The sequence below is a fragment of the Metopolophium dirhodum genome, chromosome 1 (assembly GCF_019925205.1).
Source record: "Metopolophium dirhodum isolate CAU chromosome 1, ASM1992520v1, whole genome shotgun sequence".
In the NCBI taxonomy this organism is placed as follows: domain Eukaryota; kingdom Metazoa; phylum Arthropoda; class Insecta; order Hemiptera; family Aphididae; genus Metopolophium; species Metopolophium dirhodum.
The window spans coordinates 44585319-44719370 of NC_083560.1; the positions used below are offsets into that span (position 1 = coordinate 44585319).

Sequence of the window (134052 nt, forward strand, 5' to 3'; positions counted from 1 at the left end):
CGTTACCAACTTATGATTATTAGTAATCTATAATATTGTACAATTTTGATTGAAAGTTTGTTGTAACTTGGTACTTATTAACGTTTTTAAAGTTAACTCAATATTTTTTTAAAACAAAATAAAATAAAATATATTAATATTTTATAAATAATCAGATAATCTATATATTTTAAATTTGCCCTAACAATTTTTGTTATTCGTCCTTTAAATTGTGTAGCATTCCGTGCCCTATTTTATCAGTCCGCGCCTGCTGAAATCTGTATAGTATCACGAACAAAACTATGGTCGATGTCATCATAACACATAAGCAACTACATTTATTTATGATATTATAAACTACCTACCATAATTATAATAACAATATAATATATAATGAATAATGAATACATATTATACTTCTTAATATATGCTAGGCTGCGTCTCTCGTTCATTATCATTATTATTCATAATTTTTATAATTGAATTCAACTTAAATACATAGATTCCAGTGACCAATTGAGCCAAAAGAAATATGTCTAATCTGCTCAGTTATGCAACTGTATATTAGGTAATAAGGTGTTGAGTAGGTAATTATAATGGATGTTTTAAACTTGAATTCAATAATATTATATCAATGTATACGAAAAACAAAATAAAAGCGAAGACAGTCAGTCAGCACTCGGTCTTTATTACAAAATACTATATTATAATAATATGATAAATTTATATTGATGTACCTTATTTATTTCACTTATAATAATACAGTTGGTTGAATTAATTTTTGTAAAAAACATTTCATTAAAAATATATATAGTGTTTAAAAAAATAAGTTCATATAATAATATATAAAAATAATAATAATTTTAAATTACAAAAACTAACTAACATTGTTATTTTATTTTAAAATATCTGATTTTGTCCAAACTTGAACTTAAAATGTCCATAAAAAATACTGTGTTTTTATATTTTTTAGAACTATGCTTAACTAATATACTACTTTAGCAATTTTGGTTCTAGTATGAACTAGGTAATTATTAGGAACATTTTATTAAATTTTCAAATTGTAGCTATAAAAATTGAAGATTTTACAATGTTTTTACTTGGCTGTTAGCACACCTATACAACTGTTTAGAACTTTAAACAACGAGTCAATATATATAATTGCAATAATAATAAATCAACTCTGATTTTTAGAAAATATACATGGGCTATTCTAAATATTAATTATTTTATACTATTTATTATGTCCAATATTAATATATTATAATATACCCTTATATTCATATTTAGAACATATCACACATATAATAATCTAATAGCATTCATTGTTGCTCAAACGTTTAGTTTTCAGCTTCAACATTTCAATTTTTGACTTTTCACGGTACCTAATTGTTATAAATTACTGCAATAAGGCGATTTTATTGGAATTTTAGTACCTACCTTTTAGTATAAGTTGTTAACATTATTACTTTGTTATTATACTAATTTTACAATCTTAAATGTCTGTTGGTACCTAGTCAAAAATTATCTCTCTCTTCATTAATGTTTATGATATATAATGTACACTGTTACAAGTGTCAATTAGTAATATTTTTAAGATGATATAACAATGTTAGTATTAACTATGAATCCAAAACAATACTTTATATTTGTACTTCTTAACAAATAAAAATTGCGTTTCGATAATGTTGATGTAATAAATAATAATAATAATTTAAATTTACCTACACGTTTCAATATATTAGAAAACTACACTTAAGTATTAGTGATTCTGAATATTTTATATTGTTTTCAAAAAAATTATGTTTACCTAAATGCCACATATTATATTTGAAATAGGAATATTTTGTTTCAACAAATTATTTAATCTCAAGTAGGTAGGTATCATACTAACATGTATGGTATGTTATATAAAAGTACAATTTTATTAACGTATGTGTTGATGATGTAAAAAAATTAATATAATTTTAATTTACATGGCTGGCGATTGGGGCTAAGCCCCTCCGAGTTAGTGACCGCTGGATAAATTCATACCCCCCCCCCCTCCTTAAACCTAAATACGACACTGGCTCTGTCCATTGTAAAAGAATAGGCGATATTATTGTGGGGCTCAGGCTCTGGCAGTCTGACTCGTCCTTATATCATATACAAAGGATGAAGCCGTGCCCTTATATTTAAAGCACATAATATTATTATAAGCGATGAGTCGCGCTGGTTGAGGTGTGCTATCTGCGCAAGCGTATGCATACTCGTCGCATGTTTATGCTAATAAATGATTTTCTCTCTGGGACACGTCAACTGATAATGAGTGATAATGATAAATATGTAACGAGTATACTTGCGAATGTTAAGATAAGGCATCTCAACATTCTCAACCAGCGAATAATAATATTATGCTCGTTGCTAATATCAAATATGTGCTTCAAATTCCTTGCAAAGGCGAGATTGGCTATGGCATGACACAATAGATCTATTTTGTCATGGTGGGCTTTGGCTCTATTCATTGTGTATTATGACCTAAGGGCTCGCCAGAAAGTCGTAACGGGCGTTGTGTCAACTAATAATTAATTCAATTTCTATTAAAAAAAATTATTGTAACCGTCATCGATCATGCCATATAAATGTTATAGACTTGTTGACTGTTGTGTGTTGAAATTCCAAACTACAGAAAACCTAAACATTAACAGTATAATATTATTTTTCAATAAAATTACTATCGATTGGATGTGACAATCGTTATCGATTGTGTGTCACCTATCGATGTTTGTTATAAAAGAGAATCACTGGCTATAAAAAAAAAACCGGCCAAGTGCGAATGTATTAATTGTTGTTATAGCGGCAACAGAAATAATTTTAATCTGTGAAAATTTTAACTTTCAAAATTTCATGTGATACAGCCTGGTGACGGACGGACGGACAGCGGTGCCTCAGTGATAGGGTTCCGCTATATCGTACGGAACCCTAAAAAGTAGCATTTTAGCTTAACTTATTTCATGGTACAGAAATACGATAGATCCGGCGTCACAGGGTTACTATTAGCATTGAGCATAGCGATTATTAATTATTCATTATTATGATAAAAATTATTTATCGGCGTTCCATGTTATTATTTTTCAATAAGCCCGTAAACCCGCTTCTCGTCGGTCACCACTGCGACGGTTGGCACCATGGCGAATTAAATTAATTAAATAATTTTCATGGTTGGCACTACCGACCGCGACATCGCACCATAGGGCATAGATTATAGCTATATATTATGATCGAACGGCGTCCTTTTCGACGCGGATTGCCGGCATCAGCTGTCGGGCGGCGGCGGCGGCCGGCTAGCCGGGACACCGGGCACAGAACAAAGGAACAAACGCCGTCCAATACATTTCCATTTTCGAGGCGTTGGCTGTCGGGCGTCGGCCATCTTTGCTCTTGTGACGTTTTACACATCGTTGGCGTTTGCTTTCCGCTTTTTTCAACCATGTCATTCGGTTCGGACCAGGGTAGTTGTATTACGACTACCCTGGTCTGGAATATGGATTGCCGAACATTTTAGATCGTGCGTGGGGTCGAACGCCGTTGAGAAAGTCAAAATCACGTGAGTTCCGTTTTTTTTTTATATATCCGTGACGCACTCGACGACACTGATAGATTTTAGTGTTTTGTCACGATTTGTAATTTATTATGTCTTCTTGTTGTTCACCTAAACTATTTAATGACTGCCACTAATAACGTGTTTATTATTTGCTTACAGTGGTCCTGTGCATCAATATGGGCGGAAGAAAAAAAATGGCAGCCATACTAGCAGTAACACACTCAAATCTCAAAACTCAATATCAAAAATAATTCGTTGTTTTCACCTTCTACTGTGGTCATGGTAATATTATAATCCTAAACAAATCCATTTTCGTGTGCGTACTTCAGAAATATAATTACCCCCGATCCTGTAGCATCCGTACTCCGAGATCAACCTTTTTTATATACGTATTCCATGCAGCCCAGATGTTCAATTGCCATAGCCTTGGCACGAGTGTTTCTATCCGATGGAAAAACTAGCTGTGGGATAGAAGTTTGTGTGCCAAGGCTAGGGCATTTGGACTGCTTGGGATACGTGTGTAAAAACGTCTGGTCTTGTCGTTAATATTACATCAAAGGTGCCACTAGTTCGGAACGATTAGATTATCTGAAATATGTACACGGAGACAGGAGCCGTTATTGAGATAAAATTATTACCTGACTTTACCAATCAATAAATAATCATGTTGTTTTCTCTTGCTTTATAAAAATAAATTGCCATAGTTTAAAGATATTACAGATTATATAAATATAACAACATTTTTTTTATGAAAAATATAACTTGCAGTTATTCTTTGGATATTTGTAACATTTTAACAAACTTTGTAATTAAATAAATTTTGTGTTCATAATAATTTTGTCTTGTGTTTTTATTTATTACTTTATACTTCTACTAGAATGTAACCTTGTTAGTCGTCAACTGAATAACAGTTACTTTAATTTTATTGATAAATGTTTAATATATTTAAGATAAGAACATCTATGTTTGTATGAGGTTATTTTTATACAACATAATATAGGCACAGTTTAATTAGGTAAGGTACTTGCATTTTTAACTAGAAAAAATGTATATTTTATAAAATTGGTTGTAAATATTTGACTATACGTCAATTTTGTGGGCTGTAAGAAATTATAGAAAATAAGTAAAAGCACACTGATCGACTACCTCCCATAATTATTTACAGTGTAACAGATTTTAAAGAAGAGTAAGTACTATTAGTCTACTGTTTGTATATTACTCTATAGTCAATAATCTATAAAAAAAATTCCATATATATGGATAAAATTAAAAATATATATAACATTTAAAAATGTAATAGATTTATATTTATTAAAATAATTAAATAGAAATAAATAATATTAAGTGGATTGATATATTTATTTTAGTTTTTAACACTTTTCTTAAGTTTGGTTTCACGTCTGTCTGTGATCAAATCTTGCGCGCTCGATTTGAGGCACTTTTTGAAGATGAAAAATTCTGAAAATTGGTATAGACCTTGGTCTTGGATGACAATACAATAATCCGTTGTCATTTTGGGACATGGACCAAAAAAAAAAAAAAGGATTGTCCCCACGACGTCGCCGTAATATCTCTCGCAGATATTGAACTTTCTTTCTTCCCCAAAAAAAACCGCAACCTCTTACGAAGCAAGTATAGGCGTGTCCTATCCATTATTATAATATCTATGGTAACAACGGTAATTATTACCAAATAACATTATACCGGTATTCTGATATAGGTACCGAAAACACCGGATAACATATTTCTTAAACGTTTAATAAAAATATTTACTTTCAACTAAAAAGTAGAAAATAAAAAATAAAAAAAAAAATTTTAAAAACACACTTTTCCATAAAAACATTTAAAAAAAAATTTTAAAAATTGCACTAAAAAGACAAAAATAATTCTCTGTACTTAAAAATAATGAAAAATTTATTGATGAAAAATTTAAAAGTGTGTGGTGCATCATACAAAACATTAAAAGCCGAGCTAAGTCTCACATACACTTCTTTGTTCAATCCTGTTTATAAGATAGTGACTGGCAGTATATGTCAAGTATAAGAGCAAAATAATGAAAAATTTACTGATGAAAAATTTAAAAGCCAAGGAAAGTCTCACATACACTTCTTTGTTCAATCATGTTTATAAGATAGTGACTGGGAATATATGTCAAGTGTATGAGCACCACACACTTTTAAATTTTTCATCAATAAATTTTTCATTATTTTTAAGTACAGAGAATTATTTTTGTCTTTTTAGTGCAATTTTTAAAATTTTTTTTTAAATGTTTTTATGGAAAAGTGTGTTTTTAAAATTTTTTTTTTTATTTTTTATTATTAAATAAAGTAACATAACCATAATGTTGTAAGTATTAAAAGCAATTAATAGTTATTTTAAATGATAATACATTTGCTGTATAATGAACTACGTTTGTAAATTTTAATAATAGTATTGAAGACTAATAGTATAATATAATAAAAACCTTTCCAGGATAATTATACAAAAGAACAAATATATTTAAATGAATACACATAAATATTATACATTTAATAAAAATAATACATTTAAGTGACATAATATTGAATATTATTAAATTGAAACATTTAGAGAAAAAAACTACATTTAGAGAAAAAAACAAAAAAAAAAATCTCCAAAAGCGTTAAAATGTTATTTTTTTTTAGTTACACCTATGAAACAGTATCGATTTTAGATTGCTCCGCTCAGAATCTAATATACAATTTTTAAAAAACTGAATGCTAGCTAAGATCAGTCACCCGGTAGCATATTAACAAAGTGTACATGGTTCCGGCTCTACACATAAAATAAACCATTTTCATTGGCCTAACAGTAGATAAAGTAAATATATATGATAGATAGCATATTATACTAGTGCTAAGTATGTATACATAAATATTAATTATTTTATCATTAAAATATTAGTTATGTTATAGGAACTAACTGAATTATTTCAGGTATCTAAGTTATCGAACCAAATAATATAATTTAAATTTGGATGACTTGATGTTTCCAATTACCTGAAGACGTACCAATTATGTCTGAAGAATAATATTGCTCCATGAAACATTATAATTCAAAAGTTGAAAAAAACGTACGAATCATGACACGATAAATTCTTTGTTAGAAAATAAATAAATAACTAGTTATATAAATGATTAAAGTGATTCAGTACTCAGTACTTACAAGTCAATTTGGATTTTTTTTTTTTGGTAGCTATTAGTATAAAATTTACTGGAACTATTTTAATGTTTATTATATATTGTTCAAATGAATGCATTCTTTTTTATTTGTTATTTAATTTGAAATTGAATTGAATCTAAAATAATTATATATTATAAAAAAGTCCATATTGGGTGCAAAGTTTGAGTTACTAAATAATCATATTTGTGATAAATCATTACATGCATATAAAAAAATAAAAACTATTCTGAAGGTCAGCCTATATTACCTAGTATGTTTTATGATATTATTGTACCTATTGCTATTAAAGTAGTTTATTTTACTATTAGCATTGGCTTGTACAAGTGTGTGCCGAAAAAAAATACATTTGAAAATGCCATTGTGTGTATAAAATATAATCATTTAATCAAAATTTGTTGTTATATGAAAATATAACACCACATAATATTTTAATTTTCTATTCTATGATCAATGCTTTTAGTCGTACATTAGGTTGAATTAATTTTTTTGCGTTTATTATATTAATAATGTTTAATCATACAAATAGATTTACTATAACAAGTTCATATTATGTTATAATTGAAATCAAAAAGTAAGATAAAGGTTAATACTTATATAATTTATTTTTAAATAGTAAAACTAAAAAAAGTAAAGGGTTCATCCTTGAGTATTATAAATTATAGTATAATAATGAAAATATTAACTTCTATAGTTTCAGATTTTTTCCATTGTCAAGTAACTTCTAAAACGAATAATTAAACACAAAATAAAATATGAAAATCATGAACACATAGAAATCTATAAAATAAAAAATATATTAAGGTATATCTCAGTCTGTGAATATTATTCTATGTATAATCAATGCTACTACCTAAATTAAAAATGATTTATAAAAAAAAAACTACTTATTAAATGCTATCATTTTATAATTGGATTTATTAAGCCACATGAAATTGTTACAATTTCGTCAGTAGTAGGTATATTATAATAATTGACAGTTAATAAGCGCAACGGGTTTCAACGTTTCAAATTCTAGATGCTAGTATGCTAGTGTGCTACCCATGGTTTATAGATAATAGACAATAGTTAATAGATAATAGTTTATAGATTATTATCTATAAACCTTGGTTGGTACCCATGTAATTGTTGTCTCCGTCTTACACGCATACGACAATCAATATATTTATTATTTTATTATATTTATAATTTGTCATCAGGGCGACTACTTTATAGTAATTATCAAAAAATCGCCGACGCTTAGGCACATATAGGTAATGTTCTTACATAATAAAGTCTGATAGTTGGTCAATTCACTCTTGTGAGTTATGACTTATATCAAAACTAACAGTACACTATTGAAAAAAGTGATCGAACATTTGATACCTATGTGCTTATGTCGTACCTACGTGTGTAAGTCGGAGACAACAAATGCATGGGTAGGTATTGGTTAGCATCACAGTCGTGCTATTCCACGTTCTTAATGAATAAGAAGGCCAGCAATATTACGTTTTGTTTCTAGAAAATCGTCTTTTAAATTTTAACATATTTTATGTTTCTTTTAAGATTTTACTCTGTACCCCGCAAAACTTAATACGAATATATTCGCCGACGTTGCTATAGAACACAACGACGACGACGACGAAATAGTCGTTCGTTCGCTACATCTGGATTTTGGATCGTTATTAACGTATTACAAATTCTATAGATTTGTTTATTATCAAACAAATGATCGGACTTACAAACCAACGCCTCGGTAGTGAATTGTAAATACTAAATACATACATCGGCGGGGATGAGCATGTACAACCACTTGTTCGATCGATCACCACGGTTTACGATCTGGCCTGTCGCGAAAGGCTTAAAAAACTAAAACTAAAATACTTAAAATGACTTAAACGTCTGCACGGCGGCAGTATACATCTGTTCTGCGATTGACTAATGGCCTTTGTCTGCGGACGTGGCTATTGTCTGCATAGAAAAGAGATAAATTGATTGTCTGGGAAACCTATTCCGCCGTGCGCGGTGTATAACTTGTAGGTGATCGTTTTCGATTTAGACGAGACATTTTGACAACGACCGTCTATGGGTCGAGTGGTAGTCGCGACGACAATAATTCATCTCGCTGAGATAACAAAATATTATTATTGGAATACGCTCGAAAAATTACAACTACGTAGTGTTACGGACGCACGGTGGGTCCTTCACGTCGATCAATTGACCGCTAAAATACGATTTAAATTCGATTTCGTTACACCCACACGATCAGATCGATTGTAAAAATTTACCATATTTATATAATCGATTACCACTGAAAGCCAAAATCGTATCAGCCGTACTTGTCGACGATTCGCCGTACAACTGTACAACGGAGTACGACATTACGATAGTAACAAAAAGAAAACCAAAAACAGCAATGGGTATTGTAAAAGCTCTGGACACGTCTTCAAGACGGTAAGACCTAATCAAATTTTGATGTATTGAAGGATCTGTGTTGTATACTCATGTGTTATTTATTTATCCATAAGCTGGTCAACTAAGATCAGTTAATCCATTTTGATGTTATATAATATATAATTTGTATTATCGTTGTATTAATTATGATCATAATATTTTGTGTTAGTTAAATGCAGATTATATGATATTATAAAATACAATGCACATAATACGCTTATAATAAAAGTAAAAAAAAAATTACAATAATGATGATAAGGTCTTATTACTTATTTTTATAATAATGGCATGATGAGTTTTATATTATTATTATTATTATTATATTTCCCGATGTATATTTTTTTGTTCGTGTTCACACTGATCGGACGGTGAGATGCAAGACTATTGTTGTTTCCCTCCGGCATTTTTTTCTCCACCATCGTAGTCCGGACCATGTTGTTTGACGACCGCATCAATCATTAATTTCAATTGATAATGATAAAAACCTGCCATCGCACATTGGCATGTATCTGGCCCGCAAACGCAATTACTATTCGACCACGGACACAAAGTGTAATGATTGTTTTTTTTTTCAGATCCACATCGGTTAGCCAATTCTTTCAATTTCTCTAATCGTGCAGAAAATTCCAACGGTTGACACGTAGTGAATTTCGACGATAAGCCGCAGTTCATGTGATCGGGATACAGCGTTTGAATTTCAGCGATTCTTTCTTGAATTTCTTTAAATAAATCCATGTTTTGGTTGTGACTATAATATTATAATTATATAAAACAAGCGAATGTAAATTTCACGAACACTGCTAATCGCGGATAACTTACCTTAATCACTATTTACGAATCACGATTGATAAACACATTGATAACCAGAGATTTGGGACTTCGGCAGGTGAGGTCCTAACCAAGTTAAACGTTGTTAATCGCGGTTAGTGTCAGGAGTATTGATAATATTATATTATTATCAACAAGCGTATTTACATCTGTTTTTTTTTTACTGTTTTGTCAGTTTCATTGGAATACAATTTGAATAAACTATTAACCACACAAAATGCAGAGTTCGTGACTGTGTTCTTCAACCATATTATGAAGACAACAATGACGAAAACGATAGCCTCATTTACGCTGTCAGTCGCCCTAGATGGATACGGGGAAGGACAATCTGGACGACCGCGATTTTATTACGACGTACAGACTCACAAAATCAACAGTGTTGTGGATTCTGGATAAAATAGACGAAAGACTTATGTATGAAACAGACAGGTCAGTAAAATTCTTGTCAGCATGTACCTACACACAAAAAATATGTAGGTACATGTTATTATAAGGATTTAATATTTTATGAATCACAAGAGGATTAGCTATAATGAGATTTCAACACTAGTACAAGGCAATATATTATTGAAGTGTTTAATTGTAACTTGTAAGATGCCTTCAAAGTAGGACAATTTGTTTCTTTTAAACAGGAATCACTGTATATCCCTGATCAATCAGCTACTCTGCGCTCTTCAATTTAACGCTACCAGATGCTTCCAAACACCTGTGGAGATCTATGTGGTTTCAGTTAATTCATCGTTTGGAAACGACGTCTTCCTGTGATGGTTGTGTGGTTTGCGAGTGAAACTAATGCGAGTTTTCCATCTAATTACTGCAAGATTAGTTTTACATAACATTGCTCGAGGAGCAAGAAGATCTGAAGAAGAAGTCCCCAGTGAATTTGAAATGACACCACCTGCTCCATGGGAAGGATTAGTAGCTCAGGACGATATCCCAATGAATTTCATACCAAATCATACAAACTGAAGGGTAGTGCAGCAGCAAAAGAGTGGAAGACAGAGTTTGATAGATGGTCATTTTGAGAGGTAAATTATGATTATCTAATATGATGATAAATTGATTGAACCATTAAAATAATATTGATGTAAAATAAAAATACTTAATAAAGTGCTGTAAATTCATAGGGAAAGGTTTTTTTAGCATAAAGTAAATCATAGCTTTCTCCCTTAGAATAGTTTAAATATTCAATGTTTAATTTTTGATATTTTAATAATTTTTTAGCATTTATTGGTTAATTTCCATTAATTAAAAATGTATATACACATTTCCTAATTTTCTTTTATGTTAAATGAACATGTCTTTATTCCTACATAATGTACACTAATAAAAATGTAATAATTAAAAATTCAGTTTTTTCATTTCAATACAACTTGATAGATATTTATACATTTCATCTTGTTACTTTTGAATTTTAAATTAACAACAATTTACATATTTAACTATATGTAAAATGTATATTCAGTGTTCATTTTTGTATACTTTATTTGTTGAACATATTGAAGTTAATTTAAAATTATTTTGATTAGAACATTAATAGACGTTTATTTTATACAAAAAAATATTTACTAACACATTGTCTAACCATTTTCTTTTTTTGTTCCAGATTAGTCACACATCAGCAATGATTAACAAATAAATAAATAAATAACGTATTAATATAGAGCTTTATTTAACATCTATATTCTATAACATTTATTACATGTTTATTAATGTGTACAATGTGTTTATTTGTGACATACTTGAAATCAGCAGTCCTTTTTAAAAAAAATCATAATGTCCCATTACCTCTATGTCATATTATTGGTAACAGGTTTGCTAAAAATAATTATGCAATACACTGGCCTCATGAGACAGCCCCAGGCTCACGAAAAAAATGTGAAGTTTTGGTACAAAGATTCTAAATTTAATACCAAAACACCTATACACATAGAAACTTTACGAAATGGCTTCTTTCTGAGCCTAACACTGATTTATTATTATAACATACCTATGTGTTATGACCATTTTTTATTTCTACTAATGATTTATATTTAATTTTGATGTTTCTAATTTATAAATTATAATAATGATTGACATATAGTTTTATTACTCACTAGATATACATTTATCATAACAAAAACCATTCGTAAACTACGTGTAAAAATGGTTAAGTAAAAAAAAATATAAGATCTTTAAGCACTATAAAGATGTGATAAATGCTAAGTATATTGAATTTAAGTAAACTTATTTTGTTTCAATAATTTATTTACTTGGCAAGGAATTATTTTTTAAAAGAAACAAATTGTGATGAACAAAATAATTAAATGGCGAAGGACTATTAAAATATAACTTATTAATAATACTATTTATATACTATTCAGTATTCTAAATAACTCCTATTATCACTTATTTTTATCGTTATTAAATACTGAGTATTTACACAATAATCTATAAGAACTGTAATATTGTTGGTAACATTGGCAACGCTGATGCAACAACAACTACGACGACTTTGACGGCTACCGTGATTCTGATAAATTCTATAAATTTCCATTAAAAAGTTCACACTTTTTCATTTATAACTTAATTTTTAAATGTATGGTTTTGTTGATTTTTACAAAAGCACGTTCTACACAATATTTCTGATGTTTTGGAGTTTACTAGGGGCTAACTGATGCATTAGAAAATTAGTTAGGTTGTATAACAAATTGACCCGTATTTTACACAGTTTAAATAGGCAACTCCTGCTTCGATATACTATACACACACCGTCATGCAGTTATTTTTTTTTTTTACTTAGCTTGTGCCACGACTAACACTGGATATTATACAGTTAATCATTTTTAACCACTATACATAATATATTTCATTAATAATCATATTCATGTTTATATAATAATCCCTGGGCCTCCACACAAGAATACTTAGTGAGGCCCAGTATTGTCTTTTATTTTTTTTGGAGAAAAAAATGTATAATATTATTACATTTATATATTAATATGAATATTATAAAAAACAATATTTATAGTATTATTATCTACCATCAAATTAACTTAGAAAATTCCCATCAAGTCTAGTCACTCGATGTAACCGAAGTGTCGATGGTGTGGTCATTATCATTTCCTGCTTCAATTTTTCCTCTATTATTTCCATATTAATTTCATCAATTGATCCTCTTCTGGGTTTTTGTGTCGTCTTTGAAGCCGATGTCATCTGGATCGGACTTATGCACGTCCTACCTTTTTTATCTTCATTCTTTTTTGTCACAGCTTTTGGTTTTTTTGGAATAGCTGAAGCTGTTGACTGCATGTCTACTGTGTTGGTATCAGGCAAATAATTGTAAGCAGAAGTTGATGCGTGGGTGATTGGTAATAGTTGTTGGTGAAAAGCAGCAGACGTTTGACTCTTCAACATTGTAGATTTATCCTGAGACGTATTGATTAGTTCATGTTCTACTAAATCATCAATACCCTGTAATTACAGAAGAAGTTATGAGTATAACCAAGTAAATAGTTTTATGTACAACACATCAATACATTTAAACCCACGGTCGGCCATTACAGATGAATTTTTATGAACAAGATTTAAAAATATAATTTTTTCTACTAACAATACATCAGTACATTTACCATTAAAGCCCATTGTTATAAAATTAATAAATCCATCTGGGGTTTAAGATATAAGAGATATTAATGTGTTACATTTTTTATAATCTGACCATGTTAGTGCTTGTTTAATAGGATCATAGTTTTGGTATTTCTGTTTCCAAACAGTCTATAATAGATTGGACAGATGAATAACGATAACAAAAAGGAATACTTAAAAGTAGTTTTATTAATTTTTTTTTGGGCCAGTATATGTTATATATAAATTACTTAAAAAAATCAGAAAGTTTAGGTAAAGTGTTATAAAATAATCAATAGACTTAACTTTCAGATATCCCAAACATATCTCCTAACATTCTAAATCAGCGGGCCACATGAGGCCCTTTAACAAATTTTGTTCGGCCAGCACAAAACTTAATTTTACATAAGTGCCTACTAACATCCAACATTCTACACTCGATTAAATAAAACAAAATACTCATACCTATTAAAATAATATGTTTTTAACTTTTATAACTTACAATTATTATAATTAAAAATGTATCTAGAAACTAGGAATCTCTACACCCGGGTCCCAGAGTAAAAAAATATGCCTTCGGTTAATATAATGCACAAATTTAAAATTTACTGCATGCAAGTAATTTTCAAAAATATGATTTGGCCCTTTCCAAAATCTTAGTGAGGACTATTATTCTAAATGAATCCTATTCAATTTTATTTTCATTAAAGATATGAATATATTTCTCTCATCAAGATCATCTATATTATGAGAACTTATTAATTTAATTTAATTACCCTTATACCATTCTTCATTAAGAGCTTTATTATAATATGCGTTTTGATTACTACTACTATTAAGTAAAGTTACTTCATAAGCCATTTTTTTAAATCGTTCAATAGAATATTCAAATTCTAAGTTAAATGAATTTTAATTTTTGATAAAACTAGAAAGAATTAAGTATCTGATGTTTTTGAATTGTTATCACTTTAGTCAAGAGGATGAACTATGGCTGTTGATGTTAAAAATGTACTACACCATTCCTCATAAGTTGTTGTTAGTGGAAACAAAAAAAGAGTTGAACGTAAATCCACAATATCTTTTATGAGCGTCAGAAGTCCAAATGTTGACAAAATTCATCAAAAATATGAAAATTGGCAAATTATTTTGAGATAGAAATTCATAAAATGTTTTCTTTATTTACCTAAGATTTGAGATTTTTATACAAGATTCATACAAGCATTTCAAGTTTGAATTTTAACGAAAAATCACAAAAATGTGCACATTATTTTGAATTAGAAATTCATAAAAAATTTTCAAATTTTTTCAAAATCTATAAAATTTTAAATTCAAAATTGATTTTGTAACAAAACTTTATAAAATTTTCAATTTGTATAGTTAAGGATTAAATGTTTAAAACAAGGTTTCACGTAAGTAGGTTATTCTGTAAACAAAAAATATAAAAACAGTTTTTTTTAACGTTATTTTATGTTCAAATTTCAACAACATTAGATATTTAAGCGAAAAAGAAAGATTTTAGTTTTGTGTTATATTTTAAAAATATTATTTGTGGTTACTTGAAACTTCTAAAGTAGGTATATTATTATAAACAAACATAATAATAAACAAATAATAAATTCAACTTAACCGACTACTGTATTCATAATACCAATATTAATATAATAGAAAATATTATAGGCTGACAAACCGTCTCCGCTCAGACTTATTTTTCGTATACATTGATATAATATCATTGAATTCAAATTTACCACCATCCATTACAGTCATAGACTTGCAACCTACTGTACAGTAGAGCGACAACCACATACCTGTTTTCTTTTTTTGATCTGTAGACCAACATTACGAGATATTGGATTGTTTTGAATTTGCTGTGAACTAACTGCATTTTCTTGACCATCAGTATTCAGCTGATAAGACATATTAACCTCCTATATTTAACAATACATTATTGTAAAAGTTTTTATTTTTATCTAAAATGTATAAAATAATAAATTGAAAATTAAGTATAAAACTTTATTTTTATTTAAATTATATTGTATATCTGAATTTTCCACTTCTAATTTTATTTTATTTTTTAAAAATAATAGACGATTCAGGATAGTAGAAGACCTTTTTTGGTCTGACTGACAATTAAATTTATGTCGAATGATACATTTTCTCAGAATAAGTATTTTTAGTCCCATTAAATTTAACTAAAGATAATTTCAAAAACCATTTTCAATCAGAAAAAATAATTACCTTAATTTTCAATGAAATTATTACAAAATTTAAAAATAACGTAGATAGTATGCAGGTCATAAGTTAATACAGTAATAGTAGTTATAAATAATTTATACACTAATAGTAGTTATAAATAATTTATACACTAATAGTAGTTATAAATAATAGGTACATTAAAAATGATATTTAATATAAGTAATAGGTACATTTTATATTTATTTTTAATGAAAAATTTCAAGAACATAAAATATATTTAACTGAAGTTAATAGACTAGCATATATCACTGATTTAGTTTGACACTATTTGATAAAAATCTAATATTGTATAAGTTCTATGAAATATTAAAATAAAATATAATGGAATTTTAGAACCTACCTATTAGGGCCAAGACTAAAATTAATATTACAAAATAAATATAACCTAGATAGGAGATAATAAAAATTTACTAAACACAATCTTTTAATCTTTATAGAAACATTAACTTAGAAGTACTTTATCTCACTAACATCAAAATGATTTATCAGAAATATATTTTTTCCCACGTATCGCCGCTTAAAACCAGTTTCTTCTTAATTTTTTGGACCCCGGCACGTTTAAACAATATAATATACGTGTACTTACTTGTCTTGTTTTTATACGCGAAACAGAAAGATCAAAGTATGGAAAAAAGCAGTATTCATATACTCAAAATGATTAAATGAGAGAATTTAAATTATTAAAATATAACACGTTCTAAAGAGTTTTTATATGAACAGAAATGATGAACAGAAATTTAGAATAATTAATATAACCTATAAAACTGGACGGTCCAGTTCATCATCTTGGCACTTGGCTGACGCAACAGGTCATGGGTTACCAACATAATATGTTGTATTAATATATTCCCCAAAAGTTAGTCCGAGCTCGCTGGACTGATCCGGGCCATGAGAATTTCTATACCAACTGTGTACAAATAATTATTAGATCGTATTTAGTTTTTAATTCGACACTGGTTGTGGGTAGTAGGCGAGTAACTAGTATTGTACAATTTTTGTTTGTACTTTGTATATAGGTAGGTACTACATTGAATATCAAATTTTATAATTTTGACGAGGCATACCTAGGCACTTTTTGTAAAATAGGTGCAATTGTAAAAAATTGAGAGTATCAATAATTTATTATTCAATGGAAAATATTTATTCAGGTCCATTTTATCTACTTATAAGTTATATTAAACTTCAATACGGCTGGCAGGCCTGCGGTCACCCAACTGTGACTAAGCGGCTAGAACACGCACTGCAACGGTCCACGAGTCCAAACAATATTATGCAGGTGCAGCACAGGCGAACGTTCTGCTACAGCAATGGTCGTCTAATTGATAAAAAATTATAACACACAATGGCGCACGCTCGACTATCAGGCAGGTGTTGATAACAACTAATAATATAAAATTCTTAATTCCTAATATTAATATCGAAATTAATTATTTAGAAGTAGGTATAGTACTATAGTAAATAATATTTATGAAGACTATAAAGAAAAAATATTCATCGTTATTTGCATAACTCGGGCTGCTGAAAGGATTGCGGTTAAACATAATTTGTGGATATGATTGGATGTATTGTAATACATGAAATTAAAATCACAGCCATAAAATTATTATTTTGTAGTTTTGAAAGTCTTCTATGGGCTCCCAGCAATTGTAAGTAAAAGAAAAATATTATAATAATTATAATAATATTGTCGTCTGATCTACGATACAGAGTCGATTTTAATGTACATTTTTTATCCTAGCGTAGGTGCGTATTTCACGTTGTAAATTGGATTGATGTACTGAATACTGATATCATATTATTATGTTTACCTGTCTGTGATTGAATGCAACCCAATAACATAAATACACAAGACTTGTTTGGAGAATACATTGCATATGGTTCCAGAATATGCCCAAAAACAACTTCTGCAGTATGCACTTATCACTAATCCAGCTTTAAATGCATTTATACATTAACAAGTGAATATTTTTTTATATGGTACCTTTAAAACTACTAGTTTAGCGGGCAACTTTTTTTTCAATAAACCGAGTCTATACACTAGTTAATTAAATTAAGTCAGTGGTGTCGAAAAATTTTTTTTTTGCTCTAAACAATGTTAGGTGTTTTGAGTAATTTACTCAGGTTTTAAACATATTTTTGTATTTTAATTAAAGTGTAACAAATAAGCATTACACAATAGTCATTAGGTATATTTTACTGATTTACTCAAGGAATTAGCACATAAGTAATAAAATATATGTTGCATATTGTTATATCTAATAAGGGAACTGGGAATACAATATTTTATTGTATGTGTAAGGTATTTATTATTAGAAGTTATTTGTAATAAAACAAATCTACCTCAATTAATGTTGATTGATATTGTAAAATTTTATCAACATTAATTTTGTGGTAAGAAAAAAATTATACATATTATACAGGATTTAATTTTATGTATAGAAGGGATGGTAGCTTCAATATTTCAATACAATGTTTGTGACGTCACTGAGTTAGGTAAAAACAACAAACTTTAAGGGGTAACAACATTAAATCATAAAGTTTTCACAAAACTGATAACACCATCATTTTCAGCAATCAAAAATAAATGTTGGTAGAAAAACAATTTTTTTTAAAGAGTTACTCCGTTTGGTAGTTTTGTCCTGATTATATTTTATTTACCTAAATCTATTATCATATATTATTATGACATTATCATGTGTGGTAATTTTTTTTTTTAGATCAAACTGTACGTTAAATGAGTTTGATTTACTGATGAATACTTATGTGATAGTATAAATGTAGGAAAAATATTTGGCGAAAAAATCAGGGTAAAGGTTACCTAACAATTAATTATTATTTGTTAATTATTAATAGTGAATTATTTTACAGCAACAAGTATAGGCGAACATATACAATTATAAATCATAATCTCTCTTCACTTATTGGTTGAAAATGCGATATTATTGTATTGAATTAGATGGTTTATGATGTTGATTGCAAATATATATTATGTTGAATATTTATTAAAGATTCGCTCAATACCAATAAAAAATGAATATCCTGAGGTAGGTATTTTTTATTTTATATAATTGTAAATGTTATTTACTGAATGTATTTATATAATATAAATGTATGTAACTTATTACAGTTATAGATGTGGGCATCAAAGAGACTATTAGATTTGATGCTATTGTATATTTTTTAAAGTACTTAATTTCTCATACATTTTTCTTTATACAATTAATAATAATCAAGATTTTTTCAGGTCTTTATATACAATCTATATTTTCTCATGTTTTAGATGATTTAAATTATTGTTTAAATATTGTTAGCAAGTATTTTTCTTGTAAAAATGTTTTACAAAACATGCAATCAAAAAGACAACATTTTTCAAGAACTGTGGGTCAGAAAAGCTAGGAAGGAGACTGACTCTTAATGATGTTTTTACAGTAAGAACTGGCTTATAATATTAACCATAAAAATGCATTTTATATTTTTAAAACTTTGCTCTCAATCATACTTAGGTCTTTAACACATAAGACTTAAAAAAATATTTATTTTAAAAGTATACCTTAACATATTTCTATTATTATTACAGTTATGATAAATTTTTGTTTAAAGATATGACTTATAATATATACAAATTTAAACTTAAGAGGACCTTTCATAGCTATTTGCTGTCTCTGTCTGACAAGTACCTAACACAGCAAATTTACGCTCAGCAGATCATGTTTAATTCCGTTAGCTTAAAAATTAAAATGAATTGAACCATTATGAAACTTGATGGTAAGAATATTATCTGTGTGTGTATGTGGTTTTTTTACGATTGTTCAATAATTTTTTTGCAAGTAATGCGTATAATATAATATAGTGTAAATTAAAAATGCTTATAAGGCACTTAAAAACTAAACTATCGTAAAAAACCCACATACAAACAGTACTATCACCTTACAAACATTTTATGTTTACCTATGCTAACAAGTTGTAGGTTAGGTATATTAAATATCAATTAAAATTTTAATTATTGTCCAACATACAATGCTTAATTTTTCAAACATTTAAAATTATATGAATATTTAATACTCAAAATTGCATTACTTAATGGAATAATTTTGATTTAAAATGCAATTTTTTTAGATTTTCCGATTAAAACTTTTGTGATAAAAAAAAAAACTTTATTACTTATTTTAAACTTTATAGGTTGAAATGGCTTTCAAAATTATCACAATAGTGCATTGAAAATTGGAATACAGTTTGAGATAAAAGCATTTGAAATGCATGCTTTGAATCAATTTTACAACTGTTATAAATGGTAGACATTAAATACAAATGAAAGTTTTACTTCAAACATTGACATATAAAGACATGGACTGCTGCTACGTGTTCTATCTACCTTGCCTTATGGTTGCTGGTAACAAACATTAAGTAAGACAAAATCTATAGTTTGTAAATTTTTGCTCTTGTTAGAAAATAATATGACATTGATCTCTTAGTTGTTGATTTAAAATTTGTATGTATAAGTAACTTAATTAGTCACTGTATATAATATCATATTTCTTTTGTTGATTATTGCATATTTTTAACAAACAAAAATTGATATTTTAATATCATAATAAATACAATATAAGTCAATAGATCCATACATTAATCCGTTTTAAAGAATATATTTTTGTTTTACGTATCAGTTAAGACAGTTAAGTATTAACAGCCAGGCAAACAACTCAAATGTTTAAATCAATGACAATATTGGCAATTTCAATTGAAGTAGCTGGTCTCTGATGGCTAGGACAAAAATCTAAATATAATTGTACAGTTCATGGCATTCAATACTCATACATACTTCATACAATAGTTATTTAGACATAAAGGTCATACTTCATAGCCACCATTGGCCAGAATTGCTGATCGCAATTATTTTTTGATAAACAATTGTAAAATGTATTGCTGTACTCCACAGTGCAAAAATAAACAAATATAAGTGTTTATATTGACCATAACAATTATTTTAGATTTGTAAATATTATATTATAATATATGAAGTAAAATATAATTTTTTTCAATAATTTATCAGGTTCACAATAACATTAGGAAAACTCTAAGGGAAACAATTCTAAATTTAAACCATTGATTATATAATAGGCAACATGCCGTATGATTTTTCGGTGACAAATTACATTCATCCACAATGGTACACTGCTAATGTGCTTTAAATACACTATTTAAAACATAGGTAGTAAACAAATTACAGAACATGGTGTTACAGTTCTAAAGGCTAATAAAAAATGTTTATGTTAGGAACTTTAGTGAGACAAGAACCATATTGGTGATTGGATTCAATTATTTTCATTAACTTATAATGATTGTATCGAAAAACCATCAACTCTATCAAAGATTTGTTCTATAAAGTGTAAGTGTAAGTGTTAAAATATTATATTATTATATAGGTACCTGTTAACAGCTAATTTAACCGTTTTAAAAAAAAAATAAATGAAAATTTTGAAAATTTTCAACCTGGTTTTACTGTGCACGAATAAGGGCCATTTTTAATGTATGTTTCTCTCTAGTGTAAACATTAATTGCATATCAAAAAACCTTAAAACTTATTAAAAAATATACACTAATAGAATTGTTATCCTTTCATTTTCTGATTATTATAATAAATTGTTATTAAAAATTATTATCATTATTATTATTCATATTTCATTCTGGACATTTAATTGTGTTTAATTGTGTTTAATGATTGTTATATTATTTAATGTAGGTATAGACTGTCCAATAAAACTGAGAAAGGATCTGGTAAGACAATTATGACAAATTTGTGGAAATAATTGTTTAAAAACCATTTCATGATGACCTATTTTGCCATCTTTTGTACCAAGGGATAAGAAAAAACAAACATTTTCAACAATGTCAGTGCTGTAATCTTAGGTATCTAAATGTTATATAATATTATAATACATTGAGTATATTAGACTTTTTTTTGGTTTTGAAGGTTTTACAAAAAAAAAAATTAGTTCATAATATGCTGAAACACATTTTAATGGTATAAAAGATTGTACATTATAATGTATTTGTCCCATTCAAACTCTTAAAAGAACAACATAAACTGATTAGCTCTAGACGACTAGATCCATATAATATATTTAATATGTTTAATTTTGTATTATTTAATTAGAAATGTTGAGTATCAAATAAGTGTTATAATATTTATACTAAAAAGTTTAAGCTAATCTTAATGGTTAAAAATAAAATTATTTGTCATTATAATTGTTGATTTTAACTGTATATGTATAATATTCATTATTAGGACGCCACACCTGCATGTGTTGTTTCACAAACATTCAACCATGCACATTTTGCATATGGAATAATCCATTTTACTCTGTTATTTTACATTTATAGTGAATTGGCCTATTATAAAATTTATTTAAACTCAAGGTTAACCCCCCCCCCCCCTGTCTTCAGTCATCTCTCAGAAGACATATTTAGTAAAAATAGAAAAAATAACAATAAGGCAGTGGTAGACAGCAGTAGTTGGTCAAATCGTGGATTAATAATAATAAATAATTAAACAATTCGTATACATTTCTTCTTTGTGTCCCCCAGATTTTATAATATAAATGTGTAATTTGGTCCGCAACTACAAAAGTATGGACAACCCTTAGCTAGGAAATCTTGGAGGTGTTCATTTATATTTTAATTTTGAAGCTAATGATGATCATTTAACAATTTCACAAACAATTAACTATTTTAAAATGCTTGTAATTAAAATATCAATAAAAGCCTCTGATATGCCCTAGATGAATCACTGAATTTGCCTAACCAGCCTCTTAATGGTTATGTGCAAAAAATAACACAAATTGTTAGGTGCCAAAATATGAATTAATTTTTTTCAACATCATAAGAATATTATGCATAGAAGTATAGAAATTAAAAAAAAACATAAGGAAGTGTATTATATTGTTGATGTATGTCTTTAATTTATGGCTTACGAGTTTACGACTCCGAGAAAGACAAGGCTGATTGCCTAATGTATAAGAAATTGCCTATACAATGCTCCTTAGAATTCACCCATTACAAAAAAGATAGAGAATAATATTTTTGAGGGAATGACATATCGTTCAGTCTAAATATTGTCCCAAAACATTTAAACATACTTTTAAATTTACAATATTTTTTTTGTTTATTTTGAAAGTCGAATAAAAAGTAAAATAACAATAAAATATAACTACTGTTGAAGAAAATCCAAGCATTTTTACTGTCCTAAAATGTGCTGACAGACACAAAAAAAACACACATCATTATAAAATCAATACATTCATCGCTTCGCTCAGAATCTAAAATTCAAACACAGTCTAAAAGGAAAGTTGTATATTATTTATTGTAATAAAAAAAGCTTCTTATTTTAAAAATATGCTGTTTAATTTTAGGTACCAGTTGTAAAATTATAAAATATATTTATGCATCATTACTTTTAAATATTATGACAAAAAATATTTTTTAATTAAATCAATAATAATATAATATTATATAATTATGTAATCGTGTCAAGTATATAATAATATGTATCAGTATGTATAAGTATAATATAGGTGTCTCCATACTAATAATTATAATATATATAACTTCATGAAAAAAAATAAAATTTAAGACGAATATTATAACGGAAAAGACAAACGCGAATCTCCAATAATAAATATCTATAAAAAATTAAAAAATACAAATCTTCTCATCACGGATTTCAACTCTTTTTAAAAAACAATCATTGTTGGTAGGTAGGTAGTGTGTACCTGATATAAGTAGAGCAGAGGATTTTAGATACTGAGCGAAGCGATGAATGTATTGATTTTACAATAATGTGTTTTTTATTTTTTTTTGTGTCTGTCATCACCTTTTAGGACATTCATTACCATCTGTGTGACGGGGAGTATAAGGCTTTTCCCTCGGGGGTTGTTACACCTTTTAGGACAGTAAAAGTGCTTGGATTTTCTTCAACAGTAACTTTCCTGATAGGAAAGTGAATCTAGTTGGTACTTGGGGGGGGGGGGGGGGGGGGATTTGTGTCAAAAGTAAAAATTTCTCAGTAGTTTTGAAACACGACGTGAAAAACAAAAGAAAAATTAAGGGAAAACAGGAATTTTCACGCAAAATCTGTTTTCGAGAAATCAATTTTGGTTTTTGGTGCAACTCTAAAACAAATGACCGTAGGTACATGAAATTTCGACTGAATGTTTATATTAGCATTTTCTATACACCATCAAATTTACAAAATATTTTAACTCTTTTTGAGCTGTTTACGGACATTGTCAGTTTTCAATATTTTTAGTTTTTTTTTCTATAAATATCAATAAAATTTTATCTGTTGAGTAAAAAAGCTTGAAAATTTAATAGAAGGCTCCTGATATATCATTCTAATAGAAGTTAAAAAAAATTAAAAATCCTTAGTCACAGTTTTTATTTATAAGCATTTAAAGTTCAAATTTTGACAAAATACAGAAAAATCACGAAAATTAGCAAACTATTTTGAGTTGAGAATTCATAAAAAATTTTTTTTTTAAATCTAAGATTTGAAAATGTAATATAAGATTACTCATAAGTTTGTCTACCTTTATCAAAAAAAAAATGTCTACAAGAAACTTAAATTAAATTTTTATGAGCGTCTGAAATTTATATTTTTACAACATTTGATATTCACTTGATTTCTCATGTAACAATTTTCTTATTTAATTGTAATTAAAAAACGAATGACAGTAGATACTTGAAAATTTCACTGAATGTTTATATTAGCATTTTCTATACACGATAAAATTTTGAAAATATTTTGACTCTTTTTGAGCTGTTTACGGACGTTGTCAGTTTTCAATTTTTTTAGTTTTTTTTTCTATAAATATCAATAACATTTTATTTGCTGGGTAAAAAAGCGTGAAAATTTAATATAAGGCTCCTGATATAAATCATTCTAATAGTAGTTAAAAAATATTAAAAATACATAGGCAAAATTTTTTTTTATAAGCATTTAAAGTTCAAATTTTAACAACATTTATCAAATTTATAATTTATTTATTATTTTGTGGTTAAAAATGTATAAAATGTTTAACTTTTATAGCTAAGGATTGAAAATTAAAAACAAGACTCCGCGTAAATAGGTTATATATAGAAATTACTTTATTCACAATAATATCATCAAATATACTTGGTAATATCATAGGCTGACTGGCCGTTTTCGCTCAGAATCGTTTTTCTTATACAATGATATTATATCATTGAATTCAAATTTAACACCATCCATTACAGTGACCCACTTGTAACCTACTGTACAGCAGAGCGACATCCACTTATAAACCTTTTTTAAATTGTTGATATCTAGTATCTTGAACATTTAGGAAAGTTTACTTACACGATCCCGTAATTCAAATAAATTTAATTTACTTAATTAATAAACTATGAATGAACGTAAATAGTCCAGGACTTAAAACCGATTTTGTCAGTTTCCATTTTTTTTATTTTATTTTTCTATAAATATCAAAAAAATTTTATCTGTTGAGTAAAAAAGCTTGAAAATTTAATATAAGGCTCCTAGGTTATTGTTTCAAAGGCAGATGAAAACATTTAAAAATCCTTAGTCACAGTTTTTATTTATAAGCATTTAAAGTACAAATCTTGACAAAATACGGAAAAATCACGAAAATTAGCATATTATTTTGAGTTGAGAATTCATAAAAATTTTTTTTTTAAATCTAAGATTTGATGAAAAAAATGTCCACAAGAAAGTCAAATTAAATTTTCATGAGCGTTTGAAATTCATATTTTTACAACATTTGATATTCACTCGATATCTCATGTAACGATTTTCTTATTTTGTTGTAATTAAAAAACGTATGACTGTAGATACTTGAAAATTTCACTGAATGTTTGTACTAGCATTTTCTATAATATACAATAAAATTTTGAAAATAATTCGACTCTTTTTGAGCTGTTTACGGACATTGTCAGTTTCCATTTTTTTTAGTTTTTTTTTCTTTAAATATCAATAAAATTTTATCTGTTTGGTAAAAAAGCGCGAAAATTTAATATAAGGCTCCTGATGTATCGTTCTAATAGCAGTTGAAAAATATTAAAAATACAAAGTCACAATTTTTTTTTATATGCATTTAAAGTTCAAATTTTGACAAAATTTATCAAATTTATAATTTAATAATTATTTTGTAGTAAAAATGTATAAAATGTTCAACTTTTATAGCTAAGGGTTGAAAATTAAAAACAAGGCTCCACGTAAATAGGTTATATATAAATTACTTTATTCACAATAATATCATCAAATATACTTGGTAATATCATAGGCTGACTGGCCGTTTTCGCTCAGAATCGTTTTTCTTATACAATGATAGTATATCATTGAATTCAATTGTAACACCATCCATTACAGTGACCCACTTGTAACCTACTGTATAGCAGAGTGACATCCACTTACCCACCTTTTTAATTTGCGTATTAATAATGATTTGCGCAATTGTTAAAAGAGGATGACTAGTTACAATTAATATGTTTCATAATAATATTCGGATAAATCCTGCGAATCTGTAATTACATGGTGCAGATTTCCGTACATATTATTTAGATGTCAATGCTTTTTAAGACATACGTATTTAGATTTATATTGATTTTTTTTAGGCATATCTCTTTATTTTTGGGCTATTTTTTAAATATTAGCTTTTTACAACGTTTTTTTTTTTGTAAAAATGAGAAATTATTATTATATAATTTGAATTTTAAATACACATGCATAATCCCGTGTAGGACACAGCGTACCTTCGTACCAAGAAGAATAGATGACGAATTAATTAACAAATCAATAATTAAGTTCATGAATCAATCAATGCAACTGACTATTTCCAAATTAATGACAATATAAGTACGTTTTTTTATTTATTTGGGAATAGTATGAAATTTGTTTAAATTAGGTATTTTCTTATTTAAAACACTGTTTATTTTATTAGTATTTATTAATTGGACATTTGAAAAAAAAGTGAGTGCAAATTTATAGAACATATTTTAGGGATTTTAAGTACATACGGGTTTATATTTCTAGAGTTTTGTTTAAGGCTGTAAGTAGGCTACAGTAATAAGTAATAATATAATATATATATTATTCATCGTCAACGGGGTAAATATTGTTACGTTATTTACCAAGCTATTATTGTCGCCGTACAATAGCTGCAGTTTGTAATTCTAGAGCAGGGATGGAAAATCCGTGACAGTCAAGAAAATGTTGAAATTATATAGTAATGTTGTTTTTATAAAATATCCGAATAAATAAATTTTTATTAAAATTATATAGGTATATAATATTTTTCATAAATTAATGGCCACACAGGAAAAAAATCAGGACATTTTTGGCACATAACATTTGAAACATTTGAGCAACCCTATTCTAAAGTTCAAGGTCATCGTCGTTGAAGAGAAAACGGTAATCCTCGACCTCTGACGGTACATGGGCCTGTTCCGCTTCCGTCGACATGGACTGAGGCTCCTCCATCAGTGCCAAAATATTCTCCTGCCATGGGGACAGAGCATTGTCTATAGACCCAGTCACTATTTCCCCCACTGACTCTTCCACCACCACCATCTCTGCTGGTGTGGCTGAAGCTTCCCCCAACTGCACTACCACTTCTCTCTCCACATCCCTCACCACTGATGACGTAGACTCTTCAGACATCTGATTTCGCCAGGGAGCCGCAGACTGAATTGCACTCAGATCGTGTTCGTGGTTCTGCTGCAGGTGATCTGTAGTCATCTGCGTAAAATGTCGCCCGACCTCGTAGCCCCTCATAAACAACGACCATGCCATGGGATTGGCCCGAATCTGGCTGAAAGGTGCTGTGCCCACCATCAACTCGAGGCTCTGATCGTCTAATTCATCATCATGGGCTCGATCCGAGTCGTTCTCCAAAATTCTTCTGGCCACTTGTCTCCACAGATGAGTGGATAACGGCAACCTTATTCTGCTTGAACGATGGTTTGTTCCACGACGCCTCAACTGACGTCCAACACCGCCTACAACCATCCCTATAATTGACATAAATAAATATGCAGTAAAGCATACATTAATACGTTAAAATGAATAGGTAGGTAGATAAGTAATACCTAATAACATTATAAATAATAATATTAGTACCTGATTAATACAATAATTAGTGGATATTCGAATTGTGTTGTTAGATAAAAAAATATTCTAGTTCAATAAATCTTAAGAGTGGATTAAATTTTTTTTAAATTCAAATCACCATTCGATACCAATCGTTTTTAGTTGATTTGTGTAAATTTGTGTGTAGTAAATGTGTGATACACTCGACACCGGTATATCTGTTCTTTGTTATACGTTGATAGGTCCCGAGCGAGTATCCTCCATTTCTCCCCCGCCCACAATAACATATCCAACCCTATCATAAGAACTGGAGCTTATACATGAGTATCGTTTCGTAAAAAAGGTTTCATGAATTGAGTCCATGTGTTCACCAATAGTTCGAAAAAATCAATGTTTTCTTTTAGAACGGTGTATAGTCAATAATACAGGGTGATTCATAAAGCGTAAAACAATCATTATCTCAAAAAGTATTAATGTTTTTGAAAATATTTTTTTTACATAGTTTCTCATTGTTAAAAGACAACGTTTTTATTAAAAATTTATATTTTTAAATATTTTTTATCCTTATAATTTTTAATTTGTATTACTTTTTTTGGATGACAGAATAGAGTTTTAATTTTAAATTCCAAAACAGAATATTTTTCTAAGTATTTTGATACTTAAAAATCGAATTTTGGACGAGTAGTTTATGAGTTATAACTTTATAAGTATTTAAACTTTAGACAAGTGGAGTAGTGGACAAACATTTTGCGGGGTAACCCCATACCACTCTACTCCGCCCAACAAAACTTTAAATGCTTTTAACTCATAATATAATATAATAATAAATATAACACTCATTATACTGCTCGTCCTAAATTCAATTTTTATGTATCAAAATACTTAGAAAAATATTCTGCTTTGGAAAATGAAATTAAAACTCTGTCATTCAAAAAAGTAAAAACTTAAAAAATATGAATTTTTAACAAAAATGTTTTTTGACAACTTGAAACTGTGTAAAAAAATATTTTTAAAAACATTAATACTTTTTGAGATAATAAGTGTTTTACGCTAAATGAATCAGCCTGTATAATGAAATAAACAAATATAATATAATCATATTATATCATAATCAAACATGCCAGTCGCTGAAAATCATGGCTTTTCACAAATTCTAAACTTGTTATTGTATTTTTGCTACATTTTTGATCTGAGTTCATTGGAAATGATGGTAGCTTTCCACTACCTACCTACTTAACACTATTTGCTTGTAAATAATAATTTAGTACTCACCGGTGAGTTTTTTGAAAATAGCAAATTCCTAAGCTAAGTAGGTAGGTTAAAATAATACGAAAAAAACCGTAGGTTGCAACAGTTGGGTCGTATAGTGCAGCTAGCTGATGCCGTCGTCGATTGAATCAGCTGTAGTAGGGTGTGACCCACAGACGTAAATTTTCATTTAAGCATTTCAACACCAAATGAAGTCACATGATAATACTGTGTCAGCCATCCAACACATAGAGACGGTTAATGGTATTATAAGTATGCATTGTAAGAATTTAAAACGAATAAAACTGCAGACAGTGCAGACCGCACACTGTATGCGACGATTATTATAAATTATAATGACACTCGAATACCTACCTGAGTTATTCATCAACATATTGGCTATTAGTGTCTAAATGTAATATACATTTTTTGTAACCATTTAACATATTGTGTAGAATCGCATAACCGATGAACAATATTTACCAATATAATGCTATGCCAACACCGACATTAACAAATTTATTTTAAATACAAATGATGGCAGTGGTTGTACAAATGTAGAACATTTTTTATAGTTTACCAATCGAATATTCGGAATAAACCTAGATAGGTAGGTACTAACTACTAAGTACCTACTTACAGTGGTGTGTGTCTTAAAAAAATTGCAGGTGTTGTCAAATCATTTTAGGTGACCTCATAATACTGTTATACTGACCTATAAAATGTCCTATTTTTTTCATCTCTCAATACCCACCCAACCATCTTTAAGGTGTTGCCCGGGCAACACTTAGACCCTATATCTCTATGTTACACGCCAATATACCTACTTACCATATAGTAATATTATTATTATTATTCAATTAGTTATAACTTATAAATATATGTGGTAATTTTAAATTCTATCATACTGTGCCAGGTAGTTTTGTTTATAATAGTATGTAAATAGGTGTCTACATATTTTATATTCATACATAAATTACGTGGTGGGATATTTTTGTAAAATCAATATGTATTTTCCATTTTTGAGACTTAAGACGGGCAGCCGGCCCCCCACATAAAAATGTGGGCTCCTGTACTAAATGTTTTTGAAGGCCATAAATACAACTTCCAATAAAATACAACCCATTACAAGCTATAAGGGTGTGTCATACACGATTTATAGGTAATTAATAGTTAAAATAACAAAATTACTTAAGATGACGCTACCTTTGAATTTGTTGTCGCCGTCTTACACACGTACGACATAGCAAATTTTCATTCATTATAGTTACAAAAGTGTTATATTAGTTTTGATATTATAGTGAATTGACCTATGATCTTAGTTTTAGGTAAGAATATCATCTGTGCTTAAGCATCAGACATTTTTCTATATATTAATTTTCAAAGAAGATATGGATATGTGAAATATTACAAATTAAAAATGCTCTTGAATATTAAAATAATGACAAATCGTCAGCACAGATAATGTTCTGACCTAAAAGTTTGATAAAAGGTCAGTTCGCTCTAATATTAAAACTAACAGCACACTATAAAAAACTAGTGAATCAAAATTTGCTATGTCGTAAGCATGTAAGACAAAGACAACAAACGCATGGGTAGCGTCATCTTCTTAATATATTATAATATACATTTATATCATAAAATATTATTTAATTTAAATTGAGCATTCCTATCAAAATCTCAAAAATTACTAATTCATTTCTCTAAAATATAGCTGAGCCCCTGCCAATAAGTGGACCAACATTTTGCGGAATAACGGTTGTACCAATCCACTCCGCTCATCTAAACTTTAAATACTTATAACTCATAAGCTACTCGCCCTAAATTCGATTTTTTTATGTTTAGAAATACTTAGATAAATATTCTGCTTTGGAATATGAAATTAAAACTCTATATTATCATTGAAAAAAGTAAAAACTTAAAAAGTTATAAGGATAAAAAATATTTTAAAAAAATAATTTTTTAATAACAACGTTGTTTTGGAAACAACTTGGAACTAAGTAAAATAATATTTTAAAAAACATTTATATTTCTTGAAATAATGAGTGTTTACTGATAAAATAATTACCCTGTATACCAATTGTAAATTTATTACATTTACGTTTTAACGAAAATTATATGTAGTACAAGTACCTACAATATCGAAACTATGTTTTTTCCCGAAAACCGGTTATCGTCGACGACAATCAAGAATTCGAGAATAAAAAAAAAGGATCCGTGCAGATAGTTTATGCACAGATCGCCAAAACCTGTTTATTTGGTAAAAAAACACATATTTTAAATTTTCTGAAAAATGAGTTGGGGGTACTCTACCACCCCTGCGTACACCCCCCCTCCTACCCAATATTTTAGATCAATACCTATATAAATATATTAAAGAAAAAAAAGGTGGGTAAGTGGATGTCGCTCTGCTGAACAGTAGGTTACAAGTGGGTCACTGTAATGGATGGTGTTAAATTTGAATTCAATGATATAATTGCATTGTATAAGAAAAACGATTCTGAGCGAAAACGGTCAGTCAGCCTATGATATTACCAAGTATATTTGATGATATTATTGTAAATAAAGTAATTTATATATAACCTATTTACGTGGAGCCTTGTTTTCAATTTTCAATCCTTAGCTATAAAAGTTGAACATTTTAAAAATTTTTAACTAAAAAATAATTATTTAATTATAAATTTGATAAATGTTGTCAAAATTTAAACTTAAAATGCTTACAAAAAAAAATTGTGCCTATGTATTTGTTACTTATTTTAAATTTTGAGTCAAAAGATGACAGACACAAAAAAAAACACATCATTGTAAAATCAATACATTTATTGCTTCGCTCAGAATCTAAAATGTATATTAATCATGTAAATACCATAGTCTATATTAAATAATATGTATAAATCATTTTAAAATATGAAACACAATATGAAATACATCGCAATTTTTTTTTATGGGTGACGATAAGCGGAACCTTACCACAAGATGTTGCAAATTATTTATTGTGTATAAAGTGTGTATAATACAAGTATAGTATATATTATAAATTATATAGATATTATATACCTACATAATATTCCTAAATACTAAATACAACATATTATATTTATTTTGTTTATAATGGTAAATAAAGAAGAACATATATCAATATTATTTGAATGTTATTTATTATAATAATAGTTCAACTAAGTAAATTTATAACCCATCCATATTTTAGAACATTATATCAAAGAAAATATGTTTATTAATCATGTAAATAAGTGAATATAATATAAATGTATAAGAATAATAATAATAATTAATTATAACTGAATATTTATAAAAATAATTTTATAATATGAAATACAATATGAAATAAATAGTAATTTTTTTTATGGTTGGCGATAAGCGGAACCTTCCCACAAGACGTTGCAAATTCTTTATTGTGTATAAAGCGTGTATAATATAAGTATATATTATTAATTATATAGATATTATAAACCTATACTATATAATATTAATATATACCTACATAATATTACTAAATACTAAATACAACATAGTATATTTATTTTGTTTATAATGGTAAATAAAGAAGAACATATTATGTCAACATTATTTAAATGTTATCTATTATAATAATAGTTCAACTAAGTAAATTTATAACCCATCCATATTTTAGAGCATTATATCAAAGAAAAAATGCATATTAACCATCTAAATAAGTGTACATAATATATATAAGCATAATAATAATAATTAATTATAACTGAATATTTATAAAAATAATTTTATAATATGAAATAAATAGTAATTTTTTTATGGGTGGCAATAAGTGGAACCTTCCCACAAGATGTTGCAAATTATTTATTGTGTATAAAGTGTGTATAATATAAGTATATTTTATTAATTATATAGATATTATAAACCTATACTATATAATATTAATATATACCTACATAATATTATATTTATTTTGTTTATAATGGTAAATAAAGAAGAACATATTATGTCAACATTATTTGAATGTCATTTATTATAATAATAGTTTAATTAAGTAAATTTATAACCCATCCATATTTTAGATTATTATATCAAAGAAAATATGTATATTAACCATCTAAATAAGCGTATATAATATATGTAATAATAATAATAATTAATTATAACTGAATATTTATAAAAATAATTTTATAATATCAAATAATTTGTTTTTTTTTTTTTTATAGGGGGAGCAGAACCATCAATTAGAGTCAAGAGTCATATTATTGTATGTATAAAGTATTTTTAATATAAGTATAATATATTGTAAATTATATAGGTATTATAATATACCTTACTATATAATATATACTTTATACAACATATTATAAATATATTTATTTTGTTTAAAATGGTATATAAAAAAATATATATATGTCAATATTAATTTGAATGTTTGAATGTTATTTACTGTTGTTTAATTAAGTACATTTATTACTCGTTTGTGTTTTATATTATTATATAAATATGTAAAAGAAAAAAATGTATATTTATCATTTTCATAAGTCAATATAATAATATATTATACCTAAATATATATAAAAATAATTTTATAATATGAAATATATTTAGAAAATAGTTTTGTATTTGGGGGTGGAAGGGTGGGGGGGGGGGGGGGGGGGGTAGAAGAACCCTCTTCTAGAGTCAAGAGCCATTTTATGTGATGATATTAAGTCACTGAAGTCCTCTTCATGTTATACCGTTGTCTCTAGCAACATAAAAGCCGGGCTGATGTATTCAAAACCATTAAATCTTGACTGATCGACGTCAACACTGGAAAAATTCAAAAACAAACACAATCATTAACATGCATAAGTTGATATACACCATATATATATATATATATTGTACCTATTATTTTATTATTATAAGTAAATTATATATATTAGGAACACCATATACACAGAGGCCTGTAGGTGGCTACTTTGTAGTTTTTTTATACCGAACATCGACATATTAAAATCGAACAATTACAAAAACATAATGTGGCGTATTCAATGTTAAGAGGTTTTATTATAGAGTTTTGGTATTGGTTTATTAGTTTATAACTTTTTTGATTCAAAAAGTGTAAAAACAATGTTTGAAACCTTAGAGTAGGTAGACCAAGTGGCCAGATTATCTATCATATATAATATTGTTATGTTAATCTTTATTTTATATTCAAGCCATTCAGTGGTAAGATAAGCCAGTTTATGGTCAGATATATAGGTACTACCTAATCAATAATTAGTTTGGGCCTGGATTAAATAATATTTATATCTATAAGCATTGTATTTGAGTATCTTCCCATTCCGTGAAATAAAGTTGATCTATATAATATGTATTAAGTTTTGACTAGAGATGATGGACGATACTTTTATTCGATTCATTGATATTCAATACTTTGTCACAATATTATCGGAATCGAAATTTTTTCATAAAAATTGATGTCGGTATTTAATGAGAATAATTAAATTATGATACCAAGTAGATATAATAACAGCTTATATATTTTCTCTACTTGATGAGTTATAACAGCTTAGTGTATTTATAATTAAACCTAATTTACAATGGTTAACAGTTAATGTACCTAAATAAGTAACTTGAATTAATATAACAACATTCGTGCTAATTATAAGTTAATACGCATTAAATTCCATTTTTAATGTTTACAGTTAAAATGTGGAAAATACTAGTGACATAGTTAAGAGCTCGGTTTAAAATGAATAGTTTTAAATATAATATAAATTTACTTTATAGTGATAATCTAGTTTAATAATACAAATTACACGCACATTGATACCAATGAATTATAATTTATTTGTTTAATATGCATAGGTACCTATGTAATTTTGTAAAGTTAATATAATTAACCTACTGTAACTATATATTATTATTTATTAACAATGGACGTTTCCTACTCTGAGTCTCAGAAAATAGTCAAAACGCGTGTCTACATTACACAATTTAAATAGGTATAATTACAAAATAATTGATACTACAACAGATAACTAAGAATAAATCTATTTATATCGTCAATTTAATAATTTATATTGAGCAACAATATTATAAAACATTTGGACAATGATAGTTGCAAAAAAAATAGTGTGCTGTTAGTTTTGATATTAAAATGAATTGACCTATTATCGAACTTTTCGATAAGAACATTATCTATGCTTAGACGTCGACGATTTTTCCGAAATTTTAATTTTCAAGCAAGATATGGGTATGTAAAATATTAAAAATTATAAATGCCTGTATCTCGTTTGAAAATTAAAATATCGAATAAAACATAGATAATATTTATACCTAAAAGTTTTATAATAGGTCAATTCACTCTAATATCAAAACTAACAGCACATTATTGAAACTAGTAAACGAAACTTTAGTATATCGTACGTGTTAAGACGGAGACAACAAAATACAAATGCACGAGGAAGCAGTATTCTTCTTAAAGAATTTAATATTATGTTCTATTATTTTTCACTGATTTAATATACTGTGCTGAAAAAATACTATTTTACAATATCTAATCTAATGCAACTATTTATGAGATGACAGAACATAATATTCACTATTATTTGAGTAATTTAATTTCATGTTGATAAATTGAACTCTTATTTCTGGCAAAGTGCAATGGCCTTAGAGATGAAACTAACAAACAACTTAAAAAAAAAAATGTAGACTTATCTTAAAATTCGTTGTTGGAAATAAAAAGAATATTAAAATAATTGATAATGATGATAATGATGGTATAATATAATAATAATATTAATTTTAACAACTAATTTTTATAGTAATAAAAAAGACTGTTATAATAACGAAGATGATGGACAACGAAAATATTACGACCTTGACAAGAAAATAACCGCATAAATGCATAATAACTATAACATCTCCGATAAACGTTATAGAATGTAATATTATATTTAGAATAATTCTATAAACCAACCACTCCATTATAAACATACAATAATTATAAGGTACAATTAATATAAGGATAAAAATCAGAAATATAGGTTACACCTGTTTTAATATTATAAATCTAGCCAGTTTCAAAACCGATTTCAAAAACGACTATAAACCGTTAAAAACCGAAACCGAAAACTAAATCAAAAACGAAACCGAATATAATTGGAAATCGGTATTAAACTGAAACTGTAAATATAATTTAAATAACAGTATTTTTTTTTAGATTCTGAGCGAAGCGATGAATGTATTGATTTTACAATGATGTGTGTGTTTTTTTTATTTTTATTTTTTTTTTTATTTTTGTCTCTGTCATCACCTTTTAGGACAGTAAAAGTGCTTGGATTTTCTTCAATAGTAACTTTTCTGATAGGAAAGTGAATCTTGTTGGTACTTTGGGGGGTCAAAAGTAAATATTTTCCATTAGTTTTCAAAAACGACGTGAAAAACAAAAGAAAAATTAAGGAAAAACGGGAATTTCTACGCAAAATCTGTTGATGAAATAAGATGAATATAAGATGTAACCAAAAGTTTATGTTTTATGAGGACCGTAGTATAGATTTTAGTATCTGTTTGTTCAGAGAATAGGCGTGATATCTGAGCTCAGTACTCTTGGGGATTTCCATTTTACCGTCCTGTACTTTTTGGGATTTCCACTTTACTAACCGGTACTTTTGGGGATTCCCACTTTACCACCCGTTGGACTGAAAAACGTCGCTTTCCAATGCTTCAAACTTTCGGTGCAGGCGTGACAAAAACGCAATTTTAGTATTTTTGTATGATGCGTAACGAAAATAATAATGTACTAATAACGTAATTATCCGAAACAACTCGACCGATTTGTATATTTTTTTTTTCTGTTCGTAATTATTGTCAAGGCAAATTTTGTATAAAATAACTTTCTAAGAATATCCACCAGAAAATTAGGAAATCTGGGTACAACAGTATATTACAAGCATATTGCAGCATCCCAGTTGTTTTCACAAGCGACGTGAAAAACAAAAGAAAAATTAAGGAAAAACGGGAATTTTTACGCAAAATCTGTTTTCGAGAAAATAGATTTTGGTTTTTGGTGTAACTCTAAAACAAATGACCGTAGGGACATGAAATTTTGACTCAATGTTTATATTAGCATTTTCTATACACCATCAAATTTACAAATTTATCAATTTTAACTCTTTTTGAGCTGTTTACGGACATTGTCAGTTTTCAATATTTTTAGTTTTTTTTTCTATAAATATCAATAAAATTTTATCTGTTGAGTAAAAAAGCTTGAAAATTTAATAGAAGGCTTCTAGGTTATTGTTTCAAAGGCAGATGAAAAAAATTAAAAATTCTTAGTCACAGTTTTTATTTATAAGCATTTAAAGTTCAAATTTTGACAAAATACAGAAAAATCACGAAAATTAGCAAACTATTTTGAGTTGAGAATTCATAAAAATTTTTCTTTTTAAATCTAAGATTTGAAAATGTAATATAAGATTACTCATAAGTTTGTCTACCTTTATCAAAAAAAAAATGTCTACAAGAAACTTAAATTAAATTTTTATGAGCGTCTGAAATTTATATTTTTACAACATTTGATATTCACTTGATTTCTCATGTAACAATTTTCTTATTTTATTGTAATTAAAAAACGAATGACTGTAGATACTTGAAAATTTCACTGAATGTTTATATTAGCATTTTCCATACACGATAACATTTTGAAAATATTTTGACTCTTTTTGAGCTGTTTACAGACGTTATCATTCTAATAGTAGTTAAAAAATATTAAAAATACATAGGCACAATTTTTTTTTATAAGCATTTAAAGTTCAAATTTTGACAACATTTATCAAATTTATAATTTAATAATTATATTGTAGTAAAAATGTATAAAATGTTTAACTTTTATGGCTAAGGATTGAAAATTTAAAACAAGGCTCCACGTAAATAGGTTATATATAAATTACTTTATTCACAATAATATCATCAAATATACTTGGTAATATCATAGGCTGACTGACCGTTTTCACTCAGAATCGTTTTTCTTGTACTATGATATTATATCATTGAATTCAAATTTAACACCATCCATTACAGTGACCCACTTGTAACCTACTGTACAGCAGAGCGACATCCACTTATCCACCTTTTTTAAATTGTTGATATCTAGTATCTTGAACATTTAGGAAAGTTTACTTCCACGATTCCGTGATTCAAATAAATTTAATTTACTTAATTAATAAACTATGAATGAACGTAAATAGTCCAGGACTTGAAACCGATTTTAGTAATCGGTTAAACCTTTTAAAAATTGAAACCAAAAACAAAATCAAAAACGAAATTGGAAAAAATTGTAAACCAGTATAAAATTCAAAACTGAAACTGAAAAAATTTGGAAACGATGTACAAAATCGAAACCAAAACCAAAATTGTCTAATACCGGTACTGAAAAATTGAAACCTAAAACGAAAAAATTAAAAACTGGTACACAAAATTGAAACCAAAACCAAAATTTTTTCAATTGATTACAATCCGAGTTTGTAAAGTTTTTTTGCCAAAAGATACAAGATACTATTATTAATTGAGTACTATAAACATTTGTACTGAATAATAGTACCAAGATTTTGAATTTGATTTGTAGGACACTCAAAACTCAAATAAATAAAAAAATTCTGGTAATTTTTTTTGTGTGTCTATTATTAATTTAGTATTGTATCTAATTTCGTTGTGGATTGTGTTTTTACGAAAAATTGTCCAGGCGCAATTGAGCCGAAATGAACAATAATGAAGAAATTACCTTGTAAGATAATTTTAAAAACATTAAATTAAATTACCAGATATCTATAATAATTACCTATTTATAATATCTATATACAGTCAAACATAGATAAGAACTAAACTGAAATTTTCATTCTCATAAAATATGAAACCGCTACCTACCTTTGTCTTTTCACATAATATAAAAAATGTAATTAAAAGTACAGATAAGCAATTACAGTGTACTATTCGTATTGTTGTACAATTGTTTTCGTTGTGCCTTCTGTGTGACTGTGGCTGTGTCAACTGTCAGTAAAATAATTATAACATTTAATAGTTAATAAAATTAATTTGGAAATACAAAAGTATCATGTATTTTGTGTATTTTCTACATTCACAATGTATCTTGTATCAGATACACTAAATGCATGTATCATGATACTTTTTTTGAGTACCAATCTTGCCCAACCCCGACTATATTGAATCTAATGCAAATACCTATTTATGAACTGACAGAACATAATATACACTATTATTTGAATAATTTAATTTCATATTGATAAATTAAACTCTTATTTCTGGCAAAGTGGCAAAGTGCAATGGCCTTAGAGATGAAAAAACTATTTAAAAAAATAAGTGTTCACTTATCTTACAATTTGTTGTTGGAAATAAAAAGAATATATTAATATAATTGATAATGATGATAATGCTGGTATAATATAATAATAATATCTAGGTACTATTAAAAAAAAAGACTTATAATAACGAAGACGATGGACAACGAAAATTACGACCTTGACGCGCAACTAACCGCATAATAAGTAATAATAACTACTGGCCCGATAACATCGCCAATAAACGTTATACAAATGTAACATATTAAATAATTCTAAAATTCTAAAATAAATCTATAAACCAACTACTACATTATAAACGTACAATATAATACAAGAATAAAAATCAAAAATATAAGTTACACCTGTTTCAATATTATAAATCATAGCATTTAATAATTTTATCAAGTTGTCAAGAAATTTAAAAATTCATATATTACTTTAAGGCAAGACATGTGAAAAACACCTGTTTTTGTCATCAGATTGATTTAAAATTTGACAGGCGATTTTAATTTATGAACTATTATAAGATCTTAAAGAAATAAAAAAAAATGTATCCCAATCAATAAGAACTACCATAATTGTGTTGTAGGTTACCTATTTACTAATTACGAAACCTATAGGTACTACCTAGTACAAAACAATTAAACTGTACCTAAGGTACCTCTAGCCTCTAACCTATCTATATGACTATAATATGTTAAATAGTAGGCAGTGGCATAATTAGGAATTTTCTTTAGGAGAGGGGAAGACTATACATTTTTAGTTAAGAGGATGTCAGCGCACTATTTATTTTCCCTCTCTGGTCCACTCACAACATGGACAAAACGCATTTACACAGAATCACTTTTTCTATGTTTTTAAGTTATCTTAGAGTAAAATCAAGCATTACAAAAAAGATTGAGAATAATATTTTTGAGGGAATGACATATCGATCTGCCTTAATATTTCTCAAAACAATTTAAACATCATTTAAATTTACATTTTCAAGTCAAAGAACAATAAAATATAAAATCGATACGTCATCCTCTCAAAAATATTATTCTCTGTCTTTTTATAATGGGTGATTTTGCTCTAAGATTACTTAAAAACATAGAAAAAATGATTCTGCGTAAATGTGTTTTGTATCTATGTTGCGCGTGGGCTAGAGAGAGAAAACCAATAGTGCGCTGACATCCTCTTAAATAGAATATTCTGGTTTTCGCATAGATCACTGCATTATCTTTCCCGTGATCAATGAACGTAGATGCGTGATAAAAAATAGTATGTGTTGCTCGTGCGGGAAGACAGTTTGATTCTTGTGCGAAATACGCCTGCGACTGAAATATAGTTCACTTCCTGCCCTTGTCACACAATATACATTATATACTATTACGTACCTACAGTAACATCTACGTGCAATTTAATTATGATCAAGTAAAATCTTATTTTGTTAAAACAAAACCCGGTTGGATTATTTGATGAAAGTAAACGTCTTGCAGCATAAGAATGGTTTTTTTCATTTCACATAGTATACCTACCTACTGACATGTAACCTACCTACGCATAAACACTATTAGATCAATGGACTGCATATCTATTCTATTGAAACCTATTTATAACGACAATTTTTCATGTGCTCGTACAGTTGTACTAAAATTGAATCAATTATTTTAAACGTTTTTGCTACCTAGGTACGTTTGCAATGCAACAAATTTGTAAAGAATTAGAATCTGCAAAGTTTGCAACAATTATGATAGATCTAATAATAAAAACTTAAAAGTTGTGCCAATTGTAATTCGCTATATCAGTCCAAAAAGGAGTGGAAATAAACATTTTGGAAATAAAAAATTTTAAAGACGAAACTGCTGATATTTTAACAAATTATATTATTGAGATATTGTATAAATATAAAATATCAGATAAAATAATTGCATTTTCTGACGATAAATGCAATTCTATCTTTGGAAGGTCCAATAGGAAAGGAACAAAATATGGTTTATAATTTCTAAATAATAATTTAAAAACTAATATTTATGGAATTGACTGCACTCATATGTCTTACACAACGCAATACAAGGGTTGGGGTAGGTCTATGAGTAAAGAAAATAAATAGTAAATTCTTAACATTCAAATTATGGCCAAGGCTGGCTAACAGATTTGCTTAACTCAATAATTTAAGTTCAGTTAAAAGGTAATTATTTTTCATAACTTTGTTAAATTTAAAATTAACTGATAAATAAAATAACTACCTACCTGTCATTATTTCACTGAATTGAAAAATAAATTTGATTTTTTAATTATTAAAAAAATAGTATACCAACAAAATAGACGAATTTGCATATTTTTTCAAGCTTAGAGTTACTCACTCATAAAGGAGTTATAGGATTATTTAATATTTATGGGGGACACAGTGAGTGCCGTCGTCTGTCCCTAACTTTACTGGGGATAAATACAACCTGTCAAAGAAGGGTCATCTAATGTTAAAACAATCAGTATTTGTTGAACTGTAGTCTACATTATAAATAATGAAAACATGTTGGACATTGGCATTTGCAAAAATAGGTACAACTAATACGAGTGATACAAGACTTTCTATTATTATACTTCAGTAATCCTGAAATTTTATACTTATAATTTATATATTCGTAGACTATAGACATATAAACTTTAAACTTATATGACATGAAATTAATTTGTTTATGTGTATGTAATACTAAATATATTTTTATATTAATAGATTATAATAAATAATAGATTTTTTTAAAGAAGAATAATTTTTTTTAAAAAGTCTTACAAAACTTAAATATTTAATTCAATCCATTATCTAAATGAAAATTAATTGTTATCATTCAAATTTTTTTGTTTGTGTTTTGCAAATAATGTTTTACTTAAAAAAAAATTTTATTTAATTATTTTTATTACACAACAGTCAGCAATGCTCAATGAGGATTTTCTTGGTTATGGTTATCAGTAGCGTTCTATGATTTTTCAATTTTTAATAGACATTCAGTATACACATATATAATAATATATTCATATTATTATATACATGTTGTATTTTGTACACAATTTGGTCTCTCCAATACATATATGAATATGACCCCCCTATAAACCCTGTAGATACGTCACTGATGGTTATCATTGATTGTATACAAAAAAAAATAAATAAATAGAGACTAATTGTGTTGTTAATTTATTACACTAAACACATTGATATATTATATGGCCTCACTTATAGTTTATGAGTAAATGAATATGGTAAACAAACATGTAAACAGACAGGTAGTATACAAAATTAATAATAATTATTAAATTTAATTTAGTACCAACTATCTATATTTGATCAGCGGCACATTGTACATATGCCAAACACAAATTTGAAACTGGTTATGACGAATCATATTACTATTTTAGGATTTCATGTATAGTCTTTGCCATTTCTATGATTATATATTTAAATATAATACTTTTCCAAAATCAGTTATGTGAAAGCAGCCTACCTCATATCCAGCAGTATCACAGAAAAAATAAAATGTGTTTCTCAAATAACAAAATTATAAGCTAATAGATTATTTAATTATAATACTTTCTGTATAAAATATTTACTTGAAGTCAACGAGTAATAAACGTTACAAAAGTAACATATTAAATTAAAAATTGGTTCCAAAAACCTAAAGAGTTACTTATCTTAACATTTTAACTTAATTTTATTATTTCATAATCCGTTAATGACCAGCCTTGGTTTTAGCCCATAAGCAAATATATTTTTAAATACGTTAAAAATAATAATATACGTTTTCTAAAATTAATAAACAACCAATTTGTGCTATACTAATATAGAATTTTAGATGCTTTTAAAGTTATAAATTATAACCAATTGTTATAAAGTAACAAAAATATGCTGATCAATGATCATTACCTATTTAGGTGTGTATATCAGATTTTTTTCAAATAGTCGTAAGTATAAAATTACCTAGTGGTGTGCCAAGTGTGACAATCTAAATTTATGGTGAACATCAATATAATATATAAAAACCACGATTGTAAATATACTGGTTGCATAACTCCAATATTAAATTGCTTAAAAGACATGGATCAATGAACAGTTCATGCAATAAGGCTTCATGTAGAACTATATTGTAGTGAACTCTAGTGGCAAACCATAACACTGTCGGACAGACCATGGTTGCTTAAGCTAATGTTTCGAACATTTTCCATAAGCGTTCACTAGTTCTTCATTCTTATGATAATTGATGATAATGCAATTATGGGAGGGTCCATTCATTTCATAAAGTTGTGCAACTAGTATATTTACAACCGTGTTAAAAACTTATTTGTATAAAATAAATGAAAATTCATTATTTTTCAAAATCTGTTAGTGACAATTTAAGCTTATACATAATATATCTAACTTTTAAATTTGTACAATACCACTCTCTATCAACTTACTATTTATAATGATTATTATTTGAATCAGAGTATTATTATTATTTTTTTTTTTACTTTTTATGACATTTTTCAATAAGTACTAATGTTATATTTACTTACTGATCATCAGGTTTCAAATGTACAGGTTTGTCTGTAAAGTCTGATGAGAAATTGGTAAGGTCACGATCAGAATCTAGTTGTGGTATATAATTAGGCTGAATTTTCTTTTGTTCCAACTAAAATCATATAAATTATTAAATTATACTAATATTTAGGATTTAAAACAATAAACTGTGGTTGATTTACCATTTTCCAATCAATAGATTTAAAAAATGGGCAATCTTTAACATCACCGAAGCAACCCAAACGGTCAACAGCATTTTTATTTAAAAGTCCCTTTAAGACACAAGTTGCTTCACCAGAAAGGTATTTTGGAATACTCAGAGGGTTATATAAAATCCCTATAAAATAAAATTTTCAAACAATGAGGAACCTGTTTTTAAATAACCATTGTTTGTATTATAATAAGTACTTGTGAATGTAATGGTATTGTAATCTTCATTAGGTGGTACTTCTTTAATATCAAATGGACTTTTTCCAACCAACATTTCATACAAAATAATTCCTAAAGCCCACCAATCCACACTGAAAAACAAAACAAATTTAGATTAACATGAAATATTTATATAGCTATTTAATTTAATTAAATAAAGCTTATATAAGGTAAATGTGTATAACATATATTTTTTATTCAATACCAAAATATCAATAATTATTAATAAAAATGTGTATATTAAATTTAGTTTTAAAAAATGTGTACCTAAATCCATATGGTTCAAATCTTATAATTTCCGGGGCTATATAATTTGCAGTTCCGCATAATGAATCTATTTTTTCTCCAGGCCATTTTAGATTTGTACACAATCCATAATCCGCCAATTTTATATGACCCTCATGATCAAGTAGTACATTTTCTAATTTTAAATCTCGATATATTATACCTGAAATATAGAAACATATAATTAACTTAAACAGTTGAATCAATTCAACAATTTTTTCATGGTCAAACAACTAGTATATATTTATTATCAGATTGAGATAATTAGCTAATAAAAAATAGGCGATTAGTAAAATAAATATTATTAATATTTATTAATAATTAAGGGCCTGTAAATTGACAAAAAATAATTGAAAATCGTTTATAAATAAATAAAAAATGGTATGCTAACTATATCCAAAAACACAAACATGGACATAGATACTCCACCAGAAGAGCTGTAAAATAAATGCACTTTAAATTTCAAAACAAATATTACATGGCTGTATAGAGAGCTTTGAATGTTATTCATCATTGAGTAGATCACTGAAATAAATGTGTTAAGTACTTATTGAATGTTAAACATATTAAAAATGATTTTGAGCAGATATGGAGATAAAATACACAGGCTTATTGCATTAATAATAATAATTTCTATTAAAACCTATAGCAACCATTTATAAACAAAAATGTCCATCGTAAATCTCAAAATCCTTTTTTTGAGAACCATCCCGGATTGGACATCTTAGCCTATTTTTCTTTCCCAAGGTTTAATCTATCTCTGTACCAAATTTAATTTTAATATATATAGATTATTATAATTTTATATCATATTATATTGTTATTAACTATCATTGTCTTCTCTCAAAGTACCATAAAATGGTGTAAATAGGTTGGTGGTGTTTATGGCAAAAAATAAGTAGGTACAATTAATTTCAAGATTTCAGTATGATACTAGTTAATGATGGTAAAAAGTATTTGGTACTAATAGTTTATTTTTTTTTTTATTATAACATAATAACTACTTAAAATTTTTTTTATCAAAATAAATTTAAAAAACAATTAAAAAAGATTAGGTCAAAAAGCTCAACATATTATATAAAATCTCCTATTCATCATAGGAAATGATAATATAAATATTTGGTGATTATTTTAAGCATCAAAAGTTATATATATATATATATATATATTCTAATGAAACAAATAAAACAGTTTTGACTATGTTGAGTATCCACTTTTAATATTAAATTATTGAAGCATTATTTTTGCTATCAAGTATTAACTTTATAATCATGTTTTATTTATTATATTAAATGATTTAATCTTTTAACATATAATTCTATAGATTTATTAAAAACAAAAGTTGTTTATTTATAAAATTGATATGAATTAAAATATTAATTATATTATGACTGTGTCAAGGGTTACAATGAATTAAAATAATACATTATTATATTGATCAAAAAACAATTGACTATACCTTTAGTATGTAAAAAGTTCAAAGCTAAACTAATTTCTGCTGTATAAAATCTAGCATGATTTTCGGTCAATCTTCTTTTTCTTTTCATAAAATACAACAAGTCACCTCCACGAACAAATTCCATCACAAAGAATAATTGGCTGGTTGTTTGGAAGCAACAATGGAGAGCAACAAAAAATGAGCATTCAGCGACAGTTATAAAAACATTTCTTTCGTTTTGTACCCAGTTAATATCCTGAAATTTAAAATATGTATTATATTATAACATATTAAATATTTTATATGTATTATCCTCAGATCATATACTATGGATGGAACCGTGTCCCTATAGCTTAAAGGCCATATGAACGAGAAGCCTCTGACTGAGAAACTTGATGTTCACAAGCTAGAAGAGAACTGTGCAAGTGCAAAGAGAAATATCACATATTTATCTATTTGAATTAATATATATAAATTCTATCTGTCCCCTCTGGCGTTGCCCGGAGAAGATTTGATTTTTTTTTTTAATGTATATGCAATATTCATTCTGCAGATTGAATGTATTCTATGGCATCACATATTTGGTGCTTTTTGTATGGAAAAAGTGTAAATTCAAAAACCTGATTTGAGTGTCTGGCAAAACAGCTAGTCACTTCAAATTAAAATTAACTTATGTGCAATTTAGTAATTAAAGTAGACAATCCGTGGACAATATGATGTAGGCAATCCACTTGCAAACTCGATGATGAGCTATAGTAAGTGCAAACCTATTTAGGAAATATATGTCAAATACGCCCATTAGGAAAAAAGATCACCAATTTAAAAATATTTATACATCACCCAATCAGTAATCACCTAGTTAACTACTCTTATTCAAATATTTCTGTGATTTTCAAGTGTGCCAAATAAAGCATCAGACACGGAATGAAATAATCAATTTTTAAGCACATCAAGAGCATTAGATGACCACAATTCTAAATTTCAAGTTAATACATTTTTTCATTTAGTGAAAAATTAAGAAAAATATGTGTTAAAAAAGTGAAATTTTATTTTATTTGAATGGATAGATGCGCCACTTTATCAGATTGTTCACCAGACCATACAATTTTAGATAATTGGCTGTTATAAGCTATTCAAACATTGTATGATAATATAAATACTTTATTTAAGTTAAGAAACACAATCAGTGTCAGACTTGTACACAGGGGCGTGGTAATATTATGTATTTGCTAGGCGTAGGTATATAGATATTTGACTTGTTGGAGTTGACAAATAGGTGTTGCCTGACCACTATCGACGAAAACTGATCACCGGGGATGGTGTTTCTTAACTTAAACAGACTATAGATTGGTTAAATTAAAAAAAAAATATTGGCCTTTCTATACCAATACAAAAAAAAAAGAAAAAAAAGTACTACTTCTATACAGAACTATAATATGTTTAATTGAAAATAAATATACTGTGTTCTTGTATATTTAACATCAATAATATATGCTATGATTTATAACTATTGTTAATTAAAATATATTAATTACTATATTCTTAGCGGCACGTTCTTTTTCTATAACTTTCATAGCATAGGTGCATTGGCTTCTTTTATGTTCAACCATGAACACCGTGGCATAAGTACCATCACCAATAATCTTCATTAGTTCAAAGTCTTCAATAGAATATTGACATAAAACTCCAACTTCTGCCTCACCTGCTATAAATATAGTTGAACATTATATTATATTATAACAATATTATTTTGAAATATTACTTTTACCTTCTGGATTTTCAACAGGTACAGAATCAGCTGGTTGATCAATAACATCATTTTGATCAGAAAAACTATTTGTATCTGCCAAAGCAATATCAGACCAAAATGTACCTAAATATTAACACCATCTTCATTAAATATACATAATAATTTTAACAATATATATTTTTATATTAATTACTTAAAGATGTTTGACAGTCTCCTTTGGTGTCATCACTAACTACGGAATCATTCGTGCAATTATTTTTATCAAGCTGATGAAGGTTTTTGTTTTTATGCGATTTGCATTGATTACTTTTGAATCTTTGCCATCCTATCCCCCCAAATTGGGTTTGACAAAACTTGCAAAATGCACTCTAATTATAAAATAAGAATAAGATTTAAATAGCTATAAATATTAATGTTATATATTATATTATCACATTCAGTGTAATAAAAATGTTTATATCGTTATTACTACTATTACATACTAAATTATTTTCATTTTCTTGAAGTTTAGAACAACTGCAAAATATTCCCATATTAAACATTTATATTATATTTTTTTACTAAAAATCATTGAATGAATGTTTAACATAAAGAATGTAGAACACAACTGACAAACTTATCTACTTTGTAAAGAAAAAAACTTCCAGAATTAATTAATTATTATTATTTTTAATAACTATTTGATAATTAATTAAATGCCAAAACATTTCTTATCTTGCTTTATTGTATACACAATACAGAGTAGATACTAAATGACCTTAGACCTTTTTCTAATAAAAAAACATAGTTAATATAATTTAAAACTATTTATTTAATGATATTAATTGCTTGATAAAACTTAAAATATATACATTAATTCAATATTTAACTGAGTAAAAATTTGGTATTGTATTATTTTGAATATATTTTTAAACTACATTACCTATACAGATATTATAACACAAAAGAAATCGGCAGTGCCATTAATTGTAAATAGAAGTATGAAATAAATGCTACAATTAGTATCATTAGTACTACAATTAGCATCATCTTCTAAAAAAAAAAATACTATTCGTAGAAACTTGAAACATTCCGCTAAAACTTAGATTATCATTTTCTATACTCAGGGAAATTTATAGCACCTATTTATAGGTATCTGAATTATTTAAATTGTGATCAGTGGCGCTCACGGAAGGGTTCAAGGGTAGCAGTTGCTACCCCTGATTTTTTTGATAGGTGGGTGGGTGGTCCCCATATCTCTAAAATATTTACATCATACGAATTCTACTACGTATAAAAATATTGAAAATAAACGATTGAATAATTATGGGCTATAGCCATTAGTCTATAAGCCATAGAGGTAACCGATTTAATATGCTATCCCTATTTATTTTTGAGTGTGCGCCACTGATTGTGATGATAAATAGATAGTAAAACTTGTTGGGAACCTTGTATTATAATATCTAATGTTAGCTATGAAAAGATAAGCTTTTATTAATTTCTAACTAAAAAATAATTTACCACATTTGAACAATTTTTCTCATGGCTATAAATAGTTCATAAAGAGTCAACATTTTCTGAAAATAGTACCATGTATGTAAAATGTCGTTTTTAACATTTGGTAAAAATGTTATGTATCTAGGACTATTTGTTTTTGAATTAGAACAAAAAATCAAAAATTGATAGATGAAAATTCGTTAATTTACCAAAGAAAAAATTATTGTAAAAATTTTGGATTCAAACTCATAGAAAATGAATATTAGTTTCCAGTAAACTTTTTTTTTTGCTTAATATAGAAACATATGTGGAGAGTCTTCTTTTAAACTTCTAATGTTAGCTGTGAAAATAAAATCTTTTATGAAATTATAATTGAAATTGTTTAAACATTTTCGAATTTTTGATGAATTTTGTCAAAATTTGAACTTTAAATGAATACAAAAAATAATTGATCCAATCCATCTTTAATATTTTTGAACATCAATTAATGAAACTCATATGAAATCTAGAATTCAATTTTCAAGCATTTTTGTTAAATAAAAAAGGTTTTATCGAGAATAGTTAAAAAAAAATATTTTAAAAATGTTACTATTTATGAAAAATGCTAATATAAATATTTGGTGAAAATTTCAAGAGTCTACAATTATTAATTTTTGAGTTACACAAATTTGTACTTCTTTACTTTTTTTTATTTTTTATTTTTCTTGACACTTTTTACCTACCTACTTGGAGGTACCAAATAGATTCACTTTTCTATCAGAAAAGATACTGATCTAGAAAATCGTAGCATTTTAAGTAGGTACCTAAATTGTTGTTGACCGATGGAAAAAAAAAATTACACACATCTTACGCTTAATACTGCAATTCCAGTAATATTTTTTATATACGTCTGAAGCATATAATACTTTTAGGAAATAGAATATTCACTCGTAAAATTACGATTTTAGTTTTTTTCGATGTAATTAAAAAAGTATTAAGGGAATAATTTATTGCAAACAGACAATTCTTATGGAATTCAACATAGCTAGGCATTTTCCTAAGTGCGTGAGAGCGGACTTTGTAAATGTGTGCGTAGTGCTGTTGTAGTAAGCGAATCACTGATAATTATTTATTAATCAATTACTAATTAGTTATGTGACTACCACATGCGTGCGTTCAAGTCATGGCATTGTGTGCGTGGACAAAAAAGAATATTATATTATACTAATTGTATAATTGTATATTAATTGTATGTATTATTTGTCAATACCTACAATCGATAAAGCTAATAAAGCGATGAGACTAATGAAAACTGATTAAAATTTGTGATTATGTTTACTTGTGATAGAACAAATCACATTTTACATTTAAATTTAATACATTTTAAATATTCAAACGAAAATAATTATAATAGTTGTTGGAGAACAAAATTTGATAAAGTGGCCTGATGGAACTCAATTATACATAATAAACAATTAATATCAGTATTCAAAAGTCTAATATTGCATGATTAGGTACGTCCATCGGTATGATTGACAAAAGCTTGGTATATTTTGATTGAAATTACCATAGGCGCAACTAGGGGGTGCTTGGAAGTGCTTCAATTCATGTTTTTATTTTAAAAAAAAATAAAGAGTGTTTCCTAACATTATTTATTTATTTCAAACTCCAACAAGTTCTGTTTTCTATAACTTGTTAACTAGATTTTCTAGTATGCAACAAATTAAAAATTAGTTGAGGTTTCAAGTAGATATGTTACAGAAATGGATAACTGACTTGTCCATTTTAAATATTAAGAGGGATATTTCAAAGAATATGAAAATATAATTAGTGTTGGATAATCTACAGCACAAACAAAGAAAATAGGTTTGAAATAATACATTATATTCTTCTTAATTAATATCAAAAGTCTGTTATTTGGATTTGTTGTGTAATTGTAAGTTGTAAAATATTATATTGTATAATAACAATACAATTATTTACTTTGTAAGTGAAATAATATTTACAATTAAATAGGTAGGTAATTAAGTTTAAGTTATAACAAAACTTTCTTTTTAATGATTTTGAAATTTATGGTGGGCGGTGTTGGAGGAAAAGACCAGCCCCCGAGTTTAGTTTACATAATTTTAGCACTCCCTAATATGTAGCTCAAGTTAATAAATAACTGGCGGTTTGCTCTGTTATAATTAATATAATATATAAGTACTAGCTGTCCCCTCTGGCGTTGCCTGGTTTGTCCCTTAACTGTAGAAACAGAAACATTCCACTGTTACCACATAATTGTGTATACTCAATTCATTTTTCAAAATATTTCAAGCTAAATGCCATTTAGGAATTTGAAAGTTTTTTAAGTTTATAAAAATATTTAGGCTCAAGATTCTTCTTATTCATTGAAACCCAAAAAACTTAAAAATATACAATCCCAATTTATTTTTCTAGATATTTTAATAAAGTTCAAAGTTTGATGGAATTGGAAATTTAAATGAAGAATAACTATTTTAGTTATTTTGTTGTACCTGATTTAAAAATATTATTAGTGATGACTTGGAACTTTTACGTAGGTATATTTTTATATTTTAATATTATACACAGTGAAAATTTTAAAATATTTAAGATTAATTCATTCTATTTTACGGTAAGAGGTATGGATGCAAAGTTAATGGCAATAATATATCATATAAATTATAAATACATTTAAACTATTATATTAATTAATAACATAATAAGTCCAATGTTTTCGATAAAATTTAATTCAAACTATGGTATTACTAATATTGTAAAATAAATTACTATACCTAGTTGCAATATAAATTTGTCAAGTAATATAGGCCGGAACACCATCTTCACACAGAATTATTTTTCATATGCAATAATTTAATTCAAATTTAACATATCTATTACAGTGACTAACAGCTAAATCAATAATGACAGGGTACACTCGATACCTACTGTACAGCAGATCAGTTAGATATCTACTAGCACACATATTATTTTCAAAATTATGAATTAATTTTATTAGATGAATAATTTAATTAAAATATTTTAGTTTATTAAGTTAAAGATTATAAATATTATAGTTAAATAATTAAATTTATTTTTTTGTGTTTTTAATTTTAAAATACTTACATAATATACATTAATATAGTTACAATATACTTATATAAATACTATTGACTCTATGTCTCTGTATCCTATGCTAGGGAATATATACATTTTGATTACAACAAAAATAAGTTTTTAATATCGAAAAATATTTATTGAATTTATATATATATATTTATTTATATTTTAATTATTAGACCTTTATAAGAATTTGATGCGTTTAAGTGTGGATTAAGTGTAGTATTTTTTAGTAGTTTTTTTCTATCAAAATATAAAATATTTAAGTTCATGATAAGTTACGGTTATTTTCAGTTGGTTAGGTGATTAATTTATTAATATTTATATCTACCTATAATTTGAACATTAAAAATCATATTTGATTCTTTAACTAAAAGAGGTTAAGTTACTTTTTTTCTTGATTACCTTTAGTAATAATAGCTCTTACACCTGTTTCTTCTTTAGTTTATTCTTCTATTTTAGAGGTTAAACTGTTCAAATGTCGAAGCGAGCTGAACTCAGAATGAAATTAAATCAAACCAAACTATTTGTCATTTAAGTAAGTTCAAAATTTTAAATTGAAAATATTCTTAATCAAACAATATTTAAAATTAATTTTCTCTACTTTCTAGTAATTAAAATTACACAATGTAAGTAAAAATTTCCATAATTTCAATTTTTCATTTGACTTCAAATATTTGAGAGAAGTTACTACTATAGTATTATTTATAACAGGAAAGGATCTAATGAATTCACTCGTGTTACTAAATTCCTAGTGAACTATGAGATAGAAATATTCTATTATAAATCTAATAAAATTAAAAATAAATTTATCATAACTATTTTATTAAAATTATTAATCTAAATTGACAGGTAGAAAAAAAGTATTGGTGTGTAAACTTTTAATCATTACTTATTCATAGGTACCTGAATAGAAATAAAAATGGAAACTATTTTGATAATACTTTGTCAACATCATCAAAATACCTACTGTGATTCACTAATAAAAGTCTAATATATATACATTTCATGTTCGGTACTACATACAAGTGAATTTAAAACATTTTATATTTTATGAATTTACATTAATAACATACCAATTAATATAATATATATTCAGTATAATAAATAATGTACCTACTACATTGTAAGTAATATGATATAAATTATGAACCTATATACTTACAAACATATTTTCGATGATTACCAACACTATATCAATTAACAATATTCTTAATGTTCCTGTATCTTTGGTATCTTCATGCGGTATAATTTAAAAAAATTTAAGTTACAGTGAAAATAAAATTATAAAATATTTCTTTACAAACTTTAAAAGAAATCAAAACTGTCAAGAACCAAATAAATATGCCAATACCGTTTTCTTTGTCTATGGTCAAGACTCAAGGACAAAGAAAAGAATGCTGAACTCAGCTGAAGTACTCAAGTGACAATATTTGTGTTCTTATCAATATTTCAGTTAATAAATCGATGTGATCATATAATATGACCTTATACTGGTTGACCTGTTGACGAGGCATATAAGGACGGCGGGGTAGGGTAGTGCGGTCCTTAAATATTTTGCGTTTCGTTGATATATATATATATTATATATAGTTGTACACAGTTTATTGTATCTCTAGTGCGCATGCGCTGTGTAATTCTGTACACCCGAACAGCGCAGTCATGTCTGACCGCTGAAACTACATCCATATTCCGTCTACTAGTATAAAATCTATGGATATCATATTTTTGTTGCAAATTTACAAACTCCTAAGCGTGGTATCACAGTTTTATTTGTTTTAACCAACCCAGTTTTAATGAACTCTGTAACAGTTGTTTGTGAAGCCCAACATTTTAGTAATTAAATTATTTTATGAACAGAGGTACGCGCCATTGTGAGTTTCTCGAATCGGGCGTTTGGGGATGAACACGGTACACTGGGGGAGGGGGCGTGGCATACGTGGAATAGTGAATGGTAAACAAGCCGACCCCGCGCTGCTTACCCGCCATCGAGGCAGTAAGGGTTTTCGTAATAAGGGTAATGAAGGGTGTAACATCATGTTGTTGCGCGGGCGGCGTTTCCATGTTTTTCGGAGGTTCAGACTTCAGATCATAGGTAAACAAGAACCCGATCAGCTGATCCAGACAGTGTCGCTTCCATACACAAACTTATCTATAGATAGGTACTAGCCTAACCTGTGGTACCTACAACTGTGGTGAGCCAACACCCACAGTTGTACTTTAAAGAAATATGTGTTTCTATAATATTGTTCTATCGTTTGAGTCCGGGTGCGCACCAATGCAGTGAAAAAAAATTCCCACAAACCGCTGCATGTGGCACACTGCATGACCATTGCAATAACATTGCCATACGTTTCACCCCACACTTGTGTGTGCCCTGCAATGTTCACTCGTCAGTTCACGTTTAGCTATTGGTTAGTTTAAAAATTCAAGTGGATCAACCTATTATAAAACATTGAAACGTAGAGCGTTTTTGATTCATAAGTCATAATTGCACAAAGTACCACTACTACAACTACTACAGTACTGCCAATACCACTTTTTTTTAATCTGAATCCCAGAACCAGGGGAGGACCTGCCTATGGTTTGCTTTCCCACCGGTCCGTCATCGTTTATTTACATAAAATAAGTATTAATTAAATAACAGCGCATGTACAATAGTTACAATAACGGTTTACAGATTTACAGTAGTTACAATAATTAGGTACAAATGATTAAAATACAGTTTTAATCAGCACTCTGGCCTCTGCTGGCGTACTATCGCTGCCCATGATCCCTTTGCCTCTGTTGGTCCTCTTTTTCTTTGTAGCCCATTTCTGCGTGCCAATTTTCCCGGTTAGTCAGCAAGATAGTCAGGGATGGTACCAGAATTTTTTCCCTAGGAGGACGATAAAGGGCGAGTCAATTTTTTGAAGTGGCAAGCTCAACAATAATTGTACTTCTATCAATAGAAAAAAAATAATGATTTATGTATCAGTGAACACTATTAAATTGAGTTTCTGCATTATATAATAACATATTATATTTAATACGTCATAATAGTAATATTTACAAAATAAAAAGCGGGTTAGTGAATGTCGCTCTGCTGTACAGTAGGTTACAATAAGTGGGTCAATGTACAATGGATTGTATTAAACTTGAATTCAGTGCTATAATATCATTGTATAAGAAAACCAATCTGAGCGGAGACGGTTTATCAGTCTGGATATTTTGTACTATTATTATTTATTATATCATGTAAGTTGAATTAATATTATAATACTATTATTTTTTATTCGTTTCTATGGTGATTAACAAAGCGTTAAAAATTAAAATCCCATTTTTAGCGGTTTTTCGTAATTTTTCGGTGGTTTTTCCCGTGGCATTAAATAACTATTGATAAAAATGAAAAATGACCTTTTTAAAGTACCATCTTGATACAATTTGCTAAAAGATAAGGTACTATATGTTGAAATCGAAGCAATGGTAGAAATTTTGTATACAGGATATAAAAAAAAATAAACACCATTATAAGACCACTAGCTTCCTTGCTCCACTCAGAATCTAAAATGACAATTCAAATTAAGATTTAAATATAAAAATATTTTTATCTGTACAAGTGTATTTCTGCATCATTAACTTACAGTTGTCGTGGGTGGCTATCAACCGTCAACGTGATTGTTAATTTTTTTTTAGTTTTTGAGATTTAATCGAACATTTATACCGATGAATATTTATACCAAGTACCAACGAATGAACGAAATGTGACCATGCACAAGTGTACAGTGTACACACACGACACACACACACACACACACATACACACATGACACATATCCATAACACATACACAATTAACAGAATAACGACTCGTGTGGGAAACCTGACTAACTAATAGGTGAACGTCGCTATTTTTAAATATTTATTGATTACGGCGAGTTAAAAATTAAGATAGTAATCCCATTTAGTATTTACGATTATATTATAATGTCCATCATAAAAACGGTAACACACCAGTAAAAATAAGAGTTAAAATATATTATGAGGGGGGGGGGGGGGTGAGAGAAGGGCGAGAACTTATCCTGGTGGGTAGTCGCCCACCCTTGCCCCCCTCCCCCCACCCTAGGCACCGTCCCTGAAGATAGTTACTATGGATTCCAGATTTACGTCCTCGCACACTATGAACTCTAGTTCCATTCGCCTTCTCGCCACCTGAAGAATGTGTGTTTCATAGGATCCCCACATGTCCTGCAACATGGGTTCTCCACTCTCACAAGTCTGTGGAGGCTAGATTGGAAAAAGCCGTGCCCCGTCAACAACTGTGTCGTGTAATAACCCGTTTACCCATATGGGCTCGACTTGCCCAGCTACGTACCTACGCCTGGTATCAGCCGCTTCGTCCACTTTTCCTCAACCCATTCCTACTATTACCAGCCCCACACATTTTTATCTACTATTCCCTTGGCATTTATTACTTCGAATTTTTGGAGCAGCCGTAGTTCACAAAGGCCGCGTGCCATCAGGTGTACCGGGACAATGCCTGTTACTACCAAGATAGCTGCAGTAGATACCGTTCTGTAGACGCTGGATACCCTCAAACCACTACCACTACCGCTAAAAACTACCACTAATCTACCACTACCACTTTACGAGTGCTGATTTAGTTCTACACCAGTATTTATTATATCGAATATTATTATATCAAAATTTTACCCCGTAATGGAATGGAGTTATATAATAGTATGAGCACTTTCGAAATCGGTGGTACATAAGTGCGCATTGAGTGCAATTAATAATAGAATAAAAAATAACAAACCTAACCAGTTTACTGCATATTGGTGAGATCGAATATGTTTTGCATTCAGTGCGCACTGAGCATAACAAATGCACCAAATAAATATCGCTATAAATGGTTAAATTAGGGCTTGCATTTAAATGTCCTAAAAATATCGAAAAATGCTCTTAAAGAAAATGCATGTACCGCTATGATCGCTATGACCTAAAAACTTTGAAAAACTCCCTAAAAATAATGAAAAATACCCCTTCAAAAAATGCGTACCTACCACTGAAACAATGTGTATACTATAATAAAACATAAATAATATGTCAGATCATATCTATATACTGATTAACAACCAATTGGTATGTACTATGTATGGCATTAAAATCAGTATTGAAAATAAATGTAAAATAAATGTGGTTTTAGTACAGGAATATCAGTATTTTACATATTGTATTTTTGTGTTTTTTTTTCGTGATGTCTCTAGAAATAGATTAAAAAATTAATGTGTGTATTTTACGTCAACATTTTGTTTGGTTATTTACAGAAAAATTGATACATTTTTATTAAAATTCAATTTATAGTCTACCTGTTTAATTTTTTCACAACATTATGTAAAGAAGTCAAGATAAATATAAAACAAAGCATTATTAGTATTTAATCCCTTTATTAAAAATCACAACTAATAATTATGAATTATAGTAAAATAAAAAAATAAAATAATTTTGACCTGTTTCAAAAAAAAAAAGATATATACATATAAAATAAAAATCGGTCAGTATCATTTTATAAAAATCCTGATTTGTATTATAATCCTAATATCTTGAAAATACAAATATATACAAATAAAGTGGTCACTAACTATTTTAACAGTAAAAAAATGTAAATTGTAAATTTACTTTACTGGAAAAATCTAACATAGTAAATTTACAAGATTCACATCACTATAAAAAAAATGATCTAAAAAAATTAAAAAAATGCATTGAAAACGTTTAAAAGTTCCCCAAAACATCGAAAAATTCAATAAATGCACAGAAAACAGTTTGTTGTTAGCATAGTCTATAGGTACTTGAAACACATTTGTATCTTGGAAAGCATCGTATCCAGAAAAAACGATGAAAATGTATCAAAATCCGATCTCTAGACCAGCGGTTCCCAAATTTTTACGACCACGGCACCCTTCGGAATAATTTTCGTGGAACCCCAAAGTCTGTAAAACGTATATTTTATCGCTTTATTATACAATTTATACTAGTAACTATTATTTAGGTGAACTTTTTTTCCAAGTACAATAAAATTAATTTTCCCAATATTCACATACCTCTGGCGGAACTAGTGATGTGATTCTCGAAAATTTACCATGTACAATTTTACCGGTAAAGTAAATTTATAATTTACATTTTTTTACCATTCAGACAGTTGAGTGACCACTTATTTGTATTTTTTATCAAGATATTAGGATTATAATACAAATCAGGATTTTTATAAAATGATAATGACCGATTTTTATTTTATATATATATATATATATATATTTTGAAACCGGTAAAATTATTTTTATTTTATATTTTACTATAATTATTAATTGTTATTTTTATTAAAGAGATTAAATACTAATGCTTTATTTTATATTTATCTTGCCTTCTTTACATAACATTGTGAAAAAATTCAACAATTAGTACACTATAAATTAAATTTTAATAAAAATGTACTAATTTTACCATAAATTTAGTAAATTTACTCGGTAAATTACCAAAATTTTTTTTTCGTAAAATCCACATCACTAGGCTGAACTGTTGAGATTTTAGCACGGCACCCTTAAGTTCCGTGAAACCCACTTCGGGAATCGCTGGCCTAGATTAATATAATTGTGTATATGTTCGTATGTAGGTTTTTGACAATAATTCTGTTTTTATACAAGTTATGACTCATGGGCATTTTAAATTTCGCTATTAATATTACGTAGTATTTACGCAAAACTTGCTAAAAAATTTAATTACCGTAAAATACTGACATAAGAACACAGAATACCTACCTATAATGTTCTTAGTGTTTCTTATCATTAAGTATTTCGTAATATTTTGAATCGACATTCACTTAAAATATATTCAACTAACGAGGCTAAACCTAAACGTGAACGTGATCTTCTAAGTGAACATTTACTATGTTACTCACTCGTAGGTTCGAGACAACAAATCAGAGTGTGCTCGTGTAGAGTAATTTTAATAATCAAATAAGATGTAGGTATATATATAAAATGGTTTCAAGTAGCTTTTTTTTCAAATACTGTGGTTTATCACTGATAACAAAATGTATTAGATTATAAAAAAGAATATAAAACACAGTGTTATGTAGTTTCAAATGTCAAATTGGTAGGTACCTACTGTGTTTTATATTTTTTATTATTTTTTAATCAACTTTAAATACTTACGATTAATTATGGTTTTGCATAAATAGCCAGCCAGCTGAAGTGTATACAGGTAGCTTATTATTCTAACTAAAGAGCACTGTAGTGTCAGTGTGAAATAACTGTATATGATTATTTTCTTGTTATTTAGAATAAATAATTGGTAAATTTTCAATTTTAAAAATTTCCAACTTCAAATTTTGAATATTTTTGTCAAAACGATTGATTTTTGATTTCTCGACTTTTTTTGTTTTGTATTCTTTCAACGTAAACGTTCTTCATTCAAAGTCCACTAGACACTGAGTCATTATTTGCTTATTATCAATCGAATCCTAAGACTTTTTTATTCACTTCAATGACATGATATTTTAATGACTCACAGAAATAACTCTCCTATATGGCTATATTGCATGTCGTTGACGGAACCTGAAGACAAAAATAAATATTATTACCAATATAATTAATACGGTGGAATAAAATTCTGAAAAAAATTTTGATATGATTCGGGTTTTTTCCTAATTTATCTAATAATAATACCAAATAATTTACCATTTCCAATTTAAATGTGCCAGTGGCCAGAGTTGAAGTTTATTTAATAAGGGGCAATATTTAGGCAATATGCAATTTCGTATCCGCCACCCGCAGACATTGTGTTAATGTGAATGCGGTTGTACACGAGTACCAGGCTATCTACGAAAAAAAATTTGAAATTACGCCCTTGATGCTAGTCTGTAGTAAATTTTTAATCGTGACATTATAGAAATTAATACACTATAGTGTAAGTGCATATTATGTAATTAATTAAGTTATTTTGGTATGCTAACAAATTATTTGAGGGTGCTGAGCAGACGGGAACTATCTAGTTGCGACTATGGTGAGGGGCAAAGCCCTCCCATGGTACTGTGTTTGAAAAATTGTCTGGATCCCTTCCTTGAACAATTCCTAAACACCATTGCAGTAGCAGAGCCAGGGAGGGCCCAAAAGTTCATCAACAATCCCCCTTTACGGATTATAAAATCCATGGATAATGGACGATTATTACTTTTTTAATATGAAAAATTACTACACGATTGCACATGAATTTTGTAATTACAACATGTCAACCTGCAGGCATGGTTTAAGAGACTTCGTGGGTGGATGGGTCTAGCTATAAATAAATTGCAGAGGGGGCTTAGTGAATACCCTAACCGGGAATGCAATTTCATACGATCAGCCATTATTGTTATAATCTATAATGTTGAAAGTGACGCTTGACGGACTAATGACTTTAGTATTAGTATAAACAAATAATAACACGACAGTATGATTATATATAAGTATAATATATAATAACATACAACTGGACTATTTAACTGTGACATTACACACACACCGTATACGCACTGTACGACGGCGCCTGTGCAAGTGAGTATTACATACTTCAAAGGCCCCTATATATATCCACAATCGATGTCATGTTACATCCGTAAAGAGAGTGAGTCGTATACTCGTATAACTAGATACTAAATTGTAAACACGTGTCAAGGTTGGCTACTAATATTAATTGTATATTTCAACATATAACATTATGTTATAGCATTGATTATATTATATATACAATATATTATGTAGGTACCTATATAATTAAATAATCGGGATTTAAATATGTCCACAAGGAGAAATATGTATTAAAACATTTTAATTTTTGGATTTTCTTGGGTTTATAATATACATGGCACGATTGGGAAATCATGAGTTTCGAATTGACGTGGCAATTAATTTGTTGAGATTTAAATTAAGTATTTACGAGTACTAATAATTAATATTATATTGCTAAAGTAATACTAATCTAGGCAATAAAATATTTTCATTCTCCTATGATTATTTAATTATTTTACCGTTATAATATGTGTTGGCTAAATATATTGTATCACACGTATGTGTTTTGGTTCCTCACGACAAGCCAAACACTTCAATTCAAAATTGTTATATTATTATTAAATATTTATAATTTATACCAAATATAGATAGGTGTGTACCTACTCAAAAACTATATTATTGCTACTAGCACTGATTTAAAATAGACTATGTTATTATTGCGTAACAGGTCGTAAAAATGTCGATTTACGAAAATGAAAACTGTCCGGAATCAACCGAACGAGCTATTCAAGTGACGAACTGCACAATATACGTCGGACGCGTAGAAATCGTTGTCGACCCGAGACTCAACTCCGATTGTACCAGTTTTGCCGAGACACGCGCAGCCGAAGATCATAACGGGTCCTCCGTGAATACGTCTCCAAAACAGACGAACTTCGTTAGTGCTCGCAGCACAAGTACCTACTTTATAATATTATTAGTCATTTTTCCTTATATTATATAGTCTCATCGGTATAATATCATGTTGTACACGTCACATTTTCAGAGCCTCGCATCCAGCGTCAATCTATCACCACGCCGTACGCAGCCCGACCAAAGACAACAAAAATCGGACCGACAAGTCGGCAGAAGTCGGTCAGTCAGCGGCCATCCACGTCGCAACTGTCGTGTTGTCTGCACGGCGTTGGTCGGTGTAATTATGAGGCGAGGTTTGGCGCCGGAAGCGATAACTGCACCGCGGGAAGCGATAACTGCATCGCCGGAACCGAAAACTGCAACGCCGCCGCTGGGAACGGTGATCCGCCGCGCCGGAACAGAAGCGGACGTTCGACGATCTGGGGGACCCAGAACGGCGGCCGATTGTCCCCGCTGAGGTTGGGGTCCCGGGACCAGAATGTCGCGAAGTCCAACTGGCCGACGCTGTTCAAGATACCGGTGCCCTGTTTGTGCCAGGTCAAACCACCCGTGAGACAGGACAGGCCGGTGGACCTGTACGCTGGTTCCAGGCTGCCCGTGCCCATTCGACCGGGACCGGCGGCGGCGCGGATTCTCCGGATCGACCGTGCTGTCGACGTGCGGCCGCCGTCACAGAACGACGGTCGAAGTAGCCGTCGGTGTGCCACTGCCGACATGCCGCACGACACCGATGACAATCTAAACGGCCGGCAGTGCGTTACTGCTGACAAGCTACCCGACCCCGATGACAAGCCAGACGACACCGACGATAAGCCAGATGACACCGACTACAAACCAGACGACAAGCCAGACGACAAGCCAGACGACAAGCCAGACGACAAGCCAGACGACAAGCCAGACGACAAGCCAGACGACAAGCTAGACGACAAGCCAGACGACAAGCCAGACGACAAGCCAGACGACAAGCCAGACTACAAGCCAGACGACACCAACGACAAGCCAGACGACACCGACGACAAGCCACATGACGTCGTTGACTTTCTTGAATACGATGACACGGCGGTCGAGCCCGAAAAGCCGTGCGTGCACTTTGACGAGTCGGCCGCGAGCGCGACGTCCAAACAGTACCCTCTACAGGCGCTGGACGACCGCAGCTCGACCGTGGGTTCTCAACCAGTGGTCGTCGAAAGCGACAGCCTGTCCGACGCTTCTGACCATCCGTCCCCGAAGCCGGTCGAGCAAAACGAGTCAGGCATGATAGTTCCGACCTTAAAACCCGTTATTGATGACGACGACTCTCAGCTAAATAATGTTCATAGTAGTGGCCATCAGAGTGCTACAGTGTAGGATGAGATCGAATATTAATTTTTTATGTGTAATGGATTTATATATAATATAATAATATTGTGTATATATTATAATATAATATCAATAGTGTATTTCTAATCATTAAAATGATCAAAAATTATCTGTGTATCGTTTTTCTATCGATAAGTTAGGTTGTTACTTATAATTACGATAGTGTAATATTATAATAATTATTATTATAAAAAACATTAGGTACTCATAATATTCCATGTTTTGTGCAAAATTTCATATTCAAACGTCCAATATCGCATGGTAAATTAACAAGATTTATTTTATTTTTTATCGATTAATTATTTAATTAATTAATAAAAATATCAAAAATCGGACTTCTTGTATAATAGGTATTTTTACTGTTAACTTCTTCAATAATAAGCCATATTACTTGAAGTATGAAACCATGTTTCATGCCATATATTTTCTTCACTAATTCTTAAGATTAACGTATATTTTCTATTTAATTAATTATAAAATATCCTTAAAATACCTCACATACCATTTGCGCATTACCCTCGCATACATTTAAATCATCCATAACTTTTTTTTATCAAATAAATACCTATTGATGGATATGTTGATATTATTTTACAATATCAATTAATAAGTAAGGAAATTGTCAATTGTCTCACACAAACATAATACAATTATGTTGTGTTTATTCCGCACGGTGTCCGTTGAATTAAAAATGTATTGGTACAGCTATACATGACGGATGTAGTACGCCACGTTTTCATCCGAAAAATATACATTTTTAATTCGACGGAAAACGCAGTAGAATTATACGCCCTGGCCTAATTAGTCGTAAATTATTATTACAGTGAGTGTGGAATCCTTATCGCCCGACTGCGGTCGTACTACGAAGCGACTACATTCTATAGTACACGTAGTACAAACGTACGTCAAGTCATCATAAACACGCTCGTAATTATTTTTGTACTTACCTATGAAAATACGCGACAATTAATATCGCCAATAAGCTGGCAAATAATTAACATACCTCTAGGTACTTCTATTTATCCGATTTTAATTTGTCATGATTTTTTACTTTTGAGGTTTTGACCTCACAACTATACTTATTACCAGAAATATTTGAAATAGTTGAAGATTGATGTGCTTATTATTCCAAAATTTGAAAGAAAGATGTAGCCAAAATTTACAGTTATTGTAGAGTTTTAAATTTTTTGAGAAAAATTCAGTTTATTCAGGTAAATAAAACCAACCGATAAGCATTTCAATAACGTTAGTCGAACTTTCAAGCTTCAAGTTTTTACCACAATTTAAAATAGTCCATACCTTTACTTGGGTACATAGGTACTGGGTGACTTGAAACGATTTTGATAATCCCTTTGTTATTCTGTGCTGAACATTTTTAGATAGAGATCGATAGGTAATTAAAGATTTATAATAATTAATTTTAGAAATTAATATATCAAATATATTTTCAAAACATCAATTAGCTTAGCAGGTCGGACTTAGACCATGGGCTGTAGGTTGGAGACCCCTGGTTTAGAGTCTAAACTTTGGACATTTGATAATATTTATACACAAAAAGGTGTATGAATATAAGCATAATAGGTACCTATCATGATATTCATATAACATAATATCTCTTAAAAAAAATTAAATATTTGTTATAAAAAAAATAAATACAGAATAATAATATGTAAGTACAAATCTAATTCTACAATATAATACAATAAATTATTATACAAATTACTAAGTACATAAGCAATATATATTATACAGTGTGATCCATTTACGTACACTCATAATTTCAAAAAGTATTAACGTTTTTGAAAATATTTTTCTTACATGATTTCAAGTTGTTACAAACCAACATTTTATTAAAAAAATTATACTTTTAAATATTTTGTATTCGTAACATTTTTTAAGTATTTACTTTGCAAAGGTGAGCATTAACTTTACTAGTTAATTAATTTTCTAATCAACTTGTGATCTTAACTATTTCAAATAACAGTTAAAATAACTCAACTTTCCTCACTTGCTTAGTTTATTTAAAATTAATCCATGAAATTAAACATTTTAAAAATTTTTCGTTTTTATGGTATATAAATAAATCAGGTACTGGAACCGAACCTAGGAGAACCGGTCCTGGAACTGGAAACTTAAAAATATTAAGCACTGGAACCGAATCCTTTACTTTAATAAATATAAGGTACCAGTATTTTTAAATTAAATAGGTTCTTTTAGGTTCAACAATTAAATTATTTTATTTTTTATAATTTAATGGTATTACTGTTTTGTGTACCTACTGGCTACTATAAACTATGTATGATCAAATGAGTTTTCTAATATTCCACATTCTATTAATACAACCCACATTCCAGATAGGTATTTACAATTACTATACTTTTCGGTGCCTAAATTATTTGGAACCAGTACCGAAATTAATTGAAACCGATAACTTTATTTTTTTTTTAATTAAAAAACTAAAACCAAACAGGAACAGTTATTTTATTTTTGGAGAACCAGTACCGGAATCGATACCGATAAATTCAAAAGGTTCCAGTTCTTGACGTAAATATTAATACCTACTAAAATAAAAATAAGCATAATCCAATCCTAAAATAATACAAAAGTTTCTGTAATTTTTCTTGATAAAATAATTTTGTAAATATATATATGTATTTTTGTAGATTAGATAGGCATAAAATTATATAACCTTAAATTGCTATTTGATATAAAAAGATTAGTATTTATTAAATTATTAATAATTGGGATGTGTTGGTATAGTCTAAATATTTAATAATCACGTAAAGTAAAATAGGTACATACACTGTACATAATGTTGAAAATTCAATAAAATTGTTTAACTATTATGATTTAAGAAATTAAAATGAACGCAGTCACTTTTTATGACGCGTACCTAATTATAGTTAGATAAACTTTTTTTAAACTGCAGAGTAAAGTTAATATTATTAAATCTTAACTTATCGAGTTAAATTTATGATTTGTTAACTGTTAACTTTTAAATCATCGAGTTTGTGTCCTCTTGACTTAACCTGAGTTAATTTATTTTATTTTTTATTTTCATTAAGGAGATTGCAAACGGACAATTTTTAAGGAGTTCAAAATAGGCAATTTCCAAATTGTTTACATGTGCGTGAAAATGTGTGCGTATTAAAATACGATCATTACGCCGTGTCCAAAGTAAATCCGGCGAGTGCGTGAGATTTCTATACTGACCATGCTGTTCCAATCGCGTCCGATGCGGTGAAATTCAAGCTGTTTTGTTTTTCGACGCATCGGACGCAATTGGAACAGTATGGCCAGAATAGATATCGCACGCACTCGCCGGATTCACTTTGGGCCCGGCGTTAGCGTGGACTGTGTGTAAATAAAATGGTGGAGCGCTCCCGCACGCGCACGTACAAGTTATGATTTGTGTGCGTGAACGGTAAACAATTTAATATGCTCATTTGTATGTGCTTTTTTTCAATCCTACCGATGGACCTCATAACGCGATAAGACTTCTGAAAACTGATTTGAATTCGTTAATATGCAGTCTACTTGAGATCAACCAGGCCATATTTTAAGATATTTAATTTAATTTTCGAATAATCAACATTTAAAATTTCGTAAACTTTAAATATTCAAAAAAAATGTATAGGAGTTAAGGAACAAAATTAAAAAAAAGTGGCTTGTTCGATCTCAAGTAGACATATTAACGAATTCAAATCAGTTTTCAGAAGTCTTATCGCGTTATCAGGTTCATCGGTATGATTGACAAAAGCTTGGTACATTTTGGTTTAAATAATCGCTCGTTTGCAATCCCCTTGCGGCCTTGCCAATCTTAGCTTTTTTGGAATGACAGCATACGTCATACAGTTTTAATTTCATCTTCAAAAGCAGAACATTTTTCTGAGTATATCGATACGTAAAAATTAAGTTTAGGACGAGTCGATTATGAGTTATGAGAATTTAAAGATTAGATGAGCGGATTAGGGGTACGTGGTTATTCCGCAAAATGTTGGTTCACTGCTCTGATCATTTAAAATTTAAATACTTATAACTCATTAACTGTTCGTCCTAAATTCGATTTTTATGTATCGAAATACACAGAATGATATTCTGCTTTGGAATATGAAATTAAAACTGTGTGTTGTCATTCAAAAATGTACCTATAAAACTTGAAAAATTATATTGATACAACGCCCGATGCCACATCCATAAGTTTAATGCAACTAATATAATATAAACTTATATCAATGCGACCTATAACCTAATCGAGTAGGTATAGTTATACTCCATGCTACCAGAGGAGGAACCAGTTTCGTACATGCTGACTGACGTCAGCGACTGTTATGAGTCCCCCCACCCTTCCACCACTTAGTGACATTCAGTGTCATGTTGTGGCGTGTATACAGCGTAAAACAATCTATATACAGAGTGATTATATTATATCGTCATTTATAATATCGTACAGCAAGTGCGGGACAAATCTTTTATTTCCTTAAGACATATGATACATATTTTACGATTATAATATAAGATATGTATACCGGGTGTCCGCGGAAACAGGGCACAGTTTATCACTCATTGCCCTTTGCATATTTATATATTTTATTTATAGTAGCTTGACACTTGACCACTGTATAATTACATAAATACCTACCTATATTATTATATTGTATTATGTCTGTATTATATAATATAACCAAAGATCGGGGTTAAAAATATACATATTGACCTGCGTTAATAACGATAGTGGAGTGACAGTGACCACTGTGGTTAGGTGACGATAATCTATATTCGATATTCGGTAAGATTTAAGGTATACATAGATATATACTATATAGGTACCAAATATATTTTGGTCCAGGATATTCAGTATGATTAAGTCTATGCATTCAACTGATTGAAGTTTACATTGTTTGCAACTGTTGTGGACCACTTGTAGATGTCCGTAACATATTCACCAAGGTGGATTTATAAATATTCACATATCAGTGATTTCAGAATGAAGTCATGGAGGTAATGATTGATGTGCCCGGTTATAGATAAACATAATATATATATATCTACAACCGTGCTAATGAGGTTAGACTACTTTGTGGCATCACATACCTACATCTTATAAATCGTATACAGAACCACAGAACGGAACTACCTAGAAGAAGTTACATAAGTATTGTGTTGAAGATACACCAAGTCTTACGAAGCTGTAGCGACGCATTCATATCCATAATATGGACATAATAATATATTATACTAGCTTTTCCCGATCACTTTGTCGCCAGTAAAAAAATTGCGACTGTTTCTTTTGGGTGCAACTCAGCCTTCCCGGTAGGCAATCCGACTACGTCGGATCGCGGACAATGTGCCATGTGCTACAGCATATCAAGTAGGCAATGTGTGAAAATTTGATGCATTATGCTTGCACCTGATCTGCCTTGTTAACCAATGGCTACGAAATAAAAAAATACCTATACTAATTTATTAATATTTATTTATTTCTTCTATAACCAATAACAACCATTCATAAACAAAAATTTCCACCGTAAATCTCAAAATCCCAATTTGAGCACCTCGCCTGGTGGTGATAGGAGGGTGAAAAATAATTTACGACCCATTCTCATACCTACCAAATATACAAAAAAAAAAATTCCATTAAAATCGGTCGAACCGTTATGGAGGTGTTCGTACACTAACACCGCACAGATTATATAAAACAAAAAAAATATATAAATATTATATACGTGTATTTATATAGATTGTCGAATTTTACTTCTCGGAACAATTCATACACCCCGAAAAAAATGTTAGGTTACAGGTAGTTTGAAACCCACCGGCCGCCGCGAAGTGCTGTATATTATACATTTTACACGTTTATTTTAATTATCAACAATAACTTATATTATTTATTAACTTTAACGGACCAAATTTAAGCCTACGACATTCACAAAGAATGTAGCTTTCTATGGGTGAAAGATTTTTTTTTAAAAATCGGTCCAATAGTGTTCGAGCTTATTATTCGTTACAAACAAACAAATCATTCATCTTTATAATATTAGTATATATATTATACACATATTGTTATGAACATATTGTAATGTCTGATTGCCGTTATCATGTACGTCTCTTGTTATCTAGGTAACACTAATTCTCCGGCCGTTCCACAGTACACCGCGGACAATAATATATTTTCATGTTCCTTCGAATTAGTTAAAAACTATCTCAGTTCATGGTATAAGAGGTTCATAGGTCAGACCGTATGTATTTAAAAAAAAAAAAAAAAAACCCAATGGACGTTGTTGTTGTTGTATTACAAGACGTCTGTTGGGCAACACGGCTGATGCCATCGTTATTCGAAAATGCCTAGCATTGCGTCACTTTCCACATAATTGCGTAAAGTATGTTCATTTCTTTATCGCTCGGATGCTTCCGAGAACCGTCGTTTCTCTATCAGTTATGTGGGCCGAAATGCGTACGTTCAGCGAATATCGAGAAACGTGATGTCCATAATATGATATCGACGGACTGGAGCGAGTAGTGACCTGCAACTGGTGGACACATTCGGTTGTTGAACTGTACGGTAAGTACCTTTTCGGCGGTCCTACTTCCCTCGTTCTAATGTTCTATATTATTTCTAGGGTTATTACAACTACACCAGAAGGAACAAGTCTAGAACCACGTGCATGGACCTTGTGATCTAGTGAACAGAGTACCTAATCAAAATCCATCATCAACAATCAATATTATAGTATCATAAGCTAGGCATTCGTATGTTATAATCGAATAATTTAGTGCCATGGTTGGCTGTACCTGTGGTTGTTGAATGTTAATCTCTCCTCCTCAGTGTCCTTCAAGTATGTATTTACATATTATTTTTACTGATATGATATGATAATAATATGAACAAATTACAAAATATTCATAGTTTTTGTAATTTATTATTTTCAGGTTTTGTTGCCGTTAAAATTTAAACATTTAATATGAGTACCATCATGAGCCTCTGTGTTTTTTTGAGAACTCCACCTCTATTTATTATAGACAAAATCTTCAATATTAGTTTTGGGTTTCAAGATATTGATGGTGTGATAATTACTTTATATAATACCTTTGGAAATAGTATACACAATAAATTTGAGAATGGTGATCCCGTACAGTATATTGTGCCGATACTTCTATTATTTTATTTGTTTATCAAAATAATAGCAACGTGTTTAGGTAAGTTCAATAAATTATCAAAGAAAAATAATATTACATGATCAGCTAATAATTCAGTTTTCATTTTTTTTCTAGTTTTTTGTTTATTGTTATGCATATTTGTTCTACCTGCACGGCACTTGTATAAAGTGTATTTACATGTTGCTCCTATCTGTGTTGTAATTTTATCTTGTTGGGTAAACATGCAAACACTGAATGTCATATCCAAGCAATATGTTAACTTCAATATGGACATAATGAACAAAGTTATAACATGGGATGTAGATGTAATTATACGGTTTTTTACACAATTAAAAATCGTGAATTTCTTATGCTTGTTATTCTGTAATTTAATGCTACAGTTTGGTCTATCACTAGTATTTAACTTTTTACAAGTCTGTGCTACAAATCATTCAATCCATAAAGTAAATCCAATTCAATTAACTTTCATCCCAAATAGAAATAATATATTTAATTTTTCAGGTTGTTTACATTAGTTTTATTATTCCCACTTTAATGGCATTGATCACAGCTACACATTCAAATACATTAACCATGTTGTTATTATCATTGTTGCCATTGTTTATTGTGCCGAAAACATGTTGGTTAAATATACTTACAATAATGAAATTAATTTATTACGGATATAAGCATATCCGAGCGACCATAAAGTAAGGCCAATCTATACATTATTTTTATGATTATTTAAATGCCCACTAATAATTATAACTTTAATATATTCAATGTAGATTATTTATACCTATTATTTAATATTTGATAAATTATGCATTTTGTCCCAGTATTTATGATTTTGTTGTAATGGAATGGTCACGTCTCAACATGCCAAGTGTCTTAAGATTATTTTGGGCTATACGATTATTGGATCTATTTATATTATCCCTGTTAAATAAGGAAATAAAACATGAAACTTTGTTTGGATCTATGAAGTATTTGTTAATTAAAGGATCCGACACATCTACAGCAGTTTTGGGAATGACAAGTTTTGTTTCATACTTTTGCCATTTCATAATAGCATTCTTCCGATGGGTAAGATGGCTAAGAACTAAGATGCTAAAAATAAATTTAAATTTTCAGATGTTTTTAATATTTTATTTATTTAGGTGCTAACTGAAAATGTAGAGCAGATGAACATTCGACAACGTTCTGCAATATTATTTTTTGTACTAGCTTTACAAACCGGATTAACTGCCTTAGAGCCAGATGAGCGCTTTGTACAACTCTGTATAAATATTAGTATAACTTGTGATTTCCTAATGTTTTATATCCATGGTTCAATGATTGATCCATTATTAAGCTCTTTGAGTGTTAATCGTAATAAGTCAATTAATAGGTAAGGTGTTAAATATTATTAATTATTACTTATATTTTTAAATAAATTTTATTAAACTGTTTAGGCATTTAAGAGGTCTTTTAGTTAGCGGATTTCTTATAATGTTTTCAATTAACGTGTTGAGATACTTGTGGTATTACAATTTTCTTAATAATTGGAAACTAGAAATTTCTTGTATCAATTTACAATTTATTGTCAGAATGTTGGTAACGTTAGGTGTATATTCATTATATATGATTGATGGCTATCACAAAACAATTTGGGAAAAATTGGACGATTATGAATTTTATATCAAATCATCTGGTGATGTGGTAATTTTATAATCCCTTTAAATTATTTTGTTACTTTAATGTTAACATTTTTCTATTTAGGCAAATTTCTGTTTGAGCACCAGTATTTTTCTGAATGGAATTTATAATCTGGCTTTTGAGTCTGCCAGTATAGCTAGTCTACCCTTGATGTGTTTACATGCATATTACGCCATATGGCGTAGCATTAGGGATGGATGGAGAGTATTAATTAGACGTCGTTTAGCTATAAGAAGAGTTGAATCATTAGCTGATGCAACAAATGTTCAACTGTCTGAATTTGATGATATTTGTTCTATATGTCGACATAATATGGATTCAGCAAAAATTACTAATTGCAACCATTATTTTCATAGTATATGTCTGCGTAAATGGCTTAATTTAAAGGTAAATAATTATTTAATAGTTTTTTTTTATTTAAACTTAATTATAATATAAAATGAGTCAACCTTAAGCTATGTAGAAAATAGCGTAAAATAAACTTAATAAGATTTAATAAATTAAATTATGTCCAAACAGACAAGATTTGTATCTGATTTTAAACACTGATACTTTGAGAAAGTATTAAAAACAACATTTTATGTTCAAGCACTTCTTTCATAAGTAATTAATTAACGTATCTGAATACTTACTTGATAAGTATTTGAATAATTTTACTCGAATATTTGTATTTAAATAGTCTATAAGATTGGAAATACAGTAGTATAAAAGTCTAGTCTACTAGTCCAACGCTTCTCAAACTAGGGATCATGAAATATTTATTTTATTTTAACTATTTTCCTAAGGCTTTAAGCGTCATGAAAAAAAACCGTAATTTTTTCGACTTTTAAAATGAAATGGTCGATTAATTAATTATTATAAAACTATTATTATTACATTGAAGGAATTTATCTTACTTAAGACATAATTGATTTTATATTAGTTTATAGTTTAGAAAAAATAATTCTCATAAGTGGTGGATTTACAGGGTGGGGTCCAGGGGTCTGGACCCCCCACAGACACTGATATATACATATATAATTAATTATATAATTTTATAAAAATAAAAATAACACATTTGAAGTACATATTAATTTTTAGGACTCCCACAGAAATATTTTGAAAATCCGCCACTGTTTCCCTATTATTTTAATGGTTTTGATACTAAAAATATTCTACACTACCAAAGGCTCACCATTTGCTCATTATAGTTGCTTATTGTTATAACTTGTTCTTTAACAAAGGCTTTTTTTAGGTTATTACTTATGAGTAAGTTTTTGGGCAAAAACATAATTCTAGAACTTAGGGAAGGCCTTGACAGTTTTACATTAAATTAATACCGTGAAATTTTAAAGATATGCTGTTAAAAATTGATACATTTTCCAGTTCTAAACTCCTTAAGTACTTGGTTTCAGAATATAGACAATGTTCATCTAAAGTATAATGCGGCTGATAAGAACTACTAATTATGTACCATAATGATAAAAAGTTTGGGAAACATTTGTTTAGTTTATTAATTACGAATTTCATTCATATAAAAATGGTTTTATTAACTTAATTGTGTATAATTTAATTTGCTATTTTATATAATTTTTTTTCTGTTTTAGGACAACTGCCCATTATGCCATGATGTTTTATACCAGGCATAAATGGCAAATATTTGTAGACACGGAATAGAAATCACTTTCAAGAATTTTAAATGTTATTGATGTTGATAATTCTCAGTTATTTGAAACTGGTTAGAATTTATTATAAACTTTAAACCAACCTAATATAATATTATTATGCTTGACAACTTTACCAAAATAATTAAAATACAATTTAGTTTTATACTCCACACTGCCATGTTGTTTAAGTTTTATATAATTATCAAGATTAAATAATTTGATCAATATTCAATATTTTGAGAATTTAAAATTTTAAATAAGTGTTAAAGCATTTACTTTGATATTTTATACTATATTACTTAGTTGAGTATACCTTATTATACGGATGTTACAGTTGTTACAATATAGATATACTTTAAATATTTGTTAATTTATTAAAAATCCCACTTTTTAATGTAAGCTTGTTTAAATTTATTGATTTATTTTATATAGTTATTTTAGTATACCAGTCATATAATTTTATACTTGTATTGATGTATTTATAAAAAATAAATATATTTTTGAAGATATATCTAGAATTAGAAATAAACTTAGATGAAATACCATAACTATTTAAACTACTTTTAAAAATAATTTGTTTAACGTAATTCAAACTTTTATGGCCTAATAAAAAAGTAGTTTTCTTTTGAATTTTAATATTTGACCTATGGCTTGCTATTTAATGTATTATTATAGTTTATACAAACACAAGTTTTATTTCAATGAAAACACTTAAAGGGTTTACCTATTCTAATACCACTACATTTCATTTCAAGTAAATATTCTTATTATTTAACACATTATAATATAAAATGGTCTTACAACTAAACTTTAAGTACTTATATCACTTTGTTAGTATTTTTTACATAGTATTTTTTACTTTTACATAGTTATTTTTATACTTAGACTTTTGAAACACATATTAAAATGTGTAACAAATAATTAAATTGTAGTTTCTGATCGTATTTAATGTTTTGTAATAATATATCACAACTAAACATATATATTATACCCATACTTTAATTTTGACAAAATTAATTTATGGACTCCAATTCTGCCTTCGACATTCATTCCATCTGCTACTTTTTGGTGCATCATTATTTTCAACACTACATAAAATTGTTATTTTGGAATTAGAACAGTGATGCCATTTTTTTTTTTAAATATTTGAGTAATGCAAATTTATTATTCATCTATTCCTATATCAGAATCGTTTTTCTTATACAATGATATTATATAATTGAATTCAAATTTAACACCATCCATTACAGTGACCCACTTGTAACCTACTGTACAGCAGAGCGATATCCACTTACCCACCTTTTTTAGATTAAAAATTGGTGACGTCCCTTGCCCCCGTTGCATCCACTTACCCACCTTTTTTGATTAGAAATTCTTAAATTGTTCTTTTTAAATCTAAGATTTTTAAATTTATTACAAGAACCTTAATAAGCTTTTTTACTATATAAAAAAAATGTTTACCAGAAGTTATAATATAGTAATTAAATTTTTATGTAAGTTCAATTTTTCACTCTATTTATCATGTTGCAATTTTATAAGATTGTTGTCATTCAAAAACTATTAACTAAAGGTAGATGCAATTTTATAAATTGTTTATTTTACCATTTTCTATAAGTACATGATAACATTTTCAAAATATTTCGAATCGTTTTGAACTATTCATAGACATTTTCAATTTTCATTTTTTTTAGTTTTTTATTCTGTGAATGTCATTAAAATTTTATTCGTTGAGTCAAAATACTTCCTATTTTAATATAAGGCACCACACATATCGTTAAAATATCAGCATAAAAATACATATTCAAGATTTTTTTTATAAGCTTTTAAAGTTCAAATGTTGACATAATTTATCAAATTGAAAATTTACAAATAATTTTGTTGTTATACTAAATTATTTTTGTGGAATTCGGTGCCTAATTGTTGTAACAATAAAATATATACTTTCGGGTGATCGATATCCGGCTGCAAAACAAAATAAAAAAAAAATGCGTAAAAAATAAAAAAAAAATGTTGGGTGTGTGGCGGATTTGTGGTTAGACGGACGTTAAGACTGCTCCGGTGCGCGGCCGGTAACCGACCACGTAGTGCACAGTGGAGCAATTATTATGGCTGAATATATATTGATGAAGCTTAGTCATGAAGAACACTAACTCTGGTTTGTAGCCAGAGGTCTGCCGTACGGCTGGTCTGACGCCGTCTACTACGAGCGCCTCACGTCGTTCGAAACGACTTTGGTTGTATATATACACCGCACATCGACAGTGGTAATAGCTGGTTAGAGCCAGCCACCGGTATACTGTCTATAGCTGCGCAGACGGCTACGACCGGGGGACAGCGCGCTTCAGTAGTGGCGTACAGTGACTATCCATTACCATAGACATATAAACTAATGGACAGCACTTAGAGAGAGAGGTCACGGGTACGATATAGAGTAAAAGAGAAAAGAGAACGTGGGGAAAATATGGTATTAGTTTTATACGTCAATGATTACCGCCTTTATGTTCTTTCTCTCTTTACTCTCTTCGTTCTTTCTTCTTTCTTTCTCTTATATGATTCTCGTGCATTGATGGCAGGCCGGAGTGAAATGCGCTGTCCATTAGTCTATAGTTCTATGGTCATTACCAACCTATTGCTAACGTTATAATATAAAATATAATATACCTATGTAGCATAATATGTAGAAATATGATAACATAGGTATTATCATGTAATATATACGGCTGTATCCTATAGGATTTATATGCAGGTAGAAATCTACATAGTACTTTTATTGAGATTAAATCTTAATTTAAAGAAATATTTACAATAAAATACGATAAGAATAAAAAAAAAAATAATAATATCTATGTTAGTATAATATAATGATAATTTACGACATGCAAAACTACAAATAGTCGTTAAAATTCATTAAATATATAAACGCGTTCACGTTCTATTTGTAAAATACCAGTACGTTCACTAAATATGAACGTGAACGACGTTCTTTTATTCAAACACCGGTTGCAATCAAAAATTGCATTGACAATTGCCAAAATATAGCGATTGCCGTAGTTGCCCAAGTCCCCCAGACCTTCCAATATACTACAAGAAAAGTACAGTCACAGGCGTAAATAGTGTTAGAAATTTAGGGGCTGTAGATCAGGTCTATCCTTATGATGCTTTTAAATTAATGTAATAAGTTTTGGGGGGCTATAGAATAACTAGGAGGGCTATTTGCGCATATGAGTACAGTGTATAGCAACAGCGTTACAAGCGGTGGTAAAATATCTCTCAGTTATATAGCCAGTCTTGACGACAAAATACAACTATGTTTAAGGTCTATGGCGCTACTTGTGCCTTATCGACAACCTGCGTATGCCCTAATGCACATGGTAAACTATTATGGTATGATGGCAACATGACAAAAATTTTTATAACATTAAATATATTCCATATTTTTGGAAAGATTATGCATTTTCACGTAGGTAAAAAAAAAGTCACTTTATGTAGATATACCTACATAAGTTTCTATTAAATAATCAGTACACTGTGAATATAAAATATTATGATTGTCTGGAATATGTGACATTAAAAGTGGCTTGTACATAAATACATAGAATTTTGCTTCTAATCAAAATAATTGGTTAAATCACTCAATGGATCGATATATTTAAATCCAGAAGATGTGTCCGATTGTTTTGTATTATATTTAATGTCACCTTCCCGCACGATCCACACATACCTACAATTTTTTTTTACGCCTCTGCGTTCATCAATCACGGCAAAGGTATGTAATGCAAGGATCTATGCAACAACCAGACTATTCTACAAAACAATATTTTGTGAACGAAACGATTTAGTTTTAATTATTTTAAGCGTCATGCACTTTCTAACGCTTCAAACATAATCAAAAACTAAGCTTTCGGTGCAGGTGTGCATGCATTTTAAACATTAATTGTATATAAAAAAACAATTTCATTTACACGATATTGGCAGATAGATTGTCCCTGCTAAAATCGTTTTTTTTTTTACAATAAGAATTTAAATATAACACATAAATTACAGTGACTCACTCCACACCTATTGAGCAGGCGCACAGTAGAGCAGTGGCCAATTAATTGTCTACCTTTTTTAAATTTATAAACAAAACAATTTGCAAAAATAGGTAGATACTCGTACATATTTGATATCACATACGTACAATGAAAATGCACTAATTTATTTTAACAACTATAAATTAAAACACAATACAAGATTATTATAAATACAAAAATCATTTATTTAAGAGCTGTTAAAATATGACAAATAAAAAAAAAATAAACAGATCAATTTTAATTTAAAAAAATGAAATATATTTTTTTAAGCATTTAATTTGTAATATCTAATTACTGCAAACAACATTTTTATTCATTAGTTGGTTAAATCACGTTATAATTTTATCTCAATACCCATCTATTTTTGGGGTTATATTTCATATAATCTTATTGTTCTGAAATAGTGACAACTCTGATGTGACAAGGTCTGTTGTTTTTATAAGTCAACTTGGAACAGTCTAAATACCTCAGCCTTGGCAAACAAACTTTAATCCCACAGCTAATGTGCCAAGGCTGTGGCCTAATTGGCATTTAAATTGAACAAAGTTAGCACATAAAAATGGTTCTCCTTGGTATAGAATTGCTATAGGATCAGGATGATTACAATATCTCAAATATGTTCCCGATAAACTATGTCTAGCATTAAATTGCTATAAACATAATTGGAAGTAAAAGAATATTCCACTTTTCAGAGTGAGTGTATTACAGCCAATTTGGTTGCCATCTTGAATTCTATTCATCACATATTGATAGACACATGTTAATACTGTGAACAAATAATATAAATACATTATGACTTATAAGGAATATATTGATATATAGTTTAAGTTCAAGGACATGTTGAAATGACATTATTAAGAGGATATCAGAGCAATAATGGTTTTATCTCTCAGAAAACGCATAAATGTAAAATTGTTTTTTTTATGGTATTTGAATAATCTTAAGAGCAAAACACTTTTTGTAAAAATTAGTTGGTGTTCTGTTTTATCATGACACTAAACTTTGAAGGTAATTTTAAGAAGATAACATTATTGTAAGAATTTAAAAAGAAAAAGAAACATCATATAATTGTATACTTGTATACTTGTATATGTATTTTAGATTTTTTGTACATTGTTTGTCTTTGTTTTCAATTCATTATTCATGAACAACTGTTATTATTATCTAATTTTTATGATTGTGCCGGGCTCGTTTAAAACTTAAATAAATTAATACTGTTGTATATCAACCCAATATAACTTTAGTCTCCAACAACCATTAATTTTTGCTTACTAATAATATTTAATTTAAAACAATGTTTAACAATGTTTAACATTATAAATACACAGTACAGACAATATTAAAGCGTATTAGATATAATTAGGATTTAGAACTTCTTGTATTAGCGTGTTTATTTGTAATGAATGTATATTATTCTAGGTAAGATATAAATTTGACATTTAAAACGGTGAAATTAAAAACAAAATTTGAACTAACATATTTTTGCATACTTTATCATATTAAAAATTAATTCCCAAAATAATTTCTTTTTTCTTAAGAAGTAATTTTGCATACAGTTATTTAAACAACATTGGTATCGACAATTGTACAGTTAGAAACTTAGTGACATCTAGATTCAATATTGTACGGAGAATTAAAAATCGCACATGTCAGTCAGAACAGTACTTTATTACGTATTTATATAGTTAAGGCTAGAACAAACTTTTCCCACTAAATTCAGCATTCTATGACTATTTATTATGATGATATACTAAGTGAAAGTTCAAATTTGTCTTAAGTATAGCACTTTTACCACTAAAACAAATATCATGAAAGAATATAATATTTTGTATTTAAAAATTACCACTACGGATTCGTACAATGTATGAATAATATGCACTAAAAATAAATTAGACTACTAAAAAAGGTTATAAATAAAAGTTAATAAAAAAAGCTCTAAAAATTAAAACCTTTAGTGAGACCTTTGTTACATTTAACAAATTATAAACTTGTAATGCATAGTATGATAGGCTCTAGAGAACCCAAAAAAATAATGTACTTTATATTGAAATCAGGGCCCTACTTATAAGTTATTGTGTACTTACAAACTTCTATTAATTTTCAACAGCCTTTCAATGTTTCCCTTGAGAAGAAGCAATTCATTTTTAGATTGATCGTCAAATTCCACCAGGTCTAGGAATATTGAAAGAATCTAAAAACAAAAAATATTGTATTATATGTATGAAGAATGTTTTTTAATTGTGATTATATTTACATTAGCTAATGATGCATTGACTGTGGGCAATGTCGTTCCTAGAAACAAATGAAACGACGAGCAGGGCTAAGTCCTTGACATTCCATTCTGACTCGCCTGTTTGCGAGCCGGCATGAGCACACCACTCTTTTGACTCTCGTACTCCTTGGTGGGAGGGGAGTCGGCAGACGCTTAGTGGAAGGATCGTGTCACCTTCTCTCGGCCGTCTGCCTTGCCATCCTTTGCAGTCAGGATGTTTTCCAATATCGCTTAGAACACCCAGAAATTCTTCAGCGACCCTGAGGACTGTCATATTTTCTTCCTAGTCAGAGGGTAGACCCTCTAAAGCAAAACCACACAGTTTTAGTGGAAGGTAAGACTCAGAGGTCAGTAAGCAGCTTGAGGTGCGCAACAATGTGTATTCGGAAGTGTTGGCTTTGCTGCCATAGTGATTGCACCATGCACTGGCAGCCCTACCCATCTGGTGCAGGTAGTGCTGGAAGCAGCCATTCCCGGGTCATGTGATATGTGAGTTGCACCTTCGGTATCGTTCTTCCTATCCACTCCCGACAACAGAAATGACGTGACGTATACTTGGACAACCGTCGTCTTGCGTTCCTTCTGACAGCATACTTGGACAGATCAGGTGAATCTCCGGGTAGGATAAGAGCGTACAGGCAAGCCCTAATTCTCAACCTCCTCAGGTTTAGGAGGTCGGCCGGTGGCATGACGGTCAGAAATAGCGATGCCTCGTCGGAAACTGTACGGTACGCTGAGATGACCCTGAGGACTGCTGTCTTCTGCGGTATTATCAGTATAGCCCTTGTCTTGGCCGAGGCAACCACTCGATTTATCCAAACAGGTACAACACCTGGCGCTCTCGACTACTGAGTTAACAGTCTCCGCTTTCACTGGCATGGACCTCTGACGTTGGGTATGAGCCTAGCCAGTGCGGCCGCTGAGCAGGAGGGTTATTTCTTCAAAATAACCTATACATTTTTTATAGATAAATCCAAACACATCAAAACATTTTTCAATATTATCTATTTTTTCTAAAAGATTTCCCAACTCATTCTTTGTTGTAACCGGCTTATTATATTTGAATTTTTTTCCATATGTTTGTATAACTGGCACAAGGATATTATAAAAATGAAGTTTTTTCAATGTTTCTTCAAAGAAAAATCGTTGACTAAAAGCTGTCGCATTTTGTGCACTAAGATGCAGACTTTACCAAAAGAAACGAGGAAGTTGAACAGTTTTAGAAATTTCATAAACGAATCCATAATCTCCCTTTTTAAAATATTTAGTGTTGCCATCATCAATTATCTTGCGTTGTGAAACATTTGTACTATTATCTGAATTTAAATTAAGGTTACCATAACTTGAGTTGGACAGAAGATTACGTGTTAAACTAACTTATGTAGAATAATACTATGTAGTAGAGGAGAGGTAATGTTTGAGTTTTTCTTGTTATGTTATAGACATAGAACTTGTAGCAAGCGTTTTTGAAAGTAAATTGACTATTGGTTCTATTACTTCAGACGTCTCAATTGGTTCAATTTTGTTGATGAACACACAGCATTAAATGGTACTTATACTGTGCAGTCAGCATTTAATGATGATCCTGTATTGAGCACATAATATGAAGATGGATTAAAAAGCACAAACTATATTTAAGCTGATGAACAGTCGTCAAAAAAACAAATTAACAATGTACAACGTAACAATGAAAAATATTCTCAATAAAATAAATTTTAACTAGTGATTTAAATCCAATATTACAATCAAATACTATAAATCAATAATCTTTCAGTTAATACAGATAAATGTCCTACATTTGATATTTTTACTTCAATTGATGATTTTTCGAATGCAAGTTACCATTAATTTCAATTCAGATAATAAAACAAATATTTCACTATGTAAGATAATTGATGCTGGCAATACTAAATAATTTAAAAAGGGAAATTACGGATTAGTTTTTGAAATGTCTAAAACTGTTGAACTTGTTTGTTTCTATTGATATAGTCTACATCTTAGTGCACAAAATGCGACATCTTTTAGTCAACAATTTTTTTTTGAAGAAACATTGAAAAAACTTCATTATTATAATAGCCTTGTGCCAGTTATACAAACATATGGAAAAAAATTCAAATTTAATAAGCCAGTTACAACAAAGAATGAGTTGGAAAATCTTTTAGAAAAAATAGATAATATTGAAAAATGTTTTGGTGTGTTTGGATTTATCTATAAAAAATGTAAAGGTTATTTTGAAGATAGTTCAGAAGACATTCAAACATGTTCTGGCAGTCAAGGTTAGGTAGCGAATCAAGATTTCTAAAAATGTATATTAAGTATTTACTGTGTTTTTTGTCATTATCGTTTTTTAAATTGTTTACTTTATTAAGTTGATTGTAATATTGGATTTAAATCACAAGTTAAAATTAACTTTTGTAAAAACATTTTACATATCTAGTACATTATTAGTACATACATTTCATTGCTGACGACTGTACATCAGCATTATAGCATTTTGTGCTTTTGAATCGACATTCATATGTTCTCAATACATGAACATCAATAGAGGCCGAACACACAGCATTAATTAGTACCGGCAAAGAATATGGTGCTATTGATTTTACTTCTTCATTTACACATTCCTACAAAATAAGCAATAATAACTTTAATGAACAGACATCAAAAATTATTTTAAAACAATATTTATGAATGATTATAAAAATTACTATTGGTGGTGCAAAAATGGTGGTTCAACCTCCTCTTCATCAGTATTAGTTATGTAGGCTGGTAAAGAAGAATAATGTTCCAAAACCTAAATAAATAAAATAAAATAAAATTTATTAAAGTGTATATAATATATATAATTTAATGCTAAAATAACAATTCATTAAACTAAAAGAACTAAAACTAATTCCAATTACAATAGTAGCTACATGGTTATACTTTCAATACTGACACTTAAATTTAGTTTCAACTTATTTTTTTTATAAATACTGATTACGAATTCTATGTAAGGTCAAAAATCTTGAAAATTAGACAAACTCAAGAGAAATTATATATTAATAATAATAAATAATAATTAAATAATAATAATTCATATTTTAGAATATAGCATAGAGTTATGGTTATCAAATATTATTTTACTGGAAATAGATGTTTTGTCTAATTTTTTATGCGAATAATCCTAATACTCCCAATGGTCAACCAGTTCAACTTCCTACTTCTCTACAACTGAAATACTGTACTCAACAACCAGTAATCTACAACATGCGTTTATAAACTAAAAATTAACACTTAAATTCAATGTTATAAATTGTAATAAGTAAACAAAACAATTATATGGATCGAAAACAAAAGTTGTTGTGAAAGACAGAAGAACGATGAACGTAGTCATCAATAATAGATATAATCAAGAAAAAAATAACATAAAAATATATTTTGACTGTCAATCGGCTTGATTATCTTATCATTTATTAAACAATATTGATTTTTTACTATTAACCAAACACAAAATGTTAACATAAATTACTGTAATTCATTGCTGCGATACTTGGACGCCCCAAAATCCTTTACAAAATTGATACACTTCTGGATAAACCAGGGCATATACCAACAGTAACATACTTATAAATTAGGTATAAGTTATAATCATAATTAAATCTTGAATTACCTACTTATTTAAAATAGTTGCAACTTCTTTAAACATAAAAAATATTTTATAAGTAAGCTGCTACTGTAAATATTGTTAGTACATTTTAGGAATTCAAAAGACATCTGACTACCTATAACTCTTTTATATTATTATTACCTTAGTAGTTGTTTAACACTGGTACTACATCTGTTTCAATGACTGTTTGAATATTGACATCAGCAATTACTGTAGGAATTTAAAAATACTATTGAAAATGAAAATTTAACCAGAGATCAAGAAGCATATTTACTTGTAAGGAAAACCATTTTCATCGCATCCTTGGTTATAAGGATCACTGGGTTTCGGGATGTATACGACGCCTGTAATCCGGTCTCAAATAGTCCGATATAGAGAGCCTATATAAGAGCCCTTCTTATATAGGCTCTCTAGTCCGATACTTGTGTTTTCTACAAACAAATTATTTAATACATTTTCACCATAATAAAATTGATGCACGAAACACAAACAACTACGAAATAAAAGACGCCTTCGTTTGGGCGTTGCCGCGTTGGACGCTTGATCGATTGACCCCTTACAGTCTGACCATATTTCGAAAACCAAAGTCCACGACTGATGAGAATAAAAACTGCAGTGTCTTACCCACGATTAAAGATAGTACTATCTATAATCGTGTTTGGAACCAAGACCGATCGCCAAATTCTGACTTCACCATCGTTTTCTGTATACATAACTACCTACGAGTTTAAAAATAAAATTGCAATAATAAGGTGCCCTTTCGTCCTGATACTTTTCGCAGGTGAATTTTGTACAAATCCTCAGGTAGGTATTCAATACTAAAATTGCTACATTTTTCTAATGATGGATTATACAAAGAAGAAAAAGAAATACTCAGCTTTGTACACAAATTATATTAAATAATATTAGTTTATTATCTTAATTTATACTAAAAAAAACAACAAATTAATGAAATTCTTTAATTATTTTCCATCACTGTTAAAATTTCAGATTGTGAACATGAACGATCTTCAAGACCTACTAGGCAAGGTGGTGGGGGGTACTCAGATCGTCGTGGTTTTAATAAAAAGGTGACATTTGAAGCAAACAACCGTGGAGATAATCATTTTCGTAAAAGTTAGGATGGTACAAATGACTTGGTTCGTAATCAGCTGAAAAGTGAATTTTCAAATCAAAATGGACTACCTGTTTCACGGTATATATTCAATTTTTGTTAGTTGTAACTATTTCTGAAATCAAATAATAATTAATGTGGACGTTTAATAAATCTTTTCCCGAAATTAATCATCTCCCTTATGGTGAATACAAAAAATTTTCTTGGTCTTTAAAAGTAAGTAGTACTGGGTGGTATTCAGTATTTGTAAGTTCTAATCTTAAATATATCTATTGTACATGTTAAAATTATAATTATTCTGGTTTTAAGGATTTTTAATTTTTTTCATCTGCCTTTGAAACTATAACCTAGGAGCCTTCTATTAAATTTTCACGCTTTTTTAACGTACAAATAAAATTGTAGTGATATTTATAGAAGAAAAAACTAAATAAAATGGAAACAGAAAATGTCCGTAAACAGCTCAAAATAAGTCAAAATATTTGGAAAATGTTGTAATATATAGAAAATGCTTATATAAATATTCAGTCAAAACTGTTGACCCCCAAAGTACCAACTAGATTCATTTTCCTATCAGAAAAGTTACTGTTGAAGAAAATCCAAGCACTTTTACTGTCCTAAAAGGTGATGGCAGACACAAAAATAAAAAAAAAAATAAAAATAAAAAAAAAACACACATCATTGTAATATCAATACATGCATCGTTCCACTCAGAATCTAAAATATATTCAGATATTATAACATTTACTGCATTATGTTTACATTATAGCATTATTTAATATTTTAGCACATTAGAATTAGGTTCATCTCCAGTACAAGCCTTCTCAAAATGAAAACGAAGTTATTATCATCTTAAAACGATATACTCAGTCACTGATTTAGTTATTTAAGCTATTAGCTAGGTACATCATACCATTCAGTGATAATTAGAACTAAAACATTTTTTCTTAAACCTAGGTATGTAAATATATGTATACCTATTATTTGGTTAATGGTTAGCAATAATATCTTTTTTAGTACCCACTGTACTATAGTAATATATTAAAGGACCATTACACTCAAAAAAATAAGTCTATCTTAAAATATTGTATCAAGTGAAATAAAAACAGAGATACCTACCTACCACTAAAAACTATTAGGCTCTATTTAGCCAGTTATTGGCATTTGAAAAATACGCGAGAAGTCATAATTTCGCCGCCGCCGATTACCGTGTACCTACACGATTTTACAAGAGTAATACGACTCTCGCTGTTTAAACACTTATAACTCGGCTAATACTCAATTTATTGATGTAGACCTTTTTATAATTAAAGTTCACAAATTAATCTTTTATTGCATGTATAATATTTTACCACAATATGTTCAATGATTCAATTAAAAATTAAAGTAACATTTATTTGTATACGACTGTGGACTATTTTAGTACTGTTGTCCACCGTGTTATTATCGTGTAAGTCTAACTATATTTATACAGTATTGTAACTTGGTATAATGTTGTGTGTATCGTAATATAAATAATAATAACAATATTTGCCCAGTGAGTGAATCAAAATAAAACTGTAATAATTAATACAAATAATACTGTCTAGTCGTTTAGGCCTCAGTCGTACGTCGCGAGTCCGTACTTATCGTGTTTCGTGTAACCGTGTGTTCAGTTTTTTGTATGCACAGTATAGTTTATACCAGTGGCGCCGAAACCACTAGTTTATTAAAACTGCGAAAATATAAAAATGTTCATCTGTCTAAACAAGAAAAGTTAAAAGAAAAGTTTACCAAAAAAATCACATTCATTTCATTTGAAATTCAATTTTTTACGATGGATATTTTTTAACCGTTAATTAAATATTTCTCCTCAAACGATTTTGGTATTTTGTTGTAAATTCAACAATTAACTATAAATAGATACTTTAAATTTTCACCAAATGATTATAATAAAATATTATAATTTTCTGTAAGTACCTACATAGTGAAATGTTCAAAATATTTTGACCCTTTTGGAATTATTTATAGACATTTGAAATTTTGAAAAAAAAATGTCTTATTATTGATCAAACAATTTTTACCGGGTCTAAAAGCTTGAAGAAGGTTCCTCATAAGTTGTGATAATAGCAATTTTGAAATAATGAAGATTTAAGCATATTTTTAAGTAGGTACAGATTTTTATAAAATTAGTCAATATCTAATATTTGCAAATATTTTAGATTCTGAGCGAAGCGATGAATGTATTGATTTTACAATGATGTGTGTTTTTTATTTTTATTTTTTTTTTGTGTCTGCCATCACCTTTTAGGACAGTAAAAGTGCTTGGATTTTCTTCAACAGTAACTTTTCTGATAGGAAAGTGAATCTAGTTGGTACTTTGGGGGTCAACAGTTTTGACTGAATGTTTATATAAGCGTTTTCTATACATTATAACATTTTCCAAATATTTTGACTTATTTTGAGCTGTTTACGGACATTTTCTGTTTCCATTTTTTTTAGTTTTTTTTTCTTATATTATCACTACAATTTTATTTGTTGGTTAAAAAAGCTTGAAAATTTAATAGAAGGCTCCTAGGTTATAGTTTCAAAGGCAGATGAAAAAAATTTAAAATCCTTAGTTACAGTTTTTATTTATAAGCATTTTTTACTAGCATTTCACAGCAAGTTCAAATCTTGACAAAATACGGAAAAATCACAAAAAATAGCAAATTATTTTGAGTTAAGAATTCAAAAAAATTTTAAATTCTGAGCGAAGCGATAAATGCATTGATTTTACAATGATGTGTGTTTTTTTATTTTTTTTTGATTTTTGTGTCTGTCATCACCTTTTAGGACAGTAAAAGTGCTTGGATTTTCTTCAACAGTAACTTTTCTGATAGGAAAGTGAATCTAGTTGGTACTTTCGGGTGTTAAAAGTAAAAAATCCCAGTAGTTTTCAAAAGCGACGTGAAAAACAAAAGAAAAATTAAGGAAAAACGGGAATTTTTACGCAAAATCTGTTTTCGAGAAAATCGATTTTGGTTTTTGGTGTAACTCTAAAACAAATGACCGTAGGGACATGAAATTTTGACTGAATGTTTATAATTGCATTTCCTATACACCATAACATTTTCCAAATATTTTGACTTATTTTGAGCTGTTTACGGACATTGTCAATTTCCATTTATTTTAGTTTTTCTATAAATATCAATAAAATTTTATTTGTTCTGTAAAATAGCTTGAAAATTTAATAGAAGGCTCCTAGGTTATTGTTTCAAAGGCAGATGAACAAAATTAAAAATCTTTAGTCACAGTTTTTATTTATAAGCATTTAAAGTTCAAATTTTGACAAAATACGGAAAAATTATTTTGAGTTGAGAATTCATAAAAATTTTTCTTTTTAAATCTAAGATTTGAAAATGTAATACAAGATTATCAATAAGTTTTTCTACCTTTATAAAAAAAAAAAATGTCTACAAGGAACTTAAATTAAATTTTTATGAGCGTCTGAAACTAATATTTTTACAACATTTGATATTCACTCGATATCTCATGTAACGATTTTCTTATTTTGTAATTAAAAAACGAATGACTGTAGATACTTGAAAATTTCACTGAATGTTTATATTAGCATTTTCTATACACCATAACATTTTGAAAATAATTTGACTCCTTTTGAACTGTTTACGGACATAGTCAGTTTTCAATTTTTTTAGTTTTTTTTTCTATAAATATCAATAAAATTTTATTTGTTGTGTAAAAAAGCGTCGAAATTTAATGCAAGGCTCCTGATATAATGTTACAATTGCAGTTGAAAAATATTAAAAATACATATGCACAATTTTTTTTATAAGCATTTAAAGTTCAAATTTTGACAACATTTATCAAATTTATAATTTATTAATTATTTTGTATTTAAAAATGTATAAAATGTTTAACTTTTATGGCTAAGGATTGAAAATTTAAAACATGGCTCCACGTAAATAGGTTATATATAAATTACTTTATTCACAATAATATCATCAAATATACTTATTTCATAGGCTCCTATCATAGGCTTACTGACCGTTTTCGCTCAGAATCGTTTTTTTTATACAAAGATATTATATCATTGAATTCAAATTTAACACCATACATCACATTGACCCACCCACTTGTAACCTACTGTACAGCAGAGCGACATCCACTTATCCACCTTTTTTTTTGGTTAAAAATGTATAAAATGTTAAATTTGTATAGCTAAGGATTGAAAATTTAAAACCAGATTTCTCATAAGTGGGTTATTCTAATAATATTACTCATTACAAATAAAATGTCATAATTACATTATTATATTATTATTTTGCTATCTGGGACTGTAACAAAAAAATCTAAAAAATATATGAGCATAGTTTTTTTCATAGTAATTTTAAGTTGAAATTTGGACGAAATTAGATGTTTGAACGAAAATTAACGATATTCATTATTTTAGGACAGTTATTTGTTATGTCTGGGAAAAGAAAAAGAAAAATTTAGAAGAACTTAAAAATTGGTCTAATAAAATTTGGCTTGCGAGTGATGGACAATTTGACTCTCCTGAATTCTGTGCAAAATACTGTAACTATTCTATGATGGACGTGCAGACAGGAAAAATAATTGGTTTTAAATTAGTTCAAAAATGAATAGTTCAATGTGATTTACAACGTTGTGCTTGTGGATCGTTGCTTAACGAATTAATTAATGAAGACAATTGCAAAATAAATATTTTTCTTACCGATAGACACAAGGGTATTCGATGTGACATGGGAATAAATCATTCGAATATTGAACATGAGTTCGACATATGGCATATTTCTAAAAGTTTAATGAAACGCATGAAAACATTAGACAAAAAACATCCAGATGCGTTTTTGTGGAAAACCAGTATTAGCAACCATTTATGGTGGTCTGCGTAAACATGTCATGACGTCGGAGATTTGTTAGTGAAGAAATTTACTTGTATTTTGAAGCATATTAGAAATATACAAGAATGGGTTGAAGATAGTGAAATAGTAAAATGTGAACATGCACCACTATCAAACGATGAACAACGCAATAAACTTTGGATAAATCAAAATAGTGAATCTTACGATGCTCTAAAAAAAATAATCACAGCTAAAGATTTTATAAAATACTTGGCACATGCTATTCATACAGGGAGACTAGAGTCATACCATAATGTCAGACTTAAATATATGTCCAAAAGAATTCATTTGAAAATTGAAATACAACGGTATGTATATTCGATCAATTTTGGCAATTATTGACCACAACAGTAATTTAAATAAAAATCCTATTGGGGAAAAAGTAGTATATTCAATGAGCCTTCGAAAATATACAATAAAAACTGGTTTTAAACCAAAAAATTCAGAGTGGCGTCATGTTATATTAGAAAATCTACAAACTGCAATTAGAAGTGGAGTACCTGTTGATTGTTAACAGTTCACATACAGTAATAAAAAAGCATATAAAAATATTACACCAGTAACTAAACCTGATTTAGATGATTAAAAAGCGAAACGATTTTCAAGATTTTCGTCTAATAAGTAGATTTTCTTTTCACTAATTAATTTAAAATATTAAAAATGTGTATAGCAAACATTTTTATTAAATGTATTGTTAATATTATTTTTTTTTAAATTTGTACCTGGAAACAGTAATTATATAAATTTAAATTTAAATAGTCAAAAAAAATTAAAAGTTGTAAAACAGTAATATAATTAAAATTATATTGTTTATTAATACAGAAAATGATTTATGATGGTAGAACATTAGAATCTTTGAATCCTACGTAATTTCCGTTGGATAGAAAATTTAATAATAGGCTCCTAATACAGTAATATATTGTTTCAAAGATAAATAAAAAATATTAAAAATTTCAAATTTGTTTTTTATAAGCATTTACAGTTTAAATTTTAAATTTTAACAAAATATATCAAATTTAAAATTTAATAATTATTTTGTACTAAATAATTTATAAAATGTTCAACATTTATAGCTAAGGATTGAAAATTTAAAACAAGGTTCCACGTAAATATGTTATATATAAATTACTTTATTCACAATAATATCATTAAATATACTTGGTAATATCATATGCTGATGGACCGTTTTCGCTCAAAATCGTTTTTCTTATACAATGATATTATATTATTGAATTCAAATTTAACACCATCCATTACAGTGACCCACTTGTACCCTACTGTACAGCAGAGCAACATCCACTTTTCCACCTTTTTTATTTTCAAAATTTTAAATGTCTATAAATAGATCAAAAAGAGTTAAAATATATTGAACCTTTTAATATGTGGGTACTTGCAGACAATTATATTATTTTATTATAATCATTTGGTGAAAATTAAGTGTCTACCTATTCATAGTTAGTTTTAGAATTACAACAAAACATCAAAAATCGTTTGAGGAGAAAGAAATTATTAATCAACGGTTGAATGATATTGTAAAAAATTCAATTTCAAACGCTTATACGAAATGAATGTGACTTTTTGATAAACTTATTTTTTAACTTTTCTTGTTTAGACAGATAAAAATTTTTAAATTTTCGCAATTTTTATGATTTTTGTTAAAGTTTTAGCTTTAGACAGAATATAGTGTACAACTATAATTAGTACAAACTGCATGCTACGACACACCAGGAAGTCTTTCTTATATTTGTATATCTGTAATCTGTATTATATATTTGTATACTTAGGATTACGATTACCCACCAATTTTAGGGGTACACCTAATACATGGGTTCGGCGCCCCTGTCCATAATATTATAATATTATTATTGTTGTATAGGCATTCGCTCAAATAAGTTGATTTCAAAACAGTAGATGTTGAATTGTGAATTTTGGGTTTTTTTGTACTTAGTGTTATGTTTTATCATATTGTGATTTGTTTATAATAATAAATAAAAATTATAATTAACAAATACGCGATAGAAACAAAAGTAAGTACATTTCGTACATGAAAATAATGCAAATTGAATTATTTTATTGAAATGTTGAAATCAAAATCATTATTGAATTATAGTGTATTAACGTAAAATTTCAAAAAGCTAAATTGCTCCACCTGAATACGACCGCGCCCGGATTAAATCTAGGTAATTTGAACTTTTGAGTTTTAATCGTGAGTATATTATATTTAATAATTTATTTTTTATAAAACATGTGTTCACTGTTCAGTCGTTCAGACGTTCAGGACTCTTAGATATTCTCTTTAATTGTACAAAGTCTACGATTATTTTATAACGCAACTTGTACACTTTTGATATTTTACACCAGCACCGATGTCTTGGTCGACCTACCCGGTGTTGTGTACCTCGTTGCGCTGTGAGTGTGCGCTTAATCGGGGATCACCTTCAGACTCTCACTTTAGATGCACACAACATTTTTTTATGACTTCCCACAACGATGTGATCGCGCGCTTATATTATATAAATTAATCAGTAGTACACTATATACGCCGGCTAAAGCTTTATTCCGTTATTAGTATTAATAATATTATTATAACGTATGTGTGGCTTTTTGTATAATATTAAGTATAAATATGTAACATGGAGTATTCCCGAGAATATAGTTTCGGGAATTTCCCCTGTGAAATTCCCGGAAATATTCCCAACACCGGGAATTTCTCAGGAATATAATAAGTTTTAAATATTGATCTTACTGTAAAGGAATAGCTTTACGTACTAATATATAATATAATATGTAGGTAATTGATTCACGCATTAGTGTATAAGTATTACTCTACTCGCAGAGGCAGTCCTCCTTGAGTTGTTATGATATCCTAGGACCTAGACGTAACCTCATAGTTAGAAACCACATTCTATTTTCTATTTATCAAGAAGAGCGGACAACAACAAATTATCATTACGAGGTGGCAGTTTCACTAAAATGCGAGAATAACAACTTTATGAACCAGCTACATTCCCCTCAAGGGGCACCCTGTTCACGCGCAGGATCCATCAAAGGAACCGACATCGAATATAGGAGGGCTAGGAGCACAGCATAAGCAGATGTACCTTGGACCAGCAACACAGAAGCGACTTCACGCCCCTTATACAGGACGACTACTACTACCACGACGATATTATACATTTAATTCTGTTATAATAAAAACATTGCATTTACTATTCTAATTTGACTACTATTATTTTCAAAATCATCCACATAGTGAATCCCTGAAGGGGCAGCACGTAACAATATGTTTAAGTTTTAAATTAAACTTATGGTTGTAAATGATCCAAATGATAGCTCTTTATTGATATTATGTCAGTTTAGATATTTATTCTTTAAAAAAAGTTATTATATATAATTTAATTTTTTAATCAAAATCTGTAATATTTTAAAACGTAATTATTAATTATTGAACACTGCCTGCAGTAATGTACCTATTTGGCCTATACAATACGCCGGACAACATATTATGTTCGCGCCAAGTATGAAAACAATTTATTTATATACTTATTATCATTATTTACTACAAGTTTAGAATAGTCTATAACTTAGATGATTGGTATTAGTGTATTACGTATTTTACAGTTATGTAAATTTGTATAGGTATTTTTGATTATAATAATATAATAATTAACTTCAATATATACATTGGTAGTTATCAAGACTAACCAGTAGATTCAAAATTACTGTAGGCACTAGGTAAAGGAGTTTTCACAGGTAAATGTGTATTGAAAACCAAAAATCCAAATTAATTATAAATTTAATATGTTGTGTTGGAAGTCGGAGACTGCCGTCTATTCCGAATAACGAACAAAATGATTAAGCACAACAAAATATGTAAATAAATTCAGGTGATATAGAATAAGAAGCGGGTTTTGTACACGGCGTTCAACATTTCGATCATATAATACCTATTATGGGGTTCATTTTTGAATCTCCACTGACCATATACATATATTTTTGGAGACGGACTATCTCAGGAGATTTAAATTACCAAGTGTGGAAACACGACAATTTATATAATAATAGTTTGAATGTTAAAGAAAATGTATTAAAGCATATTTCTGCGTATACTGTTGTAGACAAATTAATCTATGTACATAATATATGTCAAACGGTTTGAGGTTGGCGTATGAATCGGTAGATTTGTACTTCTTGTTGTAATAACGGCGGCGTGTGATAGTGATGTATACCTACCATTCATATACATATTATTATAATTATTCGATAAATATTGAGAAATAATATAAATAAATAAAATATATATATAACTAGTGTTGTAAATAGATAGCATGTTGTGTGAAATAAAACATTTCGAAAATAAACGAGAAAAATGACTGTATGCTGACAAAAAATCATCAGGGATAAAAAAAAATGTTACTCCCTCTCGGATAAGTTGTTGAGGGCTTGGAGCAACACTGAAATCTATACCATGGTCCTTATAAAACATACACTTAAGGTAATATATTATATTCATATTATAACCTCCCTGCATGACGTGCAAACAGTTTATATCATGAAATTAATTTTCATGAAACCGCAACTCAATTGGAACGCAACCGAGCACACACAAATTAACGAACATGTTCTTCCTGGTTACAACTTGAACGAAAACTGATCGAACTTGTATGAAACTTAATTGCAATCAATTGAAGGCAACTCGACGTGCACGGTTTTTTCTCCAGTTGCGTATTAATTACCACCGTTCGATCATTAGTTATATATTGGTTTTTAATAATTCCCATATTGTTAACATTTGTATTATGGCTCATAAGCAAGAGAGAAACATATTTTTTTGATCAAAAAATCGAGCAACATTCATGTCTATATGATATAAGGTCTCCAAGTTATACCAGGACCGGTAAAAAAGAAAAAGGTTGGGAAGATATAGCTAAACAAATTAATGAATCTGGTTAGTATTTTAGATTCTGAGCCGAGCGATGAATGTATTGATTTTACAATGGTGTGTGTTTTTAAATTATTGTTTTGTTTGTCTGTGTATATGATATTAAGTAGTTGAAATAATGTTTTGATTTTCAACTTCAGTATCTTTTCTGGTGGGAAAGTGAATCTAGTTGGTACTTTTGGGAGGTCAAAATTTAAAGTTCTCAGCAGTTTTCAGAAGCACCTTAAAAAACAAACAAAAAATTAAGGAAAAACAGAAATTTTTCGCAAAATCAGTTTTTGACAAAATCGATTTTTTTTTGGCATTAATTTTGATAAGTAACCGTAGATACATGAAATTTTAACTGAATGTTTATGTTAGATTTTCATATACACGATCAAATTTTCGAAATATTTTATTTGTTGGGTAAAATAGTGAAATTTAATACAATGCTCGTGATACATTGTTACTATAGCAGTTGAAATATATTAGAAATTCCTTGATAACATTTTCAACATATTTTGACCGTTTTTGAGCTGTTTATGGTCATTTTCAGTTATCAAATAGCATTTTTTTCAAATTTGTAATAACGTAGGTTGGTTTGTAAATGTATGGAAAATGCAGAGTAAGAACAACTTTTTTTGATATCTATAATTATCTAATTTTAGAAAATTACTATATTATTAGCTAGTAGTATTTTTACAGTCATCCCTATATTATATTAATATACAATTTAAATAATCTGACCATTTAGATGTATTCTTCATTCATACTTCAATAGTACCAGTACATAACCACTGAATTAATGAATTAACCAATAGTCATAATATGACTACAGAAACCACAGGTACGTTCCGACTAGGTCTGTATGTAGTTATGTATTATTATATTTATATTTATTTATAAACAAAGTCAATAATAATAATCAATTTCATTTATTAAATACTATTATGTTGGTACTTTGAGTTATTTTATCAGATATTAGTTAATATCTACTATACATTTAATATTATATAATATATACATGCTTCATATTCGTTAATTAATTTTTTCACATATTTTGTATGAATACGTTTTATTAATTATTTTGACCAGTATGACTTTTATGACCAGAAAATCAGAAAATGTGCATTGAACACATCGATACAACACATTTTAGTATTTTTAAGATAATATTATGTAAATAACATTATTAATTTACAAATAATAATATATTAAGTACCACATTTATAATTATTTAGTTATTAATATTAAAACAAAATCAATTTAAATATATAGCTTTTAAATCAGAAAAATAATATCTTTACTTGACTTTAAATTGAATTAACTCAAAGTTACTAAAAATAATTGAAAAAAAAACATTGACTCATTATGGTTAAAGTTATTAATTTAGAGGCAATTAGTTATTGTTTTTTTATTTTTGTATTAACTATACAATATAACAATAGACCAGGTACACAGTCTATCACAGTCAATTGAAATGAGCGTACACAGTACCAATACAGAAAACTTTCTATTAGATTTCAGATAAACGACATCCGATAATATTTATTATTATAATATAATTCTAAAGGTGTAATAATGGTAGTTGTATATTTGTATATGCTGTTATTCTATTTATTATTGCAAAATATATACGTACTAATAATAATATATTATTAATTTATTATTAATCACTAATTATCAGTTGGAATAAATATTTTATATTTAGACATACGTGCCTGAAAATTGGTATTTATGTATGTGTTTTATAAAGGAAAAGGAACATAATACATATAATAATAATATGTGCTTGCGAGTGGTTAATTTCTAAGTTACCTATCATTTGAGCTGGTCAAATATTTAATTCCATCTATTAAAAACTGAAATGACGCCACTGATTTGAAACGTACATTGTTACAATAATAATAAGATTAAAAATATTATATTTTACAATATTGTGTAAATACCTAGGTCATAAATCATAATATTTCAATATTTCAACAAATGTTAAGAATATAAACTAGTATATATAATATTAATTTAATTTTTTTTTTTGATATAATATAATTGTCTCAAGAAGGATTTAGTGTCATTGTTTAATTTCAATATCATTGGGTGATCCTTCATCTGTATCAATGTGATTATTCCACTAACCAATAATACGAGGATCTGTAAATAAACAAAACATTAGAAACGAAGTATAATATGCATACTTCAACAGACCCTAAGAAAAACACGGATATGTTAAGCAAATATAAAATACAGTTTAAAGATATATTTGTATATTTAAATATAAGAAACTAATGAATAAATTAGTGATTCTCAACCCTAGTTCCACTGCGCACTAGTCTTGGTCAAAATATATTGGAATAGAAAATATGCAAGGACGATAAAACTATTAAAAATCATCGGATAGGTTGGATACGGAGCGATAAACCAAATGATAAATAAATAAAAAAATTATAATCATATGAAAAAAACAACGAGCACTTACTGATGTAACGAGATTCAAATTTATATTAAAAAACCCAAATGCCGAAATTTGGTCCGAATCGCACACTGACAGTTGATTCAAAAACATTTTGATCTGAATAATAAAATATTAATAATTACGAAATAGAAAAGTCATATCTTACCAACTTATTTAAATCTATAATCAAAATTGAAAATAATGATACAATCGGTATATAATTTTTATATTACTTGTCGTTTTTTGTCCAAGTGTAAATTTGAAATTCGGTATAACCGTAGGTATGATATCATCTTCAATCTCTGTAAAATGGTTTTTTAAAATGCAAATGTCCACGTTAAGTTTTGAAATATGATGTATATAATTTGAGGTTTGAATATTTGTTATAACTGTGTAGGGAAGTGATGTTAGTTTATTAAGAAAGAAAAAAATTTAATGGGAACAGGTTAATTTACCAATACCTACCAATAATCGTAAAAAGTTTAGGTAAATCAAAAAAATTAAAATTTTCTAGTAAACATTTTTTTTTGTTAATGTTAAACAACTGGTAATAACTATGGAATTTTCTATTTAATTTTTAAATCTTAGCAAATTCACATTTTAAATGACGTAAAATGCTTGAAAATATAAAACAATGATCCTTTAATTTAAGGAAAATAATATGTGAAATACAAAAACACAATTTTTCTTTTATATGCATTGAAAGTTCAAATGTTGACAAAATTCCTCAAAATGCCGAAGATGTTCAAACTATTTTTCAGTTATAAATTTAGAATTGTTTTTATTTTTATAGCTTATATTAGACATTTTGATAGAAGACTCCATGTTCATACCATAAACCAGAAAGTAACATTAATTTTGTATATGAGTTTGAATAAAACATTTTTACAAAGTTATCAAATTGTTGATGTTTTGATGTAATTTAATTTATTTTGAGTAAAATATAGTAACCAGGGTATGAACAAAGGTATGGTTAACAATAATATCAATGTGAGCTGGTTGAATAATATTTTGAATTACCTTCTCATTTATGAATGAAGAAAAAACGATAATGGACATCAAAAACGTGACAATTTGTACGTGGATTATTAGATGTAATAATCGTACCCAGTTACTTTTGGTTGAATGAAAATTAGGAAATACTTCACTGTTGACAATAAAATAAACACCAACAATAAAATTTATATAGCTGGTTGTGAATAACCCCAAAAGCAATGGACCGTAACCAAGAGTAAACATTTTTAGCAAATCACAGAGTTCGGAGTGTAACAGCCGCGTATTTTCCATCAAATCCACTATTTTGATGTGTGTCCATTGGCCGGAAGTGGTAACTAAGTCGGCAGGAAGACAATTCCAAAAATCGTTTAACGTCTGGAATCTGACATATAAGTTTTGAAGAAAAAAACATGATGAGACCGTAACTGTATAATCCATTACAAATGGTATAGTGAATATTGCATGGGTTGTCAATACCACTATGTTTTCTAGATGAAAGGGTAGACAATAATAATATAAAATCTTAAATCCAATAAAGTATCCAAATAATGATATAAAAATCGTATTCCAATGTTTTTTTGTCCATGAACGCTGTGGGGTCACCAAGTTTGTTGAGAGTGGTATAGTTTTTCGATCAAACTCTATAATTCCATTAATAAATCTGAAAACAAAAATAATGAAAACTCATTGTTACAGATTATTACAATCATACTTTACTTTTATATATTTTAAATTGTGTCGTTGCCCTGATTATTAAAATTTAACTATAAATACACATAAAACTAAATATCAATAAATATATACCAATATTTTAAATCTCTAATTAATTTTAGGTACTTAACTTCAAATAATTTGAAAATTACTCTAATATTGGCCTATGATATGGTTTTACACCTAATTAACAGACTCATTATGAGTAGTTAGGTACTATAAATATGATAGCTTTTTGTCATTACCATTATATCTCAATATAGGACTTAATATTTATACTGGATTACATACTGGTTTGTGTACATACTAGGTGGTATTGAGGGATAAGGAGGTATCAATATTAATTGTTTAACACTCTGTATAGAAATACTTCAGTCCAAACAAACTAAAATGGTTAAAAGTACACTTACCATAACGCGTTCCACGTTCAGAAACAATTAGTTGTTTGGCTTACTATTTCAATGTTACTAATTAATGGCCATTTAATAAATTATTTAAAAAAGTGCACGCTCAGAATAATGTCACATCAGTTAATGGCAGATGAGTACACGTTTTCATAACATTTGTTTGCAAATATTACTAAAAATATTTTACCAAATGTTTTTAGAATAATTGATTATAATATTGGCAACATTTTAAGAGTGCCTATATTTGAGCACGCTTTATTTGAAAGGTTTTACGAATGTATGTTTTCGACATGCTCGTATAATATACTACCTATAGCTGTAATGTATATTTAATTTACTAATTTTTTCAAATTATGAATTTGTACAAGTACAACAATATTAAACTAATTGTACATCCTTGAGTAATTAATGTTTAAAAATAATGCATATATACCTGATAATCCATTTCGTTGATAGTCTGGCTGCGATAATGATAATCCAAAATTTAAATATATGTAATATTTGAAGTACAAACCAATCTTGTTTGAACTGATGAACATATAAATAAGTGAAAATTAATAAAACAACCATCCGTGCTATTTCTAGAAATACGTCAAACGTTAAAGTTCTACTTTGAACCAAAAATCCAGTCGGTTCCACAGTATATGAAATATCAATTAAGCCTATACACTTGTATAAAATTAAAATAGGTCTTAAGGTTATTTGAAAAACAGTCGTCATTTCGAAAGCTTGTTTCCAAAACTGAAATTAAAGAACAAATATTAGTTATTTTATGATAAACATTGTAGACATCGAATTTTGATGACGCTCTAATTAAGCGACTATCAAATTATTTCACACATCATTGTTTATTCATTCTTTATTATATAATTGGAAAATATTTAGCATGACGCAATCGAATGATATTAAAAATATTTTAAATGAAAAATTGTCTAAATTATAGCAATTTATTATCTTAAACAAATATAATACATGCACATTCCATGAGAGGTAGGGAATATGTAAATATTGACTGTGTCCATTCAAAGTGGGATTTATGTTGAGGGGTAGTTGAGTACACACATTATGAAGTCATTATTTAGTACTAAACCAATACATTCAATATAGGTCACGTGTACAATAATTATGTTTTGTGTTTTTAATTAAAATTCCATTTGTCGTCTCAGAATGAAAATGTTTTAACGTAATTTTTGTAATTGTTCGAAACGTTTTTGAATAACTTTTTTCCAGGGCTTGGACCGGTATAAATCGTTACCGAACCTGATCAGTTATTTCATTTTTGGAGAATCAGTATCGGAACCGATAACGATAAATTCTAAATGTTCCAATCCCTGCCTCTGTGTCTATATTTGTATTTATATTTTTGGTCGAAACTATATAACTTAGTAAAAATGGTATTCCAAAGGCTAATTTTTCGATAGGTCTTCCGGGGGCTACAACATTATTGCGCAATTTTAAAATACAACGCAATCATCTGTGCTATATCTAGAAATATGTGAAACCTTAATGTTATATTTTGAAACAAAAATCCAGTCGGCTCTGTGGTTTATGAAATATCAACTAAGCATAATTTCATAATTTTGCATAAAATTAAAAAAGATGCTAAGATTATGTAAAAAACCGTTTTCATTTTGATAGTTGTTTCCAAAACTTAAATTAAAGAATAAATATGATAAAATTCTAAAATTAACATTATAGGCATCGAAATAATGATTACACTTGAATTAATCGATCGTAATAGTATATTGTAAGCAAGGGCGGGAACAGACTAAAAGAGCTATTTCAGTCGTGGGTGACATAGATATAATAAATGGGCTGATAACAGACCGTATTCGCTGAGAATCTTTTTTCGTATTATATTTTCGATTTATAGTATCATTTAATTCAAATTTAACAGTGATTACAGTGATTATTTATATTGAATGACGAGCTACACTTCATAACTTTTTTACAGCAGAGCGGTTAGGTACCTACTTTTAGATTCTGAGCGAAGCGATGAATGCATTGATTCTACAATGATGTGTGTTTTTTTTTTATTTTTTTTTTTATTTTTTTATTTTTGTGTCTGTTATCACCTTTTAGGACAGTAAAAGTGCTTGGATTTTCTTCAATAGTAACTTTTCTGATAGGAAAGTGAATCTAGTTGGTACTTTGGGGGGTCAAAAGTAAAAATTTCCCAGTAGTTTTCACAAGCGACGTGAAAAACAAAAGAAAAATTAAGGAAAAACGGGAATTTTTACGCAAAATCTGTTTTCGAGAAAATCGATTTTGGTTTTTGGTGTAACTCTAAAACAAATGACCGTAGGGACATGAAATTTTGACTGAATGTTTATATTAGCATTTTCTATACACCATAAAATTTACAAAATATTTTGACTCTTTTTGAGCTGTTTACGGCCATTGTCAGTTTTCAATTTTTTTAGTTTTTTTTTCTATAAATATCAATAAAATTTTATCTGTTGATTAAAAAAGCTTGAAAATTTAATAGAAGGCTCCTAGGTTATTGTTTCAAAGGCAGATGAAAAAAATTAAAAATCCTTAGTCACAGTTTTTAATTATAAGCATTTAAAGTTCAAATTTTGACAAAATACGGAAAAATCACGAAAAATAGCAAATTATTTTGATGAGAATTCATAAAAATTTTTCTTTTTAAATCTAAGATTTGAAAATGTAATATAAGATTACTCATAAGTTTGTCTACCTTTATAAAAAAAAATGTCTAGAAGAAACTTAAATTAAATTTTTATGAGCGTCTGAAATTTATATTTTTACAACATTTGATATTTACTCGATTTCTCATGTAACAATTTTCTTATTTTATTGAAATTAAAAAATGAATGACCGTAGATACTTGAAAATTTCACTGAATGTTTATATTAGCATTTTCTATACACCATAAAATGTTGAAAATATTTTGACTCTTTTTGAGCTGTTTACGGACATTGTCAGTTTTCAATTTTTTTAGTTTTTTTTTCTATTAATATCAATAAATTTTTATTTGTTGGGTAAAAAAGCGTGAAAATTTAATATAAGGCTCCTGATATATCGTTCTAATAGCAGTTGAAAAATATTAAAAATACATAGGCACAATTTTTTTTTATAAGCATTTAAAGTTCAAATTTTGACAACATTTATCAAATGTATAATTTATTAATTATTTTGTAGTTAAAAATTTATAAATTTTTAACTTTTATGGCTAAGGATTGAAAATTTAAAACAAGGCTCCACGTAAATAGGTTATATATAAATTACTTTATTCACAATAATATCATCAAATATACTTGGTAAAATCATAGGCTGACTGACCGTTTTCGCTCAGAATCGTTTTTCTTATACAATGATATTATATCATTGAATTCAAATTTAACACCATCCATTACAGTGACCCACTTGTAACCTACCGTACAGCAGAGCGACATCCACTTATCCACCTTTTTTTATATTATAGTTGTATTCATAAAATTATATTTCTGAACATAGTGCAGTTACAAAAAAATAAACACAATTTTTATTTTGTTGAACAAAATTCACTATACAAATTTATTTTTAACAATTTTAAACAACAATAAATTAACATATCGATGATTATGTACCATAAATCAGCTTTTTTTTAGAAGAGACATACAATTATAAAATGTACTTACCAAACTTGGCTTACAGTAGGTAACATCGATGGTGTTGGCCTCCTCTGGGTTACTATCCGGAGTTAAACTTCCTATCGTTACTTGTCTAATCAAATTTTAACTATTAAAATTATTATATATATGTATTATAGTTTATTTATATATTTTGTAGTAGTATCGCCTCGTCAGGTTTTAACAATACTAAATAATTTAAGGTCATCTAAAAATATAACATACCACGAGAGTCGAAAAATTGAATATCACTAATGAACAAGTTAAACAAGAGCGGTACAATATGCGATCTTTAAGATATACATAACCCTGATGGTTTTTATAAGTTTTTAGTTTTTACAACCAACGTCAACAAAAATTTACTAATATTTTTATAGTCATCGTACTATAAGCATAGCGATCGTAATGGGATTGTATAGGAACTATATGTCTATATATCTGACGATGTTCAAGTGTACATGACGGGTTGCCACTGAGTACTGAGTGCCCAAAATGATGCCCAGGCGGAAGTGAGTGACGTGCAGAGAACGACAGCCAGAAACACGTTCCACTCGTGCGTTTCCATCGTTTTTGTCATTAGCCGCGATCGGAACGGTAATCACTGATCTTCGTTCGTGCATGCCACCCGCAGTCACGTCGTGGATTTTGGCCGTAGCGACCACAGTGTGGACGACCCACAACGCCCCGGCCGGCGCTGAATGCCACCGAACACCACGGTACCATGCGAACAGAGGACGATGGTCAGTGACCCGCTGTCGACGGTAAATACTCGCCAACGACTACCAACTGGCCCAGTCTGAGACACCACCGCGTATTATTTTGTTTTAAGTTCGTTGCAATCGGATCAGCTGTCTGAGATTCTGAGAGAATCGGTGCCGGTCGCCCGAGCAATCCACGGTTACGTGAAGAAGCTCGTCACGTAAAAACCTACTAGAACGGCTGTCGAATGTTTGAAGTCCACTTTGAGTTATCGTGATCGGACCGCCGGTCGTGATGGCCGGGGACGACAGCAGTTGAAAAATATGTCGGCCACGATATCGTTTCGAAGACGGAAAAGCCTCGACTGGTACCTACTGGTGCTGTACGACGCGTCGTGGTCGACGAATTTAACCGCGGTATTTTATATAATTTTTAAGAATCCTATATAATACGAAATAGAAATGCAATATATGCAATTGTTTAATATATTATCACAAGCCAAAAACAGCATAGGATATGTATTATAAAAATCTTATTGATATTGATATTCAAGAATGTTCCTTTATCCTCTGTAATAAAATAATGTAATAATAAAATACTTGTAATACAATAATAATGCTGTGTCGCTACCCATTATAATGTCTTGTGTGGTTTTGGGTATTATATTGTGATTCAGCCATTTTTTTCTCTACGTGTATATGGTGCGCGTAGTAGGTAGTCGGTATAATTAAAACAAAATGAGAAGATACCGAATTTCGTCCTAGGCCGTCGCCGATAATTAAAAAAAAAAAAATAAGTTCACTCTAATTGTATAGTATGAACAGTGAGACAGAACACGTTCATTATTCATTTTTCCGCCTACTGTTGTACGTTTTACGCGACAAGGTCCCCTCGACGTTCCGGCTCGGTAGGAGAGTCGACCCGGTCGCGCTGCTTGCGTCCTGTAGTGGTAGTTGTAGATAAGATAGACAGGCCACTATACTGCTTGTAAATTGTACTTGCTATTAATGCGGGCCGCGTCAATCTTCACGTTCTATTCGAAACGTTAAGATAACAAAATCAATTGTATATATCTATAAAACTATACATTTATAAAAATGGACTATAATCTAAATTCTTAATATAAATTCTATTGTCTATTCTGTGAATTAGTGAGTGTATGGGGAAAAAAGTTTTGTTAAGAATTTTGTTACCCCCATAAAAAAAAAAATATAATAATAATTAAGATTAAACTCTGAATTTGAGTCTTTACATCATGGTTTATATTTTATAAATCTGTAGATATGGCTTAATGATGATGTTATTATTTACTATTGTTCGGGCGAGAAAACAGTTATACGGCGTCTCCCCTTCTCTCGGAAAAGGCATTGCTCCGTATGCAGACCGCCTGGCGATCCATCTACCGTCCGACTCACCTTCCGACCAGTACTCATACCAGCCATACCGTGACCGTGATCAAAAGTTTGGACATTACCACAATTTACTACTACAGGGAAACTTAGTTTTTTCTTTCTCTTTGTCACCGTGTGCCTACACCGACCTACCGTCTACCAACCATCCATTGAACCAACCGAAGTCCATACTACAGCTCGTGTCTACTACGCCATTCCTGCCGGGGCCGTACTATACGGTCAAGGTTCAAAATTTTATATATATATATATCTGTGTTTTATTAATTATTGCTTATCCACCTAAATTGTGGTATTTTCTTACTATTATATTATTATGTTTGTTATATTTATACATTAAGAATAAGAATTATAGTACCCCCCAGCTGGCCAGTACCAAGTGTGACACATAATTATATTATTTATGTTATTTCAATAGTAGACCATCAACCGGTAGTCATGTAACAACTTGGTTTCATTATTATACCTATTCCTACCATTTTCAAAATACAGTCCATCAAAGTCACTCCATACAATTAATGAAGAACAGCCTCATTTTTATGTAGTAATTTAAACAACTATAATGAATCTCTATAACCCATGTAGAATGGTATTGCTGTGATCCTAATATTTTCTTTAGTTTCTGTATTAACCGGAAGACACAAGCCAAGGATGATTTTTTTGCCACTAACGCAATATTAATTGTATGCATAAATCATAATATATACTAATCAGACGCTAATATTTATTTTAATTTTATTAATTTATGTAAAACGAAATTATTCAGTGTAAAATATTACAAACTGTTAAATTAAAATAATCTATGCTTTTAAATTTGTAATGCAGTCTTAAAAAAATAAGGTACCTACTGTATTATAGTATAGAACAATAGTATTAGTATTGTTATACCGTATAGTATTATATATATATATATATATATATATTTAACAAAAAATTATATTACCTGACAATAACATAAATACAAATTTTTTTTTGTCTGTCTGTGTACACACTACACGATAGGTATTCGAAATAATGTTTCGATTTTCAACTTCAGTATCTTTTCTGGTGGAAATAGTTGGTACTTTTGGGAGGTCAAAATTTAAAAGTGCCTGGAAAAACAAACAAATAATTAAGTTAAAACGGAAATTTTTCGCAAAATCAGTTTTAGACAAAATCATTTTTTTTTTTGGCGTTACTTTTAACAAATAACCGTATATACATAAAATTTTAACTAAATGTTTATGTTAGCAAAACCTTCGAAATATTTTGACTCTTTTTGAGCTGTTTACGGACATTGTCAGTTTTCAATTTTTTTAGTTTTTTTTTTCTATAAATATCAATAAAATTTTATTTGTTGGTTAAAAAAGCATGAAAATTTAATAGGAGGCTCGTAATACATTGTTACTATAGCAGTTGAAATATATTAGAAATTCCTATACTTGATACAATTTTCAACATATTTTGAGCTATTTATGGTCATTTTCAGTTTTACATTTAAAAATTTTTTTTCCTTTAATTGTCAATAAAATTTTATTTGTTGAGTGAAAAATTGTGAACATTTAATACGATGCTCCTGATATACTGTTACCATAGCAGTTGAAAAATATTAAAGATATATGGGCACAATTTTTTTTATAACGATTTCAATTTTGAACTTCGGGAGGCAACTAGTAGGTGGCACCGCACCTTTCATAGCGTTTGACTATATTTCCGTTTGCCTTGGTCATATTATAGTTTTGACGTAGGTACTTAAGATATACGTATAAGATACAATTATATATTATATCATTAGTTTATACATCAATTACAATTTGTAACTAATACCTGATGCCTTGTCACCTTCATTGTTTAATATCGCATTAGAGAAAGCTGTACGCCGTACGGTGTACACAAAATAATAACCACGGTGTCGGTGTCGGCGTAAACAAAAACTAAAATTAGTACATTAGGCTTTGAATGATTTAAATATAATGGTAACGACATGAAGAGTATTGTCCAAAAAACCTCTACTCGTATTAACGACGCAAAACCCATAGGCTGGACGCTGAATGACAGTAAAACTAAAGTAATGTAGCTATTACCAAGCAAGCAACAATCAAGACGATACAACAGAGATACAAAGACATACCTATTTTATCCATACCTCCACTGGAGTCTTCTTTTTTTTGATTTCCCTAACTATATCAGACATTTGATACAAGTGTTTAACCATTTCGTTTTTCGAATTCTCTATTCTTCCGTGATTTAATTTGAATATGGTTCTAGGATTCTTCTTAATAGTATGTTTTTGGAAATCTGAAGTTAATTTCACTTGAGTAAAATGTCATAATGTTACAATTGGCTCGACAAAAGGCGATAGAGCAGTACTTTAGGAACCTTGTTTTAGATTGAAGTTTCAATTTTATTTTTATTTTTATTTTCAAGTTCAACGTTTTTTTCCAAAAAATGTAGGTTGGTTTGTAAATGTATTGAAAATGCAGAGTAAGAATAACTTTTTTTGTAATCTATAATTATCTAATTTAAGCAAAATACTATATTATTATGTAGTAGTATTTTTACAGTTATCCCTATATTATATTAATACAAAAAGTTAAATAATCTGACCATTTAGACGTATTCTTCATTCATACTTCAATAGTACCAGTACATAACCACTGAATTAATTCATTAACCAATAGTCATAATATGACTACAGAAACCACAGGTACGTTCCGACTAGGTCCGTATGTAGTTATGTATTATTATATTTATATTTATTTATAAACAAAGTCAATAATAATAATCAATTTCATTTATTAAATACTATTATGTTGGTACTTTGAGTTATTTTACTATTTATTAGATATTAGTTAATATCTACTATACACTTCATATTATATAATATAATATACATGCTTCATATTCGTTATTTAATTTTTTCACATATTTTGTAGCTTTTATATCAGAAAAATAATATCTTTACTTGACTTTAAATTTAATTAACTCAAAGTTACTATAAATAATTGAAAAAAACATTGACTCATTATGGTTGAGGTTATTAATTTAGAGGCAATTAGTTATTATTTTTTTATTTTTGTATTAACTATACAATATAACGATAGACCAGGTACACAGTCTATCACAGTCAATTGAAATGAGTGCACACAGTACCAATACAGAAAACTTTTTATTAGATTTCAGATAAATGACATCCGATAATATTTATTATCATAATATAATTCTAAAAGTGTAATAATGGTAGTTGTATATTTGTATATGCCGTTATTCTATTTATTAATGCAAAATATATACGTACTAATAATAATATATTATAATAATAATTATTTTTTATGATTAGTATGTATTGTTATAATGATAAATTGTTAATTACCAATTAACACTTGGAATAAATATTTTATATTTAGACATACGTGCCTGAAAATTGGTATTTATGTAATTATGTATGTGTTTTATAAAGGAAAAGGAACATAATAAATATAATAATAATATGTGCTTGCGAGTGGTTAATTTCTAAGTTACCTATCATTTGAGCTGGTCAAATATTTCATTCCCTCTATTAAAAACTGAAATGACGCCACTGATTTGAAACGTACATTGTTACAATAATAATAGGATTACAAATATTATATTTTACAATATTGTGTAAATACCTAGATCATAAATGATAATATTTCAATATTTCAACAACTGTTAAGGTAATAAACTAGTATATATAATATTCATTTAATTTTTATTTTTGATATAATATAATTGACTCAAGAAGGATTTAGTGTCATTGTTTAATTTCAACATCATTGGGTGATCCTTCATCTGTATCAATGTGATTATTCCACTAACCAATAATACGAGGATCTGTAAATAAACAAAACATTAGAAACGAAGTATAATATGCATACTTCAACAGACCCTAAGAAAGACACGAATATGTTAAGTAAATATAAAATACAATTTAAAGATATATTTGTTTATTTAAATATAAGAAACTAATGAATAAATTAGTGATTCTCAACCCTAGTTTCACTGCGCACTAGTCTTGGTCAAAATATATTAGAATAGAAAATATGCAAGGACGATAAAACTATTAAAAATCATCGGATAGGTTGGATACGGAGCGATTAACCAAATGATAAAAAAATAAAAATTATAATCATATGAAAAAACAACGAGTACTTACTGATGTAACGAGATTCAAATTTATATTAAAAAACCCAAATGCCGAAATTTGGTCCGAATCGCAAACTGATATTTGATTCAAAAACATTTTGATCTGAATAATACAATATTAATAATTACGAAATAGAAAAGTCATATCTTACCAACTTATTTAAATCTATAATCAAAATTGAAAATAATGATACAATCGGTATACAATTTTTATATTACTTGTCGTTTTTTGTCCAAGTGTAAATTTGAAATTCGGTATAACCGTAGGTATGATATCATCTTCAATCTCTGTAAAATGGTTTTTTAAAATGCAATTGTCCACGTTAATTTTGAAATATGATGCATATAATTTGAAGTTATAGTAATATTAATTGTTATAACTGTGTAGGACAGTAATAGTTAGTTTATTTAGTAAAAGAAAAAAAATATTAACGAGAACAGTTAATTTACCAATGCCTATCAATAATCGTAAAAATTTAAGTAAATCAAAAAATAATTATTATAATTTTCTGGTAAACCTTTTTTTAGTTAAGATTGAATAACTGGTAATAACTATGGAATCTTCTATTCCATTTTTAAATCGTTCCAAATTCACATTTTAAATGACGTAAAAATACTTGAAAATTTAATACAATGATCCTTATAAGTATCTTAACCTAAGTAAAATAATATATGAAATACAAAACACAATTTTTCTTTTATGTGCATTAAAAGTTCAAATGTTGACAAAATTCATCAAAATGCCGAAGATGTTCAAACTATTTTTCAGTTATAAATTTGTAATTGTTTTTATTTTTATAGCTTATATTAGACATTTTGATAGAAGACTCCATGTTCATACCATAAACCGGAAAGTAACATTAATTTTGTATATGAGTTTGAATAAAACATTTTTACAAAGTTATCAAATTGTTGATGTTTTGATGTAATTTAATTTATTTTGAGTAAAATATAGTAACCAGGGTATGAATAAAGGTATGGTTAACAATAACATCAAGATGAGCTGGCTGAATAATACTTTGAATTACCTTCTCATTTATGGATGAGACGAAAACGATAATGGACATCAAGAACGTGACAATTTGTACGTGGACTATTAGAGGTAATAATCTTACCCAGTTACTTTTGGTTGAATGAAAATTAGGAAATACTTCACTGTTGACAATAAAATAAAAACCAATAATCAAATTTATATAGCTGGTTGTGAATAACCCCAAAAGCAATGGACCGTAACCAAGAGTAAACATTTTTAGCAAATCACAGAGTTCGGAGTGTAACAGCCGCGTATTTTCCATCAAATCCACTATTTTGATGTGTGTCCATTGGCCGGAAGTAGCTTCTAAGTCGGCAGGAAGACAATTCCAAATATCGTTTAACATTTGGAATCTGACATATAAGTTTTGAAGAAAAAAACATGATGAGACCGTAACTGCATAATCCATTACAAATGGTATACTGAATATTGCATGGGTTGTCAATACCACTATGTTTTCTAGATGAATGGGTAGACAATAATAATATAAAATCTTTAATCCAATAAAGTATCCAAATAATGATATAAAAATCGTATTCCAATGTTTTTTTGTCCATGAACGCTGTGGGGTCACCAAGTTTGTTGAGAGTGGTATAGTTTTTCGATCAAACTCTATAATTCCATTAATAAATCTGAAAACAAAAATAATGAAAACTCATTATTGTTACAGATTATTACAATCATACTTTACTTTTATATATTTTAAATTGTGTCGTTGCCCTGATTATTAAAATTTAACTATAAATACACATAAAACTAAATATCAATAAATATATACCAATATTGTATATCTCTAATTAATTTTAGGTACTTAACTTCAAATAATTTGAAAATTACTCTAATATTGGCTGCGCTCATCTCGTTTTTCATCATTATTTATTATATAATGAACATAAAATATTGAAACTAACAACTTATTATTTATAGTATAATCTTTTACAAAAAATGTTCTTACGATTTTCCTTGATTATAAATTGTTAACCACTAAATTTTAATTTATAATTTTTTATATATAATTATATAATAATATAATCATTGTCATTCATCTTTTCCCTAGTTGTCTGGAATATTTTGCTGATTATTATACAGTACACATATGAATGTTGTTCTTAAAAATAGGTCTGAGTTTACGAAAAATTATTTGGTTGACATATTGAGTGAGTGCAACGCTCAATTTATGGACAATTTATTGCATGTCGATATCTAATCAAAAATTATTTATAAATATTTTATATTTGCAAGTCTATTTGATCATGTGTCGATTGAATTTATAAATAGTATCAGATGAATCAAGTAATAAATAAATAAGTGGTTCTCAAAATACTAACGAGGTGAGGGCTGCGCTCACATCGCGACAACTGACGGGTTAATATTTATACTGGATTACATACTGGATAGGTTTGTATACATAAGGTGGTATTGAGGAATGAGGAGGTATCAATATTAATTGTTTAACACTCTGAATAGAAATACTTCAGTCCAAACAAACTAAAATGGTTGAAGGTACACCTACCATAACGCATTCCATGTTCAGAAACAATTAGTTGTCGTTTATGTACGATCGAAAAAAAGAGATCATCTGCTACAATGATATGCTATAAATGCAAGTTGTACACATGTAAGAAGCATTCTAGCAAAAATGAAATAATTTGTCAGACATGTAATGACGAAAGTTTATCAGACTAGAATTCGATTATTTATTTATTTTATAATGTATTAGGTTATACTGTGTTACTTTTATTTAGTAAGAAATAGAAAAAAAATCGTGTTTTATTAACAATTATATTGAAATCATCATAAAAAATTATAAAAAAAATATGTATAAATTCATAAAATATTATATAAATAAGAATAAAATATTACAAAAAAATATTTCTATTAAAAATTATTTATTTATCCTTCATTTTAATTAAATGTATATGAAAAGCATTTTGTCGTATAAAGTACGATACGCGCCTGCTCGTGTAATACACAGTAGCGCGCCTGCCAAAAGGCTAAGAGTGCCTATATTTGAGCACGCTTTATTTGAAAGGTTTTACGAATGTATGTTTTCGACATGCTCGTATAATATACTACCTATAGCTGTAATGTATATTTAATTTACTAATTTTTTCAAATTATGAATTTGTACAAGTACAACAATATTAAACTAATTGTACATCCTTGAGTAATTAATGTTTAAAAATAATGCATATATACCTGATAATCCATTTCGTTGATAGTCTGGCTGCGATAATGATAATCCAAAATTTAAATATATGTAATATTTGAAGTACAAACCAATCTTGTTTGAACTGATGAACATATAAATAAGTGAAAATTAATAAAACAACCATCCGTGCTATTTCTAGAAATACGTCAAACGTTAAAGTTCTACTTTGAACCAAAAATCCAGTCGGTTCCACAGTAAATGAAATATGAATTAAGCCTATACACTTGCATAAAATTAAAATAGGTCTGAAGGTTATTTGAAAAGCAGTCGTCATTTCAAAAGCTTGTTTCCAAAACTGAAATTATTAAAGAACAAATATTAGTTATTTTATGATAAACATTGTAGACATAGAATTTTGTTGACGCTCTAATTAAGCGACTATCAAATTATTTCACACATCATTGTTTATTCATTATTTATTATATAATTGGAAAATATTTAGCCTGACGCAATCGAATGATATTAAAAAATATTTTAAATGAAAAATTGTCTAAATTATAGCAATTTATTATCTTAAACAAATAGAATACATGCACATTCCATGAGAGGTAGGGGATATGTAAATGTTGACTGTGTCCATTCAAAGTGGGATTTATGTTGAGGGTTAGTCGAGTACACACATTATGAAGTCATTATTTAGTACTAAACCAATACAATCAATATAGGTCACGTGTACAGTAATAAATTATGTTTTATGTTTTTAATTAAAATTCCATTTTGTCGTCTCAAAATGAAAATGTTTTAACGTAATTTTTGTAATTGTTCGAAACGTTTTTGAATAACTTTTTTCCAGGGCTTGGACCGGTATAAATCGTTACCGAACCTGATCAGTTATTTCATTTTTGGAGAATCAGTATCGTAACCGATAACGATAAATTCTAAATGTTCCAATCCCTGCCTCTGTACCTATATTTTTTATATTTTTGTTCGAAACTATGTAACTTAATAAAAATGGTATTTCCAAGGCTAATTTTTCGATAGTTCTCTTCCGGGGGCTACAATACTATTGAGCAATTTTTCTTTTTTTTGACCAGACTAATTACACCATTATTCCGCATAAAATAAGTGTATATCAACAACGCAATCATCCGTGCTATACATAGAAATATGTGAAACCTTAATGCTATATTTTGAAACAAAAAGCCAGTCGGCTCTGCGGTATATGAAATATCAACTAAGCATAATTTCATAATTTTGCATAAAATTAAAAAAGATGTTAAGGTTATGTAAAAAAACCGTTTTCATTTTGATAGTTTGTTTCCAAAATTTAAATTAAAGAATAAATATGATAAGATTCTATAATAAACATTATAGGCATCGAAATAATGATGACACTTGAAGTAGTCGACGTAATAGTATATTGTGGAGCAAGGGCGGGAAGAGACTAAAAGAGCTATTTCAGTCGTGGGTGTCATAGAAATAATAAATAGGCTGACAGACCGTTTTCGCTGAGAATCTTTTTTCGTATTATATTTTCGATTTATAGTATAATTTAATTCAAATTTAACACTTGTATTACATTGATTATTTATACTGATTGACGAGCTACACTTCATAACTTTTTTACAGCAGAGTGGTTGGGTACCTACTTCTTTATATTATAGTTGTATTCATAGAATTATATTTCTTAACATAGTACAATTACAAAAAAATAAACACAATTTTTATTTTGTTGAACAAAATTCAGTATACCAATTTATTTTTAACAATTTTAAACAACAATAAATGAACATATCGATGATTATATGTACCATAAATCAGCTTTTTTTTAGAAGAGACATACAATTGTAAAATGTAAACACCTGGCTTGGCTTACAGTAGGTAACATCGATGGTGATGGCCTTCTCTGGGTTACTATCCGGAGTTAAACTTCCTATCGTTACTTGTCTAATCAAATTTTAACTATTAAAATTCTTATATATATATATATATATGTATATATGTATTATAGTTTATTTATATATTTTGTAGTAGTAATGCCTCGTCAGGTTTTAACAATACTAAATAATTTAAGGTCATCTAAAAATATAACATACCACGAGAGTCGAAAAATTGAATATCACTAATGAACAAGTTAAACAAGAGCGGTACAATATGCGATCTTTAAGATATACATAACCCTGATGGTTTTTATAAGTTTTTAGTTTTTACAACCAACGTCAACAAAAATTTACTAATATTTTTATAGTCATCGTACTATAAGCATAGCGATCGTAATGGGATTGTATAGGAAGTATATGTCTAAATATCTGACGATGTTCAAGTGTACGTGACGGGCTGTCACTGAGTACTGAATGCCCAAAATGATGCCCAGGCGGAAGTGAGTGACGTGCAGAGAACGACAGCCAGAAACACGTTCCACTCGTGCATTTCCATCGTATTCGTCATTTGCCGCGATCGGAACGGTAATCACTGATCTTCGTTCGTGCATGCCACCCGCAGTCACGCCGTGGATTCTGGCCACAGCGACCACAGTGTGGACGACCCACAACGCCTCGGCCGGCGCTGAATGCCACCGAACAGCACGGTACTGTCTGAAAGTCTGAGAGAATCGGTGCCCCCCCCACCGGTAACTATATACTAAGTTACTTTTACCGGGGGTAAAATAAACTTAGGATATTTATACCCCCAGTAAAATTTTAAGGGGGATAAAATTATACTAGGTTAATTTTACCCCCCGGTAAAAATATACTAGGTTAATTATACCCCCGGTAAAAACATACTAGGATATATTTACCACCGGTAAAATTGTTAGACAAGGAGGGAAAAATAAACTAGGTTATAATCAACGATATTTTTAAAATATACTAGGATAATATTTACCTCCCATTGATTTTTTGTAGTAGATTATTTTTACCCCTACGGTAATAATGTGTTTTTAAGGGGGGAAAAATATCCTAGCTTATAATTAACGATATTTTTAAAATATACTAGGATATATTTACCTCTATATTATATATACTATAAAATATGTTCACTTTAATTGTATAGTATGAACGGTGAGTTGAAACGGAACACGTTCATTAGCCTTGGAACCATTACCAATTAAATGTATAATATTTATATTATATTTTTTGTCAGAACTGTACTTCAATTAATGTAATTGTTCACAGTGATGAAAACATTGTTTCCGCCATGTAAATCAACCACAAGTTAGCAAAAAGTGAAATTGATTAACTTGATTTACGTGCATGTTGATAACTTTAATAACCAACTGCTATAAAATTTGAATAAGAAATCTATATTTCACAAAATGTTATACAAAATAATTAAAAAGCTAAGTTGTACAAAAAATAGCCTTGTCAAATAAATTAAATATACATAGGTATAATAAAAAAAAAAATATAATTTGAATAACAAATCTATATTTAATAAAGAATACTTCTTCTTCTTTTGGCTTTACAATTCTTTAAGAATTTTGGCCGCCACCGTCACCGTTCTCCAATAATCACGATCCTGAACTCCATCTTCCCAATTTGTCACTTCCAATGTTTCTAAGTCCTTCCTTATTCCATCCATCCATCGCTTTCTAGGCCTCCCTCTTGGTCTTTTCCCTGTCGGTTGCCACTCCATTACTGCTCTCGTATTAGTGGTTTCTGTTTTCCGCATGGTATGACCAAACCATTTGAGTCTTTGACACTTAATGTGGCTTGTTAATAGTGGAACTTCAGTGATTTCTCTTAGTTCAGTATTTTTTCTTCTACGCCAATTATTTAGCTCGCTATCAAACACTGGACCACAAATCTTCCTCAGTATTTTATTTTCAAATACTAGTAGCCTTTTTTCTAATTGTTTGGTTGTGGGCCATATTTCACATCCATAGGTTACCATTGGTCTTATTATGGTCATGTACAGTCTGATCTTAGTTCTTCTGGAAAATAGTTTTGATTTGAAAAATTTATGTAATGCAAAATAAGCCCTTTCTGCCTTGCGTATACGACTTATAATTTCGGTACTCCAATCATTGTTGTTGGTAATCGTCGTTCCAAGGTATTTGAATTCTTTAACTTTCTCAAAGGTATAATCATTGATAACCACGTTTTCTTCCCCATTGGGGAGTAATTCCATTACTTTCGTTTTATTTTGGTTTATTTTTAACCCGACTGATTTAGCACCTTCTACGAGTGTGTTTATATTCTGTTCCACTATTTCCATACTATCACCAATTATGTTTAAATCGTCAGCAAATCCTAGTATATCAATTTGTGTGGTACCAATATTGGTTCCCAGGTTATTATTTTTTACACTACGTATTATTTTCTCTAATGCTATATTAAATAATAGTGGTGAGAGCGCGTCCCCTTGTTTCAACCCAGTTATGACTTCAAACTCTTCGGACAGCGTTTGGTCTACTCTCACTTGATATTTCGTGTCATTCATGCATATCCTTGTTAGGGCGATAAGTTTTCTCGGGAAACCAAATTCTTGCATAATATTGTACAGACTATCACGGTGTATGCTATCGTATGCTTTTCTGAAATCGACAAACACTTGCCATATGTTTTGTCTAAATTCGAATTTTTTTTCAATTAATTGCCCTACTATTGTTAGTTGGTCAATTGTCGACTTACCCTTACAAAAGCCACTCTGGTATTCACCAATGCATTTGTCGGCTATTGGTTCAAGACGTTTTAGCAAAATCTTTGAGAATATTTTATATGCAGAGTTCAGTAAAGATATTCCTCTATAATTGCTGCAGTTGAGTTTGTCGCCTTTTTTATATAGTGGGATTATTATGGCTTTTTTCCAATCATTTGGCAGTACTTCTGTTTTCCATACTTCGCTACAGATTTCATGAATGATCTTATGTATTTCCTCGCCTCCGTATTTAATTAATTCTGCTGGTATCCCGTCAGATCCTGGAGATTTCCAATCTTTTAGACTATTGATGGCTCTATTAGTTTCTTCTATACATAGGTCTTCCACTCTTGCATCAGCTGTATGACCAGCCCACTCTGGTATTGGTAACTCAGGTAGTTCACTGTTTAATAGTTCTTCAAAATATTCGCGCCATCTAGTTGTTTTCTCTTGGGGATCCATTAAAATTGTTTTATTATCCTTATCTCTAATAGCTTTCAAGCTTGGGTTAAATGTCTTAAATCTTTTGATCTTCTTGAAAAATTGTCTAATTTTTCCATGTGAGTAGTCTTGCTCTGTACTACGTAACACATCGTTCATATACGTTCTTTTTTCTTTTTGTATAATGCCTTTGCACTTTCTTCGCTCATGTTCAAATGTTTCTTTTGCCTCTTGCGTTTGGAGTCTGAGGTATTTTAGTCTTGCTTCGTTTCGTTTCTTTACTGCGTTCTTACATGTATTATTATACCATGGTTTTGTTTGATTTTTTGACTCTCCAATCGTGTTTTTGGCGGCTATTATTACGGCTTCTTGTACCATGTTCCAGACATCCGTGACCTCATTTTGTCGTCTCCCTGATAACTCTTTTCCAACTGCTTGTATGTATTTTTCTCTTCCTTCATCAGATTTTAAGTTTTCTAGGTTGAATTTGGCTATCGTCTTCCCAGTCGAGTAATTCTTTTTTAGTTTGAGTCTAAACCTGGAGACGACTATAAAGTGGTCCGTGTCGCAGTCTGCCCCTCGGTAGCTCCTCACATCCGCTATACTGGATCTAAATCTTGTGTCTATAAGTACATGGTCTATTTGATTCACTGTTCGCCCATCAGGCGATTTCCAGGTGTACTTATGAATGTCCTTGTGTGGGAACGTTGTGCTACTGATAGTCATTTTCCTGGATGTGGCGAAGTTGATTAGTCTCTGTCCATTGTTATTACTTATCTCATGAGCACTATGCATTCCGATTGTGGGTCTAAATGCTGGTTCCTTTCCCAATTTAGCGTTACAATCACCCACTATGATTTTGATTGTATTTCCTGGTGCTTCATCATAAATTGTTGTTACCTCTTCAAAGAATTCATCCTTATCTATTTCGTCTTTATTTTCAGTTGGTGCGTGTATATTCATAATAAATATATTCATGGGCTTTGTATTTAATTTTATTGTACACACGCGTTCAGATATCGGATTAAATTCTTTTACGGCGGACAGAAGACTTTTATGAACAGCGAATCCTGTTCCAAACTGATGTGTGTCGTTTAGTCCTTTATAATATATAACATAATCATCAATTCTCATTTGTCCAGTTCCTGTCCATCTTATTTCTTGTAGTGCTGCTACATCTATGTTGTAATCTTTTAATGTATTTACCAAGTTTTGACACGCTCCTGTTCTATATAAACTCAAAATGTTCCATGTCGCAATCTTAATCTCCTTGTGTTTCCATTTTCCGTTTCGGTTCGGTATTCCAGGTGATCCATTAGTTATCCGAGGCAGTGTTGGTGGTTTCTTAACAGTATATTTTTACAATGTAGGGTTGTTGGCCCTACGATTAACCTTCCATACCCTGGAAGGGGGGGAGCTCGGGACCCCGGGTTCGCTAAGACCCGTAAACACGTTAGAACGTGTTCCCCTGAGGGAAATAAAGAATACTGGTTCATTCAAATAAAATAAATCTGCATTTAATAATAAAATATTATTCTAATATATATAAAAATTATAAAAACCTAAATAAAATCGAAAAATGACCTCTTTAAAGTACCATCTTGATCCAATTTGAATCGAAAAAAGAATATTTAATATTAGGTTATCGAGAGCCCGTAAAAGATTTGAATGTGCATTCGGAATGTTGGTATCCAAATTCAGACTTTTCGAGGGCCCAATTTATTGCAAAGAAGAAACTATTAATTCTGTAATTAGATCGGCTGATGTATTACTAAATTTCATTCGAGTTCATCAAGGAATATATAGCAATCCACAAATGTTCTTGAATGAATCATCCGCAAATAATCGTGCATTTCAAGTTCAACCTCAACAACTGAGAGCACCTTCACAAGCTCAACAATTACGGGAGAAACTATAATATTGTGATTATTTTATGATATCTACCGGTTCAATTTCTTATCATCAATGGAATATTCAACATAATGCCTCAAATATGATATTATGTATTTTAGATTATTTTTTGTTTGTATTAATTATGCACTTAATTGTTTAAAACTAAATATACTTTTTTAGTTAGTTAACTAATATTATATTAGATTATTTAATTATTACTTTATTAAAATATAATATTACATATTTCGTTAAAACTAAATAATAAATTCAGAACAGTAGGTTATAAAGTGAGTCACTGACTCACTGTAATGGATTGTATTAAATTTGAATTCAATTATATAATAGGTATCATTATATAAGAAAAACGATTCTGAGCGAAGACTATGACTCAACCTATGATATTAGTAAGCACCCATATTTGATGATATTATTGTGAATAAAGTGACCTATAAATGACCTAATTGCATGGAACCTCGTTTTGAATTTTCATTCCTTAACTATAAAAGTTTAACATTTTATAAATTTTTAACAACAAAACAATAGAAAACAAAATTTGTAAAATTTTGAACTTTAAATGCTTATAAAAAAAAATTGTCTATGCATTTTAAATATTTTTTGACTACAAAATAATTATTAAATTTTAAATTTGATAAATTTGTAAAAATTTGAACTTTAAATGCTTATAAAAAAAACGTGACTATGTATTATAAATATTTTTTTAACTGCTATAGTAACAGTTTATCAGGAGCATTGTATTCAATTTTCACGATTTTTCACCCAACAAATAAAATTATATTGACAATTATAGAAAAAAAAACTAAAAATGTCTATAAACAGAGCTCAAAAACAGTCAAAATATTTTGCAAATTTTATCTAGTATATTTTTAATATATTTGAATTGCTATAATAACAATATATTAGGAGCATTGTATTAAATTTCACAATTTTTTACCCAAAAGTAAAATTGTATTGATAATTATAGAAAAAAAAACTAAATGTTCGTTAACAGTTCAAACAAGTAAAAATATTTTGAAAATTTATCGTGTATATAAAACGCTAATATAAACATTTAGTGAAAATTTCATCTATCTATTTGTTATAAGTTACGCCAAAAAAAAAAATTTGTCAAAAACCAATTTTGCGAAAAAATCCGTTTTTTCTTAATTTTTTGTTTGTTTTTCCCGGTGATTTTGAAAACTACTGGGAACTTAAAATTTTGACCTCCCAATAGTGCCAACTAGATTCACTTTCCCACCGGAAAAGGTAGGTACTGAAGTTGAAAATCGAAACATTATTTCGACTATTCGTGTACACAGACACAAAAAAATAAAATAAAAAAACACACATCATTGTAAAATTAATACATTCTATCGAATACAGAATCGAAAATACTAACCAGATTCCTTAATTTGTTTAGCTATATCTTCCCAAGCTCTTTCTTTTTTATCGGTCCTGGTTCTTAGCGACTCAAATAGCTTATTATTTATCATTATAATATACTGAACAACTGTGTCAGACGACCAATTATATTATATTTTTTACCTGTTGGGTCAAAAGTGCCGCAAATGTATTTATTGTGTATTATTTTGAAACATTATTATATTATATTATAATATTATTCAAATAGTGAATATACGGGTTGATATTTTTATTCTTTAAGTGCACACCATACACAACACATATTACATATATACACACGTAAACACTCACTTCAGACGTAGTTCACTAGTTCATCAGCAATCCCGACCACTGCTGATCGAACTACACACACCACTACTCACGCACACACACATGCAGACCAGCCGGTAATTATTATTATATTGTTATAGTGCGATACGATGTATTTGTGGTACCGGGCGCACGAACTATAATATTGTTTCGTTCTCGGCCAAAACAGGTATAATATTACCAGACTATAAACCAGACTATGAATTCGAAATAAAATATTTTGATTTCAATTTTGCTTATTGCTACCTATTAATTACCATCGCCCTCCATTGCAACCATAAAACCGACACTGGTTATGACGGTAAAAAGAGCAGTCTAAGGTATTAAATTAATTTTATGAAACGGTTTACACTACCTATATAACAATTGCATTATGTAATGCACAAATATGCAGTAAGTGGTACCATTTATATTTCCACTCCACACTCCTGAATTTTAAGAAATATGGTGAAATCAAAGGATTTGTAAGTCTTATCCCGTAACCGTAACCGTAACCGTAATTCTAATAGAACACGACAAGTTGTAATTATAACATATAAGTTTAAATATAATTACCTGCCTACTCATTTGTAGCTTAGAAGTTTATAACACTACGTAAATATACACATTATTGTTTTACACATTTTTTACTGTATTATGTTAGAACATAATTTACATACCTTATCATCCACTAAATATCGAAGCATATTACGTTTAATAATAATAATAATAATAATATTTATTGTCACCAAATTATAACAATTACAAACAATTTATGAGTAACAAAACAAAACAAAAAATTACATTAAAATACATTGGTTCTCTTTTCAAAAGCTGAGCTTGTGCTGAAAAAAGGGAATTGTGATACAGATTTAGATATTATTGACTATGATCGTTATTGACAATTAATAAAGCAAAAAATAGAACAAAATAAATAGGTAGAGTATGCACAAGAAAGACAATAAAAGAAAGGATAAAGAACAATTAGTAATTGCATTATAAAGGCTATAGCCTATATGATATATTATATATATAATCGTAAGTAAATAAAATGTTAAGATAACATATTCTGTGGATTATAATACACTGGTATAATTAGAAGATTAAATAGAATTATTTGATAATAGTAATTAATTTTAACACGAATTTAACTATTAACAGTGAAAAATAATATTAATTAATTTCTAAATTAAAGTATAGATTATTGAAACAGAGCATTATTTATATATTTTTTATATATCTTGAAACTCTTAAAGTTATGAATATTAAAATTATAAATAATACAGTATTGAATGAATTTGAAAGTGTATGATACATCTTTAATTAAATTCCATATTTTTTAGAATCTGAGCCCGCAAGATTTATAAGATTTTGATAGTAAAGGTTCCTGGCTAGCTTAATTGTATTATTTAATATGTTCCTATATTTAACGTATTTACATTTAAGTAACGTATTGAATGGTTGTTTGAGTAATTTCTTATATAATTTTTCTCGATTTCTTATTGACGTAATTAACCCTTTAGTAATCCATTGTTTATTTTTTTTATTTTTAGATTTACAATGCTTAATATTGGTTGAGGATGAATTAATAAACGAATTTAGCACCTGATTACATTTTTCAAACATATTATCTACACAATTATAATGATTTAGCCAATCCCAATTCTCGCCATTCTCGGTACCAATTAGCATATTAAGATGGTCAAAGTTAATAAGGATCCGTTCAGTATAATTAATACTATTGTTTCTATCGATGAGAGGCGGTATCTCGTAAATAATAATAGTGCTAAAGTGATCAGTTATATTACATTTAAGGATATATATGCAGTAAATGTACTACCATTTATGATAGCGTGATCAGCTATAGTCTTAAATTGTTTTACAAAAATATGGTCAATACATGTTTTAGAATTACCATTAACTCTAGTGAAATCGTTAATTGCAGAGGTAAATCCAAACTTGGCCATTGTATTAAGATATGCATTAGATTCGAATGAATTGGAAAACAAATTTATGTTAATATCACCACAGATTATATGATTACTTTTAAAATCATTATCTGAAAGATAGTCATCTAATGAGGTAATAAACTGTTTAGTATAATAACATTGTGACCGATATATACCTGTAACTATATACTGAAACCCACCTTTATTTACTGATAATTGTATTGAACTGCAGTTATCAACAATTTGAGTAGAAATGTTGTCAAATGTACAGTCATCACTAATAAGTACGGAAACCCCATCCGATTTATTTAATAATCCTAAAGAATGAAACACTTGGTATCCATTAATTTTTATATCACACTCGTCTTTTATCCATGTCTTACTTAAAACTATTATATCAAATCTGTTGTTTATGGAACTTAAGTATGTTATTAGTTCATTAATATGTGCTTTAAGGCTACTAATGTTCATCGAAAAAACACTAATACAGTTTTTATTAAATTTTAAATCGTCAATTAATTAACTGATATAGTTTTAACATTGTTAAGTAAAAAATTTATATCGGTATTATTCATATTATTCATAAAAAATAAACTAAAATACAAAAATTGATTAAATTTTTGACTAACGATGAGGCTTAATTATCATTCCATAGTTGATCAAATGATTTTTCGGTATCAATTGCCATTAATTGGGACAGATTACTAATACGCGTACCATACATACCTTCCGTTTTTTTCATAAAGACTCCACTTCCGTTTGCCCAGACATAATCATACTTGTATTTTTTAGATATTTGTTTTGCAAGCCAATACATTTTTCTATTCACAGCAGATAATTGTTCATTCTAATAAATGTGATTTTCAGGAAAACTATTATGTATTTCTTTTGCTAGGATCAGTGTTGGGAATTATCTAGATAAGATTTTTTGAAAAAAATTATCTTTTAGAGTATCTAGATAATTATGTTACGATTTATCTAATGTTCATCTTAGATAAAAAATTGGCTTATCTAGATAAATTTCAATCAAAAATGTATAAATTTTTAACCACAAAATAATTAATAAATTATAAATTTGATAAATGTTGTCAAAATTTGAACTTTAAATGCTTATAAAAAAAAAATTGTGCCTATGTATTTTTAGAACTATTAGAACGATATATCAGGAGCCTTATATTAAATTTTCACGCTTTTTAACCAACAAATAAAAATTTATTGATATTTATAGAAAAAAAACTAAAAAAATTGAAAACTGACAATGTCCGTAAACAGCTCAAAAAGAGTCAAAATATTTTCAACATTTTATGCTGTATAGAAAATGCTAATATAAACATTCAGTGAAATTTTCAAATATCTACAGTCATCCGTTTTTTAATTACAATAAATTAAGAAAATTGTTACATGAGAAATCGAGTAAATATCAAATGTTTTAAAAATATAAATTTCAGACGCTCATAAAAATTTAATTTAAGTTTCTTCTAGACATTTTTTTTTTGATAAAGGTAGACAAACTTATGAGTAATCTTATATTACATTTTCAAATCTTAGATTTAAAAAGAAAAATTTTTATGAATTCTCAACTCAAAATAATTTGCTATTTTTCGTGATTTTTCCGTATTTTGTCAAAATTTGAACTTTAAATGCTTATAATTAAAAACTGTGACTAAGGATTTTTAATTTTTTTCATCTGCCTTTGAAACAATAACCTAGGAGCCTTTTATTAAATTTTCAAGCTTTTTTACTTAACAGATAAAATTTTATTGATATTTATAGAAAAAAAAACTAAAAAAATTGAAAACTGACAATGGCCGTAAACAGCTCAAAAAGAGTCAAAATATTTTGTAAATTTTATGGTGTATAGAAAATGCTAATATAAACATTCAGTCAAAATTTCATGTCCCTACGGTCATTTGTTTTAGAGTTACACCAAAAACCAAAATCGATTTTCTCGAAAACAGGTTTTGCGTAAAAATTCCCGTTTTTCCTTAATTTTTCTTTTGTTTTTCACGTCGCTTGTGAAAACTACTGGGAAATTTTAGATTCTGAGCGAAGCGATGAATGTATTGATTCTACAATGATGTGTGTTTTTTTTTTTTATTTTTTTTTATTTTTTTTTAAATTTTTAAATTTTTTTTTTATTTTTGTGACTGTCATCACCTTTTAGGACAGTAAAAGTGCTTGGATTTTCTTCAATAGTAACTTTTCTGATAGGAAAGTGAATCTAGTTGGTACTTTGGGGGGTCAAAAGTAAAAATTTCCCAGTAGTTTTCACAAGCGACGTGAAAAACAAAAGAAAAATTAAGGAAAAACGGGAATTTTTACGCAAAACCTGTTTTCGAGAAAATCGATTTTGGTTTTTGGTGTAACTCTAAAACAAATACCAGTATTCCAAGTATTGGTTTAAATGTTTTGATGTTTCATTCTTATAGTTATAATATTCAAATAGTTACATTTGAAGGCTCAATCCGTTGTTATTATGAATATTATGTCATTATATTAATATATATCTAATATTACAAAAATACTAAAAAACATGAAACATAAGTGTAAAAAAATGATATTTATCTAGATATTTATCTAGTTATCTATTTCCAACACTGGCTAGGATAGGAATTTTCGTCTTAACTCTGGATTTGATGGCGGATAATAAATTATTCTTCACTTCTTTATTGTTAAATTCGACGATAACACGACTATTATTTTCATCTTTATGTTTTAAACGGTAAATTTTATTTATGTGTTCTTCTTTTACTTCAACTTTAACAATTTTAGCTAAAGTCGAAATTACAGCCTTTTAATTTTCATTGGTCGTTTTGGGTACACCAGTTATATCTAGGTTGTTAGCAAGTTTTGTTTGTTCTGTAATATTAAATCAATTTCTCGTTGAAATTTAGCAATTTTAGTATCATAAGTATTTAGTCTAGTTTCATTATCATTTACTTTTTTGATTATGCTCTGTAATTTTAAATTATACTCATCCACTTTATCAGATAAAAAGGACATAGATTTTTCAATTGCGTTTTAGGATGTTGTTAGATTATTTAATGTATTTAAAATCTTACTGATCGATGTTTTCATTTCATTAATATCAACCGAAGTTATATTATTAACATTGTTGATGTCAATTATTTTTTCATTTTCTTGACGGTTCTTCCTTGAGGTAACATTTTTTTTAATAATTATATCTTGTTCACATTCATCACATATCCAGTTTAGTGGGTCACTTTTGTTTTTATTGTAATTAGACAAACAGTTTTGATGAAAAAATTTTCCACAAAAAGAACACGTGATTTTTTTGTCGGTGAAACGTTCGATTTACAGACGTTACACGGCATTATAGATAAGAGAGCGAGGACAATTATATTAATCGTAACACAACGGCACTAGACAGACAAAATATCACAACTGACAGACGTTTAACCAGCATATTGTTGACAGAAATACAAATAAAGTAGTATAACCTAAAACTACACTTTCAATTAATACAAACAAATAAAATAATAGTTAATAGTATATATTATGTGGAAGCCGAAACATGTATATTGATAACACAAATAATAATAGCAATATTCATATTCTTAACCTACTAGGAACACATTAAATAATAGTTTTGAATCACAAATTACGCCAATAAGGTATTGTTTAGATGCATCGGGAAAAGTACCAGTAGATAGCGACAGGTTAAATATATTATATAATAAGAGCCTAGAAAAAACATAAGTACAGTTTTGAAAAAAATATACTTGGAATTAAATCAATAATAGATTTATAATTATTATAAAAACATTCCATTAAATTTAACCTTAATATAATATAGTTATAATATAGGTTAGGTAATGTAACAATAAACAGTAGATTATAATAGTTGGTACCTACAAAAATGATGATAATTGATAGTTAAGAAAATATATAATAATATATTAAAATGAAAATAGAATATGTACGATTTGAATAGTTAAACATTATAGAAATACATTTAAATTTTTATTATGTTTCTTATAAGACAGGCATACATTATGAATGAAAACCAATAGTGAAAATAAAATATTTTCATAATTACCTACTAGGAACACTAAAATTATAACAGCTTCTTTTAACATGTAAAAAATAGATAGTGTTTATTTTTATTTTCAAACACATGTAAGTTAAATAATAGTTTTGAATCACAAATTACGCCAATAAGGTATTTTTTAAATGTTTGATTGAATAAGTGATTGGATAACTTATAATAAAACCAATAGTTCGACGAGGTTATGTTTTTCAATAAAATACATTGAGTGAAATTTAATTAAGTTAATATCCAATCCATAAGAATGACACCAATCGTTAGTAATATTACTATCAAAATTATTTTGTTAGAGCACCTATTGCGTTTTCTTAAATATAGCTTAGTTTTAAATTGTGTTGCTTCATCAGAAAAGAGCAAAATATAAGAATAATTTAAAGCTAAAACAATATCATTAATAAATAAATTAAAGACAAAATGTGAAAGGTGGTCTCGTTGGGGGACACCTGACACGACGAAATACTATCAGAAATAAAATTGTTGTATTTAACAAACTGTGATCTACTATAGTTAAAATGAGTGTAATCAAGGTATAAGAGAATACAAAATACATTTTTCGGAGTTTCAAAAATAAAGCATGGGGTAAATTTGATCAAACAGCTTTTCATAATCGAAATTAGTCTCCTGATTATTTAAATATTAATTTAAATGGACTTTTTTTAATTGTTCCATGATCAAGTTGATAATTGTGGGATTTTTTTACAAAATAATATTGCTGTTATAATATCTATACTATATGGTATTATTAAAAAGAGAATAAATAGTTTGAAATTAGGTAGTAATTTTAAAGAAGTTTTAATGATAGATATTTAAGACAATAGTTATAAACTATAGATTTATTATTAACCTTTTTTTTAAAAACATTATTTTATGTTTTTTGGGGGATTTTTTATCCCTTCTATTGGATTTTTAATCATCATTTCTGTTGGATACATTGACTTGAATGAGTTGGATGTATTGGTACAGCGTATTTTTCCCTTATATATTTTTTCCCAAATCAAATTATTAGGTACATATTATCCAGCTGGAGTATTAAGAGACTTATTGCTATACTATGTGGTATGTGGAAATGTGGTAGGAATTAATCAAATTATGATAACAATGTAGGTAAGACATACTGAATAGAACGCACGTATAGACTGTTTTTTTTTCCATACTTAGTTGGGCAATTTCGCTGACGAACTACACGAACTGGTGGCCCATGTATTTTATATTATAAAATAGGCAACTAATCCGAAGTATGTATCACCGTGAAAACAAAACTCTTACCTTTTGGCTGACTTGAGGTGATCCTCTTCAGGAAGCCAATTTGACGCGACGATGGTGGTGCTGATGTGTAAGAGGTCCGCGGTACGCCTGTCGCTAGGTGTGGTGACGGGGGGAATGACACAACACGAGGTTCTTTTAAATAATAAAGGGAAACGCAACAGTTTCGTTTATTTGATACACAATTACATGAGTCAAAATAGATTTCGGACAAGGTTTGGATACGTGGTACGTATATGAAAATTAAACAATATGCTATGTGCCAAGTTGTCGGCATGATGATTCTGTGACGATCGATAGTGGCGTGTTTCCGGTCGGACAGTTACATACGAGAGAGATGACGGCGGCGGCCGGTACTTGTCCAGCGCAACAAGCATTCCCAATCCCACCTTGGTTGCGGTTGGTAAAGTGTAGCTAGGTCGCTACGCAGTGTTCGGTCTTATCTAGATAATTATTTGTTCATCTTTTATTTTATCTAGATAAATAGTTACAAGGTATCTAAACGTTCATCTTAGTTAATTTTTTTACTAATATAAATAAATTCATCTAGATATATTTTTATTGATGAAAATCGCGAAATTATAGAAACGCATTTTTAAATATTTATACAGATTATCAAACAAAGTTTATGGTTTTTAAATAATGTAATTATTTTTATTTATATCATTATTATTATTATGATCCTAGTGCCCAACTAAAATATACCTAAATTTAAAACCATAACTGTATCTTTTTTTTATCTAGAAAAAAAAGTATTTATCTTTATCTAAAGGACTTATCTAATCCGAACACTGTTGTTACGGTGCCTGTACTTAGTACAGGTCGTCGCTGCGTACCGTGTCAATAATATAATTCTTAATTTGTTATAATGGTGAATGTACATTTGTATATGCTGTTATTATTTATTATACTTATCATCGCAAAATATATACGTATATAAAATAATACATAATAATGATTATTCTATCTACATAACGTTCTTAAGCCAGTACCTATTAAGGTCTGGAAACGATAAAACCATGACCCATTTACCAAACGACAAATTATCAACAATTCCATTGTTCATAATATTTCTTATATTTCTAGCATTTTAATTTGAAACGTACATTGTTGCAATATGTATATGATTAATAATATAATATTTTTCAATATTGTGTAAATACCTAGGTTATAAATTATTATATTTTAATATTTCAACAACTGTAAGGAAAATACTATATTAGTATACTATATATAAAATGTATTTAATTTTTAATTTTGATATAAAATATCTGTGTCAAGAAGGATTTAGTGTCATTGTTTAATTTCAACATCATTGGGTGATCTTTCATCTGTATCAATGTGATAACTCCACTAATCAGTAAAACGAGTATCTGTAAACAAACAATCAATTAGAATCGAAGTATAATATACCTATTCCAACTGACAAAAAACCCTAAGATGTAAAACAAATACAAAATGCAATTGATAGGTATAATATTACTGTATTGACAAATAAGAAACTAATGATTAGATCACTGATGTTTAACCCATGTTCCACTGTGTACTAGTCTTGGTCAAAATATATTGATATAGATAATGTGACAGAATGACACAACTATTAAGGATCAGTGGATACATTGGATACGTAACGATAAATCATACGAAAAAGAACTATACAATTATAACAATATGAAAAAACAACGAGTACTTACTGATGTAACAAGATTCAAATTTATATCGAAAAACCCAAACGCCGAAATTTGGTCCGAATCGCACACTGATATTTGATTCAAAAACATTTTGATCTGAATAATAAAATATTAATAATTACGAAATAAAAAAGTCATAATATCTTACTAACCTATTTAAATATATAATCAAAATTGAAAAAATATTACAATCGGTAAACAATTTATATACTTGTCGTTTTTTGTCCAAGTGTAAATTTGAAATTCGGTATAACCGTAGGTATGATATCATCTTCAATCTCTGTAAAATGATTTTTTGAAATGCAATTGTCCACGTTAAGTTTTGAAATATGCTGTATATAATTTGAGGTTTGGATATTTGTTATAACTGTGTAGGGTTAGGTAAGGAAGTGATAGTTAGTTTATTAAGAAAAAAAAAATTTAATGGGAACAGGTTAATTTACCAATACCTATCAATGATCGTTAAAGTTTTAGGTAAATCAAAAAAAAAAATATTATAATTTTCTAGTAAACCTTTTTTTTTGTTAAGGTTAAACAACTGGTAATAACTATGGAATTTTCTATTTCATTTTTAAATCTTAACAAATTCACATTTTAAATGACGTAAAAATGCTTGAAAATATAAAACAATGATCCTTTAATCTAAGGAAAATAATATGTGAAATACAAAAACACAATTTTTCTTTTATATGCATTGAAAGTTCAAATGTTGACAAAATTCCTCAAAATGCCGAAGATGTTCAAACTTTTTTTCAGTTATAAATTCATAATTGTTTTTATTTTTATAGCTTACATTAGACATTTTGATAGAAGACTCCATGTTCCTACCATAAACCGGAAAGTAACATTAATTTTGTATATGAGTTTGAATTAAAGATTTTTACAAAATTATCAAATTTTTGATGTTTTGAGGTAATTAAATTTATTTAAAGTAAAATATAGTAATCAGGGTATGAACAAAGGTATAGTTAACAATAACATAAAGATGAGCTGGCTGAATAATACTTTGAATTACCTTCTCATTTATGGATGAGACGAAAACGATAATGGACATCAAGAACGTGACAATTTGTACGTGGACTATTAGAGGTAATAATCGTACGCAGTTATTTTTGGTTGAATGAAAGCTGGTAAATACTTCACTGTTGACAATAAAATAAACACCGATAATCAAATTTATATAGCTGGTTGTGAATAACCCCAAAAGCAATGGACCGTAACCAAGAGTAAACATTTTTAGCAAATCACAGAGTTCGGAGTGTAACAGCCGCGTATTTTCCATCAAATCCACTATTTTGATGTGTGTCCATTGGCCGGAAGTGGTAACTAAGTCGGCAGGAAGACAATTCCAAAAATCGTTTAACGTCTGGAATCTGACATATAAGTTTTGAAGAAAGAAACATGATGAGACCGTAACTGCATAATCCATTACAAATGGTATAGTGAATATTGCATGGGTTGTCAATACCACTATGTTTTCTAGATGAAAGGGTAGACAATAATAATATAAAATCTTAAATCCAATAAAGTATCCAAATAATGATATAAAAATCGTATTCCAATGTTTTTTTGTCCATGAACGCTGTGGGGTCACCAAGTTTGTTGAGAGTGGTATAATTTTTCGATCAAACTCTATAATTCCATTAATAAATCTGAAAACAAAAATAATGAAAACTCATTATTGTTACGGATTATTACAATAATACATTACTTTTATATATTTTAATTTGTCTCGTTGCCCTGAGTATTAAAATGTAACTATAAATACACATAAAACTAAATATAAATAAATATATACCAATATTTTATATTTCTAATTAATTTTAGGTACTAAATTCTACTTGAATAATATTTTTAAAGTAGTAAACTTTATATAATTTATAGACCATATAATAGTAAATGGTTTATTTCACTGGCTCAGTGTTGATGCTATTCCTCGTGTCCATTTTTTATTAACGGTTAGTATGGTCACTGTTCTGTGTAATGTAACGATGGTGTTGAATTGCGGCCCAATCCCTAAATCAAGTATAATTACGATTAAGGTTTATTAGGGGGGCATATGAATGGTGCTCCCAGTTATCAGAGGGAAGGGTGAATTGCGGTTCCATAATAATAATTATCACTTCATTGAATATGAATTTCAAATCAAGTAAACGGTTGATACCCAATAAAATGTCTGTACCAAAACAGAAAACAGGATTTCCATTTACTAGTAGTCGGTGTAAACAAATGCAAATATAAAAATAATCGATCTAGGAAATGGTTACTTCCATTTGTCCCTATTCGCGAAATAATTATATAAGTAATAGGTACATTCTATGTATTTGGTTATGTTAAATAATTGTATACCTATGTGTATTGTACGATTTATCTTCACTACTGTCTTATAAATAATTTTAAATCAATGAATAATTCAAAATTAAACTTATCGTTTTTAACAATAGAATAATTGAATCACAAATTCCCAGATTTAAATACAATCATCTTTTTCATGTTACTATTTGTGGGTGGTCAAGATATTTGAATTTAATGTTTATTTCAGAAATCAGATTTGATAACATTGAAAAATTAAATTTTAAATTACTCCATGAAGCAAGGAATGTTGTGGTTAAAACCAAAGTAGGTATATTATTATATATGAGTTAAAATATAACAAACAAACGTAAAACAAATACAAAACTTTAAATCAATAATAAATATTAATTCCTATTAATCTACTACTTAGTGAGCGTAGTACTAACTAAATAATATAATATATTTGCGTTTACAAGCGTGCGAACTATACGACGTGCAACAAACTTAGAAGAAAGCCTTCAGTGATCCAGCAGTAACACCAACATGAAAAACATTGTATATTATTTACAGTGTTGCCCACGTTTTCTCTCGCTCGCTGCGCTGCGTTCGAACAAAAAAATTAAAATATCCCTCGACTTGAAATGCAACACTACTACAAGATAGTCACAGGATAACCACAGTATAACAAATTACAGGGTTTCATGGTTTGTTTATTATAAATTAATAGTTTCCTAATTATGAATATTCCATATTAATTGCTTACAAATAATATATATTACATGGTTTTTTTATTTCAAATTATGTAAATTCAACGCTTGTACTTTCCAAATTAGTTGATTCGAATTTAAAAATTAAAAAAAAAATGTATTCAAAAAACATCTTTTTTGAAATGGTAATTTCAAATATTTGAAATTAAAAGAATTTATGGCATTCCAATATTTCCTTTACGAGTCCGACATTATATTATTTCAACGACGGAACAGCGACATGGTATCCAAGTGCGGACGCCTGCAAACGTCGTCATAGCTGACCATAGTACTTTTTAAAATAAACAGCGCGAATAACACAAATTTATGGTAGAGGACGCGCACACACCAGGCAGCGGTATCCACGATCGTTTGTCCAATATATCGGTTTGTTAAGCATGGCGACCATATCCGTCTGGTTAACGTTGTGGTCGACTGAGCGTAGTCACAAAACAGCAGCTGATTAAAAAGCACAAAAGGATCAAACAAAACGTCTAATGGCATAGAACACAAAATTAGGTAAGCTGTAGGAAGACCTATATAATTAATGAAATGTTAACCAATGACTTTTTTTTTGTGTATCTGAATGTCAAGTTCATTCTCTTAATTTCAAGCATGTAAACTTGTTTACTTTTAATATTATTTGAAAAGTGGGAGTATGTTGAGCTGTAATGTATGTATAGCTGTAAATACAAAATCAATGTATCATTACGAATTATAAAATTGTAATCAAGATTCATATTGTATACAATAAATATGTTTTTGCATTGTGTCATGGATACAATAACTATACATATACGTCGAAGTATAATAGGCAGTAGATACCTATACAATTCTGGATATCTAGAAATTATAAAAGTATAATAATTGAGCGCGTATCATAATCTAGCTATAGATTAATCCAAGCTTATTCTAGAAAACATGAAAT

General features: G+C 28.6%; 7 protein-coding genes and 2 long non-coding RNA genes across 10 annotated transcripts in view; 4 read left to right on the forward strand and 5 right to left on the reverse strand.

The window, feature by feature from the left end:
• Window positions 1-2926: 2926 nt before the first annotated feature.
• Window positions 2927-4308, forward strand: LOC132935055 (uncharacterized). Its single transcript, XR_009663144.1, has 2 exons — window positions 2927-3565; window positions 3722-4308. It is a non-coding gene; the product is annotated as an uncharacterized LOC132935055 (long non-coding RNA).
• Window positions 4309-12943: 8635 nt separating this feature from the next.
• On the reverse strand, window positions 12944-16606 carry LOC132933355 (uncharacterized). The gene is made up of 3 exons (XM_060999674.1): window positions 16470-16606; window positions 15436-15555; window positions 12944-13474 (listed from the first exon to the last, which is right to left on the reverse strand). Exons 2-3 carry the CDS (start codon window positions 15544-15546, stop codon window positions 13052-13054), a joined length of 534 nt encoding a protein of 177 aa, XP_060855657.1. The 5' UTR covers window positions 15547-15555; window positions 16470-16606; the 3' UTR covers window positions 12944-13051.
• Window positions 16607-17632: 1026 nt separating this feature from the next.
• LOC132934199 (uncharacterized) lies at window positions 17633-18828 on the forward strand. Its single transcript, XR_009662996.1, has 3 exons — window positions 17633-17841; window positions 18601-18690; window positions 18752-18828. It is a non-coding gene; the product is annotated as an uncharacterized LOC132934199 (long non-coding RNA).
• Window positions 18829-44100: 25272 nt separating this feature from the next.
• On the reverse strand, window positions 44101-48543 carry LOC132939335 (atypical protein kinase C-like). The gene is made up of 9 exons (XM_061006442.1): window positions 48493-48543; window positions 48204-48378; window positions 48029-48133; window positions 47796-47965; window positions 46282-46516; window positions 44805-44985; window positions 44517-44629; window positions 44291-44445; window positions 44101-44220 (listed from the first exon to the last, which is right to left on the reverse strand). Exons 1-9 carry the CDS (start codon window positions 48541-48543, stop codon window positions 44101-44103), a joined length of 1305 nt encoding a protein of 434 aa, XP_060862425.1.
• A 13303-nt stretch (window positions 48544-61846) lies between these two features.
• On the forward strand, window positions 61847-63372 carry LOC132939346 (cell surface glycoprotein 1-like). Its single transcript, XM_061006453.1, has 3 exons — window positions 61847-62066; window positions 62156-62684; window positions 62772-63372. The coding sequence occupies exons 1-3, from the start codon at window positions 61847-61849 to the stop codon at window positions 63370-63372; spliced, it is 1350 nt and encodes a 449-aa protein (XP_060862436.1).
• A 6156-nt stretch (window positions 63373-69528) lies between these two features.
• On the forward strand, window positions 69529-74242 carry LOC132935446 (protein TRC8 homolog). Of its 2 annotated transcripts, none has more exons than XM_061001996.1 (10): window positions 69529-69946; window positions 70005-70220; window positions 70315-70581; window positions 70657-70985; window positions 71044-71231; window positions 71361-71607; window positions 71682-71911; window positions 71976-72222; window positions 72283-72606; window positions 73806-74242. In XM_061001996.1, exons 3-10 carry the CDS (start codon window positions 70347-70349, stop codon window positions 73845-73847), a joined length of 1842 nt encoding a protein of 613 aa, XP_060857979.1. In that variant the 5' UTR covers window positions 69529-69946; window positions 70005-70220; window positions 70315-70346; the 3' UTR covers window positions 73848-74242. The 2 variants fall into 2 exon arrangements, with proteins under 2 accessions (XP_060857979.1, XP_060857980.1); XM_061001997.1 differs by having other exon boundaries at window positions 70657-70847.
• Window positions 74243-81398: 7156 nt separating this feature from the next.
• On the reverse strand, window positions 81399-103037 carry LOC132939354 (uncharacterized). The gene is made up of 9 exons (XM_061006465.1): window positions 103003-103037; window positions 99792-100099; window positions 98265-98901; window positions 97478-97546; window positions 97269-97361; window positions 96833-96943; window positions 82945-83001; window positions 82666-82831; window positions 81399-81526 (listed from the first exon to the last, which is right to left on the reverse strand). The coding sequence occupies exons 2-9, from the start codon at window positions 100076-100078 to the stop codon at window positions 81399-81401; spliced, it is 1548 nt and encodes a 515-aa protein (XP_060862448.1). The 5' UTR covers window positions 100079-100099; window positions 103003-103037.
• Window positions 103038-108833: 5796 nt separating this feature from the next.
• LOC132933956 (uncharacterized) lies at window positions 108834-112766 on the reverse strand (the record flags this gene model as incomplete). The annotated part of the gene is made up of 5 exons (XM_061000231.1): window positions 112480-112766; window positions 110276-110912; window positions 109467-109535; window positions 109258-109350; window positions 108834-108935 (listed from the first exon to the last, which is right to left on the reverse strand). Coding segments are annotated over exons 1-5 (1188 nt in total), but the record flags the coding sequence as incomplete, so codon positions are not given.
• Window positions 112767-129663: 16897 nt separating this feature from the next.
• The window catches only part of LOC132933561 (uncharacterized), a gene marked incomplete at its 3' end in the record, with an annotated part of 5205 nt that continues 816 nt past the window's right edge, over window positions 129664-134052 (reverse strand). The window contains exons 2-5 of the mRNA XM_060999830.1: window positions 131099-131735; window positions 130295-130363; window positions 130087-130179; window positions 129664-129765 (exon numbers count right to left, since the gene is read on the reverse strand). Coding sequence (XP_060855813.1) covers window positions 129664-129765; window positions 130087-130179; window positions 130295-130363; window positions 131099-131735 — 901 coding nt within the window. The remainder of the gene's footprint in view (window positions 129766-130086; window positions 130180-130294; window positions 130364-131098; window positions 131736-134052) is intronic.

Coding starts and splice junctions, on each gene's coding strand:
- LOC132933355 (XM_060999674.1), bottom strand. CDS start 15,546: ATGTCTTATCAGCTGAATACTGATGGTCAAGAAAATGCAGTTAGTTCA. Junction 13,475..15,435: donor AGATCAAAAAAAGAAAACAG/GTATGTGGTTGT, acceptor CTGTAATTACAG/GGTATTGATGATTTAGTAGA.
- LOC132939335 (XM_061006442.1), bottom strand. CDS start 48,543: ATGGGAATATTTTGCAGTTGTTCTAAACTTCAAGAAAATGAAAATAAT. Junction 48,134..48,203: donor AGACTGTCAAACATCTTTAA/GTAATTAATATA, acceptor GTTAATATTTAG/GTACATTTTGGTCTGATATT. Junction 44,446..44,516: donor CAATACCATTACATTCACAA/GTACTTATTATA, acceptor TTTATTTTATAG/GGATTTTATATAACCCTCTG.
- LOC132939346 (XM_061006453.1), top strand. CDS start 61,847: ATGTCGATTTACGAAAATGAAAACTGTCCGGAATCAACCGAACGAGCT. Junction 62,067..62,155: donor CGTTAGTGCTCGCAGCACAA/GTACCTACTTTA, acceptor TCACATTTTCAG/AGCCTCGCATCCAGCGTCAA. Junction 62,685..62,771: donor ATCGACCGTGCTGTCGACGT/GCGGCCGCCGTC, acceptor CAATCTAAACGG/CCGGCAGTGCGTTACTGCTG.
- LOC132935446 (XM_061001996.1), top strand. CDS start 70,347: ATGAGTACCATCATGAGCCTCTGTGTTTTTTTGAGAACTCCACCTCTA. Junction 70,582..70,656: donor AATAATAGCAACGTGTTTAG/GTAAGTTCAATA, acceptor TTTTTTTTCTAG/TTTTTTGTTTATTGTTATGC. Junction 70,986..71,043: donor CAAATCATTCAATCCATAAA/GTAAATCCAATT, acceptor TTAATTTTTCAG/GTTGTTTACATTAGTTTTAT.
- LOC132939354 (XM_061006465.1), bottom strand. CDS start 100,078: ATGACGACTGTTTTTCAAATAACCTTAAGACCTATTTTAATTTTATAC. Junction 97,547..98,264: donor CTTCATTCATAAATGAGAAG/GTAATTCAAAAT, acceptor ACCATTTTACAG/AGATTGAAGATGATATCATA. Junction 83,002..96,832: donor TCTTGAGACAATTATATTAT/ATCAAAAAAAAA, acceptor TTATTTATTTAG/GTTTTGGAACATTATTCTTC.